The 102,860-nt window shown below is 36.2% G+C and overlaps 5 protein-coding genes and 1 long non-coding RNA gene across 9 annotated transcripts; 3 read left to right on the top strand and 3 right to left on the bottom strand.

Moving 5' to 3' along the window:
• Positions 1-18,334: 18,334 nt before the first annotated feature.
• LOC122838535 lies at positions 18,335-27,113 on the bottom strand. The gene is made up of 4 exons (XR_006371906.1): positions 26,994-27,113; positions 26,853-26,912; positions 21,880-22,033; positions 18,335-19,771 (listed from the first exon to the last, which is right to left on the bottom strand). It is a non-coding gene; the product is annotated as an uncharacterized LOC122838535 (long non-coding RNA).
• Positions 27,114-39,261: 12,148 nt separating this feature from the next.
• On the bottom strand, positions 39,262-43,236 carry hykk.2 (hydroxylysine kinase, tandem duplicate 2). 2 transcript variants are annotated; one of them, XM_044129248.1, is made up of 5 exons: positions 43,154-43,236; positions 42,508-42,813; positions 41,513-41,655; positions 41,155-41,335; positions 39,262-41,037 (listed from the first exon to the last, which is right to left on the bottom strand). In XM_044129248.1, the coding sequence occupies exons 2-5, from the start codon at positions 42,809-42,811 to the stop codon at positions 40,601-40,603; spliced, it is 1,065 nt and encodes a 354-aa protein (XP_043985183.1). In that variant the 5' UTR covers positions 42,812-42,813; positions 43,154-43,236; the 3' UTR covers positions 39,262-40,600. The 2 variants fall into 2 exon arrangements, with proteins under 2 accessions (XP_043985183.1, XP_043985184.1); XM_044129249.1 differs by lacking the exon at positions 43,154-43,236 and adding an exon at positions 43,052-43,109 and having other exon boundaries at positions 39,294-41,037.
• Positions 43,214-63,710, top strand: nmur1a (neuromedin U receptor 1a). Its single transcript, XM_044129246.1, has 6 exons — positions 43,214-43,244; positions 54,228-54,301; positions 54,655-54,768; positions 57,212-57,390; positions 59,794-60,735; positions 62,531-63,710. Exons 4-6 carry the CDS (start codon positions 57,330-57,332, stop codon positions 62,917-62,919), a joined length of 1,392 nt encoding a protein of 463 aa, XP_043985181.1. The 5' UTR covers positions 43,214-43,244; positions 54,228-54,301; positions 54,655-54,768; positions 57,212-57,329; the 3' UTR covers positions 62,920-63,710.
• Positions 63,711-70,474: 6,764 nt separating this feature from the next.
• Positions 70,475-77,451, bottom strand: dynlt2b (dynein light chain Tctex-type 2B). Of its 3 annotated transcripts, none has more exons than XR_006371905.1 (7): positions 76,432-76,756; positions 74,194-74,249; positions 73,290-73,423; positions 72,724-72,793; positions 70,988-71,051; positions 70,744-70,896; positions 70,475-70,655 (listed from the first exon to the last, which is right to left on the bottom strand). XR_006371905.1 is itself a non-coding variant. In XM_044129245.1 (7 exons), exons 2-7 carry the CDS (start codon positions 76,588-76,590, stop codon positions 70,849-70,851), a joined length of 531 nt encoding a protein of 176 aa, XP_043985180.1. In that variant the 5' UTR covers positions 76,591-76,609; positions 77,347-77,451; the 3' UTR covers positions 70,475-70,848. The 3 variants fall into 3 exon arrangements, 2 of the variants coding, with proteins under 2 accessions (XP_043985180.1, XP_043985179.1); XM_044129245.1 differs by adding an exon at positions 77,347-77,451 and having other exon boundaries at positions 70,475-70,896; positions 76,432-76,609; XM_044129244.1 differs by having other exon boundaries at positions 70,475-70,896.
• Positions 77,452-80,794: 3,343 nt separating this feature from the next.
• Positions 80,795-102,617, top strand: LOC122838528. Its single transcript, XM_044129238.1, has 22 exons — positions 80,795-80,829; positions 81,316-81,522; positions 81,785-81,970; positions 82,644-82,813; positions 84,781-84,835; positions 85,028-85,191; positions 85,286-85,330; positions 85,451-85,557; positions 92,277-92,446; positions 93,641-93,804; positions 93,898-94,108; positions 94,843-95,028; positions 95,123-95,298; positions 96,410-96,473; positions 96,945-97,108; positions 97,494-97,538; positions 97,726-97,832; positions 98,327-98,496; positions 98,924-99,087; positions 99,806-100,016; positions 101,073-101,282; positions 101,377-102,617. The coding sequence occupies exons 4-22, from the start codon at positions 82,718-82,720 to the stop codon at positions 101,658-101,660; spliced, it is 2,793 nt and encodes a 930-aa protein (XP_043985173.1). The 5' UTR covers positions 80,795-80,829; positions 81,316-81,522; positions 81,785-81,970; positions 82,644-82,717; the 3' UTR covers positions 101,661-102,617.
• LOC122838531 (5-hydroxytryptamine receptor 3A-like) lies at positions 85,800-88,681 on the top strand. The gene is made up of 5 exons (XM_044129243.1): positions 85,800-85,995; positions 87,313-87,476; positions 87,568-87,778; positions 87,976-88,161; positions 88,247-88,681. The coding sequence occupies exons 1-5, from the start codon at positions 85,827-85,829 to the stop codon at positions 88,534-88,536; spliced, it is 1,020 nt and encodes a 339-aa protein (XP_043985178.1). The 5' UTR covers positions 85,800-85,826; the 3' UTR covers positions 88,537-88,681.
• Positions 102,618-102,860: the final 243 nt, after the last annotated feature.

The raw sequence follows: 102,860 nt of genomic DNA, 5'->3' as shown, positions 1-102,860 counted from the left end.
GAGGATGAAAGAGAAGAGCTGCCATTCTCAATTTGACACATGTATGTACATTTGATATCTAATATCCAGTTAATTATGGAGTTATTTATATTAAAAAAAAATGATTCCATGCAGACTGATTAAGAGCAGTAAATCTCACTTATGATACCGCAATGACTACTGAGAAAAACCTAGTATTTTATGAGAGAAAAGAACAGTTTTAAATTGCAGTATTCTGGAACAAAAAATATTTTGCTGGAAGTAAGTGCAGGACTGGAGAAGCAAATTTAGCTCAAGTACCATAATGGCTTTTTGGAAAAGTTACCATTTTATGAGAGAAGTTAACACATTTGAATTGGGACCCGGAAGATTTCCGAGCCAGTGCTTATTAGCTGGAGAGGTTACTGCAGTTCAAGCCACTTCTGCAGCTTCACTTCTATCACAAGATGGCCATGTCCATTTCTTTTTAGAATTAATCATGGAGTATCTGGCATTATTATTATGACTTAAGTGTTGGCACATTTTCTGTTTATTGCAGTGAGAGAGAGTAAGTTTTAAGAAATATCAGCCAGGCAAAATTCTTTGGAGTTGGAGAGCGTTTTTTTTAAATCGAGCATATCCAGGGCTTTCATGAGTCCTGATCTGTGTAGGAACCCTTTGTGCTTATAAAGATAGAAGAAACAAACTGATCAGCAATTAATTCAGGTATTTTATTGTCAAAATCAGCACACCATATTCATTGAATTGGCTTGAAAGAAAGCATAAACTAAATAAGGCACAGGTTGTACTTGGCTTTATTCTTGTTGTATCATAAACATAGAAATGTTTCAAACCTAGTTAACAAAAGTAACTGAAGAAACCCTGCAACTGACCCCTCCCAATATGGACCAGCGAGCAGCGCTGTCATCAGGATTCTGCTTTAACTCACCACTGACTCGGCATCATAGATGTGATATACTTTTGACAAGCTACAACACAGTTGAGCCAGATGAGGGAATCCAGACATGTTTATTCCAGGGGTTTCCCTTTGGGCAATATGGACTCTGGGGCTTGTTTGAACTCCCATGCTCTAGTCGTTTTGAGCTGTTTGAAATGATGGGATGTAGAGGGTTAATCTTTAGGGGTTACATGTAGACCTGGAGGGCGGTTGGTAAGCTCTGCTTTTGCTTCATACAGAAATTATCTAAACTTTTTGAACCCAGTTGAACTCTATCTATAGAAAAATACTACTACTGATACATTTTCCTATAGTTACATGCTACATTTCTTAAGTATACAGCTCTGAACACGCTTATTGGCACTTCTGGTAAAGTTATGTAAAAAAATTTTTTTTAAATTATAAAATATTTTTTTAGCTGCATAAAAACGAAGACAGAAAAAATTAGCCTTCAAGTAGATTAACACATGGAGAAACTGTCATGCTGAGTAACAACTGATTAAAACATCCCCAGTCACACAATTACTGACATGACAGTCATTATACACTATTTATATGCAAACCTGTTATTTGTTAGCAGTGCCAGAAACATATGAAATGTATTAACTAGAAAGGAGAACATAATTCTTCCATGGTTATCCCAGTCACCAGACTTAAAGCTTGTAGAAAGTCTGTTGTCTGAGCAGTAGAGAACAATGCCTGAGAGGATGTTAAAAGATGGTGCAAACAGAAATGGTGGAAATAGAAATTTCCACCTACTGATTGTGTTCAAAGCATTATTTGGAATGAAAAATGTATGCATTTTGTGATTTTTAAAAATAGTGCTAGTTTATGGCCATTTAAATTTGAATCTGCTTCATCTTTAGTCTCTGCCAGCACCTCCAGAAGCTAAGCTAAGCAAGCCTTGTTTCTGTCACCACAGCTAAAGATGTACTTTTCAATGTGCGTCACTAAAAGAAGAATCAATATAAACCATTTGCTTGGCATCTACACTTATTTTTCAACAGCCCAAATACCAAATTGCCATCAGGAATAGATTAAAACACATGAGCTAGTTTGACTAGGATATGTATACTATTAGTAGAAGGGTTGGAGAACACATCCGTCTAATAATAATAATCCAGTACAACCCTGTGCTGAACTGAGGTGTTGCATCATTAAAGCTGCCCTGCAGAAAAACAGGGGGATGACCATCATGCTTAGTGGAGACAAAGACCTGCACGAACCCTTTGAGTTAGATGTTTATTGCAGTGGTCTGTTTGCTATTTATTTCAGCCAAGTGCAATAATTGTTGTCAGCTGTGTATTGATGCATATGTCAACAATTTAAATTTCAGCACCAGCTATTTACAATACAGCTAGAACCATGTAACATTCACACACATCTACAACAGCAGGCTTCATCAGATATATTATCTGACTACAGTCTCCACAAGACCTTTAGAGCACCGCACGTCATCCTCTGATATTTTCTGCACAGTGGCACATCCCTGCCATATTTTCATACTTCTAAAGCAAATGCGGAAACAGCTAAACTGCACTTCACCCTGGGCTTGTTTGAATACATTTGCATTTTAAGCATCAACTGATGCCCTCACCCAGAGCAGCTATCAGTAAGAGGGCAGGCAGGGTTTCACAGGGCACCTCATCATGCTGCACAGTCAACCAGAATTAGCTAACATGAGTTCAACTTTAAAATGTAAATTCCATGCATGGTAAACAACACATTAAAGATTTACAGTAGGAAAAATACACTGAGCTAAAAAGATGCGAGGTTTTCCTTCAGCAAGGTATGGGATGTTGAATTTACTGAGCTGAAGGTGATTAGTTTTATGTTATTTTATATTTGCACTTGTGAATTATTTATGTAGGTCAGTGCTCATAACGGGTGCTGCATATCTTTCTTTTAAACAAAAACCCTGTCAGGAATATTTTAGTTGCAACATTGTGAAATTGTGTCAATTTTCCGAAAAGAGTCAGCTAATTCATCTGAGTGCCTGGATAATTTTAAGCTTTCTCTTATTTTCATCATCTCTGTCCCTTGCCCCTTTACTGGATCATTGAGGAAAAAGCATGTTTTTCCTCATGGTTACCGATTTCTTCGACAAATTGCATTTTAAGCAATCTTATCATTACATTTTGGGTTGTTGTCAAGTACTTCTCAGAATTATCAAACTTAGCTTAGTTAGCAAACAATTTTACTCAGCAAACCTAAACCTAAAAATAAGTATAAGACCTGCATTTTCATTATTTGTCAGAGGTGTAAAGCTCTCTTCAAATATGTCTTCTGCATATTTACCTATGAAAATTCTCTGAAGCAGTGATTTGATTGTTTTTCTAATGTCTGAGCTGAATAAAGAAAATCCAAATCCACTTTAACTTTTTTTAACACATATGATTATCACTAGTTGGATTACAGTTTTTACAGCATTGACACATAACGTATTTTCCTACTTTTTTCTGAAAGCACTACTGCCTTCTAATTCAGTGCATTTAGCTTTTATCCACATCCTCTGTGGGTTGCCTTGCAGAAGAAGAAAAAAAAAACCAACCAAATTTGAAAAGGAAATTCTGAATAATAAACTATCCCACATCGTTGCAGTAACCCACACCCTTCATTATGATAAAATAAATAAAGTATGAGTTTGAGTCAGGTCTGAGACCTTTATACGTTAGTTCACTATGCTGTATTTTTTGATGACCTCACTGCATTTCTGTATTTTGACAGCAGACATTTTGACACAGAAGAAAAGGCACAGATGTGACCGAAAAACAAAACTGTGCATTCCATTTAGCTGAGATGGATCCTTTTTCTGTGCATGTCGCATTTATATGGTTTCCTAGGCCATTTAATGGATGTCTTGAGGGTCATTAAAATTGGTTTTACCCGCTTTATATGCAATGAAATGTCTAAAGGTCAGTCCTACAAAAAGTAACATAATGTTGGTTCATTATTATTATAATTTAAAAGACCAGACTTGTTTTTTGTTTTATTTTAGCTCGACAAACTCTACAATCTGTTATACAGAGTTTAGAAATGGCTCACTAATATAAGCTCCTGCCACTTAAGCTCATCCCTGCGCTGAGTCGCCAGCATCACAGGAGCTGGTCAAAGCTTTGCCCGTAAGTAATTACTCTTTCCTATCGAGAAACTTTGAGAAGACATGCGCGCATCACTCATTCACAAAAAAAATCTCAGTGGTCTAGAATAGCACCCAGGAGGTGTGTGCAATTAATTGATAAACGCCGGGACATGATGTCGCCTCAGATAGTATGGATAGGCAGCTAAAAGAACTTACTGGTGTGTGAATCAAAGACTGAAAAATGCATTAAAAGAAAGTTGGTGAAATACCATTAACCTACCAAAGCCCTCAACCGATAGTGATGGGCAAAGGAGGGAGTTTTAAATTGCACCAAGCCCTGGAGATTATGACAAAGTCTGTAAGTCTCTGCTGAAAAGCTGCAAACTCTTCTTGATTGCTTCTGACAGAGACTCATAAGGCTCCATCAGCAAGACTTTGAATTGGAAAAAACATCATTAGGAATGCAGTAAATGTCTTCTGACCTCGTGATTATTGTATAAACACATACTAATTTATAATCAGACAGATAATTTTAGGAAAATATCATACTTCACACTGGTTGATTTTTTTAATACTGTGCTAATGCCACAATGACGACATGTGTCCAATAACAGCATTCAGTCACTTCCCAAAAGGCATCATCAATAATCCTGAGGGTTTAATTCCTTCTCTACATAGTGGATGACAAATCAGCAGACAGGGAGAAGACCACAAGTGCTTCCATCATGCAGATGTGTGTTGTGCCCTCTAAAAATGTGGATAAAAACACATTCTTCCTCTGACAAATTAGCACACGCACAGACAGAAACACACATCCTTTCCCCTCATTATTCTGGAGATTCCCCTGGTTTTCATTAAACTCTGGCGTCAGGGGGATGCTCTTGTGTTCATGCCCCAACAGGCAGGTTGCCCACACCACATCTGGAATCTAGCTTCTTCTTCAACACTGCTACCCAGGAAAGTCTTGAGTACCAAAAGCTCCACCTAACATTAAACACCTCTGCATCATTTACGTCCTCATTTTAGTCCACTGCGAACTTTTATGTCAAACACTAAAGACTACAAACAGTCTTTAGCATTGACTCAGAACATCCTGTTGACACATTTTCAACTGGTAATTGGATTCAGGGTTTCTAAGAAGTTGTGAGCCCCAAAAGAAGACTTTTGAACACAGAAAGTCATTATGTATTTAGAAAAAAAATTATATTATCTTGTCACTGTGTACAGTTGAATATCAGTCACTAACTATAGATATATACCAAATAAAGCATTATAAATGTATTTATAATTTCACATTATAAAAAATTATATTTTTACTTACTTAGATCAAAATGCACATTATTATTCAAGTTAGTTGCTTTCATCTTGCTTTTAAAACCAAAGTAGGAAATTATTTTACTTGAATTTAGCGCCGCACTGCTGTGAAGCATGAGAACCCTGCTGTTATGCAGCCTCAAAAGATTAAAAACTCAGAAAGAGTTAGTTGTGTCTTCCTCATATGAGTTGGACATAATGATTTCTATTTTGTTCTTCTAATTTATTAACTTACACAAGTTTACACAAGAGAAACACTTTGAAGATGGAGTTGAAACTGAGCTGTCAACAAAAGACAAATAGTTGATGGACTACGTGGCTGATGCATGTTAGATCTGTTAAGTGCAAATCAGTGGTTAGGGTTAGCTGGGAAAGAACCCTACAACATGATTTCTCTTATGTTTGAAGGTAGGTGTCAGATTCTGAATGGGTTATGACTCCAACATCCACTGCAGACATGGTTTCCAAGAGCTCCGACCTGAAGGTCATTAATGGACACTAGCGGTGAGAGAAGCTGCAAACTGAAATACAAGGTCTTCAGGGCTTAGTTATCTTTGGGGAGTCTTGAAAAAGCTGGCAGGTAGACCAGAATTCCTTTGGTTTCTGTGGTCGTAGAAGTAAAGACTTGGACATGAAGGTAATTTAGAGAAAGGCTATGGAAAATGACTTTGAAGTGGCCTCAGGGAAATTCTGGAAAACCATTCCATGACTCAGAAAGGGAGAGCAGCAACCATGGCAGAACAGATATGGTTCAGAGGGAGACTACTGACACACAAGGACTTTGTTGGGTTATTGTGTTGATGGATGCAACCTCAATAAATAAGGCAGACGCTGATAACTAGGGTAAAAAAATATGGACTAACCAGGTTGGTTATAAAACAAAAAGCATTTGCTTTAAATAGCTGACATCAAGTTAATATTATTCCTAGTATAGGTTGGATTCTGTTACTGCTCCTGCTTGTCACCAAATCTTGTTTGTGGTGTTCGTTGGAAGAGATCTTAGGTTTCCAGTATTCAAACCTCAGGGTCTCATCATTTTCCAGATTCAATTCAGTTCAGCTTAGATAATTTCTTTTGCACTAATTCACAACAAATGTCTTCTTGAGGCGCTTTACAAACAACATAATGTGATAACTAAGCTGTGAATGATTCAAAGCTGAGTGTGAAGAAGGGTAGTTAGGTCCCTTAAGTCTGAGGCCATGTTCTCAGCTGTGAAAGGGTTTGTAAGATCTGAGTGGGAAAAGGATATTGACTAGGACCTCATCAACGGTAATGAAAGTGTTGCTCTGTGAAAAAAAGAGAAGAAAGAGCTTAGGCAGAATCTGATGCTTTAAATTTCCCTGTCCATCTATGTCCAAACATTTACCCATTGGTCATGAGATATGGAACATGCCTGAAAAAACTGTATTTTGGATACGTTTGACAGAAAGGTTAATGTCCTTTGTCCCTATCAATTAAATTAAATTAAATTAAACTTCAAAAGCAGTAGGCATGTCCCACGCCAGGGCAGCAATTATCTGTCTCTTCTGGCTGGGAAATGTCTTGAGATTCTCCAGAATAAACTGTGAAGTGATCCATTTACCACACCTGACAGTAATTGCAAACCTTCAGTCAGATTTCATGACATAAATTATAGCAGCATCTATGAGTTAGAGTTGCTGTTAAAGTAATAAATTATGTGATATATTGGCAGTTTCATGGGATTGTTCTTGATGTACAACTGGATCACTCTTTACCTTTGCTGTGGCGTTATTAAAACAAGCTAATAATATTTAGGTTATTGATTATCAGTGTGCATATGTGAACAAGGACGAAAATGCAGCAGTTCAACTGAGGACAAATCTAGACTATTTTTGGCTTTAAACTATGCTGATGGCTGTCCAGCCCAAACACACCCAGATTGATGCACAGTGACTTGATTTTCTTGTACGCTCTTTCAACACAAGCAGGACTTATGTTAAACCACCAAACCCTCTGAGCCTTTGCATCCAAGTCATGGATAATAAATTCTACTGAAAACGCCGTCACCGAGCCATAAATCAACATGTAAAAACAGACATTAGTCTTGTAGCTGAATTTCACCACCATATTGTATTTACAACTTGAGCCTTTCAGAAGTTAATAATATTCAGTCTGCAGTAAATGTATACTATATGTGCTTGTATTGCCAGGAGTAGCCTTACATCTCCATTCTTCGTGAATGAAAGCTCAGTGAATTCAGAAATATTGTGGGAAATGAAAAAATCCTTTACCAAACCAGAAAAAAAAAAGATAGAATATAGATATAAAAACAATCATTTATTTGGCATCTGATTTTTAAATAAAAATAAACGTAAAATACTTTATGGAGTTACAAAATCCATCACTTTGATGAGAGTTCTTACTAGAGCAAATGATATAAAGCTGAAATTAGAAAATAAAAGATTTAAACACACAAGTGGTATTGTTGTACACTTTAGATTGAATAATTTAAACAAAAGATCATTTTTTTAATGTGGAGACCAATATTTTTGGAAAGAAAATACCAAATTGTTAAAATTCTAACCCTTTTCAAATGTTCAAATAACATGTGACAGAGAAAGGCTGTGACAAAGGCAAGTCTATTCTGACTGCTCCACTTTGACCTTTTTTGTGAGTGAGAGACATTCCACCATTCATTCTCAGACACTTGGTTAAGTCAACATTCTCCCTCCCCTCAGACCAGTGTTTTTGTGAAGTGTCACTTGCTGCTGTCAGAGGCTGAGGAGATTGTTTTGTTTCTTCATGTGTGTGCCTGGGAGTATTTCATATTCTCTCCATTTATCTTTCCAACTGGGTTGTAAGTACTTGTGTGCCAGGGCATGCCCCAGTGTGACTGTACTACTGCATGGAAAATCTGCTTCGGTCTCACTTATGACCCAATACTGCCACTCAGTGGACGGATGTAAAACAACAGCAGAAGATGGACGCACAAAGAAGTTCTCCTCTGAGACTCCATTACCTTGTTGGGAGCAGCTGTTACCATATGTACCGTATTCAGTATTGTATCAAGTAATCCAAGTGGAACTGCTCACACTAAGGAATAGCCCGACTGATTTCGCAGCAAAAGACAATGACAGCTGAAAACATTCTGTCTTAGACTACTTTTCTTATTTTTGCTCTCTGATATGAATGGTTTAAAACTGGCTCCAGCTTGTGGGTACCTCAGGTCAGCACAAAATGAAAAGAACATGATAAAAAGATTATGAAATTTTGGATAAATAAAATGAAAGTATCTGACTAGTGAAGAGTTGTATCTCCTTACGTGTCACTTGTAATCTGTAAAAAGAATACTAAGATCTATTATCCAATTTAGTTATCTAATGGGCTTGAAGTGAAATTCCTGAATTCTTCCCTAAGGAACTTTTGCAGCAAATGCTTTCAAGCCTACTTTCTTGGTGTTGTGGGATTCACTTTATTTTTAAGGCATCTTTTCAGAGCATAAATTGCATTTTTAGGTGACTTAATGCGTAACATTTGACTTCACAATAAATGTTTAGAAAATTGTATGAGGCCTTTATGCACATTCCTTTCAACTCTGATGACAAGGTCACTTGGATGAATGTGAATCAAATGTTATGCATGCCAAGCTACCACTACTTCTACCAGCCTCCTCCAATCACTAATATACCACTGAAGTTTTGTGAAATTGTGGAACTTCATGCATATTTGGAAACAGATTGTGTTTTTAAAACAACCTAGATGACTGTTTCAAAAACACTGTTGTATGTTTCAATAAGAGGGACCTCTAAGATCATTTGATAGTTAGCAAATTTTAGAATATGATAACCATTGTGCATAACATTTCCAGACAAGAGAAAACTTTCCTTTGAGCTTTAAAGCTCACTTCTTCACCAAAAGCCGTCAGTTAGTTTTCTACATTCACTAATTGGAGAGGTTTGGGAGCAGATATGAACATATGAAGTTAACGATGAAACAACAGTGAGCTTAAGGCAGAGATAGAGAGGAACAATGTAATTACAGTTCAACTACAGTTTGATGGAGCTTAAGTTAACTAACACAAGAGAAGAAATGTCCCCTACCAAGCCTAAACCAGATTAAATGGATACATACAGTATGAAAACAGAATTGGAAAAATAAATGTTCAGAGGGGGAAGGAAGTCACAACAAGAAAAAGGATTAAGGGCAGGACAAAGTTACACAAAGAGGAACTTTGGAGGAGATGAGTGGGCCAGCCAATGGAGAAGATCTGTGGAATGAAATAAAACAATGAAGTAGTAAAGAGACAGATCAAGAGCATTGGGCTGTAAAAGAGGGAAGCAGAAGAGCAGGGGAGAGGCCATAGTTTGCCTTCCTACAATTCAGATGTGGAACAATGGCTGCCCATCAGTCTGTCAGCACATTGAGGCACAAAGGGAGCGAGCGGGTAGAAGTGACACAGCGCTAGCATCAGCGTAATATTGTCAGTGCGTGAGTCTCCGCTGAACAAAATCTCATTCAGTTTCCTATTAAAACATTTCAGAGCTATGAGTAAGAACTTGAACCAAGGACACTGCTGTGCCTTAAAGGAAGCAAACTCTGTGATTATGCTGATGTGTGTGGGACACATGTGAATTCTTTGTCCTAATGTGACTGTGGCCCACATGTGCAAAACAGTATCTTGCACTCATGCAGTAGGTTTCACAGACACGCACACACAAGTCTGCTTGCACGACCACTGAAAAATGAAGTCGCTAATTATTCCCATTACCTTCCTTCAAGCAAAAGCCCTGTTTCGATTCAAAGGTTTGTTTGTTGACAGCATGCACTGAGAAACAAAGAAGAGAAATGAATGTTCAGTCTGTGAGCACACTTCCCAAAAGGCCAACAAGCATATTGCTACTAATGCAATTTATCTGCCATGCACCAGTGTCAAACATGTTCATTTGCTGTCCTTTTAATGTTTGACCTGTAAGATTGATAAAAGGGTTATTAGTATTTTAAGCATTCAAGCTGACTTATTTATTCAAATTTAGTAATAAGACTTAAAGTGAATGATAGTTTTTCTAATCAGGTTAAGGAGCTGACTGACCATCTCTTCTACTCCTCTATTGTGTCTCAAATCAAATGAAGCCAAATGTGGGACAGTGTTTTTCATAATATTTTTTTGTATGAAAACATTCATATGAATTCGTTCAGTAGTGCAACTCACACTTTTAAGAACTTTGAACTAACTGATGCTGATGTTTACATAAATAAATGAAAGTGACCAGAGCTCACCCTGATGTCATTTCAATAGGCATCATGAGAAAACAGGAAGTAAAGAACAAACAGAAGGAATCCAGGCAGTAAATAAAGATTGATAACACATCAACAGATATGACCACACTATACGGGAATCAACAAAAAACAACTTACACTCCCAATCAACTTCTAGAGCCACATTACCAAATAACAATCCAAACAAAAGAAACCAAGGCCAGATTTGCAATTTAAACATGACACTTTTATGAGAAAATCAGATTTCACTTAATTTAAATCTCAGAGTAGCTGACAACCCAACCCATCATAGAGCTTCTGGAGCACACACTCTACCAAATAGCAAACTGGCAGTAAAACTGGCTCCTTTCTCAGCTTTACAACAAGCTTGTCCAAGGCCAGTTGTGCCCTGATGAGCTGCATAAACCTAACAAGAACAGCAACAAAACGTAGGGGGAGAAGACATTGTTGCATGCAACATTTCTCAAGACAAACAGAGTGTCTGTGTGTGTTGATGTGGATTAAATTCAGCTGTTCTCTCACCAGAAAGGTTTTGTGAGGCACTATAATGGTTATCTATTTCCATGTAGGCCCTCTTACTTTAAACATTACTATGCATCTTTGTGCTTTCGCTTTGTTAAATATTATGTGTAGAAGATACAGAGGTATATACTAAAATATACTAACTAGTTCAACTAGTCAGTCCAAATGCTACTTTTGGGCCAGAGTAAAGCAATTCTTCGTTTTTAACCTAGTTGGTTGAGCTGTGTCCAAATGCTGCTGCAGTCAGAGTTCAGATAAGAATTAGCATAATATATCAAGTTTCACCAGTTTTAGATCACTTGGAGCAAGAACCCAAGCTGGGGCCTGTCTGTGGTAAGTTTGCATGTTCTTCTGCTCACCCCAGGTGTGTTGGCTTCCCTCCTGTCAAAAACTATACATCACAGGTCATATGTCCTTTACCCTGCTTTATGCCATCTGACTAGAGGCGGACTAGAGGCGGTCCTGGAGATAAACAGATCCCTGCAACTCTTCAACGAATTAGTGGATAACTCAATTGTATGTAACTCTGTTTCAACTCAAGTTCACGTTGTTTATATCCCACTTTAAGATGACTTCAGTCACGCTGGTGGTAGACTATGTCAAGCAAGTAGCTAAACCGCTCCTTGGAGTCTTCAGCATGCTGTCTCATACAGGAATTTGTAATCACTGGGAGGTTCTTGTTTAAGTCAGTTATTTCCTATTAACCATCCCTTGATGTTCCATGAGGCCCCCTCCTTCCTTTGCCTCTTGCTGGCTGAGAGGGTTACTCATCAATTCATCCTGGGGAGACCTTGACTCAACTGCAAACCATGAGACTTACTTCAAGAGAAGCCTGCAGCCTTTTTTTACTTCCTTTCCATGTTTTTCATCTGTGGTTTTACTTCCATGGTCAAACAAATTAACATCAGGTAATTATACCAAACTCTACAGATCAACAATTACAAAAGAGGAGTGGAAACAAACATTTTTAGAACTTTATCAGCAGCTGAATAAATATTCCTCTTATTAGCTCTGACAAAGTAATGATTCAGATTACCAGGATAATGCACAGAAACTATTGGTTTATTTGACTTCATCTCGCTACATGTGAAAACATGACTTCTATGTGACCCACTAATATCCTAAAGTTATTAGTCAGACTACATCCCAGGTTTGCACACACACTCTGAGCTTATGTCTACATGCAGCTGTATGCCTTGTGCTCTATTCGAAGACCACGACTGCTGGTTAGCAGGAGAAACAGAGACATTGAAAAAAATAGAGGGCCATTTGTCAATGTTCTGATTTAACATACTATTCTGAAATGTACAGCGTAAAATAAAAACATGCAAATGACAAAAGAGTATAGGCCGGTATGAAGATTAAGGAATAGACGAAGAGGTGTTTTGTTAAACTTATAAATGTTAGCATGATTTTAGTACTAGGAATGTGAAGAGAAAAAGTACAGAAAAAAGCATGCTATATGCTTTTCCACACAATCATCCATTTGTTTTGTCGAAGTAAATCTTTAATCCGTATAATGTCTTACAGCTGTTTTTTGCCCTTTAGTTTCGAGGTTTCAATGTATAACGATTTACAAAAGCCACATGTAGAAAACCAGCTAACAGTGTCAGAGATTCCCCAAACCCTGATGTCCCCACATTCCCTCAACTTTCTTCCTCACTAGCAACGTCACTTCTCTTTGATTTCTTATCAGCTTGTTATGTGGGCAGTTTCAGAAGCAAATGGGATATATTACAAAATCTGCACTGGCTCACCATTAAATATGCTGCTCAAAGTCCATGTTTTCTAGAAAAAAGTATCCTTCTTTTCAAAGCATGTAATTTAACAGCAGTCAGAGAAGTGTGAAAATTCATAAAAATTTATTGCCATGTGGATCAGTGGTGAGGAAACACTCCTTAGTTAAAAAACATCTTGATTTCATGACAGCTTTGCATCACATTATGCCCACAAATAAAGCACAGAACTAATATGCTCTGATATAACAGCACATGTTGCTATTTCAAATTTAGAATAGAATGGCAATTAATGGAGGTTTTTTCTAAAGGCCTAACAGCTAAATTAGGCTTATGGCTTTTTCCTGTGGCCAGAGACGAGATGTCAGGAATGACGGATGGGACAGACTTTGACAGGTATTTGTTGTTGTTGTTGTTGTTGGAGGTCTGTTAAAGGCTCCATGTGACACTTTTCTGGAGCTGCATGGGAGAAGAAACTGAAACTGTATTTTTGGCCATTCTGTGTCCAACACTCTGTTCCTGATGATTGAAAACTTTAACATTGGTTTCTCCTAACGTTCTGTCAGCTTAAAGGTAAACGTGTTCTAGAGAATGAAAATGCTTGCATCCAAGATCATGATTATTTTTTTGTATACAAGTATTCAGTGATTCCAGAACCTCAAGGTAACTTGTTGATCTCATCATAACATATTAATCAGTACTGTGAGACGTGGCAGTTTTAATGTCATAATTTTGGGGACCTCTGTCTTGTGCTTTGCTTTATTTTAGAATTCATAAGTATTTCCTTCGTATGTTCAGTTCATTCCTTTTGAGATTCTATGTGGGGGTTTTCTTGGTATTTTAACATTTTATATATTTATTTCTATTCTGCTCTGAGTTGAAGTCTTTCGCTCTCTTTCATAGATCTTACTTACTGGTTTCTTGTCTCTTAACCTGTAGCATTTGAGTTTGTGTGTGTTTTTAGGCTTGTATCTCTATTTGTTCTTGCTTCTGTTGATGTATGTGTTCCCAGATCAAAGCCTTTAAAATACTTTAAAAGGAAACAGACACCAAGTTTGCTTTTGTCACACTGAATCCCATCAAAATAAGTTGAAGTCTGTGGATACAACCAAAGAAATGATGACAGAGTTCACGAGGCTTTAAGCTGGGGGTATTATGTGAAATTGACTTTTTTGAGCTTTACGTTATGTCATAATATTATTCACCTATCAAAAAAAAGCCTGGAGGGTTAATTTGATTCTTTTGTGTTTGGGAAATCCTTTTATCTACCATGGCAACCATTCAGCTATGCAGAATGCCTGGGTGGAAATAGCAGGAGCACTATAGGAGCAGCCCTCTGCTCACAGTTTCCCCTCTTAGCTCCTTCAGACTCACCAGCAGCAATTAGCAAACACCTGGTGGAAGTGCACATCAGCTAAACTCATCATACGAGCTGCTTAGTGCAACGCTGGTAAAAACGTTGTTAAAGGGTTAACAGAGGAGCAAAGTTGGGATGACTTTCTGAGAGTGGAGTTTCAGAAAGAGCAGGAACTTTTAAAGAGACAGAGGCCTATTTTCAATCAATTAAAATGCAAAGTCAAATTTCTTTTAAGTCATAATTGATATACATAGCATTTTTATTTTAATTTTATTCTGACTGAAGGTAACATAGTTACTTGACTATATTATAAAATGGAATTTTGTCGCTGTAAAACACTCAAAACTGGCCCTTTAATACTTTTGTACTTTTCTGGACATTTTAAAGTAATGAGATAGTTACTTGAAATTAAGCTTACCAACAGCCACATTCATAAATGTACAAATTAAAAAGATAAAATGTCAATAATGCAAAACAGGGTAACTTTGATCCATTGGTTTATTTCTTCTAATGTTTTTCTTAAATCTGTCTTTTACATTGTCACATGAGTAAAATCACCCTGCAGTTTCTTTTAAAAGTCAATATATTGTATTCAGTCATTGTGCCTTGGGGAGGAGGTATCGCCACTCTGATAAAGGAGAGGATTTTCATGGTCACAGACCCTGTAAATGTCATTCTGTCTTGTGAGGACCAAATGATAATTAGGGACCAAAAAACAGTATCAACCCAACGATATTGTTATCCACCGGCGATTCGCTGCGACAACTTTCAGATTCAAATCAATTTTCTCTAACTCCTAACCCCAAAGCAGTGTCAGAAGTGGAGATTAAACCATGAAGCTCTACGACTCACATCAACATGTCCTCTCACTATACGGTCACAAGAATATTCCAGTAATTGCAGTTTGGGGAAATGGAGACAAGAAAGGCTGGTGGTGGTGTAACTTTCCATGGAAAGCTGCTCAGGAGGAATAGTGTTTCAAAGCACGTTGAGGCTGGACAGCCTGATTCTGGTTAATGTTGATCATAATTAAATAAAGCAGGAATCAAACCAATCTCAGAATCTCAGTAAGGTAATCCAGGAAAGAGCTGGCTTGGGAAGAATTTGAAAATGTTGAGGGTTGATCATGTTTCTGTTTGTGGAGATGTCTTAATAGCAATGGGAAAAAAATCAAAGCTAATATTTCTAGATGATTTATTGCCCTTCTCCAGTCTTTTTGGTACAATAAAGTGGTTGATGTTTTTTGCGCTTTACAAGTTAAGACTTGAGACTATCCAGAGTATATTCTGATTCTCTATCAAAACAGATACTGTATGCTTTGAGATCACTGGTTCCATAAGATATCATGAGAATTTTTCAGTATGTATATTGCAGGACACTGTGCTGAAAAAACTATGGAAATAAAAAAAATGATCACATTATTAAGGATTTATTCATTTTCATACATGTATTCATCTGGTACTGACCTCACTGAATATTTATGTGCATTTGATGTTGTGTTTTTGTTGTTGATTCTATTTTGCATTGTGTTTTCGTGTTTGATTTGATGTAAAGCACTTTGAAATGCCTTGCTGCTGAAATGTGCTATACAAATAAAATTTGATTGATTGATTGTATTTATGTACCTCTCTCTATCAAACCATAGTGATAATAATCAGCTGTGCTAATGATTACTGATAATGCAGTTAAAGATAGAACAACATTTCTAGCTCATCCTTTTGAAGAAAAAACAGAGAAACACACAGACTTTGGCAAACTTTATCCAAACAGCAGGGCTTCCCACCAAGCCTCTACTAGCACTGTGGGTGTCTGTGGCCTGATGCCCTCAGGGCACAAGCCTATCACTCTCCCTGCAGGACCTGGCCAGCCCTCAGAGACCCAAGGGTAGGTGCTCCTATAAGTCATTTTCAGCCATCATCTCTTCTCTTCATTATTGATGAGCACCCTGCCCCGCGGAGCTCTCTGACAGCTCCAGCACAACCCATGATTTCTACTAAAATCCATTGGTAAAGAAGATTAATTCCCATGACATTACCAGACTTTCTTTTCCCACTTGATATTTATATAGACTGCTTAGCCTTATGTATGCTTAGTACAGAAAAATACAGTTTCAATATAGAGCACCCTGAAAACATGCTGCTTCAATAATTTCATATTTTCAATTGTACAACCACAAATTCCAGTGTATTTTGGGGGGATTTTATTAATAGACCAGCACAATAAACTGCCGACCTTTAGTTGCAGGACAGCGGCCCTTGAGGGCTGGAGTTTGAGACCCCTGCTTCAAGCAATGCTTCATGACCCAAGAGAGATCATCTTTTCCCTGCCTGTCTCTGACCAGTGCGTTTGCTTTGTCCTTACTGGTGTGCGCGGCAGGCGCGGTGAAGGCATCTGAAATCCTGTTTTAAACTTATCAAATTATTTGTTTCATTTGAAAAATCTGTTTGATGGTATTCAACATCAAATACAAAGGTATTTATTTCTCTTGTATGAGAATAAATAAATTGGCAGTGAGATTTAGAAAATTGTGCAGGTGATGCAATCAAATGTCTGCTGGCAGTTTCATTTGTCACAAGAGTTGCCCATTTTTTCACTTGGGCACCTGCCCCCCTCTATGTCTGTGCATGCCACTGCCAAGTGGTATTGCAATTTTCTGTTTTGACCTTTCTTAGGACTCTAAGATTTATTTTTGTTTTAATGAGGTATAAATCTCATTATAGCAAGTTTTTTTAACCTCATTAAAACAAGATACCGCTACTGAATTTATTTCCAAGTTTTGGCAATTAAACCCTTCTGAACAAAGGTGGAAAACTCTAGAAAATAATTTCTTAAGTCATGCAAAAAAAATATAAGTTTCAGATTGTAATATGACAAAATGGGTAAAAGATCAGGAAGTTCGGAAACTTCGGCTTTTGCATTTTGCCCAGTTGGCCTGTTTTTCCTGGAAGTGATGGTTGTACAAAAATCACTGTGGGACAAGGATGGAAACGTTGATTTGCAGCCTACCGTTTTTCCTACTTTATTCACAAGGAATTTTAGGGTTTCGGCCAAACCCTTAGCATTATAACTTGAGCATATCCAGAAACCTTTAAGAAAAAACAGAATGTTGTACTTTGATCTACACAGCAAATGGCAAACAAAAACAACCAAAAATTCAACAGATTGTGTTTTCTTTTATAAAAAATATTGTGCCAATGCACTGTACTGTTCTTTTGTAAAAGAAAGTTAAACTCCATTATAAAGAAGAGTAACATTGGGAGCAAGTAACTGGCAGGGACACTGTAAACATTATCTTTTAAAAGTCATAAATCAATGAGGGTAGACTGTTCATTTAAAATAAATACTGGATTTAGGAAAAAAGGTGGGAGTTTGGGTTGCGTGTGAAGCAAGAGGAGTCAAACTTTAGGCAGAGCATATGGTGGTAAATTGTAACTACAGTGATAAATGTGAAGGTTTAATATCACCAATACAGTAATAGCTGTTTAATGTTTGAATTTCAACACAGAACAATGAATAAAACTCCAGACACAACAAGACCTCTATTAAAGAGTCATTTTGAGTAACTCCTCACTAACACTCTTTATGTCATTTGCTGTGTTTTCTAGTTTTTCTTCATGTTGTTTACATTCTCCTTTCATTTGTAAGAAGTAAACCTTTATGACTTCTCACAGAGGTGGAGAGTATTGTGTGCAACAGCTGAAAAGCTTTGTTACTTCAGCAAGAAAGTTAAAGTTTCTAATGGACCATAAATATAGCATTATACCAAATAATTCAATTAGTGGCTATTAATAATTTGTAACAATTGCAACATTAGTAATCAAGCTCATTTAAGCTTTCCTCCAGTTAACATGGTGTTTTCCAGTTGTGAAACAAATATCCACCACACTTCACACATCCCTGCTACTGTTTTAAAAAGCATACTTTTGGTGTGAAGTACTACCAACAGTAACATCCTTCCTAATGTCCTAATTTTTTTTTTCCTAAGTTATCTTTTGGCAAAAAAGTGTTAAGAGGTAAATGTGAAATGTGAGAAAGAAAATGTAGACCATATATTTAAGAATTGTGAAATACATGAGCCTTAAAGGGACAAAATGAAGAAAATAGCAAGAAGGACAGCACATGGATGGAGTCTTAAAGGAATATGGAGAACCGAAGGAAATATGGAAGACTTTTATACATTAAATAAAGCATTATTTATTTATCTTCATGATACAAAATTAAAATTAATGTGAGTTAACATTTACACACATCAACAGTAAGTGACAGTACACACCTTGAAGTTTGAAAAACGCACACTTAATGTGCACACTTATTTTAGGATAAATATTATATGATTGTGTAAATAAATTAATTCTAAACCAAAATCTATTATTTCACAATATACCGTTCTCTACTGTAGCGGCGTGATGAAGACATTACCGGATTTCAGTGGCTGTAATTGCAGCCATTACATACACATTAAAAAATACATAAAACATGAAATGCATAAAATAGGGGACATGAAATGTCAGGTAAGGAAGATAAAACTGTCAAAACAAAATTAAACAGTAGGAAGTACAACACTGTCTAACTAAGCATATGTTAAAAGAAATGTTTTCTTTTTAATATAAAGAAATGTTTTTCTATTAAACATTTCTACCGATCCAGATTGTGGATTGGGAGTCCCACAGTCTGGGTTCTACTGGTACAAATTAGTGTCCACTTCATATAGTTAGAAGGCTGAAGGTTTCTTTCTTTTTCTCTTAATGTTTTAGTTGCACTTTCTCCAAGCTTGTGCACTGCATTCTATCAAAAATATAATTTGTAAATAAGAGAAATGATTGATTCTGGGCATTAAGTGGAGGTTTGCAGTATGCAAGTCACTGCAGCCAAGCTCAGCTAATGCCTGTCTTTCTGCTTCCTGCTGCTGCTTATGGGCAGAGAGCCTGGAGACTGGGGCCGTCAGGCCCTTCCTGAGACGCCAAGATCTCTTCCTTTTTGTTGCCCACCCACAATTTCTCTGGCTCCTGCTATCCTCTTCACCACGTCCCGTGATGCTGCCCCAGCATCCCCAGCCAGCAGGCCAGCACGGCTCCTTCAACCAATGTTTTGACAAGTGCTTTAGACATAATGTCACGGGGTACCTGCAGGCTGCCAAAAATGCTAACTAACCATAACACTAATTAGTCAGTTGGAGAATGGGCTTGGAAATTGTAGCCTTAACAGGGTGCAGTACTGGTGGCAGCCATTGTGGGAAGACTTGGCTCTGATCCTGATTGACAGAGGGAAAAGAGACCATGGACAAAGAGAGAGGAGGGAAGACATATGGCTGGCCAAAGAGGATTCTTAAGGAATTCATTTCCCCAGTTCACAGACAGCCAGTTGGACAGCAAGGCTTTGACAAGGTGGGTTGGGTTTCTTATAATCTGTCCCCAGTGTGCTCCCGTCTTGCTTATCTCAGGAGCCATCAATGTCAGCATAGCAACCTCTCTTAAAAGTGTTTAATGGTTTCATCACCCATGTTTTGGAGAGATTTTTATAAGAAAAACAAAGTTCTTTCTCAGGTTACTTAGAGGCTCCTTTTTTTCATAATCCAACCAGATCTTCTTGAGCCAAAAACTTTGGACCTGTCAAAGAAGATAGATACTGTAGCAAAACATTTTAATCTCAAGCAACATCTCGATTCATACCAGCTGGATGGCTTTTAGTACTCCAATTGGAAATTATGCACAGTAAAATAGCAAGAAATTAAAGGGTATATTTTGTATCTTAAATCCAGAAAACCAAATAAGCTTCAAAGTATGAACTTTTAAAAGAAAACTATTTTTTTGGTTTTTGATGACAAAGTAATTTTAAAGCTCAAGCTTCATGCTAAAATAGGCTTTTAGTTTCAACTATAAAAGTAGGGCACTACTTTATGTGGATGAAGTAGTGTACCATCTGCATTGTACTAAGCTAAGCTAAGTAAGCAAACATTTTGCATAAAAATGTCCCATGAAAATAAAAAACATGTCAGTGATCCCCATTAGCTTATCCAAAATGAATTGCATCACATCGAGCATTTTCTAAATTTCAGATCTAGTCATAGATGCAGAATCTGGGACAGCTGAGACTGTGCATAGTTTTATGTTCTGTTATATCCACCACGACACGAAGCGCATCAGCCGTCAGTGCTCCCGTCTGGAGCTTACATGTCACCTTAGTTTCACTCCTGATTACATGAGACAAAGGTTGTTTACAAGATTACAAGATAAGAGTTGCAGACCACAAGTTTTCCAGGGAAAGTCCATTGCGAGCAACATGTGTCATGCGTGTTTTACAATTTGAACAATTGTTTATTTGGTTTGCTTTTGGTTTGCTTTTCTTTTTGCCATATGAGGCTTTACTTCAGATGGATTAAATGGATAATATTTAAATGATTCATCTTCTACAAAGTTTTTCTCAGGCTTCTGTCTTGTGTCATACTGAGCAGTCAATACCTACAATCCACCAGAATGATGTAAGCTGCAGAAGATCTGATATGGCATAATTACACATTTACAAGCAGCACTGATCACTCAAGTACTGAGGTCACATCCTGAAGGACCAAAGAGTAGCATCACTTTCTTAGGGCTAAGAAACCAAACTGTTTTTTTTTTGTTGTTGTTGTTCTTGTTGTTCTTTTTTGTAATTTGAACCACATGATGAGATAGACAAAGGATGAATCTCATGGCTGAGGGTCAACCCCTCAGTGCAAGATAATGGGAGGATTAATAACAAAGAAGTTTAAAAAAAAAAAAACAGGAACCAAAAGGAGCCTCACAGCTGAAAACAATTAAAGCATTAATGTGTCTAACCCATTGTCTGGTTTGAGTATGGACCAGTAAACAATTCTCTCAGAGGAACAAATGTACACTTCCATCTGTGTATAAAACACAATGGGAAAGGGAAAATATGAAAAAATTGCTTTGTTGTCCGAGCTGGCACAAAATGTTCAATTTCACTACAGAGAGTTATCTTGAACTTGACAATTACATCATCCTGCTCACATTTACTGTTTCACTCACCAAAGATGGATTTTTGATTCATCTGCAAACTAGATTCAGAATGCAACTAATCACTCCGTGGGAAAGAGTTGGTCTAAATAATAAGCTCCCCTCTGTGGCCTCAAAACATTTTATAGCTATTGTTGTGCAAGAAGGAAAGACTGAAATAATTTGTTGGATCTGAATGGATATTTAACCAGAAACTGCAAATGTACTGTAAAAATGGAAGCAAATAGTCTATTTCTTTTCCCAGATATTCAGGTTGGAATGACTTGGCTCAGACAGAGAGATCTTAGCTAAGTTACCAAAATTGTGACAAGGCAGCAAAACATTGTATAATAGCAGCACTGACAACATTTTAACAATAGTAGCTCAAATTTTAGGATCAGCGACTAATACTTTGCAGAAAATGGGGAAATACACAGTAAGAAGCTGAAAGATGAGGTGGAAAAAGAACCAAGCAACTTGTCTACTATACCCTCCATGTAAGAACACCAAGGATGGCTCCACTTTTTCTTTTTTTTAAAAAAAAGAAGCATTTTGACAAGTTTCAGTGTTATCCATTTTACTGAGCAGATTAAACTAGAGCTTTTTGGATAGTCATGTCAGCTCTGTTTACAAAAGAAAAAATGAAGCCGTCAGAAAGAACGCCACACCTACAGTGAAACATGAAGGGGGATTTTGTCTTGTGTTGGGTCTGCTTTGCTTACCTGGCATGGAGAACCTTACATTTCAGCAGAACACAATGAAGTCTTGTTGACTGCCAAGTCTTCAGGAAGCCAAACAACCTGCCCAGTGTCAGAAACCTCAACCTCAGCAACAGCTCATGGGTCCAACAGCAGCATAGCAACCCAAAACACACATCTTAGTCGAAAAAAAAAAAGTACATTGGTCAAATTTAATCATATTAAAAATTTGTGGTAACATCTGACATTTGCATTGTGGAAGTGCCAGACCTTCAAACATTAAAAAGCTTGTAGGTCTGGCAGTTGGTAGATGCACAAATCTCATTGTAAAGTATTGTGTGACCACAATGGGTTAAAGGACTAATGTCCCAACAAGATCTGGAAAAATCCCTATACATGTTTAATTTTGGTCACATTGTTAACTAATATGATGTTTTACTTGTGTGTTTTTATTATGTAAAGCACTTTAAACTGCCTTGTTGCTGAAATGTGCTATACCAATATACTTGATTGATTAACAGTGAATGCTGCAGATGATTGTGCCTTGAAATATTACATTACTGGTAATTTGACTTGTCTACAGTTAAATGGCAGGCCAAATTTGTTTTAAATCTGGAATAAACTATACGGGATGTATCTAAATACTTTTTTTGTTTGTTTCAACTAATTTCAGGTATACCTTTTGTTTATTTGTTGCTGTTAATTGTGAAAAACCACTAACAAATTTCACAAAATCACATACATTGGTTAACAGATGCACACTGTTCACATGAGCGACTAAGCCCAAATTTAATGGTCCCTGAGAAGCAATTTTATATATACTGCAAACAAGTAAAGACCCACACAAGCAGCTCCATGTAACATAGGCTTAATGTCTTTTGGCCTGCTTCTGATCCAGGAGGCCAACAGATGCCTCTCTGTGGGTGTTTTTCTGTAAATACAATTTATATAGCTTCTAATTTATGAGGCTACTGCAAGCAGCCAAAAAAAAAAGACCTTTGACTTCTATTCCCACAGTTTCTCTCCCCTCCATCAGCAGTTTATTGTAGAGTCCTGTTCATAAATGGTGTACAAGCAGAAAACCTATGTACAAGTCTGTAAAAAAGGACAAAAAACATTTTGAATGGTTTTGACAAACTGTTCTGCTAGAAAAGCAGGATTATTTACATACCACCCCATAAACTGAGCCAGAACATTCTGCTGATATTAGGGCCAGATAGTTTTTTTAAAGCTATTAGACAACATTTGAACTGCAAAATGAACTGCAACCCTCATTGGATAGAATTAATAAAGGCAACATAGACTGTAGTAAACATGAACAGCCTGGCACCAGATACTGTGAAAAGGTGGCATCCAACACATTTCGGCTTAGTGTCAGGTTGCATTAATGAAGATGAAGAACTTGCAAAAACTAGGTTTAACCAAAGTGGAAGTGCTGCTCACATTTCTCATAGTCACTCCCACAGAAACAACAACTGTAAAGTCTTGCTGTTAGAAATCTTGTTGGAAGTAAAAGGTTGTTGTCTATAGTTGAATGGCAAGCCAGATTTGTTTTCAATCTGGAATAAACTATAGGGGATGCATCTAAATACTTAGATGCAACAAAAATATGGCGGCAGTGTTTTTGTAAAAAAAATTTAGAAAAAATAAACAAACTTCAACACATTTATCATCTCAGGCAGGAAGAACACACAATCCACAGTGTGGCTGACCACTTCACTTGCTGAACTTAGGCAGATGTAGTAAAAACGACCTGAGTGGAGATTTACTGACTTTTAATCTGGCATGATTATAAATGCTTGACAGGCTGCTGTGAGTATTTCCGAACCTGCTGTCCACTGGGATCTTCAGGCACAACCCTCTTTCAGTTTTACAGAATGCAGTCCAAAAACAAAAAAGAAAAAAATCCAGTGGGTCAGAGGACTGACTGAATTTAGTGTACTCCAATGGCCTCCAAAATAACCACAGCTCTGTTCAAGATGTACAGCTGACAATACTCAAGATCTGCATGATGGGGGAAACATTAATACAGATGAAAATCTCTGAGGAATGTTCTAAGATCCTATTGAATCAATTCCATGAAAAATTAAAAGTAGTTCTGAAGATAGAAGTAGGTTCAACCCAGTGCTAGCACTATTTGCATAATAAGCAGGCTAGCAATTGTATGTCAGACAAATAAATGAGATCATTTGGATACTTAGCTCTATCATCTTAACATTACTACAAGTCTTTCTTTAAGAAGCAACGTTTGCAGCAGAGAACTCAGATCTTTGACAAGCGTCCAAAATTTCCAAGCTATAACTTGATTGATCTAAATTTAATAAAAGATAAGAAACATTCAAAGCATCTTTGAGCCAATGTGCTTTTATTGTTGCTTGTTTAAAATGGCATTTCTCCAGACGCTGAAAGAATGTGAGTATTTTCTTTTGCTTTACGTTACTGATCTGCCTCCATGTGTTCTTTATTTATTAAAGTGAATACTTTCAAACTTCCGACGTGATCTTAAATCTTGTTTTCAAATATTCTTCTTTTGTAGTTCAGAAGGTTCTGCGGAGCAAAAGACTGATTGATCTGGTCTCCATTTTCCAGGAGAGCCTCCCGGGTTTGCTGCGTTCTCTGATGCTGGCTGGATTTAAAAGTGAAGGAGGCCAACACCAGCTCTCAGAGGGATTTTGCGTCTTGCAGATGGGTGTGAGGAATCCTCCAGGGCTACACTGACCTTTTCGCTCCTTCCAAGTGATTCACAGTGTGGCTGTCGACACCTCCTACTCATTTCTATTTCTCCTGATCTTTTGCCATCTTTCTCCCATTGGTGGGAAGTTCAGTCCACATCCTTCTCCACAGCAGTTTTCTTCTCAAATTGCACATCTATAAAAATGTGTGTACACACACCCGAATCACAAAAATCACATCAAGAGCGCCGTCACAAACATGTGCTCTGAAGAGTACTTTTTTGATCCACAAATTAAAACAGAAAATAATCTAAATATTATGTTGCCCATTATAAATGAGAAACAAGCTAATGAACCACACTAGAAAATGACAGTCTTAATTCTGTTTTCTTAATCTTGCCAGCAGCTGGGAAGCAAAAATCAACCCCAAGTCACCTCAATTTCTTCCCTCAAAGAATGAGAAGATTTTGCAGACTTACTGAAAATCACTGGTCGAATTAAAACCCCATTTAATCTGAAAACATAGAGACCGTGAAAGAGACAAAATATGAGCACAAAAGCTCTCTTTAGGCTTATAGCTACTCCTACAACCAGCACAAGCTTACATTGCTTTATTATCTCAGTAAAATAGCTTTTTTTTTTATGCCTCAGCATTTCTATTAATTTCTCTTCTTGTCTTTTGATAGATTGTTTTCGTCAAACAGAGAGTAGATAAACACACATCATTGCATTTTTACTCCCCTAAAACTTTTTAGGACTTCTGATTACTTTTATTGTCATTTATTTGTTTTTCACAGCAGCACATTTCCCAGTACAGATTCCAGGCGCTCATCCAAACTAACAAATCTGTTTAATTACTCACCCTGTATATTAAAATAGCTGCGACACTATAATACATGCTAACTCATCCACACCCACAGTGAGGCATATTTCTACTGAGTCACACTACTCATGCTGACCCACACACCCACACAAACCTGCCTTAGATGCTGGACGCACACACACGTATATACATTGTGTAGAGCAGGATTAACTGTTCATGACTTGCAGTCTCTTGTTACAGAGTCAAGTTGAAACTTTACTTGCTGAAATAATGTGGTTAAAATTGTTCATGCATTGACCAGACTTTGCCATTTCAAACTGTCTTTTAAGTTATATGGTGCAAAAATGTGCAATGCACTTTAAAGTACATTTCTTCAGATTTTATTATTATGTGATCATCCCAGGTTTTCTTTCACAAAACACCCTGTCCGAACCACGCATACACGCGCACACACACACGTCCAGAAATACCACTAGCCCTCACGACATAAACCAGATGCACTGCAACAATGTGTTTCATAAGGAACCGGAATGGCTGGAGGTGGATGAAAAGCAAAAGCTCTTTTTTTATCTGCAGGGAGCACAGCAGCTGTTACAACAAAGTACGTAATGAACTCAAGTGGCTGAAATTAATAAGAACAACAAGCACCAAAAAAATTCTACAATTTTCTCATTAAGACTACTGTACTGTTAGCCATGAGGCCTTCATTCTCAAATTTACATGATGAAAAATTCCCAGTTCATTTTAGCTCATGCTCTTCATTCTACGTGCTGAAAGAAATTATAGAATTTGCTTTTTTGTAGTTGTCCTTCCTTTCTTATCTTCTTTTTCTTTACTTTAATCAGCTAAAAACAGTGATCCAATAAGAAGTCTGATTTGAAGGAAACTGCTAAAGCTACAAGAATAGATCCTTTATTTAAACTCATTAGCAGACATTGAAAAGGTTTGTAAGACAAAATTATTTGAAAAATCATTCATACTCTTTAAACCTCTTTGCATTTTGTAATGGTATAACCACAAACTTTGTTGGCCTACAAAAAAACAGGATCTGTACATAAAAGACAACTTACAGACAGCACAAACTATACAAAAAATATACATTTCCCATTACCACAACAGTATTTGTATCCTCAAAACAAATGATAAGAAAACAAAGAATACTAATGCAAAAAAAAGAAAAAGCACAACAAAAAGCAAACATAAACATGCAAAGCAAACGAATAATCAACAAAATAGCAAAACTTAACATGCAAGCATATGACAACATAAAACCTGCATTCAAAGGGAAAAACATCAAACAGCAATAAATATGCAATAAAATAACAAAAAGATAAAGGACTCACTATGAGCGGGTGAGCCCTTGCCTTAATAAAATTAAGTTATTAATTGGGTAGTTGACAACCCAGCTGTAAAAGACAAGAAGCACAAGGACTGGGACAAAACAACGACTCCTTCAGGAGGGGGAGGCGGCTCTGACGTGCCTGCGCACGTGCGCTACGTACCTGCAGGGTCAGGCGTGCGCAGAGGCGGACAATACGTGGCCAAGTCCTGCAACAAGCCAACTGCAGTCCAGAGCCCAAGACAGTTATGATTGCAAAGAACTAGAACAAAATCCAGACAAAGGAAGACCGCAACACACTAACCTGGAAACGATGAACGCAGCGTTTTGGGGAAGACACGCTGAGAATTAGATAGTTTGGGATTCTACAGCACGTTGTCACCACAAAGTTCAGTAAAAATCGTATGTGTGCGTGCGTGTAGGTGTGAGCATGCGCAATACACACCTGGCATTAAAGGCTATGTTGGTGCCAGCCACCACTCACCTTAAAGGTGAACCTGGACCAAATATGTGCTCAGACACACTGAACATGAATCTAAACACTCTCTGTACTGTATATAATATATATCTTTGATTCACTATTGTGGATTAATGTGTTTTATCACATAAAATCCATACACTGAGGCAAGAACAAGGTGTGTTAAAACATTCATAGAGAACTAATACTTTTGCAAGGAACTTAAAAGTCAGGCTGCACATTTTCAAAAAGGAAACCAACAAATGTATAACTGAGTGTGTTTTAATGTTCAGTGGGTGGCATAATGTTTTTTGTGGTTTGCATTTCTGCCTCCAAGCAAAAGGTTCTTGTTTATTTTATTTATTTGCTTAATGGTTTCTCTTTTTCAGAATAAAAGGAGGGTGGGAGGGCTTTCTACAGATCTGTGCTTATATTTCAGTTTGAGAACAAATGCAGGAAGAGTAGCTAAAATAGCTTCCTCCAACAGAGTCATTCTAAAACTGCATGTGAAAAGATGGTTAATGATCCACAGTTCTGGAGGGTACAGGGTGATGCACATGTTTCACTCCATTACTTGCCTCTGGTTCTGCCTGATATGGCCTTTCTGTAGCAGATGTCTTTTTTTTCTGCCTTCTCACATTTTACTGCAATTTGAATGTGTTTTGTTTAGGATCACTGCCCTTGGCACTTAGGTTTCAAGTTGAGCTGTACTGTTCACGATATTGGCATTAGGTACAGAAAAAATTAACAGTGCTTGAAGGGAAATGTATATAGCCTCTTGTGAGATGTGTTGTCTGCACACTTTCATTCACTCTTTAATGTCTTTAAATATTCCTAATAGAAGAAAAGAGACTACAAATAGAAACGAAGCAAAAGTCCTAGACGTATGGTTTTGATTTACATTTGGCCCTTTTTACTCTGATAACCCTAATTAAAATCCAGTTCTGTCTGAGTGTGGACTCTTGTTATTCATAAGTAACAGTAAGCAATTTATTGATGCATATGTCTGTCCATCCTAGCATCCTACTCTGTCCATCTTAGGGGAGCTGGAGCCTTTCTCCAGCAGTCACTGGACAAGAAGCAGCATGCATCCTGGACAGAATGTTAATAATTTAATCTCAGACAAGTACACCCAACGCCGGAGCACCACAGGTATGTGTGCTAAGTCCACTTCTGTGCACCCTACAGCCACACATCTGTCACAGTTGGTGAAGATGGAAACAAGGGAGAGCTAAAATGCAAACAGCAATGTAGCATAATGAAGATTTATTAACTTAAAAACATGACATGAGTGTTCACCAAACTACAAGTGTAAATCACGCAAGAATCCAGCACCAGAAAATGCTGCTGGATTCTACAACATAACAGGACTGATTGAAGCACAGAAAAAATGAAATCAAGCTAGAAGAGAACCATGACAAGAGATACTATGATAGTAATGTCACGTGATAAGATCAGTCATTAGAATAAGATAACAAAAACTTAATTAAAATAATAGAAATAGAAAACAACCCAAAGAGACTGAACAAGACACCAAGAAACTGAATCTAAACCTGCAGACAAATAAGTAAAGACATTGAACAGAAAACTCCTTGATAAAAACGCGATTTGGCTGTCTTGCTTTTGTCAGCTTGTCATATGAGTGTGTGAATGTGTGTGAATGGGAATGATTGATTTGATGTAAAGTATCTTTGAGTGTCCTGAATAGTGCTTTATAAGTCTGATGGTATTTAATTTCCCAACCCCACTAGGGACAAGGGTGTAAGGGTGGATGGATTGATTGATTGATTGATTGACTTAATTAAACCAAATATTTTGTTTCTCCTTGTCAGCTTGCTGTATCATTAGGGCCCCAATATGTGTATGCAGTATTTTATTATTCTTCATCATTGTTGTTTTGAAAGACTTTTATGTACATGGTAAGAGAACACAATGTTTTGCTTAGTTCTCGAATAATCAGAAAGGGGGGATCTGACGAGCATATAAAAACTTAACAATGTAAAAATATTTATGTGTCCCAGTAGTCAAACATTCACAAGTCTACTGTGTAGCTGTGGGACATGTGTGGGAGTTTGAAACCACATTTAAGGGTCAGACATAATATCTGTATTTATATTCTGAACTGAGCTGGAAATCTATGTGTGGGTGAATCAGGATCATAACACCATCAAGTCATAATATTTCTGAAGGTGAATCACTGGAAAAAAGTTGAGAAAATGACATTTATATACAGAAGACAGTTCACAAAAAGAAATGATTATATGAAGTATCATCCAGTAAAGGAAAAGTCCTACTTTTGTGCCTTCTAGTGTTTTGCTGATAATACATTATGAAAAAAGAGGTGCCATTCAGTTCGAAAGTTAAAAGTTTAAATTGTGTTGTGGGTTGTTAATATCAAAAAGTGGCTGCTGAATAGATTTGAAATTGCACTCTAACTCTACTAGTAAATGTAAAATCTTTGCAGCTGATTGAGACCGGTAAAATGTCAAAATAAGTCCCAGTTTGCATGAACTTATTCTGTCTTTTCATTTTAGTTGACTGTTAAAAGGATGTTCAGCTTTCATCATTAAATTTTAATTACAATACAAACTGAATATTGTTAAGATGTACATAAAAAGATTTTTTTTTCCTAGTAAAGAATAATACTGTTCATTTTTTACTTCAAATTAGGCAAGATGATTTAAATTGTACAGCAACATATACACATGTAATGGATAGTGCAGGGAAAAAAAACTAAATACAGTAAAACAAAGTGAAAATACATCAAAACTGAAAATAAATTATGAGAAGATTGCCAAGGAGAGAAATGTAAAATGTAAATTTACAGCAAAAGACATAATATAACTTTCATGTTTGTTCATCTTTACAGAAACCAGCAAACACACCACAACTCTGTAATCTGAAGGGGATAAAGGAGATAAACATGACTCAAGAATGAAGTCTTGATGGACTCTAAAGCTGATAATTATTTGCACTGATTTATAATATAAGTCAAATGCAAAATATTTTCTGGCAAGTGGAAAGACAACTTAATCTGGATCTGTCTGGATCCCGTCTCTTTTTCTGCATTGCAATAACCTTTCTGTGAAAGAAACCCGATTATTAATTTTCATTAGTTTTTGTCGTATGTCGACTTCAACCTGCTTTTGTCCAAATTGAAAGACCTATTTAGTTAAAAAGGCTTTTGATGTCTGACTTTTAGCATTCTTATGTATACTTTATTTTAATGTGATTGTATTTTTTTAGCTTTTTACTTAGCATTATTTCAGTATTATTGCATTTTGTTTGTAATTTTACTTTTTTAAAGAACTTTGATCAATTTGAGGCATTGTTGGAAGATGATTTATAAATAACATTTGATTGATTGATTAACGTTTCTCATCATTTGACATACTTATTACACATATAAACATAGAACTTAACTAGGATCCACCATCTAAATCCCATTTGATATTTAAAAAATTGTTACTGGTTTCTAAGAATGCTTAATGCATTACATTACATTTTGTTCCATGTTTCCTACAATAACGTAGGGTATATTTTCTTCATTTTAACGGTAAGTGTACTTTGTACCTGAACTGAAGCTGCTTTTATAATCCAGACTCCCGGTGGAATCAGACAGCAAGCCCCCTTTTCTCCCACATACACACCCAAACACAAATTTTCTTTTTGGCCTCTCAGAGACTCATTCGCCCCACCAAATCCAGTCTGTCCAATCGATTAGCCATCCCTCCGCGTGCGCCTCTCTAATGTTGGAGCTGTGAGAGGCCGCTGTGCTTCCCACCTGTTCCGTGGAGATAGGCCGTCCTGACGCTTGTTACAGCAAATTAACGTCCAAGATGTACAGCAAAAGCGACATGTGATAATGTGTGAAAGTCTTAATGAATTCATGCCAGGGGCTTTCTGTTGCTCCTTCATTAGTGAGGAGTTTTGTCCCTGTAAAAGAAGCAGTTCATGACAAAAAAAAAAGCAGAGCAGCATTCATCTGAGAGGAACTGATAAGACACAGGAAGCTGAGCTTACCAACTGAGACCACTGTGTTCTCCCAAGTGCTCCTAATTATGAGACACATCCTTTTGTTCAGAAAGATTTCAGCGGTTGTGTGTCACTGTGATGATGCTTCTGGAAAGTTTAGCTATATTAAAGGTGACTTTCTTGAAGTATTTTATTTTCTTAAAAAAAAAACCACACAAATAAGACAAATGATCCCAATTGTGCACTGAAGGAATAAGGAAATCTAACACCCACAAGCGAAGCAAATCAATAACTTTCTCAAACCAATTTAACTGACACATTTTTGTGTAATATGTGTTGCTGCTGACCTATTGACAGGTTACAAAATAACTACTTTTTAATTTCAAGAGTTGTTTTTTTAAATTAAAATAACAGCATCAAGTACAAACTCCAGTTTCCTTGTTTGTTACTTGTTTCCATTAGAGGGCACGTTGTAATGGCATTTCTTTGTCTATAATTTTACAGAAAATGGCCAAATTTCATAAAACATGATGAGAGGGTGGAACATATAATAAAGGAAACCATGAGGAACTATCTGGTTTCTGGAAGTTTAGGGGTAAGTTGTTAACATCTCCTCAAGATTTTAATGGATTTTTCTCCTTGTTAAATTCAGATATGTCTGGTTAATGGCCTAAATGCTCAGCAATACAACAACTAATATGGTAAATGCTGTGAAGCTTATGTATGGAATAAGTAGTACAGCAATATTTGGAATACAATAAAAATAGGGATCTACTGGCCTCTAAATCCAGCTGCAAAGCATCCCAGGTGGACGTGCTCTCAGTATTTACTGGAACTGAGTCAGAAACAAAGAATCTGAACTTCAACAGGATAATTTTTTTGTTGCTGCTAAAAGAAGTTTTGGCAAAGATGTTCATATTTCACAAGAAAGGCTCTCTGTTGGTTTACAACAGAAGTTTTACACAGCTTGTCATTTTTGGTGTGAATTTGTCACAATAAAATTAACAACTTTCATCACTCCCAGTCTAACATATGCAAACTATTACAAATGAAAGTAGGTTACCGCTTATCGTTGTTTAAATCGAAATCTCTGTCATGCACTCTATACATTTCATTACACACACCACAGCTACATAATATAAAGCAAATAAAGTCAATCTCTGTTTGCCTTTTCATGTGAAATTTAAGTTTCCTTGGCAGACATTAGGCTAAGCAAAGGAAGTCGACAGGACCCACAAGGAACACTGTTGTCTGAATTTGCAGGTGTCTTGTGGACAGCAGAGCAGCAGCAAGTCTCCACTTCCAGCAAAAACAAACGATTTATATTATCAGTAGTCTATTAGCAACATGAATAGTGTTTCATTAATAATATGCTGCTTCCTGTGGTCGAGTGCGGATTCCGAGAGATTTTTTCGCACCGGTAAACTTTGCTTTGTCAAAAATGTCAAAAACATCTGACAAAATGACCCTGAGGACTTAAACAAATCTGGAGCGAGAAGGCTGAGCATTGGAGGTGAGTTTTGACTGGCAAGTGGACAGAACAAACCCACAGCAGTATTAGACAGACGAGAGGGAATGCATTCCCTCCTGCAGCTTTCTGCTGTTTATCTTTGGGAACCTTCATGAAACCTTGAAATCTTGAAATGTTTTTAGAAATACAGGCTCTTGCCAGAGTGTTCATACATTTTCATGTTTTGTTTCATTACAGCAACAAAGTTTAATTTGTCTCTACAAAGCGGCTCTGGCTCAATTGGACTGAATGGCGAAAATCTGAATTGTAGTTTGCTACAATTTATCACAAGGCAAGTCTTAAAATTTGCTCCTTTGAGACTCAACTACTCACTAGATTTTAACTTTGGGTGTCAATAGGAACCTCACTGTACTGCATGTACAGTGAGGTTTGTAGGAAACTTCGGGGGCGTAAATATTTTTTACTAGTCACTCTATAGAAAATATAGATAAAATATTTAAATATAAGGTCAGTGATTTTATTTTAGAATTAAAGAATGCAATTAATTGCAGCAAAACATTTCAATAGGAGAAACTAAGTTGAATTAAAATAGCTTGCATTATTTAAAATCTATGGTTATCAAAGTTCCTACCATATTGGATTAAATATAATTTCAGCAGATCATAGTCAAAAATCAAAACCTTCTAAAAAGGTTGAAGCTAGAAAAGAGCTGGAAGATAGTTTGTTCATTGTTATTTAAAACAACAATTATGAAATGTCATTCAGTTGTTGCACTCTTGCTGACATGAACTCTAAACAACTTTGAGTTTCATTGGTTACATTTCAGCTATTGTCTTTATTCCTTATGTTTGACAATAATTTTTAAACCAACTTTAACCTCCTTACACTTTGGAAAGAGCTGCAAAAAATATTGACATTTCTGAAACCATGGTGAAACGTCATGGATTCTGACACTGGAAGCCGTGCATTTTGAAACAACGCTGTCAAATGTTAAAAGCCAACAAACTGACTGTTGTGAGAATGTAAATTAATTCATTTGCTGTGATTAAAAAGGCACCGCTTTGACCTGGAGAGCATGGTTTGAAATACCAGCAGGATTACCAACGCTGATAAATTGGGTTGAATTATGGAGTCATGTCAGTTTAGCTTGTGCTGTGGCTAAGATGTGGAACATCAGTGAAAAGTTTTAGTCAAAGACAAAAGGCAGATGAAACAGCACGGGTCACTTGTACGCCTCTTTTGGAACTGGCTGCGCTTGAATGCTGATGAACTGCGGTGAAACAGACGGCAAACAAACATGAACCCCGGCAGACTTTCACTGACTCATACCGTGACTTTTTCTGCATGAGTGGAGATCTATATCGTGAGCTGCTGCAGCAGGGGTAGAGGGCAGATGGTGCCTTTGAGGTGGGAGGTTGGAGGTACAGAAGAGGAGTGTGGGTCAGTCAGGCTCTGGCTCAGGATTGTGTGGTACAAACATAATCTACTTCTTTTTTGATCCCCCTATAGAGTTGAAACCAGAGATTTACATTGACCGTGGCCAAAGACATATAACCTTTTATTCCCATTGTGGCTCATTCAGTCAGACTGAAGTTTATTTTTTAAGGTCATTAAAGATTAAAACAATTATTTTATTAGGTGAATGCCAGAAAAAATATGTTTTTTAAAAATATATACTATAACTTTCTTTAAAGTCAGAAGTTTACATACTACACATTTCATTGTTATTTGGTAGAATTAAATCACCTTGTAGAATTGCTTGGGTCAAACGTTTTGGGTTTCTTTCCACAGGCTTCTCATAATAGTTTGTTGGAGTTCTGGCCCGTCCCTCCAGACAGAACTGATGTAACTGTCTCAGGTTTGCTGAACTTCCTGTTAAAGCGCAGTTTTAGTTCTACTCTGAACTCTCCCAAATATTTCTGTTATTCTTAAGCCACTTTGTAGTTTATTTTGGTGGTATTCTTAGGGTCATTGTTCATTTGGAAAATCCATTTGTGCCCAAGCTTTAATATTTTAGCTCATATCTTGAGATATTGATTTAGTCTTTTCACTTAATTTTATCTCCTTGTGATATAATCTATTTTGTGAACTGCGTCAATCTTTCCTGTAGGAAAGACATCCACATGACATAGTGCTCCCACCCCATACATCACAGTTGGGTTAAATCTATGGTCATCATGATTAAACACATACCGAGTACATTTCTGCAGGAAAGAAGGTTTCCGTCCCAGAATAAATTTGCAAACTGTAAGAAGATTTTCATATTTCTTTCGGGTTAAAGCTTCTTCTTCTTTTAGTGGCCATTTTTATAACTGTCAGCCAACATCTATAAAAGTTTTTGTTTTGGTATTGGGACTGACGTGCATATTTTGTACCAGTACATATTTATCTCTGGGGGGACAGAACCAGTCTCCTTCCTGAGCAGAATGATGGCTGAACATTCACATGGTTTTGACACCTCTGCATGATTGCTTGAACAGATAAATATGACACTTTCAGAGGAGAGCAACATTGAAGGTCCATATTTCTATTTCTATTTCTGATATCTTGATTGGTTTATATTGAAAAAACATGACATCTTAATCTGAAATTTCCCAAATTGTTTAAAGGTGCAGTAGCTGTGGTATATATGAATATCTGAAGGAAGTAATTATTGTTGATTTTGTCAATTAGAAATAAATAGACAATCTTAATTGATATAAAACATTCAAAGTTTAGTCTGATTTTGATATCACACAGTAAGGAAAAACATATATATCTTTTTGAATGGTGTATTTAAATGTCTAGTTTCAATGGTATGTTGTACAGTTCTCCCATTTTTAAGATGTACTTAATGTCAGCTTGCATAAATGACAAACCTTTGAGAGTTTGTGTAAGATCTCCAGCTTTTGATAAAAGCCGAGTTTAAAACACTCTTAAATGTAAGTTTGAAAAGCTGATTTATGACAGAGAAGCTTTCTGTTCAGCATATAATGAAGAGGAGGATGGCTCCATCTAGAGTTAAAATGATTTATAATAGCTCTTGTCTTCGGTCTATCTTTATCTGTTATGAATCTTTTGAAAGATGTTGAATAACCCTGAAATTAATCTTAAAGTCACTATATTCTAGATATTTTTAGAAACATGTGTGTAGCTGTGTGGCTTTTCCTGAGTTCAGCTGTCGCCATACAAATCTGTGTTTCTGTGCTTTGAAAGCAACCAGATATTGCTTTTCCTTTTTACAATACAAATGCTGTATTTCTTTTTGTGCTTTCAGGTGTAGTTTTATAAAGTTTGCTTTTACTATACAGAAAATTCTTAGTGCATCACAATTTCAAGGTAAGACGTGTGTGTCTGATTGTAGTTCTTCAGCTTTTAACAGGAGTGCTTTTATTGACAATGCCCTATTGTTGTAGACAGGTCAAGGCAAATCAGTTTCAACTAATCAACAAATTCCAGACTGATGATATTGAGGAAGCAGCCAACACGTCTGGAGACCACGACTTCCATAACTTTTGCTGTAAGCTTGTAAAGAAGACTGAACACACTGAACAGCAGTCCTGCTTGTCATTTGTTTAGGGGAGGGATGGTGGGTGATGAAAACCTGAACTTATCTACCTATTTCAGTCAGAGTGCAGACTGAAATATGTGACAGTGCATCTTATTCAAAAAAGGCATACTGTCAGAAATATAATGAAACTTTAATTTCAGTCTTTCAACTCCAAACCCTCTTTGCTCTTCTGCCTACATTAGCTGTCAGCTTGACTGCATTATTTATACAAAACAAAATATAGCATCTTTGTCAAAACTGCTCTCTAGTTTGTCAAATAATGAATATCTTATCTTTCTTTCAGACCGTTATTTTTTATTTGAAAGCCATTAATAGCTGAATTAGGTATCACAAAGATAACCGTCTTGTTTTCTTTTATCCTCCAATTAGCTCGGAATTCATCACAAGGTTCATTACTGAATGCTTGAAAGGGAAACTGCTTTTATTCTGCAGAATAATGATGTGTGTTTAATTAGTTTAAACATGGAATATTTAGTGGACCGTTTATCTGAAATATGATGAAATGTTGTGGGTAAAAATCTCACCATTGCTTCCTTCCTCTGTGATGCTGGAGAGACTCACATTTTAACAGTGGCTGTTGTTTGGCTGGTCCTGCAGAGGGTTCTGTCTGGTTTATATGAGAAAGTTGTTTCCAACAAATAGATTCAGTACAAAGCTTCCATTCAAGCAAGAAACTGGACTCAGACCAATCAGTTGGACAATTTTCTGAGTTGTGGTTGCTACAAATAGTTGTCATGCATTGTACGCTAGACTGACTTCTCCATTGTGAGTGAAACTACGCTGTTTTTTTTTTTGCAATTATTTTCCAAATATCATACATGCATTTAAGTTTTCAGTAAGTTTTTGAGCACAACCTCTTTACTTTAAAAACTTGGATTCAAAACTAAAGACCTTGCATAAATTACATTTTTCAAAACACTTTTCTTTTAGTTGCAGTCTGATGGAGTTTTTTATAGCCCCTTTTCCTGATGTAGCAATTGAATTAGGAAGCCTTTACTCTATTTGTGGAAATTCTTACATTGCATTGAGACAACATTGAAAAGCATGATGTATTGACCACAGAAACCTCAGCTGAACTGATTCCAGAAGCCTTCAAAACATCTTGCAAAATATCTAAGAAAGCAGGGGATTCATCAGTCTTTGAAGTGTGCCATATCAATGGGCAGATTGAAAATGTGTATTTTAGACTTATTTGCGTCTCTGGGCTTTATAATTTAAATAACACCAAAAAAATCTAAAATTAAAGAAGTGTTCTCTTCTCAGGATGAAACGGAAACAAAATGCTCATTTACGTAGAGTACATCATTCCATCAACTTAAACATCCTAATTTTAAATTTTCAGACTGCAGATTCTGCTTTAGTGTTTCCATTACTGCTGTGTCTACCTTCAGATGTGGTTACACAAACAAAAACAATCCTACTACAGTTTTACACTTGGAATTACAAGTGTAAAACATGACTTCACTAAGAAATGTAATGTTTAATGTGGGCCAAAAGGTGAGCCTGAGAAAGGCAGTGGTGTTTTCATCATAAAACACTCCTCTCCTCATTGCAGATGTATGAAAGCTGAAACTTATTTCTTAATCCCCTCAAGCGCTTTCTATCCACAGCACTGGCAGCCTGCACCGCTGATTACTCTAACTGCAGCCACATTAATCTATAAATTCAACCATATGTAAGCCCAAGCATAATGTTGGCTGTGAAGTTAACAAGTTTAACCTAATAACCTAAACTTTAACATCTGTGTCATTATAAACAGCTGAGTTGATTAGGACTTCAGCGCTGAGTAACACTGACAGGTCTGCATACCTATGTTGAAAGCTGAATACTGTAAAATTTGACACACTGCAGATAGAGCTATTGCTTTTCCTTTCTACATGGTTGTCAGCAATCAGTGAAATTCCTTCCAAAAGAAGTCTGTGCTGCAACAGTCTGTAACATTAGTTATACCTAACAGAAACACTGAAGACACAGTGAAAAATGTTTTCTCTTAGTGCTCATCACAATGACTAAATGACTAGCATTTAAACAAAGAACATGTAGCTGCTCTGTCAATCTTTTGTAGTTCAATGCAATGTTAAGAAAATGTTTTCAACTTGCACCTTTTTAGGACTTAAAGAAACATAATGAAACATTTTTGATTTGGAGATACATTTCTAAAACAAACAAAAGAAGATTGTCATTCTATTTTCATCTTGCTTGACTTGAGCTTTACCCCGTCTATTAGTACTGTGATACTTTACTTTTGTCAAAAAGGAGTTTAGTTCAAAATTATTTGGAAAAGGTATTAATGCAGCTCAGTTCAATCCAGTTTTGGACACTTATCCATTATCTATACCTGCTTATCCTTACAGAGTCACAAAGGGACAAGTGGACGCTGGACAGGCCGCTAGTACATCACAGGACAACATAGAGACACAGGATTGCTTTCTTAAATTAAATTTATTTAACTTTTTCATGATTTTCAATATTGCTATGATGTACTTTCATTTTTCCCACATTTAAAGTTTTATTACAGTGGAGGTATAAATTCCGCCACACGAGGGCAGTATTACATCATATTTTATCCAGACTGCTGATCTGTCAAAAGCTCACTGCAGGTGTGGCATTATTCTACATTCTTAATTATTTCTGGAAAAAAAAAAAAAAAGAACTTCACTTCACCTCTGATCTATTCAAATAATAATTACATTGATCACGAAAACATGTATCTTGTGCAAGAGATACAAATATGTTGGTGAACAGGGGAAAAAAATCACAATCTGGTTTTATTACAACATACATGTACAAATCAGAATAGTTCAAGTTCACCTGATGACTCCATGTGATCCTGAACATAGAACCAGAACCAAATGAGGAAAAGCGGCATTTAGCATCTATGCACCAATTATCTGGAACAAACTTCCAGAAAACTGTAAAACAGCTGAAACACTGACTTCCTTTAAATCTCAACTAAAAACCCACTTGTTTAGAGTTGTATTTGAAACGTAATCAATTGCAAATTTATTGACGGAATCTGACTTGATGTGTTTTTATTGTTGATTCTATGTTGCATTGTGTTTTGTGTTTGATTTGATGTAAAGCACTTTGAAATGCCTTGCTGCTGAAATGTGCTATACAAATAAAGTTTGATTGATTGATTGATTGAATTTTTAAGCACCTCATCTTTCACTTCCACCCGGTTTGGTTGAAGTACAGTACACTGAAAAAATATAAAAGCATGTCCAACAAAGATGCTTTAGCAATAATATAAAGATAGGGGGAAAAAAACAAAAAAAACTTTAAGCCATTTATTTGTAAACCATTGGAAGCACCAACTTTAATTTGTGAAAGTCTTGTAAGAATAAACATTGCTAGAAAGAAAACTTTCTAACAAGGCAAAGAATTTATAGCAGCGATTCCAGCATTTGTTGCTTTTGTACATTTCATAAGAAATGTACAAAAGCAAATCACTTCTCCTCACATTCAGCACGTTTACTGGGTTTTCAAACAGGGCAGCTTAAATGTCCCCAAATGAATGTTTTACATGTGGACCAATGTTTGATGAAAGAGAAATAATTTCCTTCTTAGTGAATTTTCTTTTACAAAATCATCTTGATATAAAATACTATATTTACTTGGAAATCAAATACATAAGTGCCTTACGATATAATAAATGCAGTTATTTTAGTAAAGCATTGAATAATAAAACAAAAGGCATTGTTCACAAGTGAGCACCTGTTATTTAGAGCAAGTCTCAACATATTGAAGTGCTTAAAACCCATAAGACTTGACTCCTTAGCACTCAGTTAATCCAGAAACTGGTGAAATATTCTATACTAATCATATTTTAGGATAAGGTTTTAGGTGCATCAGCTGATGCTGACCAACTGCTTATCGTCAAGTCCATAGTGAACACAGACACATCTATGAGGAAATATTAGAGTACTTCATGCTTCCGTCAAAGCTTTACAGAGATGCTGAGTATATGTTCAAGTAGAAGAAGGCACCAAATCCTACTTTAAAAACCAATGGTATCACCATGCTTGATGGCAACAAGCCTCATCTAAACACCTCCAAAGGATCTTTTGAACCAGGAATTAAGACTGGGCTTTCTTAACACCTGAGCAAAACTGATCACTTCCATACCATGGAAGTGATCATGGCACGGATCATGGAGTAATTCACTCCAGAGAGGCCCAGACCAAGAGAATAAACTGTACACTATGTGAAAATATATCTAAAACTATTTTATTTTTACATAATATCCTATTTTATTTTGGGTTTTAATTGTCTTTATGCCATAATCATCTGAATTAACACTGTGTGTAAATTATTATACACCATTATTAATAGTTATATTTTACTGCAGTATTTCCTTCATTCATTAATGAACTTCATTCATTCATGTATATATCTTCTTGTACAAAAGAAAATATATACATTTTCTTTGAATAGAAAATGTAGATATTTTTCTAATTAAACACTGAACTGAGCAGCATGGTCAAACCAAACCTTCTCCACATGCTCTTTTCCCAATTCCCTGACATTCTGGAGGATCTTAACTCCCTTTCTGGAAGTGATCATGAGGTACTCTTCGTTTTCTGGGTGCAGCATCACGGAATACCGCGCCATAACCAGCGACTGGCAGAAGCGGGACAGCACCAGCACATAGAGGCAGTCTTTCTCATCCTTGTTGAGGGGGATGACACTTTCCCAGCCTGCGAGGACAGGCCCACCAACCTTGATGGGATCAGGATGCTCAATCATCATGTACATTATGGTGATGGCGAGTTCATTAATGTAGTAGCCACTGCTCATGTCCCCAAAGTCAAGGATGCCAGAAATCTTGTGGCCATGATTGTCATCGGGTTGCACGAGAATGTTGAGGTCATTGAAGTCGCCATGATTAATACCTTACAACAAAAAGGAAATTACTTTACTAAAACCTTTAGCTCATCTTTGCCTGCATTAAATCTTCAAGAGGAATTTAATTTTATCCAACAAAGAATCAAGCAAATAAATGTACTCACATTTGCGAAAATTGGATCGTCTGGGGATCACAAAGTTTTTGTACTGATCAATTACAGATTTCACAACCTCCTGAAGGGGATCTCCATCCATTGCACTCATGTATTCTTCCAGGAGACAAATGTTTGACAGGCTCCAGATAAAGTTCTTCCTCTCGAGAATGCTGAGATGAGGGTGCTCCATCTAAAATGAAAACGAAAGCAGCTAAAAAAAAAAAAATAAGCATGTACATATTCAGCTTGTTTTAGTTTTGAAAGCTTAGCAATGCAAGATGTGCTTAAAGTAATGGAACAACTTCATTAGCAGCATTTTTGCTTTAAAATAAAATGTTAAGGTTTCACTGGAGTGTATCCATCTTACCTTTTGAAGGACTTCATCCATTCTAGCAGCCATCCTACCAGTTTCATATAATAACTTTGGTGTAAAAGGAACCTTAGAAATAGTCACTCCAGGTAAATAAGTCAGCAGCCGGACTAAGTACTTCTGACAGCCAAACCCACAATCTATCACAGAAAAAGACAAAAGCAGCCTTGCGATCATTTTCCTCAACTTCAACTATATAAATAAATAACTAATGTGCTGTGATCTTTTACAAGGACGTATTGCTCATTACAGATGTACTTGGATATTAATGTTAATGAGGCTGTGAACTTGTGACTCTGACAAAGAGAGGGCTTAGAGAGAAACTACAGACATTTTTGTTGTCTGCATGTCAAAATAGGAACATGTAACTGCAACCAACGCAGGGGGTTTGGCACGCCCTGTGTTGCCAACTTAAGTTGGGGATCAAGGTCTCTCACCATTAGCCTTGCAGCAGATAATATTAAGTATTATTCTATTTTACACATGACTGGGAAATAAATTCATTACTACATACAAAATTTCATAATTTAAATAATTTAATAAAGCAAACTGAAGTAGTTACATTGCCTCGCAAAAGGTATTCACACCCACTGCAGCGACAAAACAACCATGTGTTTCAAACACAGTTAGTTATCAACACTAAAGATTGCGTCATATTCAAAGCAATCTGTAGTGCAATTTCTAAAGATGCAGCCCAGTGCAAAAAACTCTATCCACTCAAATCCCCTTTCAAAATGAGTTTGCACCACTGAGATCACAATGGCAATTTCAAAAGCAGCATGACATGAATCAATGTTTCTAAGACAGAACTACAGCTAAAAGTAAACTAGCATGAATCCATCTCCAAGAGAAGACATACACAAACCTGATGAATGCTTAGACTTAACTCATCTTCAGTCCTAATATAAGCTTCTGTTTCAAAGCAATTGGAAGACATTGGTCTGCTTCTTTCAGCTACACTCCACATATTTGAACCAATTCTTGACTCATACCTATTTCTTCCAGGCTCATGAGTTGTCCTGTGGTGGTAGGCACGGCTGTTTGAGCAGGAAGCCCATTCTGGTAGAGAAAGGACATAGCACGGGTCTGCAACTCGATGATGGTGGGGTTCTTACTGTCCTCCGTGTTCATGATTTTTAGGACGTACTCGCCACCCTCAGTGGGAGCCACATAGAGGTTCTGGTCATCATAACTGGGCAGAGGGCGTATTTCTGAAGTGGTCAAGTTGTAGAGCCTCTTCATGATCTCAGACACCTGAGAGGGGCTGAAGTTGGGCTGGGCGTTCTTCACTGACATTTCTGACAAATAAAATCAACATATTAGCAGAGGAGGTATTACTAAATGCACCTGCATTATACTAAATCTGTCAAACTGCATAACCGTACTTCAATGAAATATTAAATGCAATTATTTAGCCGCCGTATGTTTACGTTCATTTATAAGCTTCTTATGAACACAGCTGTTTTCACTTAAGGAAAAATCCCTGCACATGAACACGCTGTGAACTTTGAACTTCGAGCAAAGACACTCACGTACTTCGGATCGTAATGTCATTACATTCAAGCAATAAGCCTAGCCTAACACGGAAACTATGACCAGCAATGTTAGCAGATATGCTACCTTTATTAAGTAACCTACCTTTAGAGGAATAAAATCACTGAGTAGCGGCCAGTTACTGGCTGGCTGGCCATAAAATGCACAATGTGGCTTATAAAAACAACGACATCCGGTGAGTTCCTTCAACATAAAATCCTCACAAATATTTTGGATTTTGGAAAGAAAAAACAACAGCGATTCTCTGAAATTTGTATAATATTTTTGGTTGCTTGTCTGTACAGTTGTTAACCCTCCCCATGCATGCTTGTGTTATCTCCGGGTTACCAGCTTCCTTCCACAGTAAAATACCATGCATGTCAGATAAAGTACAACAAATTTCCCTTAGGTCTACGTTTGTGTGTGTGCATTTGTCCGATGTGTCTCTGTCCTGGTGAGGGACTGTTGAACTGGCCAAGATGTACTCTACCTTTCATCAGAAAGATGGATAATTTTGGGGTTTAGTAGTAGTAGTGATAGTAAATGTAGAACTTTGCAAAAAAATATTCATTAGCAAGGGCCTCACCACAATGATATGGGTTTAAAGTTTTATTCAAGACAGGCGTTAAAGGGAAGAATGGACAGGATGTGGAGATGGGTCATGTTGGAGACTTGCTGTTGAAGGCTTGGGTGAAGATTCAGAATATGGTGGAAAAAGGTTTTCCAGCACTGCTTTTTCTGACTTCACAATAATACTTTAAAATACTCTATTTCACCAGATTCTGCCAAAAAGGAAAGATATTTTTGATGTAGACCTACACAGTTTTAATATTCTAATTAATTCCAGGCTAAAATTACTTTTTAACACTGTAGCAGCAGGCTCTTCCCTGCTGCTACTTGCCCAGCATGCGACAAGTTAAAGTGGCTGCCTCTGAATCTGCTTTATGGTACTGGGGTGACATTATAATTTGCTGCTATAATCATAAACCCAGCAAGTATGCTGCTTGTGACTATCTGCCACAAGAGGCACATTCCATCTAAGATGGAAATTAGATGAGAGGAGCCCAGCTAACATTTAATTATATTTTTAAAATCTGATTGCGTTTTCACACTGTTAATGATCACAAATGATGAAAAGGTTTCAGCAAAATATATATTGGTTTATGTTTACTTATAGCTAAATAAAAGGTAGCTTTATGAAATAGAGGCCATTTTATTGGTCTAACTCTTTCACAAGCTCATCCACCACAAAGGGCATTAGCTTAAAAAATATTGCCTCTAACAGTGAGTCTTGTCTTTGGCTGTGTGTGTCTACATCTGTTGAAGTGCTTTGCCAGATTTGGGTAGGGTGTGTATGCATGTCATGCACATTTCAGTGATTGGCAATGAGGTTCATTGCCCGCAGTCATCTTCGACAACCTGTCACAAAGCATTCTTCCTGACCAACAAGAGGCGAGGCTCAAAAACGGCGTTAGCTGGTTAGGTCGAGCTGGAGCTTTTCTGGCAAAGCACAAGATTACAGTTTGTGCCACTGAGGGAGAAACCTTCATTTGGGAAACATAAACAATGTTGTAAGCTCTGGATGAAGACGGATTAATTTTTCAGTTCCAGTGACACTAACAAAATTTTGACAAGACCTTAATTTATTGTGTATGTTGTTGCTGTTTGCACCATTTAGATGCTACTGTGATAAAATATTGTGAGCCTTTAATGCTAATTTTTATCTTGCTTTTATAAAAATGAAAGTTTAGTGGACTGCTCTTTGTAATTTAACCCCCTCACAGAGAAAAGAGATGTGCTCATAATTAACATGCAATGTGTCTCTAGACTCCATCTGCCCTCTTCTCCATATTTATGAAATGGCCTTTGGCTTGTCTATCCAGCCCCATTATACACTCTCTTCTGCTCATGACTTGATCAAACACGGCATGAGCAACACACGTCTAAGTTGGTAATTGTAAAACAGACGCCGCTGAAAATTATCTTTGGTCTCTTGCACATTAATTTGTTCCAGTAATAAACAAGAACAGAACATTGATCGTATTTCTTGACATTGAGGATATGGCTTACACTCTGTCATGCCTAATTTAGTGCAGCTTCAGCAACATTTCCACAAGTAATATGACCCACATCTCAATTAAAAAATCTCTAGATTTTCATTGTCAAGTTTTTTTAAAGCATTTTTCTGCTTCCCAACAGGTAAGATGCATAAAAAACAGTCACCAAGTTAAAATGAAAGTTAAGCAAACAGGAAGATATTATTTGCTTTGAAAAGCAAAGTTCTCTCCCACTGATGAAAATTGCTTGTTTTAATAGATCACGTCCACAAGCCCAATTAACCATTTCCAGGACATAGGAAATATATTAAACCAGGAAATATTGCTATTGTCACCCTGCCGTTTGTACTATAAAAGTACCTATTTTTCATTTCCCTTAACCAATTCGGATTATTTTTTCTTCAAAATCTCTCTTAGCACCTGCAGAAAAAAAATTCTGGAGCCGCCACTGAAGAATAGTGCTTTTGCTCTATGCTCTTTCAACCAGTTGCCAAAATGCAACTGGTTGATATCTGATTTAATCCCATTTGGTATAGTGCTAGCTAAACCAAAGAAGAAAAGATGTATTTTGATCCAAAATTTAATTTGTGGAGATGTCTCTTCATATACAGAAGATAAATGTCTGACCTGTGTGACTGAGAAAATTTTAATTTTAATTTTATGGAAATTGATTAATTTCTCTTGCCTTGAAACAATTGAAACAAAGAAAACATCAGCTGGTCCCAGTTGCTTTTCATTTTCTTATATGGGCTTCTAGGGGAATAGTAGAGGGAAGAGCATTAATGTTGACTGCTGATTTTATGTAATTTGTTCTTAGATTCGTACAACTGCAATGAAAACGGCAATATATGCGACAGGTGGCGGCATTTACATAATAAGGGTTCCTGCCTGAATTATTTGATGTTTGATTCTTGGGTGGAAAGAATTAGTGCACAGCTGACATCAGTGTGTGTTAGTAAATCAAGCAGGCATGATGATCCTGGGGGGGAAAAACTCATTTCTGTGCCTTCCAACTGGGCAACTTTAACAGCTTTTGTCTGGCCTGATGGGATTCCAGTTCATGCAGATGTTCCATTTCATAGTGGAGAGATTTAATGACTTCTGTTTGTAACTTCAAATTACCTGCAGTGGTTAGAGAAGACACAAATGTCTTCCATTAGTCAGTCTATGGCTTATTTCTCTGCCACTGTAACATGTTCATGTACACAGGTTTGCATTAGGAAGTTAGACACATTGTGATGAAATTGTTACGGAATAAGCCAATTAGAGAGCGCAATTATTTATTTGATTTGCTTTTACCTTCGAAACTTTAGGGACACTCAGAGTGTTTTGCCTTTTATATGTTCTAAACTTTAAGTGGAGCCTTTTAATACATTGGTTGTGTAATCACACAACAACATCTTTAATAATCCATAACTTACTATTTTTTAGTTCCCACAGATGCAATTTGAGTATATAGCAAAAACTAAACATTAAGGAGCTGAAAAGGAAATGGACATACAACTAGGAAAACCACACTACTCACATGTTTTTAAGATTCCTTTCAATTAATTAGTTTGCTTTTGACTTGAACTTAATCAACAGTGACTATTGGATCTTAGGCAAGTGGCACATTCACACTATGTAGTCAGACAGTTTTAAACTAGACTATAAATTAAACTAAATTAAAGCCATGTCCACATCGGGCCAAGCAGAAATTCTGTAAATAGGTTCTTTAATTGGAAAATGTTTAGTAGCATGCGGTTATGATTTTACTGGATGAATATGTGACTACTTGGTTCTTAGTAGAAATTGGTTTTTTTGTTTGTTTGTTTTTTTACAAAAATATAACAATAAAAGGACAAAGTAGATTGCAAAACAGTGATTCTTGAGAAGTGGGACAAAATGGGCTTAAATTTTCCCCATTTTTTAAAAATTATTCCTCAAGCTTATATTTACAAATATGACAAATAATGTTTTGGACATGTAAAGATGATAAGGTGCAAGCTCCCAGTTGCAAAATTCTTTTGGAAAATTACATTTTTAATGGACCTGACCCAGAGTTTTGTCTTCACCATCTGACAAAAATAAATATAAAATAAATTTTTAATGACCCTATTAGTGATATTTTAACTCAGTTTTAAAGACAAATGCTTTTCAAGTCAGATATTTGAAAAACACAGATTATTGTTACTGAAACAAGAATTGGACATAACAGTGTATACTTGCAGTTCATAGCACTGTTGCCTTGCTGCAAAAAGCTCCAGGGGCCTAGGGTGTTTTTTTGTTGTTGTTTTCTGTTCTCACTGTGCTTTAACTTGAGTGTTGAAATCAAAGGCAAATTTTGGAGCATGAAATTATAATCAACACTGACTGACATGGCAGGGAGCACTTAAACTTAATCAAACAGAATGCACTTTGATAAATCTGTACATATATCTCATCTTCCCTTTACCGCAAGTCCAGACTATTTTTCCCTATATTTACTTTTTATCTACATCTGCAATGGTAAAATATGTTTTTCTTATGTGGCCTGCAATAGAGGATTTTGTAGTGAACAACCCAGGGCTGAACCCAAGAATTGTCTTTTCTAATTAGGTGTGAGTATGACATTGACCCAGACAGCCCAACGCCATGGAAACAGCTCCAAATGCTGTTACACATATTCCGATTGCTTCGCTTGAGCTTTTCTTGCTGAAACTGAAACGTTGTATAAATCCAACTTGTTTTGCAGCTAGCTGCTTGTTTCAAATTGAAAAAACATGTCTTTTCGACCCGAAAAGAAAATTCCTGAAACTGTTTTCACAGTCATTTTTATATTCCGTATAGCATCAACTCTGCTTTTGCAAGAAGCCTGAAATAACTACACCTTTTTTGTCAAACACCGCTCAAACTTATGTGATCTAACTAAAGTGAGCAGGAGCAGTTAAAACAAATTTTCCAAAGCTGAAATGTGGTTGAGTTAGCAAAAACATTACTTCAAATTGCAGCCTTTCCTTTCTGTTTTCTGGCATTCAAACAACATGGCTCGTAGAGGGCCTTATATTTATAGAAACAGCTCAGTAGTTATTCATTAAATCAACATTCCCATTGTTGTATTAATTGGTGTACCTATAAGAACTATAGGTAACAAAACATATAAAAGGCAAGATGATAATGAGGTGTCTGATTTTAATTTTGTGGGCTGGCAGTAGGTCCACGGTGATGCTTCTCACTGATTACCCACTAGAGATAGGCTCCAGCAGCACTGGTGACCTTGACAGAATTAAGCAAGTACAAAAAAATGAATGAATAATTTAGTTGTGGCAGCAGTGTCAGCAGATATGAGCTGAACAATTTATATGGCTATGCTTGATTCGATGGTATTTGTGCCGAATAATTTTGTATTCTTGTCTGAAACCACATTATTATCCCCATTTTGCTTGCTGCCATTCTTATGCTAGATTATGAGACTCTCACGCAAGATTATTGCCTTATCAGTTCAATATGAATCTACCACACAATGCAGAAGAAAAGGTAAAAACACGAAGTATTCACAAAATGAGTTTGAAATTAAATGGGATGTGGTTGGATCGGGGGTACCACAATGTGCCATGTATTGTGAAACCATCACTGAAACCAATGAGTGTAAGAAGAAGAAAGGCAGGGTGATTGCGCATTAACATCCATATGGAGTTTTGGTTATTTTCTGTTCCAGAAAAGCGTGAATGCCATTTCATACCTTTATATCAGGAATATTATTCACTTCTTTTGTCTGCCTGTGTTTGACCTGAAATGAGAACCACCACGTTGTTAAAATGTAAATTTGTAGAATTACTGCCAAACAATCTGGTCCTATCATGATGTGAAACTGCTGGTATACATTTCTAAAAGTCATGTGTGACATGCATTGTGCATATTTCTATTGTAAAATCCTCTAAGCTGTTTTTTTCTCAGAAAGTTCATATTTTGTGCAGACAGTTTAATCAATTGAACTGATCTTAAGATGAAAAATTCCACCTGAAGGACAGAATCAAAACTGGAATCTTGAATTATAGTTTATGTTAGCAGTAATAACAAAATTTTCTTTTCATATTTGTACTTAATGGTATTTCAGTAGCCTGATGTAGGCAGTAGATATATCAGGTTTCTTTCTCCCATATTGGAATCTACCAATTATAAATGCACCCTATCACTGAAATTACACACCTGACTCATTCAGCCTGTGTATGAAATTTGTGTTTTTCATCCCTTTGGTTAATATTACAAAAGAATGCAACATCACTTTATAAAGCCTTGGAAATTTATTCACACCCCTTAAACATTTTATGAATAACAAAAAGTGAAATATTTTGTAAACAAAAAAGTGTTAAAAGTGGTGGAAATGAGGAAATGTATATCAAACTTGATATCCTGACATCCTGTCATATTCTTAATAAAATTCAGTGCAACATGTGGTCTTCAGAAGTCACAGAACTTGTCTAATGTTCCAAACTTGAATAGAAGAAGACAACAGAAGTCAACACTATCAAAATCATATTTACCAGTGGATAGAATTTAGATCATTTTAATTTGCATTTCTTTTTTTTTCTTTTTTTTTTTGGCAATGTGAAACCTAACAGAAACATAAAATGTCCAAATTCTAAGAAGATATGCAGTCACTCCCAGTTGGTTCTTCAAATTGTCAATCTTGGATGTTTCCATGAGAATTTGAATGGCTTAGCAGGCTTTAGTTGTCTTGAAATATTCTGTGAGCATTACCTATGTAAATTAACATTGTCCAATGAAAACATTAAACTGTTGACTGATGTACTTCTCTTCTAACCTAGGAAATATAGTGTATTTAAAAAAACCTTGAAAACCGCAGTGCTGGATATTGTGAACAATATGTTGCATTTGTGATGAAAAACAACTGTCTGTGCACATGCAACATATTGTGACAACATTCTGATAAAAGTCTGCAGTAGTTGTGTCCGTTTCAAAGCAGAGACTTCATGTGACAGACGAGAGCTGAATGAGTTAGGATTTAAACCTGATTCCATGGTACTGCTTTTCTCAACAAGTCTGCATTTCTATCGGCTGCATGACTTATCATCACATAATGACTGATACACACAAGGATGAGCATGGGGAGAAATCGATAAAAGCAAGTCACTACAAACTCTAGCCCTTATTTTCAACAGTTTGTTCTTGGAAATAAGTTACAAGGTTGACAGCAAAAATAGTGTGATTGTCTTTGTTGTGAGACATCGTTGCCTGAAGATGCTGCCAACAAAGACAGAAAATGAAAAATGAAATAGGTTTTTTGAAAATGTGAGCCAAATTAAATATACTTCAGACAGAGACACATGTCAAGGTTCAAGAGTCTTCTGGAGAAAAGAAATGAGAGCTGAATGTAGTTTGTCACATACATTCAGTTTTGATCACAAAATACTGGATGCACAATGCCTGTTACTTGCCTTTAATAGAGCGAAAATGAAAACATTATTTTTATTGAGGGGTGGCGTGATGATGAGATTCTCCCCATGACTCCAGTGTTCTCCTGCAGTCAAAAGCATTCATGCTAGGTTCATTGATATTTCTAAATGGACATTACAAGGGTATGAATACATGTAAGTGTGTGAGTTTATTTTGCTGTATCCAGCTTTCATGATCAGCTTGGAAAAACTTAAATAAATAAATATAAATTAATCACGTGCTTTCAAGATATTTAATGATGAAGAAATGGTAAATTCTGAAGTCTTTGCTTATATCTCCTGTGGCAAGACAAAAATGCAGAATCCAGTCCGAAACTGAATCTTTAGAAACTATAAAATGAATGTCCTTTCTAACAGAGCCTGATGCATTTAGGAGGAAAAAAAAAATCAACATCTATGTAACTCATAATTTATACTCTTGATGTTACAACATTAGAAGTAAAAGTTCTGACAAACCAGGTCATGTGTTAGATATTCGGAATATCCAACACATTTTACTTGCCAAAGTAAAAGTACTGGCTTGTGTCCTGAACTATTCAATCATATGACATTAGAAGATGATTCATAGTGAAGCATTCGTGTGAAAATAGTACATTACTAACACTGGCAGTGAAGTTAAATTAAAAAAAATACACCATTTGCACTCTTGTTCCTGTAGCCAATGTGCCTTGCTAAGGTATTCATGTACTTTCTACATTTTATGACATTACAAACACAAGTTCCAATTTACAGGACTAAATTGTGAAACAACAATTGTTGATTGAAACACACGCACGGACGGACGGACCAGACAGACAGACAGACAGACAGACAGATAAATAGATAGATGTGGAAATTGTGCCAGTCTCCACATTACAGTTCCATTTATTCCGGTACTACAAAAGAAGACGCAGCATCTTCAGAGATCACCTAATCAATATTTCATGTGTAATAAAATCTCAGTATAGATAAAGTTTTTCTCTTAAGACTTTTTTAGAAAACATTGGTGAATAAATTGCACCATTAAGACCAAGGAATGCAGCAAACAGATTATCCCACAATTGATGAGCAGCAGTAGAGAGACCTCTGATCCCTCTGAGCTTCCTCTCAGATCTTGGTAAGAACTCCTGCAGGAGCTGCTGTTCATCTCTCCTGATGGGCCAAAAAGGTAAAAAGGGGTCAAGAAGTTCAGGAGGTAAGGCGGGGCAAGGTCATTCAAACACTTATAAGCAAAACTAAGAATTTTGAAACGAACTCTAAAATGCACAGGCACCTATGAAGTGAGGTCAGAACAGCAGGGATGTTTCTACCAGTCAAAAGGCTTTCAGCAGCATTTTGACAGTCATTGCTCTCTCGTCCGTGGATGGGAGAGCAATGACTGACTCACTCCAGCATGAAGTTCATCACAATAATCTAAGTGAGATGAAATAAGAGCAAGGATCACTGTTTCAAAGAGAAACATGTCAGTTTTGCTAACTGTATTAAGTGATAAAAACAGGATGTTACCACTACTCCAAATTGCCATTTCAATAGAAGATCATTGTCTAACTTAAAGGGGCAGTGTATAGATAAATAGTTTTATAGTCAAGTTTATTTGTATAGCACATTTTCCTGACATTCTCCTGTGTTTTTATGACTTTGTATTTTTGTGCTTTTGAACTTCCTTTTTTGCTGAAATGGTGTACCAATAACCTTGATTGTTTGATTGAAGGGGAGCAGCAGCGTTTTGGATCAGCTGCAACTGTCTGATTATTCTTTTAGGCAGACCTCTGAGGATGGGTTAAGAGTCACCTGGTGACATTGTAATATAGAACTGTTTATAATCTGCGTAGCCTTGGTAGCTAACCTTACTACTTGTTATAACCTGAACTTGCGGGAGCATGTAGATAAGAAATAGGAGGAGTTCCCTGATTTAACCTTTGGGTACCTAACATGTGACTAATGTTCACTTCAATGAGTAGTTACCTGTTGACACAACGAAGACCCTATTATGCACACTCATCACAAACAAGTCTAGCTCTATGTGTGGACAGATGAAAAACATGTGAGTCATGCACAGATTAAGCCCACTTGGCTTTCACATTGCTGATTTGTTGATGGTTGCATCACACATAACCTTCACCTCAAAACTGTACAGTAAGGGTGCAGATCGCAATCAATCAAGTTTATTTGTACAGCACATTTCAGCAATAGCACAGTTCAAAGTATTTTACATCATAAAAATACAAAACACAATACTTATTATATTATTATAAACTATAGCAAAAAAAATGTTAGCCCTTAATAATATATTTATTCATAAATGATAAGACATTTATCATTCTCTCGATGGAGAATCCTTCTGAGAATTAGTGTTAGAGATATACAGGGTGCTCTAGAAATGAAAACCCCATTTCTGACAATTTTCTCATGTCACTTCTCAGCAAAACAGAAGGACAAAATCAAGATTTACTCAAACAATCCTGCTATCAATCAGGGTTGGTTCAAGATAGAGTCTCCAGTAGTAACTCGACTCAGGACAACAGCTAACTGGTTTTCTGAAATCAAAAACCGAGGATATGCACACACTTGACCCTGAATCTACTCTGAAATTTAACTTATCTAACTTTGACTTATCTAAGTAAGGAATGTGAGCCTTTAACAGAAACCACAAATAGAAGAATCCAACAAGGAGTGAAAGAAAAAGAATCAGTACAAACTGAGAGAGTTATTAGTGGAACAGTAAACAGGTGAGTTTGATTGACTGAATGTGTTTTATCATCATCATGCTGTCATAATGTCATCTGACTACAATGCACATCGAATTTAATTAATCTGAGAATGCCATTTTGATAACCACACAGTATGTTAAAAAAATAATTTAATTCAGACTTGCTTTTATTCTTATTTGCACCCTATTAAAACTTTTCCTGACTCCTGTTTTTCCTGACTGGTTCTTATAGCCTTGAGTCTGTAAACCTGTATGCTTCTGTTACCTTTTGCACTGCTATTCACACACTCGAATTTCCCTATTGTGGGACAATAAAGCATTTTATTGTCATTTTGTTCTATTATAGCCTTGTAGTGACTACTGACTATTTAGGTTGAAATACATTTTATCATTTTAAGATTTAGAATTCACTCCAACTCTTGCCAAGAGAATTGATTATGACTGAGCTTTGACCTTTAGAGCTCTCTGCTTACCAGCAAGTATTGTGTTTCCAGCATAAACTGCCAATAAGGGAAAATAACAAGCACAACAACCATCTCTACCTCCTCAGCTGGATCGCCCATCTGTTTGTCACCAGCATAGAAAGATTTGCAGCAGTGCACGACACATTCTGCTGCACAGCTCTTTTTTCAGCCACATTTACTGACTCTTCACTCAATCAGCGCAAATCTTAAGAGAGATTTATGTGACAGCTCCTTTGATTGTGATTTGTTGATGGTTGCATGCATATATAGTTTGAAAGCTCACCTAACGCAGTGAGAAAGCCACAGAGCAGCAGGGTTTGAGTGTAAAGCTTGAAAGGTCAAAGGCATTCCAACAGTAGGAAGTAATTTAATAAAAGGTGCATGCAAAAAAAGACAAAAGAACCACCGATTTTGATTTTGAGTGGCAGGCGGATCCACTTGGGGGGTCTGTCACCTTGCTATTATGAGTCGCTTGTGCAGTTGTTCCTGCGCACCATGTTTCCAGTTATGTGAACAAGCCTCTGTCCTCTGTAGGGGAGACATACTCACATCGGCAGGAGCAAAACTCCTGCCCCGTAGGAGCTTCTTCTGCTTCCTTCCTGCAGCAGGTGAGTAAAACATTGCCCAAATCCCACATCACGGAATAGAGAAAATTTTACTCCACATGTGGTGGCACAGAATAAAGTGGTAAAATATTCTACTTTTTAGAAAAGCATTAAAACCTGATGCATTAGGGATTTGACATGACAAGAAGCTCCAATCAAAATATCACATTCCCACTTATAACTTCAGTAATCGGCTGAAGCTGCAGTGGAAGTGTAGTAAGAATTGAACATGTAGGTTTAAATTCACGTGTGTGAGTGAGAGAGAGCGAGGAAGAGAGAGATAGGCGGTGAGGGATAGAAGAGAGAGAGAGAGTGTGTAAATGTGTGTGTATTTTATGTATGTGCGTGATTTGCAGTCAGGCTTGAGGAGAGAGCAACAGACGAGGTGCAGAGTGGACTCAGATGACACCACACCATAGCCTCTAATCTCTGCTTACAGCAAGGACCCTCAGCAAAGCAACTCATTGCAGGTAAGAAGATTTACGTTTTCTGAAAAACACACATTCTGAGTCCTGGGATGAGTTACTGTAATGGAAAGCAAAAATCTACAAAAGATATATATATCAACCTTTTAATTTATATCCTTCGTTGTTGTGAGGCATATAGAACCTGCATCACATTATAATTGAGCAAATCATATCCAAACACCACATTTACAAATCACATTTTTACCATGTTCCTGTTATATGACACAATTACTTAGTCAAAATTCAGGTTTCCTTTGATGTATTTAAATTGCTCTATTGCACTGTTTTAGAGTTAGAATGAGTTTACTTGGGTTTATACAAAACAAACTGACATGTTATCTTTTTTATTCAACAATAGGGTTGTAATATAATGCCTGCCAAGCCTGTCGATCAATAATATAAACAGTGGTATTATGTTAATTTCAACCATTAAAGCCCATAGAAATCTCTTGAATAGCATATAAGCATGATTTTGTGATTAAAAACTGGTTTCTGTTTTTGTCTCTGTATCTTATTTTGATGTTGGTGACTAGAATTGCATCATCGAACAAATTAACATTAAAATAAGTATTTGTATTATTTTTGTCCTGCTTTCGAGTAAGGTGCTTTGGAAGAAAAAATGATAATGAGCAGTGAAGCTGTCAGAAAAGCCTGGCTTTCTGTTTGAGAACAAGAAAACTGGAAATATCTAAAGAAAAAATATATGTGTGTTTCTATTATTTCTAAATAGAGAGGTCGATATGTGTTGTGTGCTTCGCATGCTTAATGGAGAAGAACTGCTTCTCATGCAAATGAGTTCTTAAAATGACCCACAGTAAGAACGGAAACTTCCTGTTTGGAGTAATGTCCTAAATCTATTTTGACCCTGAACAACTGACACTGTTAGAGCGACAGGTTACTTTTATATTTTATGATGGGTTCACTTCTTTCAAGGCAGTCATTTATAATTTACACTGCTGATTTTGATTATTCATGACAGCATGAGCGAAAGACTGAAGACAAAATGTATAAAACGTTCAAACTTAAATGGACTGGATATTAACAGTTATATTGTTATGTATAATTGCAAAAGAGAAAATGTTGCCTTAGTGGATATCAGATTTATTTTTCTCTGGTCTTCTCCCAAACTAGGGAATCAGTTTCCTTTTAAAAATCATTAAGAAGGGGTAAAGGTTGGTTTGTTGGAAAAGCATTCCCCATCGGGAGATCAGGTGTGGCAGCTGCTTCATGTTTTTTCTGAAAATATGAACTTTCTTTCATCATTCTTGGTTACTTGATCAGGTTTTCCTGGACTTGATTTAGGTAAAATGACTCTTAGGGGGGAAAGGAAATTATTTCCATTAAACATGCTGGTTTGCTATAAACCCAAAGTATTTTTTTTTGTTCTTTCAAGTTAATCTGCTTATCATCTTTAAAGTTTTGTACACGAGTAACGGAAATTTTAATCCTTTCACAAGCTGCTCTTTTATGCAAAATATCAAACCTGCCCACAGGGCATCTTGGTAATTACAATCTAAACACATGAAAATGTTTTTGCTAACTAAATATATTCCTTCTCCAAAATGTTACAAGACATTATCCTATTTGCTTCACACAAACACATAATTGACCTCTTCCTTTCCCAATTTCATGCTCATGCAATTTCAACCTCTGCAGAGTGGATACTGTCATAACCATCCTTAGTTTGTGGCAATGTGCTCTGCCAAACAATATCAGTTTATTGCTCTTGGTAATTGAATGTTTTTGATTAACTAGGAAGATAAAGCAATCATAACACTGTTGAAATTATATGCAAAACTGTATCTATTCTTTGTTACTTTTGAAGATTCGATAGTGTATTATAACACTATTAATTGAAATTTTATTTTCTGAAATATGACTGATTATGCAGGATGATCATGTTCTCATTCCACACCAAGTGCTTTAGTTGACAAGAACACACTGTTCCAACATTATGAGGCCAGTGGAAAGAAAAAAAAAACCCTCAAACTCATGAAAATGAAAGGAAAACATCTTGCTACATTTTTCTGTTGCTTACAAGTAAAATATTTATTGAATTACTGTTAAACTAGAAAAGGTAAATGCTATATATGCCGCCAATCCAGAAAAGTCAGAATTTTCATGTTAGTATTTCCACAGCCTTTGTAATAAAAAATCTCAAAAATCTGTAAAAAAAAAATAAAAATGTTACCTGTTCATAAGAAGAATTTAACATCTTTTTTATTCTTTCCAAAAGCATTTTCTTACATAGATGACCATTTTTTACAGTGGTTCACATGCAAATACCAAACATTATTTGTACTCAGTAATTAAAAGTTAATTTTTCAATCTTTATTTGTAGAGATTGAAAAATCTTTACAAATATATTGTTTTCTGTCAAAGATTTCCAGATCATGCAGTGAATTTCATCCATTCATCTGTTGTCTATACTCGCTTTTCCATGCAGGGTCACAGTGGGGCTGCGGGAAGAAGCTGGACTACCCAGAGAAAACACATCCACATTAAGAACATGCAAACTCAATGCTGGGAGCTGAACCAAGGACCTTGTGCTACTGTGCAGACCCATGCAACAAAACAGAAACTTTCTTCATAAATGTTTGTCTTTGAAACAGAGTAAGAAACAGAGTAAGAAGGAAATGCTTATTTTAGATTTTAATAAAGTCTCTAATTTCAGTAACAAGAACTGAATTGGAATTGTCCTGCGCTGCAGCTGGTAGCTTTGTTATCTTGCAGTATGAAGGTCCTTGGTTTGAATCCAAGCATAAGCTCTTTCTGAATGGAGTTTACAAATTCTCCCCATCCGCGCAAAGCTTCTTTCCAGGAACTCCTTCTTCTTCCCACAGTTCAAAAACATGACTACTCAGTAAATTTGTCTCTCTAAATTACCCTTAGGCATGATTGGGTACATGCATGGTTGATTGTCCTGTGATGGACTGGCGACCTGTTCAGAGTGTACCCTGTCTCTTGCCTGATGACTGCTGGAGATACCAGCTCTTGTATAAACAACAAATGGATGGATAAATAAATTGAATTGGAATGAACTCACTCAAATTTGTATGATGGGACTTGCAAAAGGCACTGAACAGCTCAGTGTGCCAGGAAAATCTCCTCTCTTAATGATAACACTGACAAAGAGTTCTGGACATCATAAACAAGGACACAAACAACTGAGTGGAAGTTGGATGTATGGAATAAGAATACAAAATTATATAAATCATAGTTTAGACTTAATAGCTTTGTAAAGTAACAAAAATTTTGGTCCTCAACTGTCCAGCAGGCTTAGTTAGTTTGTTCACTTTCAAACTGTAAAAGTAGATCCTGCTGAGATCTGGCAGCTCAGGTGACGTCAATACCCTTCCCCACCGTTGACTTCTGGAGTAAACAGATCCCAGTATGAGTCTGCATTTAGAAATGAAGTCAGATGGTCCATTTATGAAATAACCTTATATGCCATTTGCACAGGTGATGGTAGACCAGCATTGTCATTAATACACTGATCTTCAAAGGCCGTCTGTGTGTAATGGAAACAAGCACAAAATCTCTCTAAGAGCTTTTTTGGAAACCCATCAGAAGTTTCCACCAGTAAAATATTTCCATTAATGCTTTCAGTTCAAAGAACAGAAGAATGTTTGTTATGGCATATGATTTAGATCTAAAAAAAAAAAAAGAATCCCATTAACTGACCAAAGTTAAAGTAAAGCATAATTTTTGCCTTTTCTTGTTCAGATAGTCACACTTAAAATCAAATATTTACATATTTATACCCAGTGAGTGAATGCATTCATGTTTTTGTTCTCACATACATTAAAACTTTTCATGTTTTAGGTTTGTTTGAATTATAGGTTTTACTAGTATTTAGTAAAAGACAGAATATTGACAAATAGAACCTTTTATTATTTTGCATATAATCAAAAGTTTATAAAGTTCCATTTTACGTAAAGAATATATATATTTAAAAACAGCATTTTTTAGAAAATATCAGAATAAATATTTCTAAATGTTTACATCACATCCACTGACATCAACCAAACAATGACTCCCATCATCTTTCTGTGCAAATGAGCTTTGATTATGCTTGAGCTCACTGAATTGTAGTCTCAAATTAGGAAGGTTTCTGAACCATATGGCCTCCTAAACTAATTCAATCACTCACTGTCAGGAGTGAAATCCCTTATCAGAGTAGACAACAGTGGATGCTGATCAAATTCAAAGTTTGGAGGATAACATAATGAAAAGAGTAGGAAGATATAAATCATCCACATTCTCAGTGCAGTGATGGTTGAAACAGCCATCTGTTAAATTCTAATTGTGACTCTATTTTTGTCATTACCAGTCATTCTTTACTCTTAATCAAGCATGTTAAAAATACCTCTGATGAGAAGTAATGCAATTAGTTTTAATGAATCATTAGTTTCTTAATTCGTTCACAGTAGAGGAAATGGTACAGCACACTGAGCAGTTAAATAATATCTCAATTTTCCCCTTTTTTCATAATGAGTTTAATGCACAAGCTTAATGAGACCTTCACTGGTTACACACAGTTCACAGTTACAGTTGGGACAAGAAAACAGTTGGATTTTAAATAAAATCAACAAATATAATTAAATCCGTGTCTCAGTTTGTAGTACTGCTGGATCTGCGTCAAATAAAAATTATAGAAAACAATTTAAACCTTTTGTTTTTTACTTAGCAGACAGGCATTTCTTGGTGTTGATCTGTCACAATAAAGTACATTTGAAGTTTGCAGGAGCATTGTGTAAAAATGTAGGAAAGTTTTCAAAGTAGAATAAAAGCATCGATGCAAGTGCAGTCTTGAAACAAGTTATCGCTCTGTGACATTTGATTCCTGCTTTCCATCTCTGCACAAACACAATATCTCCCCATCTATAATATTATTTACATATATGTCAAACAGATTTGTGTCTTGTGATTGTTCCTGTTTCCGTATCGTCAAGACATGTTATCTTATGATCTATTGTGAAGTAATGAAAATGTCATGCTTTTACTTTTGCTTTAACTGTTTCCCAGATCCTGAGTCAGACCACATCCTCACCATGTCAGATAACTGCTCCTTCGATCTAATGGATGGGAATGAAGAGTGGCTTTGTCCTCCAGGACAGAAGTGTGTCAATATGACCTCTGGCATAAATGGCAGCCATATTGGTATGGATGATTCATGTTTGACAGAGGAAGGATATCTAGAAAAATATCTGGGGCCTCGTCGATCATCTGTGTTTCTGCCTGTTTGCCTCACTTATTTGCTCATCTTCTTGGTTGGCGTTATGGGGAATGTGCTGACGTGCACTGTCATTGCACGCAACAAGGTCATGTGGACGCCAACAAACTACTACTTGTTCAGCTTGGCGGTGTCAGACCTGTTGGTGCTCATGCTCGGTATGCCACTGGAGCTGTATGAACTTTGGCAAAACTACCCATTTCTCCTGGGGAAGGGAGGCTGCTACTTCAAAACCTTCCTGTTTGAGATGGTCTGCTTGGCATCCATCCTCAACGTGACTGCGCTGAGCATCGAACGATACATTGCTGTGGTGCACCCACTGAGAGCAAAGTATGTAGTGACACGTACTCATGCCAAAAGGGTCATCCTCACTGTATGGGGCATGTCGGTGCTCTGCGCTGTGCCAAACACAAGCTTGCATGGGCTCTTCACCCTCCATATTCACTTAGCCGGTCCTGCTGGTGACGTAAACCTGGAGATTCCTGACTCAGCGATCTGTACGGTGGTGAAGCCACGTTGGATGTACAACCTAACCATCCAGGTTACCACCTTCGTGTTTTTCATTCTGCCCATGATCACGATCAGCGTTCTCTACATGCTCATCGGGCTGCAGCTGAAGCGTGAAAAGATGCGACAGGCACTGGAAGCCAAGTCTGGCTTTGGAAACGACAGCTTCTGCAACATCCGCACTCAGCAGCAGAAGGCACGACGCCGACAGGTCACAAAAATGTTGTGTGAGTTCACGTTCTGTCTAATAGATGACATTTTGAACTTTCTGAAACATCTTTATCTTTACTCAATTCTGCGTCATTTTCTGTTTTTCTTCTTTTTGTTACACTTTAAGAGGCCACTTGAAACTGATTCCGTCTTTTAGAAATATAATGAAAGAAGGTGCATACACAGCCTTTAAAACATTTTGTCTAGCCTTTCAGCCATAAGCAGAGATTATTTATTTTCATTGGGGGAGAAGATAACACCAGCTAATGTGTGTGCGATAGGATTTCACAGCTTTAATTAAAACAGAGAAAATATAATTACAGTGTTAACAATGTAAGCTGTTTTTAGCTTCTGACAGTTAAGCTCAACATGATTCCAAACCCAGATGTCAAATCTGTTTGACATCTGCTAGAGTATTTAATCATTAGCCTGGCAGATTTAATTAAAGATGCTGGTAATTGATAATTATACCAACATGTTTCTCCTGACTGGTAGTAATATTAATGTTTAATATTACTTGAAGCTGCTCGAGAATTTGCGTAGAAAGCTAAAATTAGGGTGATGGTAACAAGGCCTTCCAACCTCACAGACTTGGAGTTCATCACCAAAGATAAATTGTCTGAATACCTGTAGAAACTATTGAAGGGTTTTGATTGTTGAAATGCAAGCAGGCGGAAATTGTTTCACCAAATATTGAGCTGTGTAAAAAATTTTCAGCATGCCATGTTTTCCATAAAATGTAAATAAAACAAATAACCTTATATTTCTTAAATCTGTTAAATTTTAGATTTCTTTTAAATTGATGTAGTTTTATACAGACATTGACGTTCTCACCTTAGCTACTTCTTTAGTTTGAAGCTTTTCTTGGTAGCAAATTTTGTTTTGCTTTTTAACAAAATGTGGTGAGTTTTCAGTTAATCTAAATCTCTTAGCATTTTGAATTTTAAAAATAGTGGATTGGTATGGTCTCTGAAACCGGAATTATGGAGAATTCTCATTGCTCTTTTTAAGTTGAAAATTATATCTAAATTACATATATATATATATATATATATATATATATATATATATATATATATATATATATATATATATATATATATATATATATATATATATATATATATATATATATAAACTCAGACCTGAGTTTGATAGCAAGTATATGTGAATATTTGCAAGAGTGAAGCATACAAAGTACAAGAAATTATGATGTAAAATATATTTTCATTTCTCCATTATAGAAATGCTTCTGGCAATCTTGGATTGTGAACTAACAATATCATGCTTCCAGCAACATTTATGATAAAGTGCTTGTGCTCAGTGACTCTTTCTAGAAGAATATTGCAATCTTTAATTTTATTTTGGCTTTATGTTTTCCAAATTCTTATAATCTGTTAAACAAAGTCAGCATGCAAGACTTTAAAAGTGCATCGGTAAAGGTGCAACCTGAGGATAGCAGCTGTTCTGTTGTTAGTCAGCTTTTTTCTGATGTGATTTAATCCTTCTGCTGAGCTCTTGTATGAGAGCTTCTCAAAAACCACAGGAGGGCTTGAGGAAGAGCTCTAGGGCATTTATGAGAGGGATAAAGTGCACATTGATGCACTTTCTGTTCTTAGGCGTCTTTTACTCTGATGTGAAGGATTAAAAGAAGTCCAGAAAAATCATAAAATGTTGCATCATGGAAGCATAGCCCTCAGAGAGTCTTTATATTTGAGGCAAAATATGCTGGCAGCATTAATCATCGACTTACTTTCAAGATCCTTGCCGCATACGTCTAATAGCCTACTCTTTCTCTTCCCTTTCTTTCAGTTGTCTTAGTGGTGGTTTTTGGGATCTGCTGGGCCCCGTTTCATACGGATCGCCTCATGTGGAGCTTCATCAGTGACTGGACTGATAGCCATCATGAAATCTTTGAGTACGTGCATATCATCTCCGGCGTGTTTTTCTACCTCAGCTCAGCAGTCAACCCGATCCTTTACAACCTCATGTCCACCCGCTTTAGAGAAATGTTCAAAGAGGTCATGTGCCATCGGCCGCATCATATCAATCCGAGAAAACACTCTCTGAGTGTGACCCGGGTGACGCTGCGCAGCACCCTGAGTGATGCACCACTCAGCAACGGAGCTGCTGTTGCTGAGGCTGACATGATGGCAGATGGGGAAGGAAAACAGAAAGATGAGACCAGTTTTTCATGTTGAAGAAAATCCTGTGGGGCCATGTGAAAAGGGAAGAGCAAAAGCCTGTTGTTTAGAAAAACGAGCTCGTTCTTAATCAATGCCTCCTTTATCCACCATCAGCAGTGACGTTTACATGAATATGACAGGAAAATATTGTCTGTGGAGAATGAATTATGTGAAAACAGCACAACTTTCTGCTAACTGATGGGGAAAAATTCCTAAAATGTGCTAAATCCGTTCTTATGCTAAAATGTAAAGAGTTGGTCAGTAACTCATCTATCACCTATACGACCGCTAAGCTCATCTGATCACATCAGGACATGAAGAATCATGAATGTATTTTAGAATGTCTGTTTCAGGTTCCCCAGACTGAAGCCTGTCTAAAATAAGTTTCACAGCACTTTCAAAGAATAGTTTGTCCTATTTTAAATTTGTTTCTTTTCGCAAGTTGAAAGAACGTAAAAGGATTGTTCAGGATTTCTGAAGTCCAGGTATAATATGAACTGCACCTCAGAAAACCTGGACTATCCCTTTAATGCTGTTGGAAGTGTAACGAATGTTTAAATGGACACTTATTGAAAATGTTGCATTCTACAGCTTTTTTTAAATGGGGTGAAACAATGATTAGAAAGAACTCATTTGAAACTGTGACACTGTGTTTTCTCTGCATCTCTGTATATGCCGGTGTACTAATTCTCATTATTATTAAGATACCAACAACCATGACAAATTAGTAGTATTAGTAGTATCAGTAGTGTTAGTACAAAATAATGAAACATTATAGATGTTATTGTGGAGGATTAATCATCAAATTTGTGCCTGTATCCAATCAGGTGTTGATATATGATGGTGTTGTTTGGTTCTTCTGCTAATCATTTCTGTTAATGTTTTAATCTTTTTAATTGTTTGTATCTTTACTTTAACAAATTAAAATGTGATCATTTTAATCATTATTGTGTTGTTTTTTTCCCATCGGAATAACTTTAATATATATATATATATGTATATATATATATATATATATATATATATATAGTATATAAAACACACACAATACATGCATATAGATATTGATATTGATATACTGTTTACTAAAAGCCCAATATGAAGCCATTATGAATGTAAGAACACTTACTGAGTTAGCATTCAAAAGAAATGAAATCTCCTGAAGATCTTTTACAGAAACTGGAGCCAAATAACTTAATCCTGTTCAGCCTTTTCTCATGAAAAAATTTATAAATTCAGCTGCCTTGACCTGCAATCATTCCTCAGGCCACAGACAGTCAACAACAACACTTACTAGGAGTATCCACAGATTATAGGAAATGCAATTTCTGCTGCTTCCTCCTTGACATAAGGGCATCAATTGAGGATCTTAGTTATACTCCATATAAGTGCAATGCAGCACAGCCAAGGCTTCATTGTAAATTCAATCCTCAACAAGAACATTGTGTAATAATATAAATACTGAAGTGGTTTTTCAAAGAAATGCTGGAGAATTTATTGCATCCGCCTGTCTGAAGCTGCTAATCTTTGCTGGGTCATGATGGTGAGGCGGTCAAGAGGGCCAGGTGACTAACTCAAGGAAAACTTCAAACTCAGAGTGGATTAGCTGTTCTCCCAACAATATTTTTATTCATAAAAGTCTTTATGTGATTAATTAAGGATTAAAAGAAAACAACAGTTCATCAAGACATTAACAAGCATGGTCAGTGTGGAGGAGAGAGATGGGGGAGGATTTTGCTGCAGCGACGCCAGCAGCAAGAGGACAAGAGGAGCGAAGACATTTAAGATAAGTAATACACACACACACACAGCTGTGACACAGGCCCACACACAAACTGCCACTGTACCAAAGACTGCTCGCTACTAACCCTGTTAGACTGTTTTAAGCAAAAATATGGTTTTGAAATAAAAGTTTTAAAATAAATAAATAAAAAGCTGAACCGTTGTAGATTAATGTGACCTCTGCCTAAATGTCTTCAGTGTGTGAAGTCTTTGATCTTATCAAATCATCGGAAGACTGCTGCACCGTGACTATGTGTTAAAAACATGATGAACGGAAAGCTCCTCCCCATGTAATTCATGACACTGTTTCTCAAATATCCACAATATCCACAATAAGAAGCTATAAAAATTTAATCTCTAATCTGCACATAATGCAAATTAGAGACTAATCTAATTGTCCTAGGAAAATGGGATTTTGCAAAGTAAAACTCTCTTTAATCTTGCATATCAGAGAAAAGCATTTGGAACAGCTGTAATTCATTCTCTCTCTCCTTTCTGTACAGCATGCTGTGTTCTCCTTTGTTCATTTTGTAGATGTGTACAGCAAAGTGTCCAACTCAAAGCACTTAGATAAGGTGCTGAGAAAAACACTGCAATTTCAGCAGTCCAGCCTGCATCAAGTACCATCTTGTAGCATTTCCAGCAGTGACAAAACACCTGAAGATAATTTCCTGTTGTAGAGTGCTGGTGTCAAAAGTTCATGGCAAAAAAAAAGAAACTTCAGTACTACAGAAAACCAAACGTAGAACTAAAATACCTTGCCTAAAGTATCACTTCCTTTTCACACTTTGCTAGATTACAACTTCAAACTTCAGTTTTTTGGAATTTGATTGATTTTAGGTTTTAAAATGACGACCAACACAAAGCACTGCAGATTTTAGAAGTGAAAGGAAACTCATAATTGGATCTCAATCATGAAAATTCTTCTCGAAACCTAACCATGGTGTCTCCATGCTCAGGGTCAGATAATAAGGCTAATTACAGTGACGCTTGCAAACTTTCACCTTTTGTGATTGCTTAAAACCCTCAAATTATACCTTTTAGGTTGACGAGACTTTAAGTTCTCTCTCCAACAAAATCTTATGGTTTGAATATGAAAACCAGGTGTGAAATAGTACTGAATAGGGAGCTGACTGCATCCATCTTTAAGATGAAAAGACAGGCTCAGTTCATCTATTCACCTTTCTATTCGCTTGACAGGACTATTGTCTGTGCTTCTTGTGTTCCAGAGAGCAACTGCTCAATTTATGTGCTTAATGCTTTCAAGTGAATTTAATCTACATGAAGAAACCAAACACTCTGAGCTGAAAAATAACTTATTTTGCAAGTAAATTAGGTCCTTGAGAACTAGAAAATAAATAATTTCTTCACAAAGGAGGAATTCAGAGACACCTGACTGACACCTTTCCACCTGGAAAGTGACAAAAAGAAAAAGCAGTAACCCATTTACCTCCTTACACACACAGCTTTCTTATACATACACCCTCCATAACGACAAGCACCCCTGACTATGTGAATTAATTAATTAATTGATTGTTTTTTTATTATTATTAATTGATTTTTAAATTGAACAGTCACTGCCCTCTTTATTTGTTTATACTTGTCACACTTAAATGTTTGTGATCACTTTTTTTTTTTCCTCTGGACAAAGAAATATAGCAAAGAAGAGGACTATTATTGTTTTTAAGGTAAGCATAAATATGTTAAGAAAGTTCTGGACATATTAATGGTGTGCATAATGAAAGTAACAAAACTTATTTAAGTGACTTACAAAATGAGACTTAGCAACAGTCATGCTATAAAACAACACACTAGATTTCAAAATAGAAATAATCTGGTTTTAGTGGCTGCACAGAGCAGCAGCTGCTCGCCTTGCAACAAGGAGGTCCTTGATTTTTATTCCTCACTTGAGGTCACGATTCTAAAAGTCATGTTAAAAAAAATAAAATTAAGAAATTAAGTTCAATTTGTCATCTTAAACATAAGAAATAATCTGACCATAGAAGCTTCAAAATTATACATAAACACCACAGTTCTTATTTATACAGCTTATTATTTAGCAAACTGGTTTGGTTTTGAAGTGAAAGGCAATAATGCCTCTAACACTAACTCATCCTTTATTAGACAATGGAACTGTCAAAGTCTGAACTTAAGTTACGAGTGATTTTAGATGATAATTTCTTATTCAGCACCAGTAGAAACCATCACGCTTTAGACAAGCATCACAAGCGCTCAAACAATAACTGGAGGATCTCAAATCTGAATCCCACAATTTGTTATGATGTGAAGAGTCACCATGTTTCACAAGTACTGGTAACACATGAAATGCGACAGTAAACATCAAATAATTGACTTTCTCAGAGGATCCAGCAGGCTTGTTGTCACATACATTGATTGCTGATGAACAAAGAGCAGCTACAGAACCTCAGTTGTCAATATCTGATAACAAAAACACAGAAATCACCTTTAAAGGGCCACTTACCATTCTATGAAATCCTATAGAACAAAGGGAACAGCACACTCAAAGAACACATTGCAACCAGCCATTTTCTCTAATTACACTGACAGCTATATCTATTAATGGCCAGCTTGGCAATTATGGTACCACTTTAGGGATTGTGAATCATACAGTTCAACAATTATAGTTAATTTATAAATATAATTAGAGATCAATTTATAGTGGCAGCTGGATTCATTGCATCACATGAGAATGAGTGAGTCCCATAGATATTTCTAAGAAATCCAAAAGTTGTTTGTTTTTTTTTTGTGGTCATTTTGTTTTTTCATAAATGGATCTGCTTAATCACTACAACATTTTATGGGAACTACTAGCATATGATATGATAAATGATATGATAAATAGGGACATTTGTAGTTTGCTTGTAAACTTAAAATAGCAAATAGAAAAAAAAAAGGCAAACTAAGTCAGTTTTGTTTTTATTATTTTTTTAAGTTTGATAGCATCTCATATTGCTAGTGACAGGCACTTCCATTTAAAATTGTTCTGTTTTCATATTGGTATTGTGCCTAATAGTATTAGTTTAAACTGTAAAAAATAAATGTCAACATTCTTGTTAGATAAGAATTACAATGCCTTGAAACTGCTTTGAGTAAAGCCTATAAAATAAGGCTAAAGACCTATGATTTCCTCTTGATTTTTAACATTTTCTTGATTTTTAACATTTTCATTCTCCAACTATAGTTGGATGCCAGGCTAATAAAATATATAGTCTAATATATATAATATATATAGTTTAATGTTACTAAATATGGCTCTCCTTTTGACTTTCAGCAGCAGAAAATATCTATTACTTCTCAAAAAGCAGGACATCCATGTCTTATATGTTATTCAAGTAGTAATAAATAATGTATTTACTGAGGATTGCATAGAGCTCTGTTTGTGACAGCTACTGATTGTATGAATAACATGTAGCAGGTCATGTGATTCCAGCAACGTTTGGTATTCTAGATAAATTCAAACTAAATAGGCCCAAAATAACACATGTAACACACAGGCCAAAAAGCTCACAGAAATAGGCTGATTACTTTCCTCATCTGTTGCATGAAGAAGCATTGTGCAAAAATACAGCTTTACAAATTTGAAAGAGTGCCCAATTTTGTTTTTAACTATAAAGCTCTAGTGTAAATTGAATACTACTTTTGGTCTAAACATTTGGGAAATAATATCAAAGCTTTACACAAAGAAAAGCATGTTTCTATTTATATCTGCGTATCAGATTATTCCAATTTTTGGGTGTATCTGTAGGCACAGGCAAATGGTAATATTGTTTCCGAAAACCTTAAAAAGGAAAGACTGAGCAGGATATGACAGAGGCAGCTGTTGCCATAATAACAGACCCAAGTGGAGCAGGACCCAAATGTCAGCATCTGTAATCATGTATTCACAAGGAAACACATCAAAACCCCTGCTTAAAATGTAAAGAGCTGTTTTTGAGACTCTACAACGAAGTTCTAGAAGAACTTAGGAATTAAAAATACATTGAAGAGAATTTTTTATTTTTTTTTTCCTTTTTATTGACAGATGACAGAATTCATTAGGCTTACATCAACATGGTCTAAAGGGTTACAGGTTTGTTTGTTTGTTTTTAAATATTTGCTCATCAATTAAATTTTTCAACTATATATATATTTAGAGTTTTAATGGGGAATGTTTTGCTCTTTTCTTTTACAGAAGAAAAGAGAATATTTGCAAATAACAAAATTAATTCAATTTTCAATTGCAGTGTTTTGCATTTATATTTGGATTCAACCAATAAAAGTTTTGAAATATTTATGTCTGTTCTATGCATCATCTGCATTTATATTTCCATATAAAAAAGTATTTAACAGATTAGACTTTGGATTTCATTTCTACTTGTTAGCCACCACACCTCCCCTCATATAAGTTTCTTCATTAGGTTTCCTGCAATGACCCTAGATTTATTACACCTCAGTTCACTGAGCTGTTTTGATGGTTGTTGAGGCTTTTTAGATCTGGAAGGAATTATTTCAGGTTAATTTATTTTGCTTGTCTCCATGACTGCACCAAAGAAATGTATGCCCATGTCATATTTGTCATCCCAAGGTGTCATAAAAAAATTAGTCTCAATGTTATCAAGCAATCATGTTATCAATACTTTTATTTATAGTTTCTATAAATGTCCAACAAAACTTCAGCCAAGTCTCTGAAACCAGAAATAAACCTGCAAGGTCCTCCTCAGACAATGTGTATATGGAACGAGCATAAAGGTCATTTGCCTAATTGACTCTGGGGGTTTCATCACTTCACTTGCTCACTTCTCCTGTCTCGCTACACTTCATTTTCAAATGCTGCTAGATTTTCCGCGGGGGCACTTTTCTGAAGTCAGGCGGAGACGTGCATGCATAAACACAAAAACAGAAGTGTCTGAAAGGTACTCTACATCTAATTTAAGACAAGTATGTTTCCTGAACAAATTAGGAAAAGAAAGTTGACAAGCTGCTGGACTGTGATCCACAGATAGGCTACTGAAGTTCAAGGACAGGGTTGATTTCTGGATATAAATGTGGATTAGGATTGTTTATATATATATATATATATATATATATATATATATATATATATATATATATATATATATATATATATATATATATATATATATATATATATATATACATATATATATATATATATATACATATATATATATATATATATATATATATATATAAAGTTGAGGAAATGAAACGGTTAAAAAAAGTAGATGTTGAATTTTATTGGATTAATTTAGAGGGAAATGTGAGACAACTCCGACATTGTAGGTAGCAGGTATGAGTCATTTTGTAGGAACAAAAACCTCTTTTCTGTCATAAAAAAATAAAAGTCCCATGTGTTTTGCTTAGTCTGTTTTGTCAGCAGCATGTAAAGGTATAGTTTCATTTTTCATCATTTTTACTTGGCTATTTTTTCAGCTTAAATTTGATGACAGTATTATTTTCCAAATATGAGCAGTTTCTTTAACCAGTTATCTCTGTAGCTCTAAACATAAAAAATTGCTTAGACATAGAGTCCATAAGGACATTTGAATAATCACAAAAAAACTAAGCTAAAGCATAATTGTGAAGAAAGTACCAGAATTTGTAGAATGTAGAATAAAGTAAAGTGGTAATAATTGTGATGCTATCCAGATATGTCCAAATATTCAGATATGTATTGACTTGTTCTTTAATTATAAAAGTTGAGGATCATTTCTGTCATGATTCTGACATTTTCTGATACAGCAGCTCCACAAAATAAACAATAACATGTATTGGTAAAGATAATTTATTTTTATTGAATTATCTCTTAAAATATATTGTATTTAGGAACGTTTCTTTGCCCAGCGGAGCTGACACCATCTTTTCCACACCTGGGAGTCCAGACTGACACATCATTAGGTGCAATCCAGAATTAGCTGTTCAAACAGCTTCTGTCATCAATATCTATCCTGTCAAGTCAGGAAATTACATTGAAAGCATTCATTATATTATCACTACATCAGCAAAGGTCCTATACAGGATGTGTGAGAATCATACATCTGAAGGAGACAGAAATTACATATATCCACTCTCCAGAAGCTGAAGAGCTGGCAGTGTGCCGTCTCACAAATGTTCATTTTATAATATCCACGCTTCAAGTCTTCAGTAATAATAGCTTCCAAAAACTGTCACCACACAGAACAAGCTGTCCTATGGGAAGGAAAAACATGGTTTTAAAAAGAAGAAACATTCTCAAAGAAACCGTTATTGTGTTGATTAAATTTGACGTTGATTTGCTTACATTCATGAAAACGTCTTCTGCATAGTTGTCCGTGTCTGCGTCCCACAAACATCTAGCAGACATCCTGAAAAAAAAATGTGTCAGGAATGTACATTCAAAGCTACAGAAGGTAACTTTTATGTTTTTACATATTTATTAAAACTCTCGTTCTGTCCTGATAGTATGAAATGGATCATCTTTGAAAAGCTTGAGCTCCTTGTTACAAAATTCTGATGAGATTCTGATTGTCACTTAAAGGTTTCCCTTCCCTTCTTATGTACTGTTTACTTACATAGATACCCTGGAACTTTTAAACGACAGCCGTAACATCAGTTTTACTGAAACCTTTTGTAAAAGCCATCATTGAGAAGTGGAAGAAAAGTGATTTGTGATTTTAAATGTTTTTAAACAAATAACATTCTGAAAAGTGTGGCATGCATTTATTTTTATCCACCTTGAGTCTTTATTTTGTAGAATCTCATTTTGCTCCAATAACAGCTTTTAGCTCAGATTGTTTTCAGAACAGCCCTGTAATTTAACTCAGCCTGTTTCCTTATCGTTCTCCCAACTGAAGAACAGTACCGCCACAGCATGATACTGCCACTTTAAGAGCAACAATTGCATTTTCAGGTTCATATGCAGTGTTTGTTTTCTGCATAGATAGTGTTCTACATGTAGGCTAAAACATTTTATTTTGTTGCCATCTGCAGGGAACCTTCTTCCACATGTTCACTTTGTCACCTACATGACTAATACCAAACTGTGAATTGGATCTTCTGATTACTTTCTTTTAAAATATATTTCTTCACAGATTTCTGAAGTCCACAACTATTGGTTCTCCTGTCCACAGATTCTTCAGCCTGAGCTGCGGATCTCTGCTGGTCTTCCTGCATTAATGATCTTTCAGCCTGGCAGGCACATTAGATGATTAGCCATGCTTTTGTTGGCTTGTCAAATCTTGGGATATTTTTCAGATGCTTCTTTGCATAAAAAAAGAAAATCACAAACCATTTTTTTTGTCACCTCAGTGTTATGTGATGTGCAAGTAAATCAATTAGATTTCCTGCTTGCAGTACAACAAAAAGTGAAAAACCACCCAGAGAAAGGATTGGAAATAATATGACAAGCATTTTTTAACATTTCCCTCGATCACAATTAATTTAAAAATACAATTAGAATATATTTTATTTTGAAAACTTTTCAGTGGTATTAAAGTGTTTTTGTCACTTTGGTGGCACCAACTTTAAGTTAAATACTCAAAATCAGAAAAATGTGCAGAATATGTGCAAATATTTGACAGTCTGTCAGACACTGCTTAGCTAGTAGTCTGTTTTCTTTTGCTCCAGTTAAAGAGTTTATGACTCCTGCTAGATACATGTGTTCTATAACTTTCTTCTGTTTAGTGCTCTTTGCAGAAAGCAAAGTGATGGCATTCCCATCACTTTGCTATATTAGGCAATATTTTCAATGATGACAAATATTGTGTCTCTTAATTAAAGGGACAAAGATATAGAAAAGATGCAATAAATTTCTTTTACCATAAACATTTACCAGTCTCGCTCCATTGCTCTGTGATGATATAGATTCAAAGTTGATGACAGGCACTTTATAGTAACACCTTGTTGTGTTTGTTTAGCGTTGTGTTTTATTCTATTCCTTCCTAACATTTTTCTTTTAAGAATTAAGGGCTTTGACTGCATGATTTTTAACAAACAACTCAGTCTGTTTTTTGTTTATGAGTAATGGATATAACTTACTTTACTCCTTGTCCTCGTTGTTCTCCAATGAGCACCTGCACAACAATCTTGTATCTGTCAAATTCTGCAGCTGTGCACAAAACAAAACAAGGTTTATTTTAGTGGTTTATAAAGTACAGGCCATAAATTAAATAAAAATAAAGTATGTCAGGGCTTGTATTACATTTATAAAATGTATAAATGTAATATATTTATTACAATGAAAGAATATTACAATGTTACATGACATATTTTTCTTTTTTGTGATAGATATTTAGCTGCTGAAGTAAGTTGTAGGCCCCAAAAAGTAAGCTAGTATATTCATTCTCATATAATTTATTTGTTCTCTTCTCTCAGTTAAATAAATTGAAAGGATGAGCGGAATTTTTGGTTTACATTTTATTTTGCTTGTTGTGTGTTGACACTGCAGAAATGTAACATCTTGCTGAAGTTCAAAACATTTTAATCAACTCATGTTGTGGTTTGAGTGATATGACAAACATTACTGATAAGGAAATTGGTCTGAACATTGCATTTTTCACAGCGTGCTCAGGGTAAAGCCCAAAAGAGGATAATGCAGAACTAACTCTTCACTTTGTCCTTTATGCTCTCTGCCAGTGAACAGGTCAGCTCTGCGACAGTCTCTGGGTCATACTGCACGTCAGAAAGACGCTCCTTCACAATATTATGGATGTATTCCTTTACGATGGCTGGTTTAAACCTGAAAATGTAACATTCCATAAAAACACAAGAAAATAAACTTTAGCCTCAGCATAGGTCAAATAGGAGCATCTATTTTCACATATTATCCAATCTAACTAATCTATTTGTCCCAAGTAACATTAATATAATATTATTGTGAATATTGAGTTTGACATGATTGTGAATTCATCAACTTACTGCAACTCTCATTCACGGTGACACAGTGAACAACACTAAACTCTATTTTTATATACAGAACTAATTGCAAGTAAAGACAAAAAGCTTGTCAAATGCTTTGATTCATATCAAAAGGCAAATTAGCTAGCAGTATTCATTTAAAACGTCCTTCAAAATGACCCAGTTGTTCAACTATTGTCCTCTGATAAGCTGCCTACTTAAGAATGTGTAAATATGTACTCAAATAACTGTATATATATATATATATATATATATATATATATATATATCTATATATATATATATATATATATATATATATATATATATATGTATATTCAAGTAAATACACATACAGAGGAAAAGAGAGAAACTAAATGCAACTTTATTTATTTACAAAATTGTAAGCACTATTGCTTTACTGTATGTACCTTACGACGCAATAAGTATTATCTTAAATTAGTACAACAAGGTTATAGTAAGGTAAACTTTGTACAACAATGGTTTATCAATAGTCCGACTTCGAAAAGCTGTCGTTAGCCAAAATCTCGCTAGCAACGCTTGATATTTCAAAAAGAAAAAAACAACATGAAATTACTTCAGCAAACTCACTTGAGCCGATGGTTAGGTCGGATGTGGTATGTATCTGATTCCTCCACCATGTTTGACTGAGAAATAGGGTCACAAATATTTAAAAAACAGGTGAATTTGTTCACACGCTAACTAACAAGATTGTATCTGTTGCTATAGAGACGATTGACGCTCATTTCCGGTTTCAAAATAAGAGCACGTACCAGCGTGATAGAAATGAAAAAGAAAATACAGCTGGCAGGCTTTATGCTTTAGGGTGCTTTTTTTATTGAATCCGTACTCAAGTTTTTGGCCTCCGCGTTTTTATGGAATCAGTAAGCACTAGTTAAAATCACATAACTGTAAATAAAAAAGCATCAATTATCAGTTGTTACCTTCAAAAGTAATGATCTTTGATTTTGTGTATGCGTTTTCACTAAACATATACCTTATACCACTCTTTTAAGGTTGTATAGTATGCCAACACAAAGTTGCACAATTGTGAGGTGAAAGATAAAGGCTACAAAGTTTTCCTAAACATTTGGAGAGTGCAGCATGTTTATTCATTCAACCTGAGTGAATATTTGAAACACTGTTTTTTTTCTGAAATTACAGCTGAGTATTTTGTGGTATGCAGGTTTCCAACTGTGTATTACGGTGGCCGACAGGTGCAAATGCGCAGCAAAAGAGAAAACATGCAAACAAAAAAAGACACGCGCACAAATTAAATGCGGCAAACAAAAAGCAAATAAAATGCGGCAAACAAAAAGCAAATAAAATGCGGCAAACAAAAAAGAAAACACCCCCGAATGAAATGCAGCAAACAAAAAGTGTTGAAAACGGAAGTGCTCCAGACCACTAGGGGGAGTCAAAGAAAAATAGTATTCATTTCTATGGGACCAGATGCAAGATTCAGAGAAAGAAATTTGAAAGAAAGTAAAGGTACGTATTACTATATTTCTTTTCAGATACGCCGTATTTTATAATATTTATAATATTATTATAAATAATTTATAAATTTATAATATATAAATTTATGATAATAATATTAAAAAAATTATAAATTTATAATATTATAAATTTATAATATTATTATAAATATTATAATAATATAATATGTCTTCTTTTATAATATTTATAATAATATTATAATATTATAAATTTTGTTTGCTGCATTTTATTTGCTTTTTGTTTGCCGCATTTAATTTGTGCGCGTGTCTTTTTTTGTTTGCATGTTTTCTCTTTTGCTGCGCATTTGCACCTATCGGCCACTGTAGTATATTAGTATTCTAATACATGTAGTTATCATTTTGACCAGCAGATGGAAGTCTTTCTCTCAGTTTTGTCACCTTTCAGTTTCGTTTCTGATAAATTGTCTTATTCTGAATAAATATAAAGTGAAACTTAACGCAGTGTGTGACCACTTTTAAGTTTCGTTTTCCTGAGTGCGGCTATCCTCCCGCTGGGCTATACTGAGTCACAGTCACAAGCTGTTTGTCAACTGTGCAGATCAGCTGTTCCAGCTCTGACTCTTCTTCAACCAACATTTACTTTTAAAAGATAAAGATGGAACAAGGGGAATGGAGCCGCATCTTTCAGATTGAAATTGAAACACTTAACCGAAAAGGACACACTTGGCATTTGGAGTTTGATGAAAATATTGACCCTAATAATCCAAAAATGGGCTGGAAGAAGTACTTCAAGAAAACAAGTGCAAGGTTAGAACTGTACTGTTGATTAATTTCTCCTGCTAAATTTTGGATTTCCAAAAATTTGCAGTATTTATCTATCTAAATGTTCATACATTACATGCATGTAGAAAGTATTTTGCACTAGATCCATAGACAAGTGCTTAGACAATTCTTGCCTCATTTTTGTATGATGAATTACTGTTTTTAGAAAGTAAAATATCTTATTGGTTGGCATAAGTAATTTACTCTGCTGTAAAATGTCACCATCTCAAAAACATTCTGGCATTTTCACTCAGAAATTGAACCTGCTGATCCAGTGAAATCAGATAGTGGTTATTGAGGAAGATAAAAATAGAGTTACCATAAAAAACAATCACATGCCTTGTAAATCAACAACACAGCATCAGGTTAAAGTGACTGAACTGTCTGCTTTCAAAATCAGAATAAATGGCTCTGTTTCAGTGCGTGCATATATATATATATATATATATATATATATATATATGGCTGGAGGAACACCATTCATGCTCGTCTGGCTCCAGAAGTGTCTTATTGTAGTGTCTTTTGTTTCTTAAAGATTCAGCTGTACCTCATGCAGGAGAAGTTGGCCTTCAAACCGGGTCATGGTGGTTTTCCACATGCGCCTTGTAAATGGGCAGGGCACCGTCAAGGTGAGGCCTTTGCGCCAAAACTGCAAGAGATGTCCCAATGCACAGATGGTGAAACCAAACGTGGAGTCCGACAACATTCAAGTCCTCATGGAGACCCTGATGGTGAAAATAAGAATTAAGTGCTACCAAGAAGATCTCGGAGAACAGAACAAGATGGCCATAAGCCTTGATGTGAAGAGTCCCCATGAGCCTAATCATTGTGAGGGATGCAAGCTAGGAATTTGTACAAAACAATGACCTAAACATGTTCTGCTCTCTCTCTCTCTCTCTCTTTCTCTATTAACATATTAATATATTTAAATATTAATATATATAATATATTAAAACCTTTTGTTTAAAGACGTGTCAGTGACTTGTCACTGTGGTTAACTGAAGAATAATTAAACATAAACATATTTTTTTTTTTTTTCCCAGATGAACAAAAAAATTAAATTTTAAACATTTGATTTCTATATATTGTTGTAAAAATTAAACATTTTCGGAACAAATGTAATGCATTGTGTACACAAATAGGTAAATTTTTCTGGATTATTGTGGTGAAACATGCAAATAAAAAGATGCTAATTTCAAAAATGAAACAGTCACTTTTACTTTTGTCAACAAAATGTATGCTGGATTTTAGGCAATTATAAGCCTTTGGTGCAGGCTTCTTGTTATCTTAATTATATATAAAATGTGTATTTAAGAAAAGAATTTATTTTAGCCTTTTCTTTTAAAAATACATAAACATTATAACAGAAAGCTTTTTGCGGCAAAGTATTACGGTCCCAAATATTGTTAAAGGTTGCATTATCTTTTGGCATTTGAAGATCTATTGTTCTTTCCAGCCTCACCTCCATTATGCAGTCTCTGCATCATGGATCTCAGGTGCAGCCCATCAGCATCGGACCACGCCTCACGGTTCCATTAGGCATCCACCCACCACTAGTTTACAAGCCCTGGAGGAAAGACATCTCTAATCCTCATCCTAAATCCCCTATCCATGTTTATTGCAATTTGCAGCGCCTGCGTGTGGTACCTGTCCATAAGCTTTTTCAGTTGCCTTTTTGCCTTTATGAGCTTCGTCAATTGACTGAATAAACACTACAGTTTTTATTCCTGTACACGTCGTCAAAGAAAGTATCGTCTTGAGAATTAATTCTAAAAGGAAATTTCAGCTATGACAGCCTCCTACACATGGGTAATCCAATCTACCCAGCAAGACCCTCACCTAATTTGTTTTTTAAATCTATAAAATGTTGGTCTGTAATTATTTCATGCTTTTATTGTGACATCTAATAATTGGAAAAAATACGTTAATAGCTCCAGCTAGATGTGCTGTGCTGATGTAATTTGTTTATAAGGAAGTAGAGCCATCTCATTTAGTACCTTGTAAATGCAAAAGATTTTACAGAAATAACTTTTATCTGACGCGCCTCATGCTGAGATGAAACGTTTCAGTTTGTATTCACATTTATTTTCATATGTGTTGATGCTGGCCATTTGAATTTGATGCAAAAATAAAAAATTGAGTCTACTTGTTCTCCAGTGGTATAGATGACATTAATAGTTCCAAAGCAGCATTTTCTTCTTTTTCCACACAGTTTTCAGGTTGCAATTGTAAACCTAAGGTGTCTTGATATTACTTGCTTTTTTTTTTTTACCTTGTTTGTCTCTGAAAAATCTCTTTTTTGAAGCTTTTTGCATTAGAAAAACTGATATCAGAAAGAAAGTGCTTTAGACAAAGGCTGACGAATTGAAAAAATGTTTATCTTTCAAGTGGTAGGTCCTCAGTTAGCTGAATGGCAGCTGTTAGCTTTGCCTCTTTGCTTTTACTTCCAAGCACTTGAGACCTCATGACCCAGTGAGGTCCTGACCCTTAAAATGCAAAGTACCACTCTAAGGCATCACATTTAGAATATTTATTAAAAAACAAAACTAATGAAACACATCTAAGTATGGATATATGTTTAACATGTAACATAATGTACAAGATGTTTGTTAAATTAATGAAATAGTATAGAAAAGTTGCATATTTGACCAGAAACCAGACACTTCTCACATTCTGTCTGCTGTTTATTTGCCTATAACCAGCAGTGCTGGTGTCTGACAGCGCTATGGTCAGTCTTCATGTCATGCGAGTTGAAAACCAAGGGGCATCATGCTAACTGTGGTTTTTGTTTGCGTCGTATGAAAAAACTTCGAGGAAATGAGTTGCTCATCCTGGAGTTTGGTCCCTCCAACATTATTTGTATAGATGACCATCCCCTACTCTGGTTTTACATGATGTTTCAATTTGTTTTCCTATTCCAAGACAGGTAAGAGGAGAAGAAGCTTCATCCACCTGACAGCTACTAAAATTCAATTTTTACTCTCAGCATCATGGCGTCAAAGGAAACTACTCTCAAGGTAAAGCATCTTCTCCTCCTGCACAATCTGGATATCACAATTTGTCAGAAAATAACTTTTTAACATTGATTTACTCTCAAATAGTAAATATCAATCAATCAGTCAATTAATCAAATTTGATCTGTATAGCACAGCAACTCTTAGATGTCTCCCTGGTCCAACACACCTGAATCAAATAGCTGAATCAACCTCCCAAGTGCAGTCAGGCTCTCCAGTAGTGATGGTGAGATGAAGCCTCATGAGGCATTGTACCACTTGAGCCAAATGGTTCGAGAAAGGGTTCATTTCTTGAGGCTTCATGTGCACACGACACCACCTACTGGCCAGGTGTACAATCACAGCCCGCTGTATCTTAACACATGTGATGCATTGAATTTTTGTCTATTATGGGTCTTGGGAATGACTTCACAAAAGGTGTACATATGTGTACAATAAAATATTGTTTGAACAATAAAATATTGATTGAATGTATTCTCTGTGTGTAATTATTCCCAAAACAGTAGTGTCATGTGATATGGCATGTTGTGTAATAATGTTTTTCTGTGACTCTAGAAAAATGGCATGAGCTTAATCAGGCAGAGGACAGTGAAAGTGCTTGTGGAACTAGGGAGGGGGTAGTGAATAGGCTAATGCTTGTGTAACTTGGATGATTTCATTCATTTTTATTAAGAAACAACAATTTCTCCACAGTTTTAGGTTTCAAACGATTTCTCTTTTTTGACACTACTTCTCCAGCCTTTGAAAAGACACGCTCACATGGCACAGATAATGCCGGGGTGCATAAATAAATAAGTGCAAGTTTGTACAGATTGGGGTACAGTGACCGATGATTATAGTATAGTATATAGTATAGTAATGAAATACCTTGGCTGGGTGAAGTTCCAGTTTCCTCCCTATTCTCATGCAAGGCACGGTAGTGTCTTAGCATGGATGAGGTGTTATTATTGTACCCCAACTCCTTGGTGCACAATAAACACCTCACCTTTACAGAAAATAAGAAACAGTGAAAAATACAGTTCCTCATAAGCAAACCTAATGCATCTGCAAATGTTCAGTTCACCTTACCTCTCGCTGGCTCCATCCTACTCCTATCCTGTCTTCGCGCTCCTAAATCTCCTATCTATCTATCTCTCTCCTAAACTCTCCAAACACCAAACTAACTGTCTCAAACTAAATAACCACTATCCAAACTCTGCTATCCAAACTATCAAAACTCTATCCACTCTCTCAACTGACCGCAACTCGCCTACAACAACCCACATTTTGAATGGAGCCTGTGGGGTTTATAAAGCTGTCAAACCGCGCGACAAAATCTGAGCCATTTCCCGAAGCAGTCACGTGGTACAGCCGGGCAGCGAGGCCTCGGACGTCATCGTTTTCGGCTCCTCCCCTAAATGAAGCAAGCCTCGATACGCGCTTTACGGAAACGCCCCCTCCGTTACTCGACACACGCCTCGAAGCCTCGGCTCATCACGTAACATCACTACTCTCCAGAGTCCTGCTAATGACCTCATTATTTGACTCAGGTGTGTTGAAGTGGAGATACATCTAAAAGTTGCAGGACACCGGCCCTTGAGGACCAGGAGTGCCCACCCCTGGTATAGCACCTTTGAAAGCAACAAGGCATTTCAAAGTGAAATTCATAAAATACAAAATTACAAATTCATAGAACACACAGTCAATATTACATTTTGCACATCAGATTATTGATTGATTTTTCATGATTAGGTTTCAAAAGCAACTCTAAACAGCTGAGACTTTAGTCTAGATTTAAAGGTACTCAGTGTTTCAGCTGTTTTGCAGTTTTCTGGAAGGTTGTTCCAGATTTGTGGTGCAAGCTGAATGCTGCTTCAATTCTCTATTCAATTCTTTTCTCTTTTTTAGTGGGTTTTCCCACTCTGGTTTTTCTTGTTCTTATATGATGCCAGGTGAGTGTTTTAATAACAAGTGTCAAAGTTATTTTTTTCTTTTCTTTTTTTTCTTAGTGGTAATTTCAGATTTTTTTCATATTTTAGAAAAAATGAAGATTAAACATTCTGTTTTTGCACCGTTGTAATGAGTATAACACAGCGTACAAATGTTGTCTCACTTTGATTAAAAATTGTGTACAACTGTAAGGGAAGTCAAGTAACTGTGACATTTTAAATACACAGACATATCCCAAAATCCACAGACGCAGAATTAATGATCGTATTCTCTAAGGACGTAATGACCACCATGGGTGAATGGACACTGGTGGACATCACTGCACAGAAAATAAAGAAAAATAATAAGTTGGGTCTTTACCCAGACATGCTTGCATTTTACATAAGTTTTTAGCATGTAAAAAAAAAGAAACGGTTAATTGTATTTAAATCTATAAGTTGTGCTAAAGTATCCACCCTGGATGAATCCTGACTATAATCTCTCTTCAGATCCAAGTGCAGTGCCGCTCCATCATGTACGTAGTGACCCTGCTGCTCCCCAGCTACTTCCTCATCACATTGGACCCCTTCAGCTTCCTGCTGCCTCCTGAGAGCACAGACAGGTCCTCCTTCAAGATGACCCTCATCTTCGGCAACACGGTGTTCCTGCTCATCATGATCGACCTGCTGCCCATCACCAGAAACACCATACCTCTGGTAAATCAATCTCTAGAGTCCTTCAACCTTTATATGCATCTCTATTTTAACAAATCAAATGTAATTTAAATAACTTTATCTATTTAAGCACAAGTAAAACAAATATGTTCAGGTAATTCTAAATAACTTTTGATTCAGGCATGTTGAATCAGGGAAACTTCTAAAAATTGCAGGATATTTTTGACACTCTTTCTCTAATATATAAAGAAGTCCTGTTATAAGTCTTAGCTAAAATGTTGACATCACAGTTTTCTTTTCCTAGATGTGTTCTTCTCTCTTTGCCTGGTCCTGATGGTGGCCAGTTTGCTGGAGACCATCTTCATCACCAAGATATTGATCAACTCATCTGACTTCTCTCCAGTCCCTCAATGGATTTGGATTCTTGTTCTGAATTTCCTTGGCTGTCTCGTTTGCATGCCGTGAAGGAGAGAGAATCCAGAGGGTTCAGGTACAGAAGTGACTAAGGCAAGGCAACTCCATTTGCACGCAGGATAATCCAAACTGAAAAAGTAGAGCAACAAAATACATGTGAAACAGAAGACATAATTACAAAAGAAAGAAACATTGATGTAGTAACATAAACAAATAAAACACAAAGACAATTTAGAAATAGTAAATACATTTTTGGCCTTTATGGATATGCTGCAGTAGAAAGGCAGCTAATCTAGAGTATAAAAAATAAATGTTGCCTCCCCCGTTTCTGGTGATCCGAGGGGTCAACATGGTTCATACTTGACCAGCAACTCTGAGTTTGATTTAGGTCCAAAACCTTTACAGGAGATCAACAAGATTTAAGGTCTAACCTTGGACTAACAGGGAAGCAGTGTAATGATCTAAAGCTGGTGTGGTGCTCTATTTTTCTCTTAGTCAAACCTCTGGAAGCTGTATTTTAGATGCACCTACGTTTTTGGTTGTTTTGTGTGCTTTAGCGCAATGAAATCTATTTAGAGTTAGATTTTAACCTTGCATTTTCAGGACCAAACCTGTTCTAGTTAAGTGATTTAAAAGATTTGTTCTAGTTCAATAAATATCAGTAAGAAGGAAAATAAATGAATCAAAAATAAAGAAAAATAATCTTGACTAATTTCATAAAGTTCAGTCTCATTGCTTCTTACACGCAGATCCAGGAACAACAAACAGATTTGATGTAAATCTTCTTGAAACAGAAGGACCAGCTGAGGAAGACGAAGCCCTGATGGAGCTGAAGAGTCTGAGCCGCGTCCTGCAGGCCATCCGCTGTGAGGTGGAGCAGCAGCGGAAAGGGAAGCAGAGTTCAGAGGAATGGATCCAGGTGGGTTTCATCATTGACCGCCTGCTGTTTGGCCTCTACATCGTCTTCATATCATCATCCTCTGGGTTAACTCCTGCAGTCAGTAGAATAATGCATGTTAGAGGGACCTATTTTTACTCAGAAGGTTTTTGCAGAATTTTGTCCAGAATATTGCAATTTTTTGGAGAATTTTAAACATTGACTTATTTTAGCAATGAAGTGATGCATTATGCAATATATTAAAAAGTTACACAATTGTTTTGAATGAATAATGTACTATTGCAATAACTGATTTATTGCATCTATATTTTGCTTAATATATTAAATCACATTGAAGAAACAGTCATTGTATCAATGACTTCTACCCAATACATAGTTATAGTTAAGTGACTATGTTTTCTCAATTTTTATGTCATATATTCCATTTTTAAATGCTATTTAATGCTATTCTTTCATGAAATACATTACATAGACAGATTGAAAATGATTTGTATTGATATTGATTTTGAATCATGTTTGTTTCTTGGTTTTCTTATACTACCTGTTTTACATTATGATAAAAAGATTTTAATTTATTACAATGAATGATTGTCATAAGTGAAGATGACTATTTGCAGTGTAATATGAAACCAAGATAAATATGACATGACATGACATGACATATGATATAATGTGATATGATATGATATGATATGATATGATATGATATGATATATGATATGTTGTGATGTGATGTGATATGTTCAATTCCTGAATACCTTGAATGTTACTGAATGTTGACTGTTCAAAGATGTAAAGTTAGATGGGAACCTGGACATTTTATCTTGTTTGTACCTTCATATATATATATATGTGTGTGTGTGTGTGTAATATAATCATACTATATAATTATCATTATATAGTATGATAATCATAATTAGACTATATATGATATAGAATATATACTACATATACTCAAGGTATTCAGTCCTTTCACCAGAATAAGGAATATTGAAGCTGCAACATTATGAAAGATGAACACTAAGACACAGTAATGATCTGCAGCTGTTTGAGTCATAGGCAGTGTTTTTTATTTTTTTTGTTGCACTGTCAGGGAGTAAAGTCAGATCCAAAATACTTTCAGAATTTTTTTTTTTTTCTGACAAACACAAGAGCGGTATAAGTGGGGTTGAACTGATCTGAAAATGAACAGAAAGTGATCACCTGTGGATGAAATCTTTTGTTTACCTTTAGTTTTTTGGTTTAGCTCTCCATGTACAACACCAGACAGTTTTGAAAATGTCATTTAAAACCTTTGCATTTACTCAGGTTATCTGATATTGCAAGTTGTTAGTTATTATTTCTTACAAAAATAATAAATTTTAGCTGCATTATTGGCTGCAAGTTTTGAGAAAAAAGAGAAAACACCTGTTCCTTGCATGGTGTCCACTCTTTATTTTCCTATAACCATGAGGTGTGACTGTGACAGCGCTGTGGTCGGTCACCACAGTCACACACTGAGGTGCGACCCGTCTGCTGTGGTTTGCGATTGTTTAATCTGAAACCAAATACAAAGAGAGCAGCCACCCTGTTATGTGTTCTACTCTCCCACATTATTTGCAGGGGGACGTGTCCTCCTCACACTCAAGTCATATTCATGTTGAGTATTTCTGAGCAATCAGAGCCTAAATGTAGCAAGGTGAATTGCAAGAACACTTCACTCTCCAGAAATACTTGATAAGGTTTCAAATTGAGGTCCAAACAATTTTTTTTTCTCTTAGGCCTGAGAACATTTAACAGGCAACTGCTAAAACTGAACTTTTTCATTTCCAATATTATGAAATCCAAGGAATATACATCAAAGGTAAAGTATCATCTCCCATTACACAATGTGCATGTTAGACATAGCCTGTTCTACAACAAATCTGTTGATAACTTATAAGCTATTTATTTAATATCAAATAACTCAACAAAAGTCAATTACTCAATGAATTTTTATTTTATTTCAGTGGCTTCTTCCATCAGCCATGTCCACTGTGGCAATTCTCATCATCATTCTGCCAGGTGAGCTTTTTATTGGCACTATGATTATTTGTAAAGTTTAGTGACACATAGCAAAATGGAAGTGTAGGTACTAATTGAACTCTATGCTTTCCCATTTGATTGCATAAAATGTTAAACACATTTAACATTAATTCTAGGAAATTGGGAAGTACTTAGATTTAGATAAAGAAGCCTCTCTGTTCTCCTCGTCAGCTTTCTGCGGTGCCGTTGAGGTGAACTGCTCCCAGCCGGACCATCCCAGCTTCCTGGCGGCTCTGTCTCCTGTCTTCAACCTGAACGCCATACGACCCGTCGAGAACCAGCTGACCTGCACCAACATCAGCATGTACTTCACTCTCTACGGGATATTAGGAGTGGTATGTTGAGCTTGAAGGCATTTACAAACAAAAAAACATTAATGAAGAAAATTAGTGTACAGATGAATTTTTTTATCTAGTCTTTATATTCTAGGATGAAAAGTCCCAACTCCTCATCACTTACATTTGGCTCTACTATGTAAGCTATCCAAACATTTATTACCATTTATGTGCCAACTTTGTTGCTGTCTCTCATTTTTATTCGACTGATTACTTTCTATGCATAAATTCTGAAAGCTAAGATTTTCTTTTGTTTCAGTGGTGGAAGAATGAGTTCATCAGCTGGGATCCAGTCCAGTGTGGCATCGACAAGATTTCTCTTCCCAAGGAAAAGTTTTGGCTTCCAGACATTGTAATCAATGAGTTGTGAGTGGTCAGCAATTTTAAATTATAATGTTTCAAAAGATTTGTTGACAAAAAGGGAAATATTTTACCTTTAAACCACACATGTTCAAGCTGAAGTTTTAATTAGTCAAATATTCTTAAATTTTTATTTTTCTCAGCTCCAACCTTGACAACATATCTGTGCACATTTATGTTTTCTTCTGACAGTATTTTCTACCAAATTAAGCAAAGACACTTTTTCCACATGAATTTTCTTAAACTTGTCATGTTCTGATTTTTGCTCTTTTAGCATGGAGGAAAATAAAGCGCCATCAGTTCCATATCTTTACCTGTATAATGACGGTAGAATTAAAAATACGTTTCCTGTCAGAGTTGTGAGCTCCTGCAACCTGAATATCTACACTTTTCCCTTCGACATACAGAACTGCTCTATGACTTTCAACTCCTATATGTACTATGGTGAGTCTCTCCCATTAAATCTTATTTACTTTCTTTAATTTGAAATTGAAACTCATGTATATTTAGCTCAAAATCATTGATCTATCTGGAAGTTTAGATGCAACACAATCATTCACAAAAAGGTTTAAAATCAAAAAAATATATAGAAAAAAAAATTGCCTAAGACAGAAGCTGACTCCTGTCTTAGGTGACTGACTGACTTCTGTCTTAGGTGATGACTTTACCACTGGAAGGCAGGACTCAAACTCCAATGCCACACAATAGACCGACACCAGATACTGAAGTTGAGTGAAGCAGAGTCTCATGAATGAAGCACAGATGATCCCCACTGTGAGCATCAGAGAACCCAACAAGCTAAAATACAATCCAGACACAACGGTCCTTGAGATGCTTGGCAATAGCAGTAACAATTGCGACCTTAAGAGATCACTTCATTACTGCGAGGAAGTAAGGCAGACAAAAATGAATACATGCCACACTTACACAGTTCTAAGCATTGCAAAAAAAAAATTATATTTACGGACTGGACAGGTATCATGTATTTTTTATGCACATGGCTCCTTTTTATAGCACCAGCAAGTAAACTATGTTACCTTCAGTTATTTTTAAAAAGCATAACTGAAAAGAAATTTGGCTTCACAATTTGGTGCATTGAAATTGGCCTTTGTCTCTTAAAGCAAACTCTTTAATTTCCAACACTCCACCTTCAGCACGCCTTCACAACAATGTTCATCCATTATGCTATTCACAACCGTTCTTTGCAGCGTTGCACTGAGAAGTAGTCCCTATGATGAGCTGAGCAGATGAGCAGTTCCACCAGGAGTTTTCCAGTTGATGCTGCCACTAGTCTTAAGGAGATAAGTGGGGGAGTCAAGGGGAGCAATGCTCCAAGGGTTAGAAGCTTGACTTGGGACTGTAGGTCCAGGGAGGATCTTTGTGGAAAAAAATGGCACTTGGAGAGGCCAAGAATTAGGCACCTTGAATTCAAAAAGTGTTAGTTTTATGGATCAAACTAACACTCCAGGTATATTATTGTCAAGGGAATTACATTGTAACATGATATAAAGTCAAAAAAAGTTGATTAAACATAATTACTCCACTTGAAAAATTGTATTCGGTGTGTTACAATGGAAAGAATTGAACCACTTATGTTGGAGTGAAAGACCAACACAATGAATTCAAAATGATTTTATCTCCACCAATTTTGATATGTTTTATACTGAAACAAAATTTTTACATGAATATATTTGAACTGTGCAAGAGATCACCATAGTGGGGTTATATTTCTACCTATTGTTTTTCATTTTCTGTCTCCAGCTCTAGAGATCAGAGTTTTCCTCGGGAGAGACCCGAAAACAATCACAGAGCTCTCTAAGAATTTGATGGCCACTATGGGTGAATGGGAACTGGTGGACATCAGCGCACAGAAACTAGTGAATGGTGATGAGTCGGGTCTTTATAGAGACATGCTTGCATTTTATGTAAGTTGATGCAAAAAGGTGCACTGTATCAGAGTTAATGACAATCTACATCTTGAATTTATGCAAAATCCTGAGCACGTTGTCTGTACAGATCCGAGTGCGGCGCCGTGCCACCATGTACGTGGTGAATCTGCTGCTGCCCAGCTGCTTCCTCATCACATTGGACCTCTTCAGCTTCCTGCTGCCTCCTGAGAGCACAGACAGGTCCTCCTTCAAGATGACCCTCATCCTGGGCTACACCGTCTTCCTGCTCATCATGAACGACCTGCTGCCAGTCACTGGAAACACCATTCCTCTGATAAGTGAGTATGAGCTTCAGGTCATTGATAGTTGTGCTTGGTGACTGTAGGATTTTACTTTACTTTTTTTGGAAAGGTTTATCTTGATTCTCCCATCAACATGTTCCTTTTTGTCATTAAGAACTTCTAATGTAAAGCCAGACTGAAATTCTGACACTTCAAACTTTCCTTCCCTGCATCCTCTGCTCTCTTTCTGCAAGACGTCTTCTTCTCTCTCTGCCTGGCTCTGATGGTGGCCAGTCTGCTGGAGACCATCCTCATCACCAACCTGCTGAGCAACTCGTCTGACTTCTCTCCAGTCCCTCGATGGATTCGGATTCTCGTTCTGAATTTCCTTGGCTGTCTCGTTTGCATGCCTCAAAAAACTGAGAAGCCAACAAATCCAGGTAGGGTACTTTAAATAATGAAAATGAGAAATGAGATAAATAAAATCAGTAATAGGTAAATGTCATCACTGTTTCTTGAAAATAGAACAGAGGAAGATGTCAGAGGTTGCAGAAAGGAAATCCGATGAAGGTCTTCCAGGAACAGAAGGACCAGCCGAGGAAGAGGAGGCCCTGACGGAGCTGAAGAGCCTGAGCCGCGTCCTGCAGGCCATCCGCTGTGAGGTGGAGCAGCAGCAGAAAGGGAAGCAGAGCTCAGAGGAATGGATCCAGGTGGGTTTCATCATTGACCGCCTGCTGTTTGGCCTCTACATCATCTTCATATCAGTGAGCTTCATCACCATCATCATCGTCTGGATTAACTCATACAACCAGTAGACCGCTGCATGTTGGAGACCAGCGTTTAATCAGAATGTGCTTGCAGAATTTTGTAATTTCTGTTAAAATAACAATAAACATGGATTCATTTTGGCAACAATCTGTAGGCAATTTATATGTTATGCAATTATTTAGAAATGACGCCGTTCACATTACCGTAATTTCCGGACTATAAGCCGTGACTTTTGTCTCACTCGACCCTGCGGCTTATACAACGATGCAGCTTATTTATGATTTTTTTCTAACGGCCAGTAGGGGCGCTGGAGCAGAAAAGATAAGCGTGAGACAGCTAGAATATATCTGTAGAGGAAGACTAATGTAGCGTCGTGCTTTATGCATGAATAAAATTAGCTTGAACAGACCCTCCTCATGGAGAATGCAAGAAGAAATGCATATGATGCAGCTTTCAAGTTAAAAGCAATCGAGCTGGTCGATAAAGAATATCTGACGCTATTTCAATCCGACACTGAGGAAGAAGACTTCCATGGTTTCAGTGCACATTAAACCAGCCCTGTTAGTGTTGTTTTGCTATATTGCTGCTGTTCAGAAAGAAAAGCTACGGCATATTAATATCCGTTTGTTATTTAAACCAGCCCTGTTAGTGCTGTTTTGCTATATTGCTGCTGTTCAGAAAGAAAAGCTGCAGCATATTATTAAAACTTTAAAAACACCTTCTGTGTACCGTCTTTCTTTGTAAATATCTCATGTTTCAATGTAGGCACATGCGGCTTATACACCGGTGCGGCTTATGTATGTACAAAATGTGTTTCCTTTAAAAATGTAGGGGGTGCGGCTTATAATCAGGTGCGCTCTATAGTCCGGAAATTACAGTAGTTTGTTGGGCTTTAACTACTTTCATGTAATTCTGTCCTTACTAATTAATTTTCATTAAACACATTATATATGTTTTATGTGTTAAAAATATAAAAAAAACATTTTTAAATGGAGGAAAGGTTTTCCTCAAAAATAAAAAGTACTTGAAATTGTCTAAAATCTATTCATTTCATTAAAATGTATTTCCACTGTCTATTATAGACGTTTTATTCAAAATCAAACAACTATGTAAAAAAAAACTATTAATTGTTGTTAACTGTAGATAAATAATTAAGAAATATCACGCCAAGTAAATAAATGTCCCAATGAAATAGAAAGCAAATAAAGTTGAAGAAATGTGATCTGTTCTGGAAAGCTTCTTTTCTCAATAGAATTCTATTTATTTATTTGCTTGTTTATCATAATGGTGTTATATTTTATAAAGATACTTGATGACAATCATGAAAAAACTTACGTTTCTCTGCCTCATTCCTGTGGTTCTACTAACACAAGCTTGATTGTCACCGCTAAGACCCTCCTCTAGCTCATTCTGAGCTAGAGGAGCTTGATTTATTTATTTTTTTCTCAAATTATATCTGTCCCATGCTATATATATTTTCTTCCTTGATAGCACTGTCATATTCCAGGTTGGCGAAAATCTAATGGGCTCAAATTGGGAAATGATTGCTCAGTTTCTCTTGATTGAAGTGTCACTTTTAAACTGAGGATCTAAGTGTACCTTTACACACCTAGTTTTAAAGATTTATAAAATAAAACCAGTGAATTGTTTGGTCAGCAAGTGCTTTCAAAGGCACAAATAAATCCTCAAATATTGTACATTGAGATGGGGATATTTAGCTTCTGATTATAAAACTTCCAAAGAGGCTTAATGACAGAGGAAATAACATCGAGAAATAACAGAACTTTAAAATAACAGCTTTTTGATTCTTTTTCAAATATAATTTAGAAAAACTTATGGTATTAACAGTCTATTTGATCAATTTTGCCAATACTTCTCCTTTTTTCTGAGAAACAATTCCATGTTGAACAAAAATTTGATAAATGATTATTTCAAACAAGTATCTTGTGGAACATGTAAAAAAGCTTTGGGGAGAAACCAGACAACATTTGCTTCTCGTCTGGATTCACCATTTATTTGCCTGCCTCCAACAGGTGTGACAGAGACGGCGCCGTGGTCAGCCTTCACCACAGGTGAGTCGCATGGCGAGGTTCACCGTGTCAACTGTGGTTTGTGTTTGTTTCATTTGGAAACACCAGCAGAGAAAGCAGCTGCCCTGCTCCCTGTTTCAGCTCTCCCACATTGTTTGCATGAGGATTTATCACACTTGGGTTGTACTGGTGTTGTGTATATCTGGGCAGTCAGAGGCTGAATCCAGTTCTTTAAGCTTTAGAGAGCCAGGAAGTAACAGATTTTTAAACCGAGGATCAAAGATTTCTATTTCACATAGTAATAAAGGACTGAAGAAGCAAAATTAAAACTTATTCACCCTCAATGTTATGGCATTAGAGGAAACAACACCAAAGGTAAGCATCAACTCTCTCAACATTTGAAATTATTCACACACCTGGCAGATAGATTAAAAATAATTCTCATCCAACCCAGACTCTTTATTTTTCTTAATAGAAATAGTAAAACAATGTAACAAGGACTGATCATATTTATTGAAAATGCATTTTTAAATAGCCTGTTAAAAATTATTCAAACCTTTCTCAATATTAAGTAGATTTTTTTACTGTCATTAAAACAGTCAAACTTTTCTTTCTTAAGCAGCATTTTGAATTTTTCTTCAGACCATCAAACTGTGGGGTTGAGCTTCAAGTCTGCAAATTTCCACTGGAGACTCTGCACCACCTCAAAATATCATTACATCCATTCAGAACAAACACATTCCTCAGTTTGCTTTAAAATTTTCTTCTGCCGGGGTAATGAATTGTATTGTCAAACAATTTAACAAAAATCTAGAGATAAACTGACTTTTATTTTATTCTCAGTGGCTTCTTCCATCCACAATGCCCACTGTGGTAATTCTCCTCTTCCTTCTGCCAGGTGAATGTTAAATAATTAAATATTATTACAGTAGTAGATTGCTTGCACGGTTTAAAGATTTAAGCTTCATTGTTACAATAAATTCTCCTCGTCAGTTTTCTGCGGTGCCGTTGAGGTGAACTGCTCCCAGCCGGACCAGCCCAGCCTCCTGGCGGCTCTGTCTCCTGCCTTCGACCTGAACGCCATACGACCCGTCGAGAACCAGCTGACCTGGACCAACATCAGCTTGTACTTCACTCTTTACGGGATATTAGGAGTGGTATGTTGAGCTTCAAACCCTTTTAAAATAAAATACGGATTCTTTGATAAAATAGTCTACAGTTTAAATTGTTATTAAATGTACATTCTGTTAAGATTAAAGCTGAGTGTCACATTCATATTTCAGGATGAAAAATCCCAACTGCTCGTTACTTACATTTGGCTGGACTATGTAAGCTGTGAAAACATTTGTTGCTGTCTCTCATTTTTATTCGACTGATTACTTTCTATGCATAAATTCTGAAAGCTAACAGATTTATTTATTTTTTGTTTCAGTGGTGGAAGAATGAGTTCATCAGCTGGGATCCAGTCCAGTGTGGCACCGACAAGATTTCTCTTCCCAAGGAAAAATTTTGGCTTCCAGACATTGTAATCAATGAGTTGTGAGTTTAGTTTCAGCACTTGAAATTTTGAACAATAATGTTGAAAAGTTGAAGTTTTCATTGCCGTTTAAATGTCTGAATGTTTTTCTCAGATGTAAATTTGGCAGCATATATATGTGCAGCTTTTTGTTTCCATCTGCCTATATTTTCTGCCAAATAAGATCAACATCAAAATGGATGTTCCTAAACTTGTCATGTTCTGATTTATGCTCTGTTAGCATGGAGGAAAATAAAGCGCCATCAGTCCCATATGTGTACCTGTTTAATGATGGAATAGTGAGGGATTCGTTTCCTGTCAGAGTTGTGAGCTCCTGCAACCTCATCATCTACACTTTCCCCTTCGACATACAGAACTGCTCCCTGACTTTCAACTCCTACATCTACTATGGTGAGTCTCTCTCCCTTAAAGTCTTTCTTTAAGTTGAAGTTGAAGCTCAAAAAAGGTTTAATATATTTCACTGGGATCACCTGTTGTGCTGTAATCAGGATCTAAACTACAATCAGAACGTTCAAAGGGCAAAATATTTTTATGTCCAACTGTGTCCAGGCTGCTAGCTGATGACAGTCTCTAGTCATTTAGTCCAATTGAGATGCAGTGGCATAATTATTACTATTTTATGTTAGAAATCAACATGTTCAAAAAGATGTGCTAAAGGCAATAACACAAGGTTCAATTCATAACTTAGTGAATTGTGAGTCTCTAGAGGAAAAATAATATTATATTTAATGCATCTATTGTAATAACATATTTATACTTGCCTGTGACCTACCAAAGTCACTATCAATGATTAGGTGAGAATTAAAAACAAAAATTATATATATCAAAGCAAGAATTATATATATTAAATATCTTTAATCAAAAGTGTCAACCCTCATACTTACTCTCAAAAGCTTGGGTAAAACCTTTCAAAGTATGTTTTGCAATCTTGTGTCAAATCAATAAATGGCTCAGTGAAGTTTTTAATAGAACCTTCACCTTCTGGAATACAACGTTCCTCTTACATGCACTATATGGACATTGGAAGTAGACTTTTTACAAACACATGTCAAAGTTGCCTGGGTGAATAACATGATTATCTGGCTGTTGATTTCCCGCTTGAGATATCTGTCAAGGAAATGTGTTGTGAACTCTTCCCTTCACCATCAGTTGTTTTATCTGTTCAATCTGAGATTGCTAAGCAATTGTCTGTGTATAAATGAGCTCACCCATCTTTTCTGCATTAATTATCATTAAATAGCACATTGTGAAGGACATAACTCAAAGTGATTGTTTGTGCATGTCAGTTACTTATCTCATTTCAAAACTAATAGAAAAGTTTTGACTGGTGTTGCCAATCACTGGAAACAACAAATTACATTTTTTAATCGTTGCATAATTTTCGTTGGTTTTCCATAACTGCAAAAATGATTAGATGTGGACTATAACTGTAGAGAAAGAAATTCTGTCAATATCATGGAAATTAATGTTTGTCTTTTTTTTCCTGCTATTGTTAAACATTTTTTGAACTATGGAAGAGATGTCCAAATGTTGGAGAGGGTGGAGTTTTTATTAAACTTAATGTGCGTCCTTTTCTGTCTCCAGCAAATGAGATCAAAGTTTTCCTCGGGCGTGACCCAGACCTAATCACAGAGTTCTCCAAAGAGGTGATGGCCACCATGGGTGAATGGGAGCTGGTGGACATCACCGGACAGAAAATAGTGAATGATGATGTGACGGGTCTTTATACAGACATGCTTGCATTTTATGTAAGTGGATAGTATATTTTCAAATGATTGAATATCATTGAATTACATGTCATAGGAAGTGGCCATCCAGTTTTAATCCTATTCTCCGTACAGATCCGAGTGCGGCGCCGTGCCACCATGTACGTGGTGAATCTGCTGGTCCCCAGCTGCTTCCTCATCACAGTGGACCTCTTCAGCTTCCTGCTGCCTCCTGTGAGTGCAGACAGGTCCTCCTTCAAGATGACCCTCATCCTGGGCTACACCGTCTTCCTGCTCATCATGAACGACCTGCTGCCAGTCACTGGAGACACCATTCCTCTGATAAGTGAGTATGAGCTTCAGGGAACATTGATAGTTGTGCACATCTGGTCGTTAAAGTGGAGACTGCTTCTTCACTGACTGTAGGGTTTTATTCTTTTCTTTCTGAGGGATTTTCTTCATTTTAAGAGTCATCAAGACTTTGATTCTCTTTTGAAAGGTTGTTCATACTAATTGCTATGCTCTTCATCCCTGTACATTGACGGTTCACAGCAGCACACTGTTAATGGAGGTAATAATGGATGGAGCCTTTTATAGGTCAATTTTAAAGCTTCATCACAAGATGAGCAATATTTGTTTTGTACATGAGAGAAGCTAACAAAAAGAGGAAAAAGGAAGCACAACCAATAGCAAAAGCCTATTGGTGGAGCATTGACTGACATTTCTGTAGAGAAATGAGTCTGGATGTGTGGTGAGAGCCAGGAAGGGTGTGATTGTTATGTGATGAGCTTCACTGACAGAGACTTGTTTAATAATTTCATAATGATCTTTTTTTTTACCATTATTTCTGTTCTTATTCACCACATCCTCCTTCTTCTGGTGCAGTAATATGTGACATGACAGTTCAGACTGCAGATGCTTTATACCACATATGGCTGTTGCACAGAGTGGATTATTTATTTATTGATATATATATATTTGTGGAGCATTGACTGACAATCTATCATCTCAATACTGATTCTAATAAACCAAAACACTTCAAACTTTCCTTCCCTGCATCCTCTGCTCTCTTTCTGCCAGACGTCTTCTTCTCTCTCTGCCTGGCTCTGATGGTGGCCAGTCTGCTGGAGACCATCCTCATCACCAACCTGCTGAGCAACTCGCCTGACTTCTCTCCAGTCCCTCGATGGATTCGGATTCTCGTTCTGAATTTCTTCGGCTGTCTCGTTTGCATGCCTCAAAAAACTAAGAAGCCAAAAAATTCAGGTATGCAGGGAACATAAAATAATAAAAATCAAATGAGAAATAAAATAAATGCAATCAGTAATAAGTAAATGTCATCATTGTTTCCTGAAAATAGAAAAGAGGAAGATGTCAGTGGTCGCAGAAATGAAGTCCGATGAAGGTCCTCCAGGATCAGCTGAGGAAGAGGAGGCCGTAACGGAGCTGAAGAGTCTGAGCCGCGTCCTGCAGGCCATCCGCTGTGAGGTGGAGCAGCAGCAGAAAGGGAAGCAGAGCTCAGAGGAATGGATCCAGGTGGGTTTCATCATTGACCGCCTGCTGTTTGGCCTCTACATCGTCTTCATATCAGTCAGCTTCATCACCATCATCATCTTCTGGGTTAACTCATACAACCAGTAGACCGCTGCATGTTGCAGACCTGTGTTTATTCAGAAAGTGCTTGCAGAATTTTTACCAGAATATTGTAATTTTCTTAGAGAATTTTAAACAGTGATTTATTTTAGCAACAATGTTAGTGCCATATACTTAAACAAATTGCAACTGTTTATAAAGATAATGTACACACTGATTTATGGGGCTTTAAAATCTCTATTTTATTTATCACTTATTTAATATTTATTATAGATAATTACAACGCAAAGTCTAATGTAACATTGTGGAATTTTAAATGGAGGAAAGGTTTTCTGCAAAATAAAATTTCCTTGAAAAATGTCTAACAGCTTTTCATTGAACTTTCTTTCCAACACTTTATTTTATTTCCAACTCCATTATTTTAATTTACAGAGGCTTTTAGTGGGAGATTTGCAGAAGTAAAGTTTCACCAGACATATTTAGTGATGTTGAATGAGACATTGCGGCTGCATTTTAAGATTATAGATATCAATGTTTCTCCAAAGCAAAATAAAACTCAATTTCAACTCGATCAGAATTTTAGTAAGCTTAAATCTGAGTGTGAAAAAATATTTTGGCTTCTAAATCTGGTGTTCAGTAAACATGTAATCAACGTAAATTTTAAACGTTTTAAAAAAAAATGTATAATATTGAAAATAATCCCAATCCCACCAAATCTGATAAATTTGTGATTTACATCTGGGTTTTAAATGGCTTTGAATTAATAGCTCATCCAGATCCAATATTATTTCTTATTTTTTATTTATTTTTTTGCTGATGTTATTGTGTGTTGGGTTAAAATTTCTGAAAAGAAAAAAAAAAAGAAAACTGGGCAATTGAAGGGATTTTCAAAACAGAGTGCAAATAATTTTCCACAGAAAAATAAATAACTGTTTTGTTTTTTTACTTTTTTATAAAGAACACCTTAAGATCCCATGCACAAATCTCACAGGACAGCACTTACCACTTTCACTCAGTCTAACAACTACTGCTGACCCAGTGTTAATGTTTTTAGTGCTGCCTGCTGAAAGTCAAGCCTTCTAAGCAACTATTCGTCCTCATCTCTCTGCTGACTCTGGGTAAGTACAGGACTTATTTCTTTTGACCTGGTTGAGTTTATGCTCTTGCAGTTCTGTTTATAAATAGGGAAACTATTTTTTAAGTAAACATCTAAGTACACCCTATATGAACTCTATCAAGATATAATAAAACCGACCTGCTCTTCACCAGGTTATGAAATATTTCAACCTTGAATGTCCAAAAACGGATTCTACACTGTATGCTAATATAATAAGCAAAATAGAAGCAAAAACACAAATACTGTGTGGAACAAAGTAAGCACATCTCATAAAGCAATGGCTTGTAGAACTGCTTTTTCCAGTAGTTACTTTAAAAATGAAGCTCGGTCTCTAGTATTATTTCAGAGGAGTTTGTGGGCCCCTGATACAGCATTATGTATCTCCAGACAGGAAATAGCTTCCCTATTGAAGAAAATGTATATTATTGAAACATTACATTTATTTATTTTTATTTTTTTTTGTCGTTTGCAGCCCCTTTCAACTCCGCCGTTCTGAACTGCTCCCAGCCGACTCCAGTTTCACTGCTGAGGTCCCTAAAGCCAGTGTTTGAGCTGAACGCCATTCGACCTGTAATAAATATGTCGGCCCCAACTCAAGTTAGAATTTCCTTCACTCTCTTTGGCATTTTGGGAGTGGTAAGAACAACTTTTTCTGTAGTTGTTTTGTTTTTTTTCTCTTTTTTTCCCCTTTGCTGTTTTTGTTGAATCATTGGCTCTATTTTGTTACCCTTACGAGATTTTGTTAAGATGTTTCTTAAACATACAGTAGGTAACTTTTAATTATTTTCTTTTACATATTTGTGTAGGTTTGTTTCTGACCGAGCGGTGTATTTCTGCAGACAGCAGTAGGACCGCAGAAAGGAGGCAGCACAGCTTATTTACCTGTCTTGTGCTGTAATGTCAAGACATACAGTTAGTTTTAACAAATATGTAAAATAAAGAAATAAATAAATAAAAATTCTGTAAAGGTTACCAACTGCTGCTTTAAAATATAATATGAAAAGTTTACTGTCCTTTTCAGAATGAGAAGTCCCAGGTACTGACAACTTTCATTTGGGAATCTTTAGTAAGTATTTTCTTTGAAATCACTTTCATAAGTAATCTATCAGTGATTCTAACTTATAATATTTAGAGAACCAAACCTTTTGATCACACTGAATCTATCACTGTGCCTAATGATGTAAAGTACAAAGCCTGTTGTTGCTGAGGTAAATTCTGGTATTTAAATTTAAAACATGTAATCATGTGTACAGACGTGGAAAAACGAATTTACTATTTGGGACCAAGTGGAATGTGGCGTTGAATGGATTGCAGTTGCACGAAACCTGCTCTGGGTGCCAGATATCGTCATCAACGAGTTGTAAGGTTTTCTTTGGATGTAGATGAATAAACTTGGGGCAAAAAGATCTTAAGGTTTACACAGGAGATTACTTTAAGTTACCTTAAACTAAGTAACTTAAAGGTACCTTAAAGTACCTTTATGTATCTTTATACATAAACATATACATGTATATGTAATACATAATACATATTATAATACATAATGTGTATTATGTATAATAATACATAATACACATTATGTATTATGTATACATAATGTATATGTATTATGTATATAATACATAATAAATATGTATTACCTACTTTGTGTGTGTTTGTTGCATAAATTTTGTAGTTTTGATGTAAGAACATTGTAAAAGACGTGAATGTTTTAAAAAGCCCTGGTGATTATTGCCTCAAGGTTTCTGACATTTTCCATTCTAATTAGAGTGTTCTTGTTAGTTATTGAAATTCAACCAGGTGAAAATAAGCTATGTACTGTATGTAAGATTATCTGTGTCTGACTTTCTGCAGCATGGAGAAGAACCTGGCACCAAGCGTCCCGTATACCTACCTTCATTCCAGTGGTCTTGTTTATGATAGCTTTCCTGTCAGAGTTGTGAGCTCCTGCAATCTCAACATCTACCTGTTTCCATTTGATATTCAAACATGCGTTTTCACTTTCAATTCCTACATACACCTCAGTAAGTACAAACCATGTTGACTATAAAGCAGAGAATAGATTAATTTTATTGTTATTATTATTTTTATTTATTTATTTATTTATTTATTTATTTATTTATTTATTTACTTTAAATGGATTATGTGCATCTGCTTAGCTAAGCTCATTATATGAGCTACTTCTCAGTGCAATGCTGGTGATGACTTCCTGAAAGAGGAGTGTTGGAAAGACAGAGGCCCAATTTCAAGGCTTTAAATTATAAAGTCGCATTTTTTCAGTCATGTTTGATATGTACAGCATTTTAATAATAACTGAAGGTGACATAGTTATTTGATCATACTATAAAATGGTACATATTTGCCAAGGAATACATAATATCTTTCCTTTAAGAAAATATTCTCCATTTGCTGAGCATCTTTATCTGCTCCAACATTTTATTGTCCTTACAGGTGATACTATACAACTTGAACTTGCAGACACAGACCAGGACATATTTCAGGCATCGATAAACGAAATGGCAACGATGGGTGAATGGCTGCTTGTTAGAATCACATCAGAGAAGGTGGCAGTACCAATCCTAGAGGGGTCCACTTACGATGAGCTTCGCTTCTTTGTAAGAAAATGATGCAGTTATTTAATGTTATTTAAGTGGGAAACATCAGTAAACTTACAGAAAACACATAAATTCTTAATTTAATCCATCAATAAAAAAATAAGATGCTAAAAAAAATAGACAATTTTGCATTTGCACTAAAATTGCATTTACAGCATTAAGTAAAATTAATACTGTAAATGCAAGTACTTACATTATTGTAAATACTTGTATTTACAGTATTTAAATACAATATGCAAAAAAATAGAATTTTACGCAAACTCAACAGATCCCCATTATTTTTTTTATTATGTCAATGCATAATTATGCATTTATTGCAATTTTTTTTTTAAATGTTCAAAAATATTGGGTTTAACTCCCATCAGCAGGTGGAAGTTTTTGATACTCCTGCTCCACTGCTGCCTCAGCCTTACTTGAGGTCAAATTATAGTCCGCGATTGATATAACAACAAAAAGTCACACATAATCCCAAATGTTGCAAAATTCCTTGCAAATATTTCCAAAGTAGCACCACAAAACTAATGATTTTGAATGCAGAGAACCACAAAAAATTAGCAAAATCCCAGAGGAACTGATTAGATTAAAAATGTTACTTTTCACCACAAAGTTGTTTCCACAATTTTACTGATTATGATTTTATTGTGCTCTTTCTGTTGACAGTAAAGTTTTGTATCTGTCTCAGATTTACTGTCTGCTTATTTGCATTATTCTGCTGCAGGTCTCTGTTCGGCGCCACTCTACCATGTATGTGGTGAACCTCCTGATCCCCAGCTGTTTCCTCATCACTGTGGATCTCTTCAGCTTCGTCCTGCCCATTCAAAGCATTGATCGGTCCTTGTTCAAGATGACCCTCGTCCTGGGCTACACTGTCTTCCTGCTTAGCACCAATGACCTGCTCCCTATCACTGGAAACACCATCCCTCTAATCAGTCAGTTCTTAGAAGCTCTGATGATTTGTTTTACTGCATATGAAGAATGTATCTACTTGTTAATGCAAAATTAAGGCAATCCGATAGACACAAACATTGCATGGGGAAAGTGTTGTAAGTCTGGGCTGTAGACATTACAGAACATAAAATGAAACGCAAGATATTTCTCTTAAAATCCACAGAAACAGAAAAGTTGTGCAAAAGTTGAGAAAAACCTCTTCTTATAAAATGGCATTGCTTTCATAACCCAAGAACAGTCAACAAATTAGTATTTGCACAACTAGATGAACACCATTTTAGGACAATGTCAGTCTGGTGGTTATGCTGGGCATAAAATGCTTCTGTAACAGAGCAACACTTTGAAGCATGTTTGCAAAAACAACCTCCAAATGTTGTTATCTATGCAATTATCACAAATATAACATGTCAACCTTTTATGTGAGTCAGATGATTGGCTTCAAGATTCAATATCTTATTCCAAAGCAAAATCTGTTAAATAAATTAGATTTGTGTAAATTCCAAATATTTTTTGGGGCTGTTGTAAAAACTTTAAAGTCCTAAAACTGCTGACTATCGCCCAGTCAGGAAGACATGCTCCCTTTAGTAGATAACACTCCTGCATTGTCATTTTCATCACTACATACAGTATTTCAGAATATATAGCTAGATAACCAGCAAAGCCAGTTAAAAAAAAATCTTCTACATGAGCATCACAACTTTGCCATGTAAATCACTAATAACTGGTCTATCAAGACAATGGTAAACAATGCAGATGAACTCTTTGCAATGATGAAGGTTCAATCACTTCTGCATGCTGAATGCTTGAAGTGGCTCCAGCTGATGCCAGCCCAACTTGATGTCAGATTATTTCAGCTAATATTTTAATTAAATTTGAGGCATATATAGAGCATGAAATCTATCAACCCAAAAACCGTACCTTGTGTAAAGTATGATTTATTTTACCTTACCTATCTCAAAAAGTTACATTTCTGATTTTTTTTTTTGTTTGTTTTTTTAACTACAAAGTGCTACAGCTTTTTCTCATCTCTGCTCCAGATGTGTTCCTGTCTCTCTGTCTGACTATGATGGTTACCAGTCTGATGGAGACCATCTTCATCACCAATCTTCTGCGCAGCTCAGCTCACTACACTGCACCTCCTCGTTGGATGAAGGTGTTTGTTCTCCGCTTCTTGGGTCGACTTGTGGGGCTTCCACCAAAGCCTGAGCCGCAAGAAGACCTGGTGATTAAGAATCCCGACACACGAGGTTGGCTACAGACCCAAAATATGGTTTTAATCTCCATCATGATCTATTTTGCTCATTTTGAATTGATATTAATAATGTGCTTTCTCTGGGACAGAAATGGCAGATATCTCCACAGAGTCTAAAAAGAATGAAACTATAGAGAAAAAGGAGACACTAAAGGAGGCTGAGACCCTCCAGGTTCTGAAGAACCTCAGCAGTGATCTCCAGGCCATCCACCGCCATGTTGTCCAGCAGCTGAAGGGAAGTCCCAGCTCAGAGGACTGGATCCAGATTGGCCTCGTCATCGACCGCCTGCTGTTCATCTTTTACATCTTCTTCATGTCAGTCAGCTTCGTTTCCATCCTCATTATCTGGGTCGCCTCATATTACTCTGCATAACTTCCAGTTTGTTTTACTGCAGTTTTATTTAGAATTTAACATGTTCTATTAAATTACAGATGTTATTTACTTTAGAATATAATTAGTTCAAGTTAAAACCAAATCAATCAATCATTGACTTTCACAACCCAACTGCCATCTTCTGTTTCTTCCAACTTTAAAAATATGAACATCCTTGTTATCAAATGTTTTTCTTATATATTTTCAAAGCACGCATTATCACTGCAACATATTCGATTGTGTGAAGCTAAATTGAATTATATACATTACAAAACATTCAATTCAAGTTGTAGATTGCTTTTAGATTATAATGTTTTCTGGACATTTGTTGATCCTCTTGAACATAACCATAAAGGATGGCATGTAATTATCAAATTGCAAAGTTAGCAACATTCAGTATGAATCTCAGGATGAAATGAATCAATGTGTAATAAAGTATACCCAAGAGAAAAGACTCATGCTAACATGAATTAAAACAAATAAAAAATAAAATAAAAAGTTTCTTATCAGCTTCAACCCACAGTCAAAGAAAATGATCACAAAGAAACGCTGAGGCTAAAGCATTTTGAACAAGCTGGACCTGCAAAAATGAGGATGCCAAATTTACTTAGACTGGATCACAAAGGGGGCAGGTGTGGAGAAAATAAAAGGTCTGAGAACTGAACCAGGGAGAACACCACAGGATAGAGATCTTCTAGTTAACAGTAAAATCTACATACTTATTCAGAAACCTCTGACCCTCAGGTAGGATCAAAGAGAACAAAAGTTCAAGGATCATAATGCTTCCAGTGTCATTTTAATGGACAGCTGGATTTATGGTTCCATTTATCACAGCAAGTCTTCCAGGTCCTAAAGGAGCAAAACAGCCCCACATCATAACACTAACACCACCATACTTTACTCTTGGTGTGATCTTTTTTATAAAATGTGGTGTTACTTTGTGTTAATGGGACACACACACACACCCACACACACCTTCCAAAAAGTTTGGGTTTTGTCTTAGGAGAGTTTCTGTCAGTTCACAGAAAATCCTTTTGGAAAAATAAGATGATACCAGGATATGTTTACTTATTTCTAATGGTAGAGGCATGACCTCTGATCTTAATTGAGGCAAGTGAGGCCTGCAATTCTTTGGATGTCATGGTGGGATATTGTGACATCCTCAATGAGTGACCGACCACCTCTGTTCCTGTTTTTGCT

Source organism: Gambusia affinis, linkage group LG10 (genome assembly GCF_019740435.1).
Source record: "Gambusia affinis linkage group LG10, SWU_Gaff_1.0, whole genome shotgun sequence".
NCBI classification, from domain to species: domain Eukaryota; kingdom Metazoa; phylum Chordata; class Actinopteri; order Cyprinodontiformes; family Poeciliidae; genus Gambusia; species Gambusia affinis.
The sequence above is the reverse complement of the archived record's forward strand: the minus strand, read 5'-3'. Positions and strand labels throughout refer to the sequence as shown.

Excerpts from the sequence above, each read along its gene's own strand:
- hykk.2 (XM_044129248.1), bottom strand. The coding sequence starts at position 42,811 with ATGTCAGTGAAGAACGCCCAGCCCAACTTCAGCCCCTCTCAGGTGTCT. Across the intron at positions 41,656-42,507 it reads CATGAGCCTGGAAGAAATAG|ATTGTGGGTTTGGCTGTCAG; the intron begins GTATGAGTCAAG and ends TTTCTGTGATAG. Across the intron at positions 41,336-41,512 it reads TGGATGAAGTCCTTCAAAAG|ATGGAGCACCCTCATCTCAG; the intron begins GTAAGATGGATA and ends TTTTCATTTTAG.
- nmur1a (XM_044129246.1), top strand. The coding sequence starts at position 57,330 with ATGCAACAAAACAGAAACTTTCTTCATAAATGTTTGTCTTTGAAACAG. Across the intron at positions 57,391-59,793 it reads GAAACAGAGTAAGAAACAGA|ATCCTGAGTCAGACCACATC; the intron begins GTAAGAAGGAAA and ends ACTGTTTCCCAG. Across the intron at positions 60,736-62,530 it reads ACAGGTCACAAAAATGTTGT|TTGTCTTAGTGGTGGTTTTT; the intron begins GTGAGTTCACGT and ends CCTTTCTTTCAG.
- dynlt2b (XM_044129245.1), bottom strand. The coding sequence starts at position 76,590 with ATGTTGTCGGACTCCACGTTTGGTTTCACCATCTGTGCATTGGGACAT. Across the intron at positions 74,250-76,431 it reads GCCAACTTCTCCTGCATGAG|TCAAACATGGTGGAGGAATC; the intron begins GTACAGCTGAAT and ends CCTATTTCTCAG. Across the intron at positions 71,052-72,723 it reads CAACGAGGACAAGGAGTAAA|GATGTCTGCTAGATGTTTGT; the intron begins GTAAGTTATATC and ends TTTTTTTTTCAG.
- LOC122838528 (XM_044129238.1), top strand. The coding sequence starts at position 82,718 with ATGGAGCTGAAGAGTCTGAGCCGCGTCCTGCAGGCCATCCGCTGTGAG. Across the intron at positions 96,474-96,944 it reads CATCTCTCTGCTGACTCTGG|CCCCTTTCAACTCCGCCGTT; the intron begins GTAAGTACAGGA and ends TGTCGTTTGCAG. Across the intron at positions 98,497-98,923 it reads CAATTCCTACATACACCTCA|GTGATACTATACAACTTGAA; the intron begins GTAAGTACAAAC and ends TTGTCCTTACAG.
- LOC122838531 (XM_044129243.1), top strand. The coding sequence starts at position 85,827 with ATGGAGGAAAATAAAGCGCCATCAGTTCCATATCTTTACCTGTATAAT. Across the intron at positions 85,996-87,312 it reads CAACTCCTATATGTACTATG|CTCTAGAGATCAGAGTTTTC; the intron begins GTGAGTCTCTCC and ends TTCTGTCTCCAG. Across the intron at positions 87,477-87,567 it reads GAGACATGCTTGCATTTTAT|ATCCGAGTGCGGCGCCGTGC; the intron begins GTAAGTTGATGC and ends TTGTCTGTACAG.